This window comes from Varroa destructor, unplaced genomic scaffold (assembly GCF_002443255.2).
Source record: "Varroa destructor unplaced genomic scaffold, Vdes_3.0 BEIS01000003.1, whole genome shotgun sequence".
NCBI lineage: Eukaryota > Metazoa > Arthropoda > Arachnida > Mesostigmata > Varroidae > Varroa > Varroa destructor.
In genome coordinates this window covers 8,377,299-8,498,346 of record NW_019211456.1, presented here as the reverse complement: position 1 = coordinate 8,498,346, position 121,048 = coordinate 8,377,299, and the positions used below count along the sequence as shown (strand labels likewise).

Genomic DNA, 121,048 nt, shown 5'->3' with positions numbered 1-121,048 from the left:
TTATAATATTCTCCTTTTGATTATACTGACAATTATCAAGCTAGCACTTTTAGCGAACGCAACAATTACTAGATAATGCATTATAAACGAGCTTATAAATATCATTCAAAAGTACATTTCTGATGATCGTCCTGTTTCGACCAAGTCGTTAACAAAAACATTTCAAGTACAACCATATGTCTTCCAGAAAAGCAGAAGCATCACTACGAATCCAGCTAAAGTATTCGTAATGTAAATGAACATGATTGCTAAGAGTGATATTTTAGCACACGTAAAAAAGACGTTATTGAAGTCTGGGTTTAGTGACGTCGGTATAGGGGATCCCATACATATTATCGAGTAGTATGGTATTTTCGAATAAAGATGTTCACGACGATATTTATAAGCGTTGTGCTAGAGAGTGTTCTTTTAGTCGGTCAACGACAAGGCCAAGCCAGGCCGCTTTAATATATTTTATATATATATATATATTAATATCAGGAGAATCTTAAGTCTAGCAAAAAGTATTAGTGGGCCCTGTGGGTATTGCCAGGTTTTGCGAGACACCACGTAGTCGTTTATGTTCCGCAGAGTTTTACCACTGGACATGTTGCCGCAATGTGTGGGCATACCTACGAACTATTCATATATGTACGCGTTCATATGTATAGAAGGGCTGATAAGCACTGAATACATGTTTGCGCAGTTAGTTGAGTGCTATCTTCTTAATCTGTTCAAACACGCCATTACGACAACCACAATTCGGCGTTCTCGCAAGGTTTTGAAACCAGTTTCCGTAAACAACAGGTTCCTGAGCATGACTAGAAAGTGAGTGTAAGTTAGAAATTGTAAAAGTCGACGAACCAGCTAGTTTTGCGAGATTTGGCAAACGCTAGTACAAGCTTCCGAAAAATAACAGAACAAGCTTCACGACTTCATGGAAAGGCGAAATTCATTATTATATTAGGAAGAGGATCAACGATCATGTCAAGATACATATAAACAACAATAACAGTTACCCGGTCACGATACTCCGTTTTAAACTTCTTTCCAAGAGACTATCTTAGAAATTCGGTTTATGAAGACCACATATTACCTCAATGTGTTTTCATTGCACGCGACTTTAGCAGAACATGGCAATATCCAGTAAATTAATGCCTTTTTAATGTTATTGCGTGTGAGGAGGCCGTCCTTAAATTTTTGGCAACCTGTGGCTTTGTACCCATATACTGAAAGCCATTTTGAAAGACCGGTAAGACGAAAGTCAATAGATTAGAAATGCAGAACCTGTACGTATATATAAACGATGGGCCGACGCTAGTTGCTCGCGTATATACATTGTGTTTATATTGGATCTATGTACAAATGTGCCATGTAATACATTTGCAGTAATAATCGCTGCTCTGCACCTTTATAGAGTATTTCCAATATTCCTAAACGTACAAACTGGAACTTATGGATTGTCCATCATAAAATTATCATATATCGCCTGTAACTAGCTATATCTTGCGGGTTCCTAAATCTGTTTAAATACTTGACTCGAACCTCTGATTTTCGAATTTTGCAGCGCATTTTCAGGCCGGGGAAATTATAACTACCTTGAACTTTAATAGTAGGTATTGTTCGTCCCTGCTAGGATTAAGAGTAGGAAAAACAGGTACAGGTCATATGTAACTGTAGCATTGTATCTAGGCTGTCTCGCTCAATAGTGTAGGCAACGGCCAAATATTACTGCGATTACTAATATTAAGTGTCCTTCCCCTTAAACGTCCTAATATGCTTTGGAAAAAGTGTTTACCAGTAACGCATCCTTTTGGAGTTAATAACTAAACACTGTAAGCACTTAAACAATGGAAAATATTCGTGAATTTACAGAAAATTAATTGCAATGAAATTTTAGGTTAGGACCTGTCTGTATATTTTTCGAACGCTATTTCTAAAACTCTATGTTACTTTCAAACTGTGCGCCTGAGATGTATCCAGCTGTATTTTTTTTATTGCGTACGAATATATTCCAAAGAGGTCGGTGGATGTCTTAAGTAAGTATTGTAGAAATATGGTATAGCTTATATGGGCTTGTTGATAACCTGATCATTCAGTGTGGCGAACACAGCTGTTCCCTATGCGTAACTGGGGCGTAAATCCTAATTTGTACTTTTTTAGAAGCTTCCGGCCAACTGCGAACCATATTAGTATGTGCGCCCGGTTTCCTTGATATATCTTGAAGGTCATTAAGGTGTCCTTAGAAGTACAGTTATCTATATACTGTTATCGAACTTTTATGCCTTATAATAAACGTGACAAATCATAGTAAATGCCTAACATTAATCATAATATGATGTACGCATTATTAAGCAAAAAGGTTTTGAGAAGGTTTTCATGGTGTTTATATGTATATAAAGATAGATAGATATTTTTTCCAAATAGCCACAATGATCTGGAAATCCCAGAACTTGTTACGCTGTCGACCTTGACATTGGTCAGTTAATACAGGTAGCAAATACGGTTCGCTGCACTGCACATGCGAAGCGAAGCCTATGACGTCGGAGTCGCTACCCTGCTTGCCTTATGTACTTACCTAACTACTCCGAATAAATCTGTTGTCCGCATCATTAAAAGACACTGTACTGCTGGATCTGACTGATTTGCCCTTTCATTTCTACGGTACAGCGATTATGTATCTCGCGTCAATTCAATCAGCCTGTTGCAGAATTTAGTAGGTAGTCGAAGATTGGAAAACCAACATTTTTCATCAGTTTTTATGGTTATCTAGGGTTGTTGGACTTCTAAGGGTTGCCCATAATTCAACCCATCATTGACGCTAATATTGCATTATTTGGGTATCCCATTTATTGTAAACGATAAAATACAAGAGACGTAACCATTGACAACAGCGAATAATAGAGCCCATGAACACTTTTCCATAGAATTGTAACAAATTATATTATTTTGTTTTGTTAATAAATATAGTAAAAATAAAAAACTCTCGGAGAGGTTCACTAATCAAGAGCTGTATTTACACTCTTTACAAATGACTGTATGTGTTTGTGTTGAATTATATATCTTTTTTTTCTTAATCATATCTGAAACCGCAGTTGGACTGGAATATCTGTATCATAGACAGTAGACTTATCAGAGAGAGACTCCAATGTGTACCAGCAGCTCTGCCCTTTCATCGCCTACTACAACTTACTATACTTATGGACTAAGATGAACCCAGATAGTGGCTGTACAGACAAATTTTTTATTCGTAAAACTGAGCACTTGCCTGACCGTGTGGTGTCAAAATTTGCCCTGATTAGAACTTTTCATGTTAAAATTAAAACGGATCAAAGTGGAACAAGGACAGACCTGTACAAAGTATTCGTCACACACGGAACGGAAGAGAACGAAGCGTAGGGGAGCAATTAAAAAATAGAGCAGAGGGCATGCGATAATAGGAAAAAAAAAAAGATTACAGAAGAAACCAAATAATATAGGAATAAATATAAGGTAACAGCAAAAGCAGCGGGATTTCTACATGTAAGAAGCGATGAGTAATACGGATGCGCGGATGCTTAGATTGGCAAACAAGTCTGAAGCTGAATATTTTCGGCTAACTATATTAAGAAAATAGGCAAAAAGCCAACACGCGAACGATAATGAAACATGGTTTGTAACGGAGATAAATTCAACCGTAGAAGCACCATTCTTTATGGGAGGAAAGCTATAATTTGAGCATGGGAATTAAAACAGATGTGAATAAATAAAACTACACAAACACACTTTTTTGATATTATATATATATATATATATATATATATATATTAACATCGATTCTATTATAGAGGCACGATGAGATCAGTTTTTTTAATATAAAGAATATTAAAAAATATTGACTTCATATACACACGTGATAAAAAAACATGATTAACTTAATTCATAATTCAAAGAATCGGTATGTCCGATACACGTAACCAATAGTTCCTGGGTAAAAATCGACTGAAATGTGATATAAGCTCCAATAACACCTCTTTCTAATATCGCAACCTTCTTTTTCTACCCACGAAAAGCTACTATATATAGTAGTTTTTTCTTGTGAGTATCTATTTAGGTAAAACTGAATTACTTACAATTTACGAAACTAAGCTGCGCTAGCAATACCGGGTTTACAACGAAACAGATAGACAGACGGGAAATACATTAGACAATTACTAAATTCGTAGCAGAGATTAAATATATAGTTCCAAATTACGTAGTTCCGACCTGCAGAACTTGAATTCGTGCGAAGACTGAACGATCTTCTCTACGTTTCAAGTTTTACGTCCGGTAGCCGCGTTAGGCCTTCCGTCAGGCAACTGGTCCCCGACAGAGCTACCCTCTGCCAAGATGAAAATAGGACAACCGAAACGATCATTCGATGACATCGCTTAAATCCATGAAGCTATTGCTACACACGTAGGAAGACGTCTAAAAACATAGGGACGAAAACTTTATTGCTATTGTAATAATATCTATGTACGCGTTCAAACACCTACCGTGTTCTCATTGTCGTCGAAAAAACGCATAACGTGTAAATAATTACGAAATACTTAAGAGACGGAACACTCAGGAACTGTAACGGATATATAAATGTAGGCAATACTATTGCCGATGATTTAAAGACAAATATCTCAATATGCACGAGTTAAAGGTAGGTCTAACTAACCTGCTTCTGAACACTCCTTGTGCAATTCCGTCGGATCACGAAGAATTTCACTCAGACACTGTTGAGCTGATAACGGCAAATGAAAGATCGCCTTATAGCCACAAAAGTTTGGTTATGGATAGAAGAAAATAAAATTTTACTATTTATTTAGAGAAAGTCGGCGAAGCTTCCGAAATAATTTAATTTAGCAAACGTCTTAATTTTAAAACGTTAAGTTTCCTTTTTAATTTTCGTTTACACGCTAATCAGAGACCCCCTCGTCCATCAGAACAGATGAACCATATCCTCCAATTCAATAAAACGGTTTCGGCAATTGGCATAGGAAATGCATCAGATATCTTTGCTAGCGGCATACATTTTGAAAAAAAAAGACCCCAAGTTGTATTACGGTAGAGCTGAAAGAGTAGCTCGAAAAGAGACAGGACTAAACCAGCTGCTATGGAATCTAATAAAGTTTAGCAAAATAGTGGAAATCAGTGGTCGATTCAAAAATCATAACCGAGCGTTAATATCGTCATTAAAACAACTTGTAACAAACAACGTTAAGTTAGTAGAAACCTGACGACCACGACTCAAAAAGTCATGCTTCTAAATTGTAGGTGATCAAGTTTGACGATTTTCGTTACTATCATGAATGAACAGAACTAGATACATTTTGTCGGCAAAAATACATCCATATTGAAATTTGTTATTAACAAGGTTTTGTTTACATCACCACCCTATTTCGAAGGTAGCAAATATTTTAAAAAGCAGGATACCGATTATCAGAAAGTAAGCCGACCTTCAAATTGTCCGAAGCATATCAACGAACACTTAAACAGCTTTGAGGCGTTATCGTATTCATTAAATATTAGTAACATCTATTGCTTATCCGATCCTGAAGATCTCACATAATATCCCAAATGTTTTTGCAGTGAGATTGCGCAACGCCACGCACGATACGAACTATGACTAACAGCAGTTTGATTCTAATGATACGTCATTTTTTTTTTTATTTATATATTTACTCGAATACCTATCATTACAGAACCTTAGAACGTGGCAGTGTAGATGGTCGATCGAGACTATACTCAAAAGACCGCACAAACTAGAGAGAACAATGAATACATTAGGATATTGTATGCGAAACAGCTAGGTCAATTCTTTGGGACGGGGTCAAGGAGGAAATTGAAGGCGTTGAGCGTTAACCACAGCACTTGTGAATAAGGTAAAGCCAAAATATGGAAGTCACAACCCCACGTGTCCGTACTTCACGACGTTTGTGGTAATATACAAAAAGCCACCGGAGTAGGAAGTTATGAGGTATTTCAAACAGAAAGAGAAATATAAATAGTACGGTAGTACACATTCACTGACTATAAATTCGCCGGTAATGGAAAATTCAGATAGTTGTGTTTTTTTGATGAAAATCCTATTTATTTTTTCCTTACGATATCATTATCTGGATTTTCCATCACTGGTGAAGTCGCCATCGGAAGTGACAGAATACATACTCGTCATATAGGTCGTCTTTTGCCTACAAGTTTTTTTATAGGGTCGTCGTCGTCGTCGTTAAGATAAAAGCACTAACAAGATGCTCTATTTAGCGGCCAAGCTTGGATATTGAAACCAAAAATATTTTGGAAAATTGCTTCGGCTGGCAAAACCTATGTCATCTATTAATAGTTCCTTCCCTTTATATATAGAACGAAATTAGAATAGACTCTAGAAACCATCAATAACTATATATCGACTTATCGTGGTCTACCAAAGAGGTTAAAGTTTAGCACAGCAATCAAAACACAGCAGTTGGCAGTTGACAAAATACTTCATCGCATGATTACAAGTAACTATTATCCACTAATGTATACTGTATATAACTAATGAAGAAAATTTCATAAGAAAAGCAGACTTGCGAGCCTAATTATTCAAATGCTTAAAAATGATGGTAAAAATCATTCAGGGACACCTAAAACAAACTGCTACCTATAAAACTTACAGGCTAGATAGTCTAAGGTCAAAGCTGGGCACGGATAAATTTTGCTGTGTAATAAGAATCATACTAAACAACAACAGCAGCATCGAACGTGAGGTTAGAAACTGATAGAACTGACATGAAGTATAACACAATATAGATGTAATAATGAAGGAACCGCAGGACTAGTCACTAGTGATACAAGTGTAGGATAATTAAGAAAATGATGGTAAACCATGAAAGAGAAATTGCATTTGAGTTAGGTAGAATGATCCTAGGCATGATAAAATGACGACGATCGCTGAACGACACTGCACGTCGAACACGCCACATACTCACGATAAGGCAGGTACTGGTAGGATTTTTTTACTGTAGAAATAATTAGTTCAAGAGATGAAGGCCAGTCACTCTGCCATTTAAAGCACGCGGAAGTTTTGTGCATATTTAAAAAACAATAAACACATAATCGCAAGTAGTAACGATAATCTTCTAGACTAACAGATGCGAGAAGAGATCCTTAGTTAAAAGGGTGTAAGTCTGTTAATACTTTATAGTATTTCGATATGTATTAGTCAAAGAAATATGGTATGTTCGGGCAATTTTTTTTTTTGGACAAAAAACAAACTCGTCTTGGTGAAAAATAGTTCGTCGTTTTCTAAATTTTGGTGAAGATTAGTCATTTTCCAATATCTTCGCACTAGGCTAGACATCAAAGGAACTGAAAATGCTTTTTTATTCGAAATCGACTGTTGTCATGTGGCTTTCAAACGGCCTTCATAAGGCAAACCGCAAAATCCTTAATAGGGCTTTTACTTAAAGCGTTAAGAAGTTCAGTAAAGGCGATTAAAGACAGAGCTTTAACACTGTCGAATTTTTTTATACAGAAATGAACGGCCGTTTTGGAGAGAAGAATGAAAATTACCATCTGGGTCGTCCAAAGGGTCTTGAACGGTTAGATCTTTTAAGACTCTCTGCATTTTTTGGCAGTTTTGCCCTCCTGCATTTTTGGGTGTCCTCTTTGGCCTGCCATTAACGCGAATGTAAATTTCGCTTAAACTTTTTGCATGCAGTCTGTCTGAGCAACGCTTAATAAACTTTCCTTATCAGTATCGCTTCGCGCATGGGTACTATTAGAAAGTGAATTTCCGGCTGACGAAAGATATTTCCAAAACTATCATAGACGGGTTTAGGTTCCAAACTAAAAATGCGATAACGGTAGGTGGTAGTGGTTAGATTGAATAGATCTGAGCCTTACAATTAATAGTTGAAGCAACTGCGAAACACTTAGTTGAACTATTTACTTTCATTTAAAGGCAATATGAAATGATAATTCTCAATTCAGACGTGCCGACCCGAATATTGGATTAGAGCTTAAGACCTTTTTAATACGCAAACCTATGGGCAATCGTCCAAAAGCAATAAACACTTCTGGTATCAATAACTCTACTAAATAAACTTTACTCAGTAAAGGAGCCTTCAACTCAACTTCATATCGATAATTTTTTTTTTTTTTCTTAAAAAACTTCAAGGGCTATAATAGAGCGTTTGTCATAGATATATAAATTTTAGAATTAAATTTACGATAGTTCCAGTCGAGCTTTCTTTAGTTGAATGTGGTTAAATTTTTATGTGTCTAGACAAAATTTAAGGACAAGTTTGCAAATGAACTAGTAGAATGGCGTATTGTTATCTCTAAATATAAACAGCTAATGTCGTAGTTATTACACTGGGTATTGGTGATGCTATATAAATAATAGAGATGGTTATTATGAGAATAATGCGAATTCTGAGGAGGCGTGATTCTTTGCTAAAACCAGTGTCGGGCACTTAGCAAATCATAACGGACTTCAGCATAAAGGGTCTACCTTAAACCATATTTTACTAGGAGAGCTTGATTAATGGTAATAATTATTAATATTATTATCAAACTAACTGATTAATTATTTAATTAAAAATAATAATGTCACATATATATAGTAATGGGTCGTAGCCTAAAATGTAAAAAAATAATAATAAAAAAAAAGAAAAAACTCTCAGATCACATCGGTTCGCCGATATTACAGATGGCTTCATCTTTACGTGTACACTAATAGGTATCTGATAAAAAGCTAAGTTGGCATGAGATTAAAGTTCAGACAAATAGTACAGAATCGGCAAAATGGAATAAACTTAGTATATTTTTACAAATCTCACCTTCGATATTTTATTTAGTTGCAAATATTAGAACTGTTATTGCCGCGCAATTATTTAGATTCAAATAATGCGCCTATAGATAGTTTTCCCAACAGCTTGCAGACGGAAATGGCTATAAGTCTGCGTGTACATGTTTGTTCATTGAAGAAGTGTTAAAGTATTACTAATTCAAAATTATGCCTTGGTTATCTATGAATATATATTCGCATGAAGTGCGAATATATATTCATAATATGACAATAGCATTGTCGGTAAATGCCAACCAAAAGGGGACATACCCCTTAGTGGAGCACACGTGGCGTGGCGCCTAGGGAGCGAAAGAGGGGGCAGACCGATGACGCACTTTAGGAGAGGCGTGGAGTGGGGAGTGAATGACTCAACCTTAACGAACAAGAGAGAAAATGACCGTGGTTGAGAAATGAAAAGTTCTGCACGGAGAGCATTCCGTCAGCTCCAAATACAGCATATATACACAATAGATTTTCAGCTCCCTCAGAGATGAGCGTCGCAATCAGGTGACAAGCATGAAGCTCCAAGCACTCCCTTCGTATACAGCATCGGTCTCATAGGATAGCATACACAATCCTGAGATGGGAGTATCGAAAAGGACGGCTAGCTATAAAGCCCGAAAAGACTGTTAAACTATGTGGAGCTCCGCAAGCAACTACTGTCCCTATGGTTCACGAAATGCAGGGGAGAGGGGCCAGAGGAGGCACTCAGGGGGAACGGCCCCTAACGATGTGATCTCTAGTTCCTAAGTACGCTCTGCAAAATTGATGTCGAGAGTTTTGGAGCTGAACGAGATGCAGACTGATACGACGGGACGAGTCGGCTTAATAAGTCATCTGTGTGATTTCGACGAATTATTGAAAAATGCTTTAATTGATGGAGATATTTATCGTATTACGAGTAGCTAGTTAAAACGGTCTGAGTTACTAAAATGGTTTAAAATTTATTATAGAGCTAAGTATGCGACTCGTAAACTTTTATTCTGTTTTTTTATTTTATTAACGCTTAAAACTCACTTATATATTTATAATTGTATAGTCAATTCTGTGGTAGTTTTATTCTAATAGAGCACCGAATTACAATGGCTGACTAAGGATAATGATTTAAACCACGTGTTTGAAATAGAAGTAGCTTAAAGCGATGCAAGAAATAGTACTAAACAATAATATCATAGAAAAAGACAAGTTCACCAAGTTTTCACGTCTAGACAATGACATTATGTTTATTGCAGCAAATTGCTTCGTAGAATTATTAAGCTCACAATCAAAGTTCATTTTCTTCGTCCATACTTTTTTGCATTATAGTATCATGTATAAACATGATTATATAATAAGTGTTTATTGAGTACAGGAGCAGCGCCTCGACAGAGACACAGCCCACACATTACTTGTATAACTATGCGAAACCGTAACTAAATTAGTCCTTAGTTAACTTAAAATCTCTACATCGGTTTAATCTATGCTTTTGCTATGTCGCAATGGTACAATGCTCCATTTCGGACGTATTCTCTCGCAGATTAAGGTGAAACAATCGACCTGTGCAGACGTCCTTCCATTTGTAAAGTTACATTGTGAATCATAAGCCCATACGCTCAACTGCATGCATCCGAATCGCATTATTTGAGCATACCTGAACCTATTTGGAAGTGACGATTTCAGTGCTTTCTAAGCGCACGACGTTGCTATCTCTAACTGCAGCTACTTATGATGCTTATCGGGGCAGGTTTACGAACGTTACCACTTTAGGTAGAAGTTACGCACACGCTTGACACTCCTATAGAGATTAATTAAGACTTGTCATCATTTTCAGCATAATTGACCAGAGACTCTTTGCTGGCCGACTATATTTGTTAGCATGTGTTTTCAAGAATCAAAGTAACCTATATAGAGGGTTCTGTTTTAGTCTACTACTCCATTTGACTAGATGAATAAAAAAATGAATGATAATTAAATTGTAGGATAAAGTAAGCGTACGTAATTGAGATCATTGGATATCGCCGGGGTAAACAAAAAAAATTAAGCAGTCATCATGCCTCTTCATATGTACAAAGGCATCATGCACTACTTCGAATTGGGAGAAAATGTCACATGCAAGCTCCATTTTTCGTTATCGATCCAATCGATGTAAACAATAAGAGGGGCAGTTACGTTATGTTTATTTATAGTCACTCGTCCATTCACGATCAGATGCGTCATTTAGTCATATAAAACAGTATCTAATCATTCATCTGCAATTATTTTTTAAAGGCTTTCGTTTGTGAGTTTTGTCAATAGTGGTTTGGCTACGTCACACAGTTATAAATGGTATTCATTCTTGCGTTTCGTGCTGATTTTAGATCTGACTAGACAATAAAAAAACAACAATGTATACCACGAACACTTTGGTTTGGCTGTAGATGACCCAAGTAACGAATATCCATATTGATACTGCAAATCCATAGTATCCAATCTTATGAGCACTCGTCACTTAGTTTCCCGCCGTCGTACTATGTGTACTGTCTGTGAACGAGCGATACGTCGGCATAAATGGACTTTAACTCAAAGATGGTCCGTTGAAAAAATAAGTCTCTACTGTCGTTTCAGTTAAGGTTGTTGAATCTCACGTACGATTCTGCATTTGACAATGATACGATCGAGGTTTTCAAGTCGCCGATGGGCCACTCCCGTAAGTTTAATTTAACTTAGGAAGGGAGGCAGCTTTGAATACACTTGCTTTCAACTGAAAGTGTGAGACCGAAAATTAGGCCATGTCTTGTTGTTGGATCGAGCTTGTTAGTCGTGCTATTACTTCTTTCCTTCTACTGGGCGCTGTCGTAAAGATGTCCCGTCGCCTTGTCGCTCGCTTCCGATGGAACCGGTAATGGCCGATTCTGAAACAGTATTTAAACTATTACCTCATAGATACCGTTTCGGAGATTCTATTGCGAATTGATCTACGAAAGCACCGTTTCTGTCAGTGCGAGCAAAGGCCCTCGTTCCGTCACAACTAATAGGACGTATTCTAGTCATATAGCAGAATGTGGCAAATTACCTTCGGCGCTTCTTTACGACTCCATGTACCGGTCGTGTTTGCATTGGCAATTGTTGGGACGACGGTGGCGGTGCCTGCAGTTTGCATTTGCACTGTTTGGGCCTGAAGTTGAATAGCTCCAGGGTCAACAGGGGGCACAGTGCCATACGTTACCGTTACTTCGTTGCCGGCGGCGTCCATGTAACGCTGTGGCACCATGGTCCCGTATAAGGCCATTTCGCCTAGCAAACCAAACAAGAGTCTGATAGAGTCGATGTTGTGCTTGTATACAGGTCTTTCTTGGTCTAGACGAATCCAAAAGCTTCCAGTTTCCAGTGTGACAATTTAACACTCTATATATACATAATGCATTCGACAATGAAGTAGAATTAAGTAGTAACCTAAATTACAATATGACACATAGTAGAAATATATTCCACTATATATTTAGTACTTACCTTGTGGCGGCACTGGCTGTTGCACATTTTTCATTTGTCGACAGCAAATACATGAGCTAACCACAATGACGATAATGGCCAGAGCAAGCGCTGCTGCGGGCACCGTGAGGTACATATTCATATAGATCGGGAGATCTCCGTCGGACTCGAAAATCTCCACCAGTATATCGGCTGCAGGTTCCACGCAATACACATTTAGGTTTGAGCAATTAGAAGAGCCATTAGCGCTTGCGATACAATCACAGCATTGTCTAGCAGTTGCATGCTAATTCATCGAGGCCAGAAATGTACCCCTACTAGATTTTCTCTTTTAACAGAGAGCGAAATACCTCCAATTTTGATGTTAGCTTTTGTAAATGGCCACACAGGAATGATTAACCGCTAAGCGCGAACCCCATTAGTATTCTAAATGGCTGCAGAGGACAACTTGTCATTAAGTCAACGATTACGATGAGTTTGCTATTGCAAGCTATTCGGGATACCTTATAGATGAGCTATTGAATTTGACTAAACATATTACGACGCTTACGTGATCTGAGCGTCTGGATTTTAAGGATCTGTGATGGATCGCCTTTCATTGCTCCGTTAGAAGCAGTAAGAAATATTTCATATGTTGTGCCGCTTCTAAGACCTGTCAGGGCATAACTGTTGTCGGTTGAGTTTACAATAACATTCTCAAGCCACGCGCCCCCATCTGCCTGACGGTGATGAACTGTGTAATCTGCAACAATGTAAATGTCGAAGGGAAAATCTTGTCGTCATAATAATTTATCCGTCATAGTCGAAAAAAACATTTCGTTTACTTTGAGTACCTAAAGAGAAACTTCAAAAGATATTGATGATGAAACCTTTCGCTCCCTCCAGCTGTACTAAGTGCTACTGATTTTTACCTTAAAAAGTCTCAAGTGTAACTTACTGAGAATCTGTCCGCCTGTGCGAAGTTGCCAGTGCACCTTAATCGAATCCATAGTGACCGCGTCGACGAATAGCCGTGGAACGTCAGGAGAATCCTCTGTAAATAATATGTAGAACTATGATTATAAATAAACAAAATCGTCAGTGTTATACCAATGGCTTGTTCATATATTTGTAGTTACGACCAGCTTCGATATAGACTTTGAGCGGCAAGACTTATCGTAATTGCTAGAAGTTAAGTCTACTATAGTTCATCGCATTATATTTATGTAGCGGTAAGTTAGTCGGTCGACTTTAGCGATCGGCTCATTCTGACTTCATCAAGGTCACGATCTTTAATCGGAAAAAACGTAGTTAAGGATTTAGCATTTTAATTAATTTTTTTAAGTTTTTGTTACCTCCGGGTCTGGTCATTACGAGCCTTTGCGGGCTTATAGGTCCGGATCCTGCATGATTGTAAGCCTGCACGGTGATTTCATATTCTGTTCCCTTATTTAAGCCTTGGAGAATGTATTCGTGGGTTATGTTGTTCTTCTGCTCTACCTGAAACAGAAAATAGCATAGTTACCTGCTGTGCCGTTTTAGTTAAAAGGAACGAGTCTATATTGTTTCTGCGTTACTCGATTTTTGTGTTAGCAACCTTTTTGTACGACGTGCTTCCATTTGAATTCTTAGGCTTGAATCCGATATAATAGCCTTCAATATCGCCGTTCCAAGTATCCTTTTGGGGTGCTTTCCACGATACCAACACAGTAGTCGGGCCCTGGGTAAGAGCGTTAACATCCAATGGAGGTGCCTCAGGTTCCTCATCGTTCGTTGTAAACGTGACTGTCCGTGAACCTTCGCTTTTGCCAATGCTGTTTTCTGCCAACACGTTGAGTACGTACTGGGTGCCAGGCTGTAGGTCACGCACAAGGGTAAAGTGTTGTGCTGATGGAACTCCAAATTCCTGTGGTCGATTAGAGACACCATGTTGTTTCCAGTAGTTAACGATGTATTTCGATATTGGACTGTTTCCATCATATGAAGGTGTCCAATATACGGACACTGATCTTGACCAAATATCTTTCACCTGAAATTATGTCCAAAAAAGTCGAACGCATATAGAATTTCTACATTCACTTCTCAAAAGACATTAAACCTTCTTCTAGATTAGGTCTAGGTACTAGGCGAACAGTATACAGTCATATTTAGTCTCTCTTACCCTAACATCTTGAGGGGCGCCTGGAACGTCCTTAACAACGAGCTTAACTTTTCTATCATCATTGCCGAACTTATTTTCTGTATGGCACGAGTAGAGCGCTGAATCCGCTCGATCTGTTTCTCGAATTCGCAGTTCTGAGCTCAACCCATCAGTTGTTATCGATTCGATGATCTGGTATCTGTATCAATAAAAGAATGGTCCTGTAAGACAAAAAGCTGTACTTTTACGCCAGACAGTTTTAATTCATACGAATCTCTACCTAAAATTCATATAAAGATATGCTAAGCTTTTAACTAACCTTGAGCTAGTTCTTTTGTCGAGCTTGACATTTCCCTTTGACCAGACGACCGAAATGGGGTGGTCACCAACGGCGTAGCATTTGAGAGTAGTAGTTTCAGAGCGCCGAGATGTCACAACTGAAGTCTTCTCTTTAAAACGAGCCGGCACTGGAGAAGAAATAACAAAACAAATATACTTCCAAATGAACTCAGCACCATCAATAATATGTTGGCTGTAACTAAAGTTCACAATTTAGGGAACTGCACACTGCTACGCAATAACAGTATGGCGCGTAGTTGCGCAAACGAGTATTACGTATTATTATGAATAATATTATTTCGGGTGATTAGTTAGGCCTTTTGAGCGCTTGCTATGGATACAATAGAATAGCTTAAAAATGCCATTTAGCATTGTTATGGTTATTTGCAATATCCTTGTTCTTTATCCTGTACTATGTGGTCCTCTACCGCGTAGCACTGGGCAGTGGTTCGTTTCAATTACTGATACTGAATTCGTTGGTGGTAAGCACTTTGCTTAGAATAATTTGCACAGGAAATCTTAAAAATATGGTGTCTACAATTCGTTCAGGCTCCATATATGAAGTTTGTTATAAATAGTCACTTGGTTACCCGTAAGACTAAGAGAAATGGTTCTCGTTATGTTTCCGAGGCTATTCGAAGCCTCACAAATAAATTCGCCTTTATCATTTTGTGATATTGATTTTATTGTCAAAAGTCCATTATGAACATGAAGCCGACTCGTTGAAGTTAAGCTTGATCCACCTGAAACCGAAAGTTAAAAACGTGTAACTTAATAACCTTAAACGCTTGTCGATCATGTATTGTTGAACACGTAAAACTAGGATAGCGTTAAAAAACAAGTTTGACAGGAAAGGATATATATAATCCTGACGAAACATATTTGCGTATATATAAAGTTGCTATATTAATATGATCAAAAGTTTCTAGAAGAACTACTATAATGTAATAAACGTGGTAAATCATAATGTACGTGGTTGCAATAGAAACACGTCACGCCAATATTACTAGACAGGATTTATATTTATTTGTAATATTAACAGGAATTGATTTTATTTACAAGGCTTCATCACTACTTACATAACGAGTTCTTACCTCTTGAGATCCGTATATTTGGTACTGGATGCCCATTAGCCCTGCAGTCGACGTTCAGCTCGTCTCCAACAACCGAGTCCAGCTTCAGTACATCATCACCCGTAGTTATCCAACGGGGTTTGTATCGTAGCACGACAGCCACTGACATCTGATCAGAGCCGAATGCGTTCTTAGCACTACACGTATAATTACCAACATGTTCGGCAGTAAGTCTTTCAATTTGTAGGCTATCTTGAAAATCACCCGCATGCACAATTTGTACATACGGAAGCAGTTTCACAGGCGAGCCATCCTTTAGCCATTGGTAGGAAATTGGAAAGCTTCCAGAAAATACTGAGCATACCAGGACTAGTCGTCTTCCTTCGGTAAGATCTTCGAGCACTTTGAAAGGCGATATTTGTGGAGGAGCTAAAAAAAAAATAAATATTAGTCCATTTTCGGTATCACGAATCTGTGTATACTATTAACTCATCCAAATTTCTTAAAGGTTGTTTTATTAAAGGTTATTGTTTAAGGTTGATAAGGTGTACGTCAAACTTACCGTTGCTTCGTGCTTGATGCATCAGGACCCAAAGTATAATGAAAAAGAACGGCATCGTTTCGGTAATTTTCAATAAGCTGAACTACGAATACAGATTGAAATGTACACATAGCACTTCTACTTGTGATACAAGTGGTGCCGTCTAGTGGGACATTTGTGGACTAATGTTAGTTCACTTTCTGTAAAGATTTCTAAAAATCTATTTTGTTATGGACAGAAACTGCTGACAGGACAGGTGTTGATCGATCGTTATGTGGTAATAATAAAACGTATGGTGCATTTTTCCAAAACAGAGTCATTCGACTTTAATTTCATGAATGAGGCAAATGGTTCGTCTGCATTGAAGACAGCGCGCGATTTACCACTGAGAGTCAACGATATCCGTCGAGAGATTTTTCCCATAGAGTTTGAAGCTTCACAACCGTATTCTCCTTTATCGGAAGCTGATGCCGTGTTAATTGTTAATAAGCCATGCGTGATGTTCCCGCCAGTGAGCTCTGTTAAATCTGAAATGGAATATAGTGTTAGTAAATTTCATCAATGAAATTGGGCAACATACAAATTCGAATAAAACACCTACGATTGAATTCGGGTTGTGGTGAACGCTTAACTTTAGGTGAAACAGCCATCTTAAATGCAAATGAAAAAGATCATATAATAATGTATTGATACTGTACTTTCGATAAAACATTTTTCGACGCTATTCTTTAAACGGCTTTACATGATTTTAAACGACTAAGCCCCGCTGGTGAACAGGATGACCCGCACGCGTATAACTGTGATAGTTCAGTGAATATGGTAGCTAGTAGAATGTGTTTTCACCAACACTAGAAATTATCTAAGGTACGCTATCCGAGGCAGTGATCTAGGTTTTATCAGCGACTTTGGTAGCTGTTTCTAGATAAGCACATCTTTAATTGAGGTAGACAAAGCTGTAAGCATAAGCTGTAAGCTTAAAAGCCGTAACATTTTACTAGCCTAATCTCCAATAAGTACGATAAAATTAAATTCAGAATTCACTTGCACCACTGTATTGAGCACTACTATTATTACAAACATATGTCTAACTAAAAGTAAATTCAGCAAAAAGTGGACTAACGTTAAGTGGATCAACTTACCTTTGATGATTTTGATAACGGGCTGTGGGCGACCAATTGCTCTGCAATCTATTTTCAATATATTGCCTGCCACCGCATTTTTACTTTCTGGTTCGTTGTTGATCCAACGTGGTTTAAAATTAAGTACCACTGCAACAGACATTTGGTCTGAGCCGTAAGCATTTTTTGCAGAACATGTATAATTGCCAACATGATCAGCTGAAAGATTTTCAATTTGCAGGCTAGCTTGATACTCGCCAGTCTGACCTGTATAGACGTTTGGAAGATTTTCGATAGTCTGCCCTTCTTTTAGCCATTGAAACAAGATGGGTCGAGTTCCGGAAGATACTGAACAGACAAGTGCCACGCGCTTTCCTTCTGAAAGATCTTCTAGTACTTTGAAAGGTGATATCTGAGGCGGAACTTGGCCTAGAGTTTGTCGAATGAGTGTCAAAACGAACAAAAAGGAGAACCATTTCGCGGTTACCGCCGCCATGTTGAATTCGTCAATCCTAGTCTTTACAGTAGGTTACCCCTTACCCATAACACAAACATAGTGATACGATTGTACCATACCGGTGGCGCCGCCTTGTGGGACATATCTAATATTCGTTTCAGGTATTGCGTAATTTTGCATCCCTGACGTGCATGAAAACCTTTAAGTTTCTCCAAGCTATTGCCATGTGAAGTTAACAGTATTAATTGTATCAGAGCGAATCATTATACATGACATGCACTGAAAAATATTATCCTCCAACTATTTGTACACTTTTACCTAGCGTACTTCGAAAGTCGGGTGGTTGTTTCAGGAGGAAGCTAGTGGTCTTCGATTACTGTTGTTCATATCTATATTCAGGTGCCTGAATAAAGAAGACATATTTAACTACTAAAAACTATCGGATGCTTTTGTTTGTGAATTCTCGGTTTTACCGCTTAAAGATATCGTTATTGTTTTGCTGATTTTTCCCAGAGTATTCGAAGCTTCGCAGGTGTATTCCCCTTTGTCAGATGGGGTGACCGAATTGAGTGTCAATACTCCATTTACCACCCTAGTGCTTGTGAATTCCAAGCCACCTAAAAGTAAGCAATATTTAATTCGTTAGAGAATAAATGAGATATGTTCTCTAAATCTATATTACATACTTAGTGCAATACTGGTATAAAATAATCATCATGGCTATATTGGCTAACGTGGGCTCAAGCTATATACATATATGTAACGGTGACGTAATTTTTTCCCATACGGATGATGCCTTACTGTGTGCGAGTTTTCAGAAAGCTGGTTTTGTTACCAAAGGTAAAATGATACCAATTGTTATTCATTCATAAGCAAAAGTTAAACCAAGTTTTTTTCATTTTTATAGAGATAAGCTTCCCCCTAGCGGCATCTTTTAGAAATCACAATAGCATCCAGTAGTAGAAAAATTGAGAATAGGTAATAAGAAAAAGTAAAGTGTGAGTGGGATTATTATAAGAAAATTATAATATATCATTCATAAGGATTATGTATATGACAGCCTGCTTTGTCATCCCTTTATATTTCGCATATAGTATGCTAACAAGGTATAGTAGGTTAAAATTAACTATGCAATTATAGAGCTAACACTTAGGTTTGTGCGTGTGATTAACGCCCACTTTTCAGATTCTTGTGGGCCTCGGTGGCTGCGCTCAAAGAAGCGTCTGTATATCTTGATATACTATACTTTGTTAAAATATATAACACTACTTATTTGTATCTATGAGAAAACTACACGAACAAACATACCTTTGCTTATTTTTATGGTAGCATGAGGGTGTCCAATAGCTTCACAGTTCAACTTGAGCTGTTCGCCAGCCACTGCATTTATCACTTTGGATTCATTATTGACCCAGTGTGGCCTGAAATTTAGGACAACGCTAACGGACATTTGATCTGATCCAAATGCATTTTTGGCTGCACAGGTATAATTACCAACATGATCTGAGGAAAGCTTCTCTATTTTCAATTGTTCCTGATCATCGTCTACCAAGGCCACTTTAACACTGGGCAGTAATGCTACTGGGTTGCTGTCCTTTGTCCATGAAAATGCAATTGGAGGAGTCCCGATCGTCACGGAACACATCAAAGATAGACGTTGGCCTTCTACAAGATTCTCGAGAACTCTAAAAGGTGCAATCTGCGGGGGTGCTCCGCATAAACAAGGTATCCAACGCTTTAACATGATAAGTAAAACTATCCATGACGGTTTTATTTTGGCTTGTAAGAGCATCTCGTCGTAATGCCAGAACACTACAGCAATTTTTTTCTCCTACCTCATACAGCTGCCCGGCGACGACTAATTGACAGTGCAGGTGGCTCCGTCTCGCGGGACCCGTTGTAATTAGATCGTCATCTACACAATATTATTTTTGGAATTTTATGTAAATCATGTATATCCTAAAATAAAATTCCAGCACCTATAATTAACACAAATTCATAGTTTGTCTCAATACAGGCTCTGCCGACTCTCCTTAAAAAATCGTCTTCATATCAAATAGATTCGTCTGCAACAAAACGTTGGCGCTTTGGTGTTTCGGCACCTTACCACTAAGAATTAGTGTAAAACTGGAAGATATTCGGCCGAGAGAATTTGAAGCTTCACACTGGTATTCGCCTCTATCAGCGAATGAAACCGGGTCTATCGTGAGCAAGCCATTAACGTTAAGTTGTGGGTCATTAATCTCCATTATGCCTGAAATGTAAAAAGTAACAGTCGCTTTAGATTAACAGATTGATCTGAGTTTTTCAAAATACGGTGATGAGATTTCTCTAGAATTAAGAATGTCGTTTTCTTCAACGAGCCTACCTTCATTGCCGTAACGTAAAAGTATACTGAGAAGAGGGAGTAAGGATTTGGCTGTAATTCCAAATAGGATACGAGAGCCCATGAAATGTGTGCTTGTAAATGTGTCAACAATTTTAACATTCGCGACTCGACCTCATGGCCGATCTTTAAAGGTGAGCTAAAGAACACTGCTTTAGTCTGTGTCCTAAAGCACTGGTAGGCAATTAATACACAAATATTCATAAGACGCAAACTATTTTAAATAATTTTATATACCCTCTCTTGGGATATTGTGTTGTTAACCTGTATATATGAAGGCTGTATCAAACTTTTGGTTACCCCCAGCAAAGGTGAATAAATAAAATTTGATTACAATAGACGAAAACGGAACTAACACGGTCAGTGGCTACCTAGCTACCTGCGATAGCGGGCTCGATTTAGGTCAAATAGACTAATCCATAATCACATTTTGTAAACACGCATCTCTGTTACTTTGGTTATTCGTTTGTAGGATGACAAAAAATTTACCTTTAAATATTTTCACTGTCGGTTCCGGATGCCCGACGGCTCTGCAGTCCACTTGAACTTTCTCACCAGTTACTGCGAGTATGCGTCGACGCTCCTCAGTTCTCCAAAATGGTTTAAATTTCAATGCTACAGCTACAGACATTTGATCTGTGCCAAATGAGTTTTTTGCATTGCAAGTATAATTTCCAACATGTTCAGAGCGAAGTTTTTCTATTTGGAGCTGATCTTGAAATTCATCGAAGTGAATAATTTTTATGCCAGTCAGTGGACCGACAGGACGGCCACCTTTGGACCACGAAAATGAGATGGGAGGAGAGCCTGAAGTCACGGAGCATATCAAAGATACACGTTTACCTTCTGAGAGATCTTCAAGAACTTTAAAAGGCGCAATTTGTGGCGGAACTGGAAAACACACAGACATTAGTTTAACTTGCTAATGTATATAATAAACATCTATGCAGCTTCCTAGGAACGTGATAAATTAGAAACTTCTACTACGCCTGCTAATTGTAAGCACAAAGGTTGTATACATGTTCATGAAGAAAAAGAGAACTTACTTTGGCATTGAACGTAATGTATTGATAGACTAGTCCAAATTAAGAGTGATCGTATGGAGCCAATCGATATCATGTTGCACACACGGCTGCTACGCTTTGGTTTGCGATCACCTAAGATTTGTGCAGTCTTCTGTGAAACAGTACTCATGGCGCCGCCTAGTGGGACATTTTGTAGACACTTTTATCAACGACGCCTATTAACCAAACCATTTCTAACTGTTCTGTAGTTAAGAATGTCGCAGACGTAAAGCACAGCAGATCTTGGCAATCTAGCAAATATGCAAAAGCTTAAGATCAATAAGAATATTAGGCGTATGGCTGATGTACATATTGCGCGAGTTGTATGTGTGTATCTAAAAAATTCGTCTGTCTTAAATAAGGAGCGGCACACTACCACTAAGAGATACGGTAACAGTTTTGAGGAGTTTTCCCAGGGAGTTTACCGCCTCGCACTGATAATCGCCCTTGTCACGGGAAGTTACTAAGGCAATAGTCAAAAGGCCATTCACCACTTGGTCATCGGGTATAACAGTTGACTCTGAAATTAAACAAGATCCGCTTTTTTAATGCGTGTTTTTCGTATATGCAAACAATCTACTAACTTGTACCCATAATATGATAGAAGAAACACATGCGGCTAAACGTAAAACCGAAGAACTATGCTTAACTCTTGAATGATCAGCAAGTACTAACCAAAAGCAAACCACTTTCTTTCACTCACACTTCCTTGGATTCGAACTCGGGGGTGCCATAGATTAATTTAAAAATATTAGAAAAATGAATTTATACCCAGCACAGATAGCTGCACTTACCTCTTAGAATTCTTATAGTAGGCTGCGGATGTCCAATGGCTCTGCAATCAACTTGAACTGATTCTCCTGCGACTCCTCCAATGGGAGTCTCGTGATTTATTGACACCCACTGAGGTGCGAATTTCATAATAACTGGGATAGTGATATGATCTGATCCATATATGTTCTTGGCGTTGCAAGAATAATTTCCAACATGTTCGATTGTTAATTTATCGATCTGTAGCTGATACTGAAAGTCATCGATATGAACAATTTTAACTCCGAACAAATTTCCAATCGGAGCGGAGTCCTTTGACCAAGAGAACGAGATGGGAGGTGTACCGGACGTCGCTAAACAAATTAACGATAGGCGTTTTCCTTCCGAAAGATCATTCAAGCTCCTGTGTGGAGCGATTTCGGGTGCAACTGAAACATAAAAAGAAAAACTGTTCATCTCCCTAGGTTTTGATACAATCAGCTATAGTACGTATAATTTCATGAGCGTTAAATTTTCAAATTAAAGAGAATTACTTTGTAACCAACTGGGCACTGCTAAACTTAGCTCACTTGTCCGTCTTTATATTTTGTTATTTCACGAATTCTGTTGTTTTATGGAAATAGCATATAAATTTTATTTGTGGCAGGTTATTAAGCATTTGTATATCATGGCTCTTAATAGACTTTTCAATGAGGAGTGTTTAGTTAACTTACAAGTAACGATAGCAAATAAAAACGTAAACCACGTACCTTGGGCACTTGTTGTCGTTACGACACACAAGATAACAGAAACAAAGCGTGATACTAATGAATCCATGTTCAACCACATATTGAAAGCGACGCCAATGGCATTTACATTCAAGGCGAGTGACTCCATGTTGAATGCAGCACTAGTGGCTCGCCCTCGTGGGACACTCTGAAAACTATTCATAAAAGACGACAAACCGTCGACCATTTCCGGGATATAAAAGATGCATCAATTGCTTTCTTTTTGCAAAAGGGTTAATCGGAACTTCACTATACTATGCGAAGCTAGTAATACAGCACAAGGAAAAGAATCTTTGGAGCAAAAATAATCAACCTGTCTCACTTCGAGTATATGCTGTATGCTTTGAATTTAAACTACACCGCCATCATGTGACTTTGAAATCCCCACCTAAATCGGCTTCAAAAACGTTAGTTTTCGGATCTGTTTACGCACCATCCAATGAGGCTCAGCCCCCACCGATAACGATTTGTTCTACGTACCGCTCAACACAAATATCATATTTCCCTATACTTTGGCAGTTGATTTTCCAACTTGGCAGACATATTCGCCTCTGTCTAAGGAATCAGTTTGTTGGATAGTTGATATTCTAAATTTATTAACGACTTGGTGGTCTATGGAAACTACTTTCTGAAGTCTATGGAAAGGTTTTCTGGAAGTGATTTAAAAATATTTAGTTGAAGTTTAACGTTGAAAGCTAAAAAAAAAATTAGACGAAATAAGTTAAGCATACCTCTGCAATTGTATATTTTGCAGGCGTAGATGCATGCAATTTATTTAGTTTATTAAGCCAATTTTAGCCGCGATTAAGATTTCCTAGACGAACTTTTCTAATAAGGTAATATATTGAACATATTAGAAATCCAATCCCTTCTCGTAGCTCTATCTCCTTTTAGCGATTATTTAAAAAAATTGCAGAATATTTTCACAACTAAAGCAGTTTATTTTTGGTAATCCCCACTACTGAAGTAGGATGTCCACTTGCGCGACAGTCATATTGTAGACTTTTGCCGGCTACTGCTCTAACAATTATTGCACTATCACTAGCTATGATCCATCTCGGTAAGAACTTCATAAGAAAATCAAAAAACATATGGTGGGCCCCATATAAATTATTTGCATTGGACACGTAGTCACCAACATAATTTACAAACAGGCTTTTGATCTGTAATTAACCCTGGAAACCATCGACGTAAGCAATCCTGACACCCACGAATAAGGTCCCCGCTGAGTTTCCGTTCTTTTGTTAGGAAAACGATACAGATGAAGTGCTTGATCTCATAGAACATATTAGTGAAAGCCGTTGGCCCTCAACCAAATGATTCAGAACTTTTGTAAGTGTAATTTCTCGTGTAGCTGAAACACGAAACACGTTTTTTTTTCATTCACATGGATATATTGTATTTATATATCTAGTTTTTCTTAGTAAAATTAGTTGTGGAGGTCAGGTATTCCATCTATTGAGTATATCTAAAATGCAACAATAACTTACTTCGAGAGTAGACCACTTCACAAAGGAAAAATAAATACAGGTCGTTTTGGAGCATCGACCGCATATTGCGCAGAAAACAACACCGACATCATGCTAAGTGTAAGACATGTGGCTCCCTTTATAAAACGTATCGCTATAATTAATATCTCTGTCGCTTCATCTAGTTGAGGAACACCTACACAAATTAAATTCACAGATTCAGTTCTCCTGTGTTTCAAATGTACACTGACCGCACCAGAACTGACGTGAATGGCTACCTCTTATACGCTTTTATATCCAAGGAGCGATAAACACAGTGACTACAACAACTACTTAAGCGTACACTTTACCGTTAAGCATTATAGTAACCTTCCTTTGAATTTTTCCCATCGCATTCTCAGCAAAACAAGTATATTCGCCCTTGTCGGTGACCTCCACTTTTGGAATTGTCAGTACGCTAGAATCAAGTCGATAACGTTTTTCAGAGAGGACTTGGTTTCCTGGAAAAGAGTTTACATTTTAGGCGTGCGCGTCTTCGTGCGTGTTTTAATAATTTGTCACATGTACAGATTGATAAATTAAGCTGCGATCTGTTAGGATTTTATCCTACTTTCTTTTCCCTTTACCAAATATTGCTCAACGTAATCATGCTAAAAGCGTTTACTGGCCTGATCAAGTAGCTAGCTTTAACAAAGTAAATAGGCTAGCAAGTGAGAAATCATACGCTTTCTCAGTTACTATTAATACTTAAAGCAATTAAAAAATCGTATGATCGTTAGATGACCATACCACTCGATCGGGAGAGACAGTTATGTCCCTTTAGATGATATCATAAACCATCCAATGACTTTAATCTTACGCATAAATTTTCAGTATAGGCAGAAAATTATATATATTTACGATATTCAGACTACCGTGGATTTGGTGATTACCTTTTAGTAGCCTTATTATTGGGGGCGGATGGCCACTTGCTCGACAATCCACTCTGACGGCTTCCCCAGCTACAGCTGTCACCAGGCCAGTTTGCTCATTACCGGGCACAGATGCAATCCATTTGGGTGCAAAGTTCATACCTACATGAATAAACATCTGACCTGAGCCGTACAGGTTCTTTGCATTACATGTGTAGTTTCCAACGTGATCTACCGATAAACTTTCAATGTGCAATAAATCTTGAAAGTCATCAATGTGAGAAATTTTCACTCCTGGTAAAGCTGCAACTGAATTTCCATCTTTACGCCACGTAAACGAAATTGGAGGTGTTCCCGACCTCACGGAGCACATCACAGAAAGCCTTTGTCCCTCGGCTAAATCATTTGGAATTTGTTGACGAATGATTTCCGGTGCAGCTGCAAGTTTTAAATATATTATGTAATTGACTACGTTTAATGTATACATGACACCGCACGCACAAATAATAACTTTGGATTCCGAAAGCGCTTCGGAAAATCGGGTAAAAAATTTTATACACGTACCTTGAGAATGCACAAGTGTAAAGGAAGAGTAAAATATGCAGAAAGTTCCAAATAACAGCGAGCTCATATTGGTTGGCTCGATCCAATGTATCGACGCCATGCCAGTTTTAGTCGAAACGCGGTGAAAGCTGCCATGTTGGATCTGATACATGTGGCTCCTCCTCGCGGTACATTTTGAAACTATTTTACATTTAATGAACTTCTTCTGGGTGAATATATTATACATTATATAACAAGCATTGCTTTGAAAATACATGTAGCTTAAGAAATAAGTTTAACGCCAGGATGAAATGGCGCGTAGAAAAAATGTTGATTTAAGTGTTCTCATAATATCGTGTGCTTTAAATATTAGGCGCGGTTTTCAATCAGCAAAGTAAGCTTTTTGTTAAAGAAAACATGCAATCTCATTACTGGTTTGCGAGAGGTTAATGAATTATAACTTTGTTACTAAGACAGGTAAAAACTGTTCATTGAATTTTGCCTGCGGGAGCAATACAGACATTCGCTCTTTCTGTTGGTCTTTATTTTACGAACCGCAAATCGGTTCGAATCCTCTTGGTAACGTTCTGCAGATAGAATAGTACGAGCTCCTGCAAAAAAAAATTGTGAAGTAAATAATTGACATGGCTTACCTTATTAAATTAGTAATATAAAGGTGATTTTTCCTAAATTTTTCCAAAAACTGCGTCCGCTTATTACAAAATAAAAGATAAATTATGGCTATTTCGGAACGAATGTAAGACTATCGTTCATTTTTACTGGTGTGGTATTTCGATTTGCTCACATGCATTAGAAACTGCTATTATACGCAAATAACATTCCCAGCAAACAAATGATATTATGGTTAGTTGTAACATCGGATAGCAAACTTTTGTCATTCCAATATTACAACTTCACTGGTTTAAATAACGACCAGCAGCTAAATAGACATACATGTAGGTCACACAAGGATAACTATGCCAATAGTTTCAATGCAGTGAAAACAAACAGCAGTTACTTTTTTTTACCTCTTTTTATATCTGAACTTAACGATAGCTGGTGGATGATCACTGGATCAGCAGTCTCCTGCTGCATTTATTTCTTAAATCGACATGTTACCGATGTAAACTTTATCGTCATTCTGACTATTAACCGTACAGATTTACAGATAGATGTTCAATATCGATTTGAGCCTGGAAATCGTTCTTATAACCTATTCTCACTTCTCGTGAGTTTCGGATGACGTTGCCACATTTTAACCAGAAAATATGGGCTCAGCAAGCACATCACGGATAGCCTCTGCCGTTTGGACCAGCTATCTGGGCTACGTTAAAACACGATTTCCGGCACAGCTAGAATTATTGAACATATATTATAGTCAACGATTCCACTATATCATGGCAGAAAGATAATGTGGTATTTTGATTAATTATCACTACAGAATGTCATATAATGATAATATCAGCACAAGGCATAAGTTAACTCACCTTGAGAATACATAAATCGAAAAGCACTGCATTTAGAAGCTTAGAGACTTCTTAATAGCCCTGGCCTCGTTATCACACATGTGTAAAATGCTAATATCATTCCTATTCAATACGACTATGAGCGAAACCGTAGCCGACAAATTCCATGTTATTTATTGTCATACACCGTTGTGGCTCTCTCCCGTGGGAAATAGTGATACAACTGTCACTTTTTAAAATTAAATTTTTCTGGATATACTAATTGCTAAAATTGTTTCCAAACTTTGGCGCCTAAATATATGGGAGCATACTTTGTTACCGTGACTAGTGATTACTTGAAAAGACCTACCTACAAAACTACAATATGCTTCAAAATTTGGATAGAAAACACCACTGGGGATGCTGTACGCGATAGGTGCTTCTGTGAATACATTGTAGTATCTGAGTGATGGATTTTTACTAAAGGTATATTAATCAGGGATATAACAGAAGCCTAACACTTTACTATTCATGTAATTAATTACGCAGTAATTTTGATGAAAATTTTTTTTACCACTTAAAATGACCGATACTGTTTTCTGGATTTTCGCCATAGGATTTTCAGCAGAACAAGTATATTCGCCCTTGTCGGTGGCCTCTACCCTAGATATTATTAGAACTCCCGATTCTAGGCGGTATCGTCCAGCTGAAAGAAGATTGCGATTTCCTGAAAGAGAAATATTTAATATTTAATTACTACTGCTACATAAATCCAATACATACCTGGGTACGTATGTTGGATTCATAATAGCTGTTTGAAGAATGACACTAATTGCATAAAATAACTTTCAGCTATTTATGTGATCTTTTTAAAAAGTAAAACTTAGGGTTATCTTTTTCAAGCTGAGCATTAAGGCGGTGGCCTGTTTGTATGCAAAAAGTACGCTTATTACGTATTTAGGCTTACAACATTTAATATATAACATAATAACTCTAGATATAACCCTTATTTGTATAAATAAACGATGAAAGAAGCTTATATATTTATGTTTGACTATGACAGCCTCGTATATCTAAGAGAAAATAACCTGATTATAGTGTACGAAGGGCTAAAACTAGAATTAGAAATGCTTTTCCAAAGTTGCATATTTTTAATCGAATGAAACATGAAAAACACCTGATGCATTGTTATTGCGTTACATTGATACAAGGATATACAGCGAAAAGAGGAACTCAAATTTTACGGATAGGTTGCTGCAAACTGAGACAGTCCGTATACCTGTGTTTTTACTTGTAAAGTTAATAGTTTCTTTCACACAACCGGTAAGCCTAAGCCTATTTGAAAACTAATTTCTAACCTTTAATCACTCTGATTGTAGGTAATGGGTGACCAATGGCACGACAGTCCACGAGAACAGTTTCCCCCGCCACACCAGTCACGAGTTTCGCATGGTCTGTAGTCGCCCACCTAGGTGCAAATTTCATTACCACTTGAACTGACATATGATCAGTCCCGTAAAGATTTTTGGCGTTGCATGTGTAATTGCCAACATGTTCCACCGATAAACTTTCGATTTGCAGTTGGTCTTGAAAATCGTCGAAATGAACTATTTTTACTCCGGATAAACTTCCGATAGCGATTCCGTTTCTTAACCAGGAAAACGATATGGGTGGGGTACCCGATCTCACCGAGCACATCACAGACAATCTCTGGCCCTCGGCCAGATCATCTGGAATTTTCTGCGGTGTAATTTCCGGTGTAGCTAAAAAAATACATTAAGTGCGAGGTAGATATCAGGCAGTAAACATCGACATTTTCATTTGCTTTCTATATACTTTTTATGAGCATAGTGTGCACGTGGTTAAGATTAATGCTGATATTAGCTTACCTTGAGGTTCTACAAGTTGGAAAACGTTACATAAAATCCAGAAACTTTTTAGCAGCGTAAATTCCATAGTGTCAAGCTTCACCAAGTGACAACGTTGTTCTAGCTTTAGTCAGAGCGTCGCAATGGTCACCATGTTGTATTTGGTACTTGTAGCTCCCTCCCGCGGGACATTTTGGAACGATTTTGCCATAGTAACTTGAATTCAACAACGTCTTTACAATCTCCTTCTATAAACACGGCTTTTAAATCAAAGAAAAATCGTATTTGTCTATTTAATATTCACTAATATAAAGAGTTGAAAAGAAAAATAATTCAATATGTGGTTTTGTCCGTCGTATGCTTTAAATGTTAGGCGGGTACAAAACCACGATTCTGGTTTATCAATTAAATAAAGTTCGCTATATTTCTATCGTGACCAAACTAACCAAGTGAAAAACAATATATTTTCTATCTGCCACATGAATAAATTTGGTTTTACCACTGAGCACAACGGAGAATGTTCGGTGAATCTTCCCCACTGTATTTTCGGCAAAGCAAGTATATTCGCCTTTATCAGTGGCGTCGATGTTACGAATCGTTAACGTCCCAGAATCGAGACGAAATCGACCCCCGGAAAGAACCTGACGATCCCCTAAAAAATGAATGTATTTTTAGTCTAATTTCTTAATGTAAATCAATTTCAAATTAAATTACACAAAGAGACTACAATTTAACGCTCTTAAACATTTATTTCTAATCGGGCAATCATCGAAAAAGTAAATAGCTGAAATTCTTAATTCGAGGGAAGGGCCATTTGTGCTTTATAATAAAACTATTTGTTATCTATAATAAATCAAGTGTCTCTTATACACAAGCTACGACTTTACTTTTACTTTCTCGATCCAAAAATCGCGACTATCCATGCGCTATATATATGCTATATATATATATACATGCTAAATTATAAATAGGCAAAGTTGCTTTATACCCGTTTGTACGATAAAAAATGAAGGCTATTTTATAATACTTACAAAAAGTTTTGAAGAAAGTATATTATAAGAAGGCGGTAAAAAAATCATTCAGTTACCGTATTATTTTTCAAAAAAAAAATTAATAATAGGACCACAAACCTTTCATGACTTTGATATGAGGAGACGGATAGGCATTTGCACGACAATCTATTTGAATGACCCCTCCGGCCACTCCCGTTAAAGGTAGTGTTTGTTCATTAGCAATTCTTCCAGAGATCCATCTGGGTGCAAAGGACATTACTACCGCAATCGCCATATGGTCTGTCCCGTAGATATTTTTAGCGTGACACGTGTAATTACCAACATGGTCGATAGATAAATGTTCAATTTGTAGCTGGTCTTGAAAATCGTCGACATGTATCACTTTTATTCCAGGTAGATTTCCAATTGAATCGCCATCCCTTATCCATGAGAACGATATAGGTGGCGTTCCCGATTTTACAGAACATATTATGGAAAGCCTTTGGCCTTCTTCCAAGTCGTCAGATATACGGTGCTGTGTAATTTCTGGTGGTACTGAAAACAGAAATTTAATCTGCAGTTAATTCAATCAGCTAACGAGTATATGCATGCACAGTTATAATTTATTGATAGTGGAACCGTAGAAACTAAACAACTCACCTTGTGAGTTTACAAACGTTAAGAGTCTACCACATATCCAAAAGCTCCGAAGCAACGTTGATTTCATAGTTGTGAATTCTATATGGTTGCTGACGCTATTCTGATTTTACTTGGAGTCCGGCGACGACACCATGTCATATTAAATACATGTGGCTCCCCCTCGCGGTACACTTTGGAATGGCTTAAATGTTTTATGAGAAAATTTCGCCGACTTATTGAAATGCCGCCATGTACATGCGTTGCTTCAACAATATGTGTGGTTGAAGATAAGAAGTTCTCTATTTCAGTATCCGGTATTTTTCGGGTGATGCATATCTAAATTAGAAGCAAAGACCGTGTGCTTTAAATTTTAGGCGGGCTAGTTTTTATATATGTACATAGCGCGAAATTCACTAAACTTTTTACCTACTGCAATAGTACGTTGCCATGCATACATTGTAAAAAAATTGAACTTAAATACGCATGCTAAACAATTATGTCACGAGGTATGCAGCTATTATAGCAAAGCACGACAGAAACTATTTCACAAATTTTTCCCGCCATATTCTCAGCAGCGCAAGCACAGTCGCCTTTGTTGTCTGCCTGCATCTTTGAGATTGCTAAAGAACTTGAATCCAGCTGTTGTTACTCTTTGAAGATTTTTCGGCGGTTTCCTAAAAACATTATACGCCTGTCGGCATTTGTACCTTCAAAAATTATAATTTCATACCATTAGTGTTATGGATTAGAATTTTTACAGCACAAAATCGCTGTTTTTTTTACCGTTATCTCTGCTCAGTTTTTTTTTATGAGAGTTAAAGTAAAATAGTGGCCTAAAAAGCTATGAATGGTTACAACTCGTAGAACCATAGTAGCACGTATAATGCATGTTTTACAGCAAAAAATGCCTACCACAACCAGATGCTGTTTACAGGTTAGAACAAAATAAAGCCTTTAAGAAACTACCGTTGCAAAAAAAATACCTGAGATAGGCGAATTATTATTTCCATGTTATATAACACCTTTTCATTGAATAGGTTAATACTCGTTTGATAGTTGAACCCCGTTTAGGAATAAATATTTTTTTCATTTTGAAAAATGTAAACGGATGCCCATTTGCCCGACAGTCTATCAGAACAAAATATCCAGCCATTCCTGTTGCTTCTTGCTTGCAGCCAAAATTTATTTTGAAGGGAACCGTTAAATGATTCGCACAGCTTTTTTTGAATTTAGAATTGAATTTAGGTAGAGTTGCACACATGATCACCGGATAGACTTTCAATCTGCAGTGGATATTGAGAGTTGTTTAAGGGAACAACTCTAGCTCTGGTCACATTTTCTATTGCGGTTCCGTCCTTCAACCAGGTGAACGATACAAGAGGTGCACCTGACCTTGCTTAACAGGACATTGATAACCTCTGACTTTGAGATAGACCATCAGGCATTTTACCATTACTATTTTATTTGTGTTGGTTATTTCTGGCGGAGCTATGAAAATGCTCGTATTTGCATGACGTTTTGGCGCATGTACCCAGTAATTTGAAAGCAAGAAATGAAAACTATAGTTTTACTATACTATTACACTATAATATAATATATTTCCTAATCTACGGGCTACAGGTACTCACTGTGAGAACTTCCGTAGCAGAGGAGAGATCAAAAAACAGTGATGAATTGTGATATCGTCGACATCGACTCCATTGCTTTATGTTGGTACTTCATCAATTCAAGCTTTTTCTAACTTCACGTTATTTAAAAGACTGGTTTTTCCGCACACCAACTGCTGTACAAGTAACTCTCCGTTGTGGGACATTTTAAAAATACGGGCCCCGCCGATTTCCTGGTCTTGTTGCACTTTTTTTTAAACGTTACATTATTGTGACAAACAAAATAATTGCACTCTATCACGGCATAAATAATCATCTATACAAAGAGTAGAAATCCTTGTAACTGAATCTTGATTTCAACGCATACTTGTCGTATGCTTTGAACAATAGGCCAGCAAAGCTTTGATGAATTTATTCACTGAGATAGCCCTCAAATACGATAGCATCGTCCAGATACAAACACAGATTAGTTTAATGTCAATTTTACTAATTGTGACTTAAATCACACATTTTGCTAAATTACATATAGATAATTTAGAGCTATTGTTTGCTGAGAACATTACCACTAAGCGTCAAGATGACGGTTTTGCGAATTTTTCCGAGATTATTTTCTGCTACACAGTGATATTTCCCATGATCAGAGGCACTTACACGTCGAATGACGAGTAAACCAAGATTCCGCTGGATACGTTCATCCAGCAGAATTTCACGACTTCCTGAAGATTAAAAAAAATGCCAGCAAGAAAATATTAGAAATATATTGTTTTTGTAAGGATATGTGTTGCTCAGTCAGACGTTACTTTTTTGTTGAAATGTTTCTTTAGAACATCGTTTCCAGTACTTTAACTCGCATTAAGCCAGTAGCATACCTGCGAACACAGATACAAGCGTTTATTTACCTTTATATATTTTTATATCCGGCGTTGGATGGCCATTAGAGCGGCAATTAATCTCCACGGTTTCTCCTACAATTCTAGTGACTGTTGCAGTATCCTGTTGGTCAAGCAGCCATTTTGGTGCGAACTTCATCACCACTTGCACAGCTATACGGGCCGCTCCGTATATATTCTTCGCATTACATGTGTAGTTGCCTACGTGATCTCGAGAGAGACTTTCGATTTGTAGTTGATCTTGAAAGTCATCTATGTGAGCGATTTTTACACCCGTTAAATTGGTAATAGGATTGCCATCTTTATACCACGAAAATGAAATCGGAGGCGTGCCGGAGCTGACAGAACACATGATCGAAAGCCGTTTACCTTCGGCCAGATCATCAGGTATTTTATATGGATTGATATCGGGAGGCGCTAAAAATGAACAATGTTTGTCATTATTTCATGCTAAATATTCCATGTAACTTGAATGCATATACAGAATAGACATATTTTGTCTATTAGTAGAAGTATTTACTTCTTAAAAAAATGGTTTGGATACTCTAGCCTTAAGAAGACGATAATGGTTCGACATAGGTGTTTACTATAGAGATATACTTACCCTGCGAGAAAAGTGGTGAAAATTCACAAACAATGAATCCGAAAACCAACCACTTTTTCGTAAATTGGAGCGCCATGTCGGGATTTCTTTCCCTACTACGGACGCCATAACAGTTAGCATCTTGTGGCGGGTTGCCCTTATTGTCTCAGTACAGGTGGCGCCGTCTTGCGGGACATATTGACAACTTCTATATGACTTAATATTTTTATAGGCGAGTTAGGCTAACGATTGTCGAGGTCAAGAAGTATAAAGCAGTCATGTTTAAATATTATGGGAGAAGTGCAAATAAGTCACAACCAAAAGTGACTTCTTTAAAGGAATTAGTAAAATGTGTATGCTTTGAAAAAGGGCGCTTGGCGCTAAAAGTGGTTCGCGGACTAGGTACGAACTGGTGTTAGAGATATCAGTTATTTACCGCTAAGTGCGATGAACAAGGTCTTCTGAATCTTTCCCAAAACATTTTCTGCTACACAGGTATATTCGCCTTTGTCTGCGGGCTCTACACGCTTGATTGTCATGACACCCAACTGTAATTGATGTGGCCCGCCAGAATTTAGCTCACGATTCCCTAAAATAGAGGCAAGGTCTATTTTATCGTAATTCTGATACAAGCGGCCAGTTTTGTCAAAATCTAGGCACATTTTATCATATATTTATCGTCAGACAGAGCATAGATATATTTTGTTAGATAAAATTGTTCGAACTATTGTAGAAAATGTCAAAGTGTCGAAACAGTAAGTACAAACAACAGTTATTATACTCTTTCTAAATAGTTTTTATTAAAAAAAACTGTCTAACGATTAACGGAAAATCAAAATATTCGTTGTATTAGTCTTTGTGGAGGTTTCTACACTGTGTATTTTATATATCGTTAAATAGAGTACTACCGACTTGGATAGAACAACGCTATAAAGAAATAATGCAAATAAATACAGCATCCTGTGGAAATAAGGTTTCTGAAAAAGCATTTCGTAATGCATCACAATGGAATCTAATCCAAGAAAGTAAAATAGGCCGCGTAATGCATACCGTATCTCATTAATATCTATTGGAGTCACTCTTCTCAACTAAATGTATCTCAAAAATATTACCTTTCTTACCAAAAAAAAATTCTACAAGAAAGCTTGAATTAAGTTGGCCACATATTTGTAACCATATTAAAGACACCCCTTTGGGTGCAAGTTGTCGCGGCACTTACCTTTGAGTATTTTTATTGTTGGTGCCGGGTAACTCACGGCACTGCAGTCTACAGCAAGACTTTGACCTGCCACTGCAGTAAGAATTTTTTTATCCTGCTCAATGTTAGACATAGTCCAACGAGGCTTGAATTTCAAAGCCAATCGAACTGACATTTGATCTGTGCCGAAAGCATTTTTAGCAGAACAGGTGTAGTTGCCAACATGATCCACAGACACATTTTCGATTTGCAACACATTTTGATACTCATCGACGTGGAAGACCTTTATACCAGGTAACGAGCCCACAGCATAGCCATCCTTTGCCCATGAGAAGGATATTGGAGGGGTACCAATAGTAAGTGAACAGAACAGTGATAAACGGCGCCCCTCAACTAAATCCGGGGGTAACTTGAAGGGAGTGATCTCCGGCGGAGCTGAAAATACATTTTTGTTAGTTTCTGATCTATTAAATAACAAATAAAAGCAGTGACCTATTAATTGTGCAAAGGGAGACAGACACTGTTAATTTTATTAGCTCTCTTTTGACTTACGTATTAATATGCTTGCTTTTCTATACGCACGTAAATATAAATTTAACTCCATATATAAATTTATTAATGTGGTTAATATTTTATGACTTATAGTTTACCTTGCGCAGTAGTAGTCGGGGCCAATAGAATACCACAAATGACCACGACCGCATTCATTGCTACAAAACACTGAGCTCAGGGATATAAAGCGAGACAGAAACACTTAGTTGAGGCTGTACAAAATCAACATGGAGTCAAACCCGCAATCAGTAGCTTGATACAGGTAGCGCCGTCTGGTGGGACCGGCAGAAAAGTGTTCTAGATAAAGCCATCTTCCAATTAATGATTTTTCATTGACTAATATCATTTACGGACTGAATGAATGTAGTAAGATACACATTCAAAAAAGTTTTCTACATATGCAAGAAAAAATTTTGGCTTTATTAGTAAATGTATTGCAACCTTAAACTGTCTGCTCCGAAAAAATAGCGCGCGTACACGTGGAAGTGAGGGATTTTTGCTCAGTCAGCATTTATGAAAACGGAGCGGTTTTTGATTACTTTTGGAACTGTAGAGTCATGTTGTAGTAACCAAACAGCGTTTGTCTGGCGTTGTTATTGCTGAGTATGATGTTGATTGTTCTGGATATTTTCCCAAGAGTGTTATGAGCTTCGCAAGCGTAATCGTCCTTATCAAGAGGTGAAACCTCGTTGACTATTAAAACTCAAGATGCAAAGCGAATTCGAGTATTCGCTACCAATTCAATTTCACCTGGAATGAAGAATGAAGAACATAATATCTGCTAAATGTTACATCAGATAGGTGTGCAAAGGATTAATAGGTACAGTTATTATGTGCCCGACTACGTGACAGTTACTGCTAGTTACAGTTACAATAAGTAAAACGTAATAATAATCCATATAGCTTAGTTAATCCCAACTTTTATTAGCGACTTAAAAGACCTATGCGAGTGTATGTATCCGTACTTTTTTTTACTGTTTGAGTTGCTACCAAAAAGGTAATAAAAAAAATTAAGCAATAATGAGCGTAAACTGCCGTAAAAATCTAATTAAAATATTTCGATGTTAAAAGCGAATAGCGAATTGGACAGCTTAGCTGTGTAAATGAACCAAATATACGTATAGGACTAGATTAAGCAAGCTAAAAAGCTTACCTTTCAAAAAGGCCACAATGGGCGCGACAGCCCGAACTAACGGTTTCTCCCGATATCGCGATAATCTTCATAGGGATGTTTGTTGCACCCGAGGTCCACCGGGATGCAACCTTTAGAATTACTGACACTAACATACGGTCGGGACCGTACGTGTTTTTAGCGACACAAGTATAGTTGTCAACGTGATCTGAGCTAAGCTTCTCTATTTGAAGCACATCTTGAAAATCATCAAAATGTATGATTTTCACGCAAAATGATCAATCGGCGTTCTATTATTAGTTAGGAGAAGGATATTGGTGGTGCTCCAGAACTTACAGAACATATGACCGATAAACGCTTGCCCTCTGTGAGATCACCGGCTAATTTTTACAGGGGAAATTTCAGGTATAGCTGAAGTTTAGGTTTGAAGTAGTTTTTTTCATAGCACATAAACGAACAAATATATCAAAACTTATTGACTGCACATTTGTTGTTTTGGGTTCATATTATTAGCCATAAATGCTTGATATATTATCAAGTTATAATATTGTACCTATTTTGTCTGTTTATATTCGAGATAAATACACACATCCATAACGTATAGGCAGCATAGTAATCTCCATTATGATATTTAATTGGACGCCTTTGTACTAGAGTAAATGTGAGCCAGAATAAAAAAGGTTGCGAGACTGGTGGCTCCTCCTTCTGTGACCATTTGAAAGCTAGTTGAAAAACATCATGTGCATTAAACGCCTTAAAGCGGCAAATATTTTGTGAGAATTAAGGTTTTTAAATATCACATTCTTACGTAAAGTATGTTACCGTTTAACTGCAGCAGGAAAGTCAACTTCATTAGCTTAATTTTAAGCCGAAATTTCAATTCGCCTAGTTTAAATAAATGGCGCTAAAGCAAATGACGACCTAAATGCTGTTACCACTAAGGTGAAGTGACACAGTTCTTGATATTTTTCCTAGTTCATTGGAAGCTTCGCAAGTAATGTCCCCCTGATCTTCCGGAATAACCATTGGTATCGTCAGGTAGCCATCGTCAATATGAACACGATTAGTCGGTATCAGCTTCATATTTCCTGCAAAGCAATATGCTGCGATACTATTTGGCTCAATTGAAACTCAGTAATTACCCCTCTACAATGCTCATAACCGGACACAAACTACACTTTAAAACAATTTAGATCTCAGCAAAAAATAATTTAATTTATAGATTAAACTCAAGTTAAAACTTCGTATTTCATTAATAAGCTGCTGCAAAGTACCGTCAAGCTGTTAAATATACTTGCTTTGTAAAAAAAAATTCAATGGCACTGCAAGTAAGCGGAGCTGAGAAAACTATAATTGCTCTCAACTTACCTCAGTGGTTCACTGAAAATATATCTAACCATCATTTCAAATATAATACAATCATTCTATTCACCAAATAATTATGTACAACAAACACTACGTCCGAATTAAGGTAACTAATAATTCTAGCGTAATTCAAAATGCTGAACCTTACAATTGTAAATTCTTTGCCTTAAGTAAGATCGGACTGCAGCGCTTACCTTTATAAAATGTGACTACTGCTGCCGGGTGAGCCGTAACCCTGCAGTCTATAGAGAAATTATTGCCTGCCACGCTTCTTACATCCTTGATATTATTATTTACAGTCCATCGAGGAGAAACTTTTATCATAATTTGTACGGTCATTTGGTCAGATCCATAGAGATTTTTCGCATTGCATGTGTAGTTTCCAACGTGCTCAGCACCGAGTTTTTCGATTTGCAGATTATCTTGGTACTCGTCAGTATGTACAATTCGAACATTAGGCAGGGTTCCAACAGCGGAACTATCTTTAAGCCAGGAATAGGATATCGGTGGAGTTCCAGCGCTTACTGAACACATTAGAGTGAGGCGTTTACCTTCGGTCAAACCGTTGGGTACACGAAATGGGATAATTTCAGGGGGACCTAAAAATTAGTTGGTCAGTTGTTTAGATAGAATTAAGTGACACTTTTTTTAGAAAGAAAACAGACAACCAGTAACAGGGGTATAAAACGTAAATCATATATAAATCATATATATGTAGTAGAACATAATGATTTAAATTATATGAATATCGTTGTAGGAGATTTGCTGTTGATTTACTTGCACATGATATACAATGTTTTCATTTCTCTATCCAACAAAGCAAAAAATACTTACCATTAGCTTTCACGACTGCAAAAAAGACTAGAGTGAGGAAGATCATTTTAAGCAATGACCGGTGACTCTTGAGTGCCGCCATTTTGAAAGTCGCGCAGGGCTCCAAAAATCTTGAGTATAGTAACCGTAGCGACCCCTAGCGGGACAAAACTGACTTTGCGCCAAACTCATACCTTTTCCACAGCTCTAATAAGTAATGGTATTCTAAAGAACTCTTGAAAACATTCTTGAATAAAGAAAAATTCGAGCATGCGTTTCAATTGGGTACACGGTAAGAGAACGAACTTCTTCTTTCGCTCTTCTTTCTTTCTTCTGAACCCCTTCTTTTACCTAATTTAAAACGATGCCGCCATTTCCTAAAACGCCAAGCAACTGTTACAGATAATAGAAAGTGTAAGATATGGAAGGGTTATATGAAATTGGCAATAAGACGTAACGTTTTAACAATAAATCATCGCGTTTGATTGCACGAGAAACCTACGCAAAAGTATTACCTGTTAATACAAGCTGAACCATTTTAGAAACCTTTCCGATTGAGTTCGATGCTTCACAGAAAAATTCCCCTGCATCTAGCTGTTGAACCTCCTTGATTCGAATCAGTCCGGCATCCACAAGCAGCCTTGGTGTAGTTTTCACCTCAGAGTCACCTGCCGAATATCGGCGTATTAATATAATTAAATAGCATCTTTTTAGCTTCGCAACACTCGATAAAAGTTATCTGCAACATGGTCTATAAGCTCGTGTCTTTATTGTTGACACTTTTATTAGATTAGAAAAATACTTAAAGATTAATGTTCCTTTAGGTGTTCTCTTGTTGTCAGAACACTTTACGAAACAGAAGTCGTCGTCACGACAGTATCAACCAGAAGTAGCTTTTTGTGCCATAGCTCTAAATTTGCGGCTACATCAAATAATTATATCAACGCAAAACTGTTTCTTAAAAAAACTGTTACTTGAGAATCATCCTAGCTGGAATCGATAATAACAGAATAATAAAAAACATTTGTCAGTTGTAAGCGTATTTATATAAATATAGGATCTGAATCGGCTTGAAAAAAATATTAAAAAAAAAAGAAAAAATTTATAACCCAATAGTACGAATGCTGGTGATGTCGTATGTTTGTATTGTACTTCCTTCTAATACAACCTATTTCAGTTTTATGTTGATAATTGATTGGCCATGTCCTAGCGTTTTCATAGGTGCAAATATATAATAAGAACCGTAGTAATTTTTTACGAGACAAAACGTAATTTATAGATTGCGCATAAATTGAAATTACACTACATTGGTGTGGCGCTGTTTGGAGGGAAAAATGCCAGGCCTTGTTTAAGATTTGATACTTCAATATGCTATACTCTGTTCACTGCTTCTTACAAGATGTAAAATGTAGTCAAAACGTTTACGTATATTTGATGGTAGTCTAAAATAAAACTGTTTCTTTAGATTTATGGGACACAATATTAAAAGGATGTGGTCATTTTCGTGCCGATTTCTTTTATTTTAATTTTATATTTTTTAGATTTCTAATTTAATTGACTTTCTAATGGTTGCGTGTTATGAATTTACATAAAATTAAACATAAACACCAAGATACGACAAGTTGTTTACTTACCTTTAACGATACGGACCGTTGGTAATGGATGCCCAAGAGCCTTACAATCTATAGTAACGTCCTCACCGATTGCCGCTGAAATTCTACCAGAGCTCTCTGTTATCCAACGAGGTCTGTATTTAAGCACTACAGACACCGAAGTCTGATCTGATCCAAAAGCATTTTTTGCACTGCATGTGTAGTTCCCTACGTGAAGAGGGGTAAGTCGTGGAATTACCAGCGTTTCTTGGTAATCGTCAATATGATTTATTTTTATCTCGCCATTGGATACGAGCTGCACATTATCCTTTCGCCATGAGAAGGATATTGGAGGACTTCCACTAAAAATTGCACACATAATCGCGAGTCGTTGTCCTTCTTCCATTATTTCCGGAACCCGTGCTGGTGTAACTTGGGGGGGTTGCAGAGCATTTATGGATACGGTACAGAGAAACCAGCTAAATATACAGATGTGTAAGTTCCTCATCATGAGTTAATGTACATGCAGTTAAGCAAGCGGGTCTTGGTACCCGCTGTAAGTTGGGAGAAGCGCACCGTAAGATGAGAGTCGTCACAGGTGGCGCCTCCTGGTGGAACTCACCCAAAAACTTCATTGAGAAGGTCAGTTTATAAACACGTTAATGGCAAGCTTTTGCTCCGCTTTTTTAAATATTTGCAAAGGTCAAATAAAACAAGTATCAGTATTAACGTAGGCAAGTAATTATTTTATTTTCTTCGTTCGTTTATGGCCGTGTTTATAATCGTTAAATGAGACGGCAACTTGAATTTTTGGCGGCAACCTCTTAGCTCTATACATCTTTAAAAAGAAATAAAATTATAGAATAGTGCGGCGGTATTCAAATCGTTATGATTAAAGTAACGTCTTGAACCGACCATCTTTTTTGTTGGTTAGTAGTTTTGCTAGCGCTCGTGCGTGTCAAAACGGCTCAGTCCGTTAAAATATTACTGAGAGGAAAGATAATTTAGGGAATAATGATACGGCCTAAGTTATCATGTCAGGGGTTCAAGGTTAAGTCTGTACTAATGTATATATTGGATAACACATCGTACTAAGTTACCAGTAAGTGCGATTTGGAAAGACTTCCGAATGGCTCCAAGAGCATTTTGCGCTTCACAGGTGATTTTGCCCTTATCCTGTAGGGCTAACGATGAGATGCGAATTAAGCCGTTTCGAGTGATGTTTACCCTCGATAACTGGGTAATTTCCTCACGGTCTGTAGAGAATTGTTGTTTTATATTATTTACGGGGCCGTAATAGACCTAAGTTATTTATTGACGTATTTTTGTTTATAATAAAACTATATATCTATATCTTAACTATGCACGACAGTGAAACGTATATAAAGCAGTAGTGTATTTCATTTTCTTTTAACACAATAAATAGCGGGTAAATATTCAAACGCTTTGATGAGCAAATAGCTAAACGACATTTAATATAAGAGAATTACTTGTTAATACTGCTAACCAACACCTACTTGATGTCTTATAAAAATAGGCTGGTCGATTCGCTAAATATTTCTAATGATAGTTGTCATTTTTAGGCTTAGAAAGGCGCACATTACAATTAGACCAAAAAATAGTAAAGAAGTAAGTTTACAAAAGTGAATAACCCTTCAAAAGTGGATTCTTCAATGTGACAGATTTCGGTCAAGAAGGTCAGCAGGTCAAGAAGACTTAATTAAAGACATTGCTCTGATGTCCTGTTTACCTGAAAACACCCTAATTGTTGGTGTTGGATGACCTGTGGTGATGCAGTCTAGCTCAATATTTGTCCCAATTACTGCTGCAACAATATGGCCTGCTTCAGTGGGGCTAGTTTTCCATTGCGGCTTGAATTTGAGAACTACGGCGACAGCCATCTGATCAGAGCCAAAAGCATTCTTCACTGCACAAGTATAGTTTCCGACATGAATGCCATCTAGTTTAGAAATCTGCAGTGTCTCTTGATAATCATCGTTGTGGACAAGCTTTAAATCATCATTTTGGTTAAGAAATTCATCATCCTTTCTCCAAGTAAACGCTATAGGAAGACTTCCTTTGGCGACCGTGCATGTCACTGCTAATCGTTGATCTTTTTCAAGATTTTCTGGTAGTCGAATAGGAACAATATGGGGTGGAACACAATAAATATGATCGAATAACAAAACCACATACAATAAAACTATCGGGTTCATCTTGGCATCTAGCACGGCTTCTCGATGTGTTAAACGGCCGCCATTTTGTACCCGCCTCCTGCTTCGGAGTCGATAATTACATAGTACATGTGGCGCCCCCTAGTGGTACCGAGAAGCGATTTTGATAGACGTGCGAAAAGAGTAATATATAATTTCTGTTTCTATTTTTTACGTAACTTTCATATTAAGGTTTCTTTTTACGCTTTAAGACTTTTATTAGTATTGTGGTACATTCAGTGAAACGCACTATTAGGTCTCAGAGTAGTCCGTAAGTGGGCAGGCATTGCTGCTTTGAAAAAATGTGTTTTTCAAAGGGATTTTAAAAATGTGTTTCGATAAAAGGGTTCACGACTCAGCAAAGCCACAAATGTTATTATATTCTTAACTTACTATACCGTAGAGTACAGCAAGTTGACTTTCTGTGTCATTTTGAGCGAAAGCTCAGAAAATGTTTACTTGAGTAATCGCCTATCGACCACGAGAAGAGTTAGTGTTTTACGAATGGCTCCAAAATAATGGTAAGCTCCGCATGTGAATTTTTCCTTATCTTCCATTGACAGCGAGGCAATATAAACAACGTTTACTGGAGTGAATTTATATCGAGACTCCACGTAAATGAGACGTTGCCTAAAAAACAAATTTTTCGTTTTAACATATATATCTTGTAAAATCTTATAAGTATGAGGATAAATCAGCTCCACGTATACACTTGATTTTTTAATTGCTGCTATGACGAATCTGTTTGGGACGAACCCCTTAACAAAACTTTATATAAAGGCTATGGCTACAACGAAGTATTTGAGCCGTTACGCTAATTAGCCGTATTCAAAGATCGGAATAACTTTAAATTTGTAGGACCTAAGCAAGGGCTCTTTGGAAGAGGTTATGACAAATCACTGTATTTGTTAAAGCCAAAGGAGAGGTATTCCAATAATACAAGATTCCTAACGGCGTTCTAATGTGTACCGTATGGTATTATAACGACATGTATCACTACAATGAATAATTAGCTTTCATATGACCTTTTAGGAACCCTTTAGCCACGTATATTGAAAGGGCCTATAAGCAAAATAATATCATCTTAATCAAATTGTACTTTAGTTGATTTTATCAAGCCTATTGCCTTTGATTAAGCGATAAGGATTGATCGTGAACCATGCATATATGCACTATAGAAGACTTACCTTTTGTCACTTAAACAAAAGTTGAATGTCATGCAGCAACGCAATTTAGCTACACGAAAGTTCCGGTGACACCAGTAATTACATGTTTCGGATTAGCGCGAAAGTTTCACTCCGGTTTGAATTTGGCCATGGCTTGGAACGACATTTGATCCGAAAGTGTTTTAGCTGATCATGTGTAATTACCAATATGTTGTCCTAGAAGGTTTCCTATTTGCATGTACTCTTAATAAGCGTAAGTATGCACTATTTTAATATCATTTTGTACTAGTGGAATGTCCTTTTTCCTCCAAATGAAAACAACGGAAAGGATTCCTAAATGACAAGTCTCTGATGATCTCCAAGGTTCTCCGATATCGAAGAGAAGCGATTTGCTGTGGACATGCTTTAACATATTTGAAAAAGACTGGTGTGAAAATTAGCAAACTGGATAGCCATCTTAAAACTATGATGATCGCTAAAGCTCTAATCTGATCCCGCCATTGCAATTCCACAAAGAACCTAGTAGTTTTAATGTCTACTTGTTTTGATGATTCATTATGAAAATACAGACGTTGTAATTCCACCAGCATTTTTTTGTGGTTTGTAGTAATGTCAATTTTTTCATCCTTGCTAATAATCTGGATGGTTAGAAATGCTTTGTCTACCTAAAAAAGGTATAAAATACGATATAGTTGCACTTCCCGTTCAAATAAATGGCGCCAGGTAGGCTACCGATGTCAAAGGTGTATAATTTCGACGATTAAGTTAAGTCGCCGGAGTGCTGAATAAATCATTGAAAGCTACAAAATTTTTTTTATGACTAATATTGGACGCACCGGTAAAGACTAAAATTGCTGATTTTCGAATAACACCAATGGAGTTTTCGGCTTCACAAAACAGGTTGCCTCCGTCTTTAGACGAGAACGAATTCAGTCGGATTAAACCGGATGGAAGAATCTCAATTCTTTTCGACTTGGTGAGATCCAGATTGCCTGAAATAGGAATATAATAAATTTCATTTGCTATACTTCTTTAGCTAGCTTCATAAGTTTTAGTAAGGACGTGCCACGTACCTTTACGGTCTTACATAAAATTTTACATTATTTGCTTCATAAAGTGAATGCAAACGATATTAGAAAGTTAAAGGACCGGTTAGATCCAGCTCCTTAAATCAATTAGAACTTACTTTAATTGGACGTATTTTGCAAATATATTACGAAAATGGGTTAGTTCTGTCATTATTAGTACTTCTATGAGAAAATTTACTTACCCTTGAATATTCGTATAGCGGGAGTTGGATATCCTATAGCTGAACAATCAAACATAATGCTGTCACCGGCTACGCCGGTGATGACACTGTTCTCTTTGCCGGGTACATTCCACCGAGGTTTAAATTTAAGCAGCACAGCTACCGATATCTGATCGGAGCCGAACGCGTTTTCTACTGCACACGTATAATTAGCAACGTCGTCGCCGCCAAGTGTTTGAATTTTAAGTGTCTCTTGATAGTCGTCGTTATGGACAATTCGGGTTCCGTTAGTTTCTGCTAGAGGACGTCCATTTTTCTGCCAGAAAAAGACAAATGGAGGGGTTCCTTTTCTAATGGCGCAGGTTATTATTAATCGCTGACCCTCTTCCAGATCATCAGGTAGTTTAAATGGGACGATCTGTGGTGGAATCGCGCATAAAACTTGGACTTTTAATATTAGAACGAAGATACTCAGGTGTGCTCCGACCGTCATCATGGCTGGCTTTGAATGGTTCGCCATCTTGAATCCCGCCTTGAGCTTGGACTCTTTGATATTAGACAATACTTGTAGCTCCCCCTGACGGGACCCAGCAAAGACCGTAGGCCTACCGCGTACTTTTATGTGATGAAAATATCTTGCTGTACAGAAAAAAATTACTTTAAGCATTAGTTTAATTGGTTTTTGTATAAGACATAGCCTCTGCAGACCTGTAAAAGACGATGTTTTTTGATGTACGAAAAATAGGAAATACCATTGGTCACTACTCAAAAGCGTTTACCTTAATCGACGATTTATCAATCACTGTACATGCAAAACGTTAATAATTTGAGAAAGAGCGGCTGTCTAAACGAATAAGGAAGTTCTCGCGAGTATGCTCCTAAAGGCTAATTTAGCAGCAAGTCACAAAATATAAAAGATGCGTCAAGTTACTTCAGCATCCCTCAAGCTTAATTGCTTTTGAACTATAGCGTACAAATGACATAGGTTTTTCAAAAGAAAAAAACAAATTAACAGTTTACCTAGAAAACCGCGATATCTAATATGCACGAACATTGTTGAAGAATGTTAATAAAGTACGAGCGTTTTTTAACGTCGATGTGTCCTGTGCAAACTGAACCTATGTTCTGTTCAATTCAAAAGAACGCTGAATAATTATTTTTTCCCTACCAGTGACATTTTGATATAACCATGGTATGCGATTATGGGATTTTACAAACCAGTCAAGGCGAAATTAAACGTTTTGCGGATTGTTCCTGTAGAATTGCGGGCTCCACACGTAACGTCTCCATTATCTTCCGCTAACACTGATGCGATCTGGACACTGCGATTTGGTCGAATTTCGAGTTTCGCAGACGAAGTAATATCTTTGTTGCCTGTTTCCACATCAATATGCAATAAATTCGCATTCGTATAATTAGTATTCCAATAAGGTATACACACTATTCCTAAGCTATTAATCGAATATATCTGAGTTAACGTTCGTCGGAAAAACAAGCGAGCGTTGGAAGACGGTTGCATAGATCTCTATACCGCCATCAAAAGGAGCGAAAATGAAACTCATTTATTTTGAGTCTGATTGCAATGAAAATAGTTTTGATAACATTTTTTTGTGTAAGTAGGTCAACTTGCACAAAAACTTACCACGAAATACGAGCAATGAAGTTCTATGCGTTGTCCTATTACTACGTTGAGGACTGTACTTTGTTCTTCTGTCACTTTCCACCCGAGTTTTAAATTAAGTACAACTGAGACCGATATCTGATCTGATCCAAATGCGTTCTTTGCCCAACACGTGTAATTCCCAACATGGCTACTACCCAATTTTGATATCTGCAAAGTTTCTTGACAGTAATCAGTATGCCTTATTTTCATAAGTTCGTTCTGTGTTCAAGGAAATCTGTCTCTTCTCCAGGAGATCGTCATGGGAAGGCTGCCTTTAGCAATGGCACATGTCACAACTAGCCTTTAGTTTTCCTCAAGGCTTTCCGGTGAACGAAATAGCACAACATGAGGTGGCACTGCTTTGATTAAGTGCCAAAATAATTCAAAAAGAATGCAAAATACAACTGTTTGTAATTTCGCCATCGTGCGGCTTAGACTACGCCGCCATCTTAGCGTCGCCGTGAACTTGTCGAGGTCGGCGTTAAGCAGTACACATAGCTACTCCTGGTACTACTGTGAAGAAACAGTGTAATATACAATTATGTTTGATTTCAATTAATGGTAAAACAGTGAAAAGTAAAGCTTCTGTTTATTACTGCCAAGGATTTCGATAAAGGCATATGTTGTTAAACTTAATATGAGCACTAAGTTAGGAAATATAGGATATATCGAATACACAAGTGGTTAGTAATCGACTTCCTCGATTTCCTAGCACTTCTCATTCTTCTATCGATATTCTTATTTTTTTCGTATTTACAAGCTTATTAGTTATTCTAGTGAATCACATCATAGTGATTTTCTTTGTGTTGTCTATCTAAAGAAGTACACTTATTTCATGCTACGCACGTAGACATGGGGTAATATGCTAATAGAATGCTCCGTACATTAAATATCTCACTTAAACATATTTTCCGGAAAATTTGAAAAGCCTGTAAGGAAGATATTTGTACCGGTTTAATTTAGATCATTAATTGCAAAATCAGACCCATAACATGTGGGTACCACATGTTATGGGTCTGAACAAATAATCTTAACCTTATTGATTGTCAATAAACATTTAACACTGCAATTTAAATTAGAAAAATAACTATGTAAGATATACAACAAGTGTAAATATAATGAAATCTACTAAACTATCCAGCAATAAGCAATCCAACGTTACATTAAAGAACAGCCAGAGAAGTAGAATATGTATATAAATATATATTATTTCCATTTATTAGGTTTCTGAGCATATAGAGCTTTGCGGGTGCTGAATTATTTTGCAAGAGACAGCTAATTAGGCCGAGTTTCGTATGTATACATACTGGCTTGATCACGTCGTTGTGATGAAATGTTGTTTAAGTGTGAGTGCTTGTACTGTTCGAAGAATGCTTTGTTGAATGCGGCGTTTGGGATACACTCGTTTGATGTTTACTTGTCCTCAGCACATTCTCATTATAGCATAGCAGGTAACGTATCTACCTAGACAATTTAAAAACTCGTGATGGCCTAGGTTCGGTTGACGAATCCAGGAATGATCACACTTTGCTGTTTGCTGAGAGCCATCAATATTAAAGATAAAAGTATCCAACATAAAGCACGAAAAATACCGCCAAGGCTATAAGCTGGTAAGTTCTTACTGCTTATACCTACTGCTTACACTTACTAAATTAAGTGGTAATTATACTTCCTGGTTGTCTTGAAATGAACTGTGTCACGTTCTTGAGACTCAATCCGTTTTTCTATTTTTTTGCAAATGACCGTCGTGTACATGTGAAAACTATTCTTCGAAAAAGTTCTAGGATACTAAATAGTGTTAGTCCATGTTAGAAAATGATGAAAACTTATGTATTCCTCTTACTATGGGTTCCTAATGGGAGTATACTATGTAAAAGGTGATATTGTATTATATATTGACGAAGTGTTCCTTAATTTATATGACAATGTGCAATTTTCTTTATATACTCTGTACGTGTAAGTCCCATTACAATTAAAGTTTGATGAACGTACAATAAAAATAATTTTAGCTTTATGTTAGGTAGAGATAGCAAAATGCTTTTAAGCAACAGTAGACGAAATAATTGCAACATATAAGCAGCACTGGGAAGATATTGTTCAAACTCTTAAAGCAAGAGCTAAATGCAAAATATCTTGTCAACCTAAACGGATAGCGCATCTTATTTTCAAGTATACATAGGTTTTTTTTCACAGCAGTCACAATCATTGATTCGTTGGTAAGTGGATGATGAAATCGAGTAGTATCGCGTATGATTTATTTTATTTAAAACAATTTACCTAATTATTGTTCGATGCCTAGGCTAGTCTGCGTTTGTATCATTGCACACTTAAATCCTTCTGGCCTTTCTAAATTAAATTTAAGTATCTGACTTTTGTTGATGCTTAATTTTTGTTAATTGGCCAGTAATGTTGACTCACTTTGTCTTTGATATTACTTTTAATGAGGATGCAGGCGTCATGGGCGATTTACACAACTTTGTGCCGAAACAAAATTCATAAAGGGCGTTTATGTAAGTGCTATAGAATGGGTCCTATAACCGAATCCAATGGGATTTTGTGTGAGTACAAATGAGACAAGCTCTAAACAGGAGCTGATCTTCTGTGCACGTTTTACCGCTTGTTCTCCATTAACTATGAGTCTATACGTTTTGTAACCGTGATATGCAGGCCTAAGAAAGTTTGCTGACTAGACGCTTTTTGTCAACACTATTGAATACCTTCCTCTGATATAAAGGTCACAGCAGTGTTTTTTTTAAAGTTTTTCGTTGTTTGATTAAAGAAACCTCTAACTATTGCCACTGCATAGTCCATAGCTTGATCTGCCCTGAATCCATATTGATTTTATTAATATTTTTTTATTTTTTACTAATATTTTTTATTGATATTTTTATTAACATTTGTGTTAATATTATATTTTTGTTAATATATTATTATTCTTTCTGTAAATTGCGTTCGTTAACAATTTAGGACTTAATGGTTTGCTAGTGAGAGAAGACACTACTATTGGTCGAAGTTTGTGAAGTGTATTCTGTGTAACATGTTTGCCAGCATATAAAATTTATAAATTCCAATAGTCCAATTTTTACTCGATTGGCAGTTGAATACTCTTAACTTTGGTATCATTGATTTTCATTTAGGTGATTGATTTTCCTTTTAGTTTTTTATGTAATACCTTGGATATTGTTTAAAATTTTCTAATTTGTAGTTTCCACAGTGCTGAACAATTCGGCCCGAAGTCTACTAGCAAACTCTTTTCTATACATAATCGGCGAACGGAAATTTATTATTACCACTATTCTTGTTAGTATTTTGTTGGCTTACTAGCCCGACTTCACGTATCGTATATTCGTCAGTTGCTTATTTTAAAGATTAAAATGGTTAGGTTTATGCGTAACGAAAAACTAACTCTTACACGTTCAAAGATTTTGAAGTGTCAAATTCAAATAGCCGCTTAAAGGTTTGAATCTTCCTTGCGCCTCACAGTCGAGACAAAAACAACAATGAAAAATCATCTTTTCATTCTACTGGTAAACGGCAACCCGTCTAGAGGCGCGACCGGCTTCATTCGCGGGCTTCCCTCTATTAAGCATATGTGGTGCAGGCCAAGGGAGCAGGAGAGGTGAGGGGTGACTAATCTACAATGAAAAGTTCTGCAAAGGGAACTCTCTGTTCGGTATATCATCGCTCCCCGCAGGGCCAGCGGCTCTTTCGTTATAAAGTACGCTTCCGCGGGGGAGAGAAACAGACCACACTTTAGGGTTCCCCCGCTCAAATCATGCGAGCTTGGGGTCAGCAGTTTGATATGAGAACCCCAGTGGTAGAAAACAGGCGATTTTGGGTTCCTAGTGAAAAGGATATTCAAGAGTTTAGATAAGGAAAATGATCAGAAACCGAAGATACAGAAATTTGTAACAAACTTCGCAATTTCACTTGTTACTTATCAACCCGAATTATTTTTTTTATTGGCATTGTATTTCTTCATGATATTGATTATTATTCGTATCGGTTAAATCTTAATTATCGAAGAAACGTCAATAACCAAGTTGAGTTTAAATGTTATTGAGATAAAAATTATTCTTATTTTTGTTACTAAGAATAGTTTCACTCAATGCATGCATCCATATTTGCAAATACAGAACCGAAAATATCTTGATACAAATATATAGCTTTTACTAGCTGTATAATTTATGTGATCAAGTATCTCATATTGAACCAACCAAATCGTCGTAAATTAAAAACTCGTTTAAAGCATTGTAAAAACGATGTAATTTAATCTTTATTTCCACCCCGTTTCCATAATAGATGGTAACGTGAAATTGACGTATATCACGATAGTAGTATCATTCTCTTTGGTTATTACGCTCATCGTTTCATAATATAAATATGTAAACTCTCATCCCCACACTTATGTTATAATCGATTATATTATTTTGCGTTCATTTTTCGTAATGCCTCTTTATTATTATTATAGTACATAGATGTGCATAAATGGAACTGAAAGCAGTCCTCTAGTAATGATCATTTACAATGACTAGTATGTTGTTTCCTTGATCGCTTCTCCAGAAATCAACACTCTGTCTGGACTTTTGGTAAGCGGTGAAGATCTTTGTCCATTTCGTATACCCTACTAAGTTTTTCTCTAATATACTCATTCACATTCACAGACAAATACATGTTACCTTTGTCAAATAATCTCTATCGGAAGGTATTCTTTCTGTTGTAGACGTCTTGCTGCATGGGGCGCATTTGCGTACAGTGCCACTGCAGGTTCGAAGAGGATCGTTTTTATCGCATTCATGTTTGACCATTGAAAATGTAAGGAAAGTGTATACTCAAGCAGGTGTCAATCAAGTTGCCAACCATCATCGCCATCGATAGCAGCAACATTATAGTCAAATTCGAAAAACTATATATTGTATAATTTATCTGTATTCGAGTAGGTCCTTTAAAGGTGCGCCATAAAAATTGTTCACTGATGCTCTTTCTATTCACATATGTCTTAATGCATATGTATGATTAATTCTTCGAGCTACATTAACGTATGTAGATGTCAGTTACAAGTTAAGTTTTGATACTGTCGACATATAATAAGAATAGTTTCGTTTCTGTAAATATCCGGTACATAATGCTGCAAACAAAAAAGCCGTCCCCAGAAAGCCATGTTTTCCTTAATTTACACGTTTGTACGTATATTGCGATCACGCGTCCAGATCACTTACGTGAGATACATTCACACTGATTTCAATCGTGGCTCAGCGTTCTCGTGTTAAACTCCTTAATATTAATAACATTTCAAGGTGAGCAAATACTATTTTCGTAAGAATTTCCAGGGTGTACAAATCTGTTATACCGTTGTAATCTTGATCAATTTTCTTCCGAGGAACAAACCTGCACGCGGAAACGAAATCCTAGTTGAACTGCTCTGTAAGATGCATTTAAGCAGGTCTTGCTATTTTCAGTACGTTGAATTTATTCACTGAGCACTAAATTAACTAGTTGAAATTAACAACATGGTTATATGGAGATGACTCATGTTTTCGATATATGTTAGGATAGCCAGTATTTGATGTTACTACAAAATAACTTCCGTGGTTATGGCTGCCATTGAGGTCAATATACGAATGGGTATATATGGCTAATATTGATAACTGTTAAGCATGTCTGTCTAGACGACTCTTCGTTTCTTTTATTGGGCGCTGTCGTAAAAGTGTCCCGTGGCTTTGTCGGTGACCTCCGTTGGAATTGGTAACGGTCGGTTCTGAAACAGCAAAAAATTTTAATTATCAAAGTAAGTTACCCTATTTATAGCCAATCTCGCAAAAAGGTATATTGCTCTGTTTGAATATTACGCAGACTCTTACGAAACTTGTTTCTGGTGTAGATTTCGAATACTCTGCGATCTGTGTGTGTAAATGCTTGCGTCACATAATAAAGCGGCTTTTTTACGCGAAGACAAGTACGGAATCCCATATTAACATGTGCAAAGTATCACTGCGTTGCATCATGGACAAATTCAAAGGTGTAGTTTACCTTAGGCGCCTCTTTGCGACTCCATGTACCAGTATTGTTGGTGTTCCCAGTAGTTTGGACAAGAGTAGCAGCGGTAGTTGCCTGCATTTGTGCCGCCTGCGCCTGAAGCTGAACTGCCGCAGAATCAGACTGAGTCTGAACAGTGCCATAGGCGAGAGTGAACTCATTTCCCGCAGCATCCACACAGCGCTGGGGCATCACCGTCCCATATAACGCTAACTCTGTCGGAAGTCCATCATACAATAACACATAGCCCTAATGTTAGTCTTTTTTGATTCAACTAATCGAAACAAATGATTACCTTTAACCTTAAAATGTCCTTTTTTTGATTGGGGGACACTGATCAGTTTCGTTTTCCTAGTCGATGCTCGTCGATTATCCTTCCTATGGTCTTTCAGATATGATCGCAATCACTCGCGCGTGCAAAGGATTATTATAAACGTTTCTTCGTAAAGTTTCCGATAACCATAAAGCAGAGAAACGAATTTCAAAATGAGTAGATAAGTATAAATATGTCGAAACGTGCTTTGAATGCTGGTTTATTTATAGAATGAGTCAGGTAGTATAAAGTAGTAATAAAAACATGCTTTACTAGATGTGTTTATTATACTGCGGCGTTTTCATAATCATAACCTCTATTTACCTAGTGTTGACATAACGCAAAGAACGGAGGAACTTCAATCGTTGTGGAAATGAAAGGTCTCTAAATATATTTAAACGTTGAAGCAGTGGTAGAAAGCGCATTTTTTGATGCACTATTTTATGATCTCGGTTCTCACCCTGTTGTGGTAAAGGCTGTTGGACGTTCTTCATTTGTCGACAGCAAATGTACGAGCTGACCACGATGACAATTATTGCGAGAGCAAGGGCTGCTGCTGGGACAATGAGGTACATGTTGAAGTAGAGTGGAAGTTCTCCGTCAGTTTCGAACATTTCGACTAACATGTCCGCTGTAGGTGTTGTCCGTGTCAAGATTAGTGAGAAACATAGTCAACAGAACAATATTTACGATGTCAACACATCAATTGAAGTAATGTACTAGTTACTTGTCTTCGCTTCTTCTATGCAGTTTTAAAAACTTCCTGAAAAGCTCAAGTTTAACGCGAAAACTCAATTGTCTTTTTATAGAAAAGTTCTGTCAACTCAATGTAATTAGCGAAACTGTTTACTCATTTAATGGAAGCATTTCGCAAATATTCATTTAAGCGGTCGGACAAATAGCATAGTAAGAAGTACAGTGAGGTATCGCCCGTGCGTATGTGTTATATTGTCGGCTGATGACATCTTAATAACGAAATCCATTGAGGCCCGGAGAGTTAGCTATTTGGTCGCCTGATATAAGGTAAAAGCAACCGTGAATTCGCCGAGGTTACGGTATCAGTCGAAATCAAGCTCACTTATAAATGACAAGGCATTCAAATATTTCTCTGTTAATGTTTGACACTAAACTTCATTGTAGACCTACTGTAATTTTACTTGAACTACTACTGTTTGCGTCAATGCAATAAAACATCGAGCTGGTTCATGATCATTTGGTTGACTTGTTAACTTACGTGATCGAAGTGTTTGAACTTTGAGAATTTGTGAGGGGTCGCCCCGTAAGATTCCATTAGATGCTGTAAGGAATATCTCGTACGTGGTGCCACTTCGCAGACCCTCCAGGGTGAAGCTGTTGCTCGTTGCATTCACTATGATACTCTCAAGCCACGCGCCACCGTCAGCTTGACGATGATGCACCGTATAATCTAGCGCATCATGAGCCAGTAAATGTCAAATAAATTTAGTTTATGTTATATCATGGCTGTGCAAGAAGACACTCCTTGACATCTGCGCAGCTCATTCGAAAATCGTTTAGTTATCGAGCTACAAAATTCCTGCCAATTCAGCTTTTTTGGCAGGTGTTTATGTGCATTCGATAAGAGAGAATGACAAACGATAATGTTACTACTACACTATTAAACAAGGAACTCAGTATAATCTACATTTTATACCGTTCAGGGTTTAATTCCTGTCCACGATGCGACGTTTAAGGTTAAGCGATTAGATAAGTACTCACTAAACTTCAGTCCTCCCGTGCGAAGTTGCCAGTGGACTTTGATGGATTCTGCAGTGACAGCATCCACGAATAGACGTGGAATATCGGGTGAATCTTCTGTAATTTTAACGTTCACTAATCATTATTATATATTTAGGTATAAAAACATTAAATACATATTTTATAAGTCCGTTACTTAGTTCAGAATCAACAAACCCTGTTGCCTATGATTTCCTTACCGCCAGGTCTAGTCATGACCAGTCTTTCCGGACTGGTAGGTCCTGTTCCCGCGCGATTGTATGCTTTGACCGTGATCTCGTACTCCGTTCCCTTATTGAGACCTTGAAGTATGAATTCATGCGTGATATTGTTCGTCTGGTCCACCTTTTATTAGCGAATGTGCAAAACAACACAAATCAAGAATGAGCATCCTATGATCTACAAGCGTAGATACTCCGTGTATAAGTAGTATGTTCCGCTGTCGTATATATATATATACATTGCAATGGAATACCACTTATAATTAACTTAGTTTCACTTACCCTCCTGTACGATGCACTTCCATCGGAATTTTTCGGTTTGAAGCCAATGTAGTAGCCTTCGATATCACCATTCCAGGCGTCTTTTTGAGGGGCCTTCCATGACACCAGCACAGTCGTTGGTCCTTGCGTTATGGCGTTCACATCTAATGGAGGCGCTTCAGGCTCTTCTTCATTCGTTGTGAAAGTCACTGTGCGGGACGGTTCGCTCTTGCCCATGTTATTCTCAGCCGTCACGCTTAGTACGTATTGGGTCCCTGGCTGGAGGTCGCGCACGAGAGTGACTTGCTGCGCCCATGGAATCACCATTTCTTGTAACCTATACGATACACCATGTTCCTTCCAGTATTGTACAATGTGTTTGGTTATAGGGCTATTGCCATCGTACGAAGGTGTCCAGTGCACCGATACGGAACGCGACCAGATATCACGGACCTATAAGGAATGTCGTATTTGACTTAAGCTCTGAAATGCATTTCATGAATACTTAAGCTACTCTCTGTGCTTGTCTAAATAGTCTAGAAAGAATTGCTTTTACCGCAAATTTTTACCGCAATTATTTACCGCAAAAAATTATTATAAAAAATGCAGGTGCTTGAATAATTAGGCTCTTGTTGAAACAGACCAGGGGTCATTAGTTTGAGTCCCGCCAATGACAGATACTACACAACCCTTGGAGATAAATATAGCTTAGATTGCAGAATTTAAAATTTAAAACTACGGTGCATTTGCTTATTTACCTTAACATCTTGTGGTGGTCCAGGAACATCTTTGACGATAAGTTTTACTTTACGCTCATCACTTCCAAACTTGTTTTCGGTGTTACATGAATACAATGCTGAGTCTGTGCGATCGGTCTCTCGAATCAGGAGTTCAGAGTTCATGCCATCCGTCGTAATTGACTCAACAATCTGGTACCTGACGATAATTAGAAGGGTACAGGTTTAAATACTGTGAGGGCTTATATGCATCAATATTGTGTTTTCGTCTAGGGCTTAAGCGAAAAAAAGAACTAAAAGCATGCTTTTAGGTGCTTTAGCATGCTTTCACAGAAGTCCTTAAGGTCAGAATTTGTTTAGTGTTAATGGAAATACACTAATCATGCACATTTTGAGCCATTTGGGGTGCAGCTATGAAGTAATTTCATAACAAACCATCATACTGATTTGTATAGGTATATATACAACTTAAACTCGGTATCGTTGATCGTAAAAAATTTAAGTAAACTATAGTATTACTTAAATATAACAGTGAGTCAACCTCGAACTAGTCCTTTTGTCTAGTTTGACGTTTCCTTTCGACCACACGATGGAGATGGGGTGATCTCCGAGAGCGTAACATTTCAGCCGGGTTGTTTCAGAGCGACGGGATGTCACGACAGCAGTTTTCTCCTTGAATCGGGCTGGAACTATAATACAAACGGCAAAAGAAAGAGGTATCGAATTTAAATGTCTGCAGGCAGGGCGTAAAGTTGAAACGTAAGTTGGCTAATTCAACTCATTAAAGTAAATGGTTCACTAACACTTTGATAATTTTTTTAAACTCCATCACAAATTGTGTCGATAATTTAATACACGGTTAGTCTGGCTCAACCCAACGCAATTTCATTAGTTCACAGACCGCTTTGTATACGGAAGAGAGTATCACACACATGAAGATCATATACATATATATTATGATTGCTTCATAATTAAAAAAAGTAAATTGCAAACGGTCGTTTACTAAAATTATTACAGATTAATTTCGTACTGAAGTTATTTTTTCCCATCATCCAATTTATTCGTTATAAAAGGTTCAATATACATATAATTCAATTTGCTGTCGACAGGTTTCGACTCAGTTACGAGCAAGACGACCTTGAGGCGCAACAATCTGCCAATGTAGGATGACAATCTTTTTTACGTAGCATAACAATAATTTGATTTATTTTACCGTAACTTACTATGACACATAGTTCAATACCTATATCATCTTAGGCAAACACATCTGCATTACGTCGTTCTGATGTGTTTATTCCGGAGATAAATATGCACAAAAATGGTGGAATGAATATGGTACCACTAAGAGACAACGTTATTCGTCGGTGAATTTTTCCAAGAGAGTTGGATGCTTCGCAGCGGTATTCTCCCGTATTGAGCACAGATACTGAAGCAATTGTAAAGAATCCGTTTTCGTGTTCTGTGCCATTGATTTCATCAGAACCTGAAAAATATGTTGTTTTAGTGTCTACTAGTAGAAACGTATTTACAAGAGGCTTATTTGTACATTTTATACGTAGGCAGGCTAGTGTATCGGTATTACGTTAGCCTGCCTATGAGTAAGACGGAAATACTTAAAATGCATGACACATCAGGAATATATATATAAATATTCAACTAACGATATGTTCATAATATGTGCTTTTACGGTAATGTACCAGTAAATATGGGAAATTTAAATGCGAACATATTAATACCTTTTATAAGTTTAATTGTTGGCTGAGGGTGTCCAGCTGCCCGACAGTCAATAGATAGCTGTACACCTGGCACTGAATTTATAACGTCATTGTCATCATTGAGCCAGCGAGGTTTAAACTTTAATGCAACAGTTACAGACATTTGATCTGCTCCGAAGGCGTTCTTGGCGGAACAAGTATAGTTTCCTGCATGGTCTACGGATAATCTGTCAATTTTTAACTGTCCTTGATCTTCGTCGACTAGAGAGACTTTAATTCCGGTTACCGAATTTAGCTGATTACCATCTTTCATCCAAGAGAATGAAATCGGTGGTGTGCCTCTTGATACCAAGCAGACCAAAGAAAGGCGCTGTCCCTCTGAGAGATCTTCGACAACTTTAAACGGTGAAATCCGAGGTGGAACAGAACTTGTATGGCAAACGACATACAGTGGCAATATAATCCATGAAAGTGCAATCCGCGACAGTTGCATGGTGGTGCAGGCTCTACAGCCATACACTACGTTAAAATGAAGGAGAGCACCGTTATACCTATCCAACGAAATGCATGCCTAAGGCCTTGGATTATGGTACCGGTGGCTCCGTCCTGTGGGACACTTCGAAACTAACACATTAAACACGATAGAGGCCATGCGCTTTTATATATTTCATAAAATAGAATAAACGAATGGTAATTAATAAAAGACCGTGTTTATTATAGAATTAATTCGATTTATGTTCACCTGACAATATAAGTATTAATTTTGCAAACATTTATTTGTCAATTCGGATCCGTCTGCGATAAAAGTATACTGGCGGGCACAGAGTTTTGCTAATTCGTTACCGCTAAGATGAAGGGTGATGGTTTTAGAGATCCTTCCTAGAGAATTAGAAGCTTCACAATTATAGTCGCCTTTATTTCCGAATGAAACTGCGTTAATTGAAAAGATGCCATCCCTCACGTGGGAATCGTCGATTCTCGTGCCGTCTGAAATATATAGCAAGTCTAGGTATTTAATAGAGTTAACCTCATGTGTAAACAAATATATTCGAATCCAACAGCATTTAAACGTCTGTTGGATATCTATTACTTTCTACTAGATTTATAAAACTCTAAAAATCGCTACTTGAAACTTTGCAGCTTTCGACTTAATCCTCACTAGCGGCCAAACAAACTAGACCGTCAGATATTATAGGATAGTATCGCAACAGTTTGGGTTTGTTTGAGCATTTAGTGATCCAGCGCGGGCACATATTATTTAGATATTCTAAAGGTATTTGTATTACAAAATAGATCATTTTGTCACGCTCTTTTCCGCGCAGCACAAGCACAAATTATAGGAAGTGGCGAGTTTTAGAGAAGCTCTAGTAAGACTCCACAAACGTGTCTCCTTAACATTGAAAGTAATTTCACATATCAGTAATAATATTACTTTGCTAGTTAACTTGCGTCGGTGCACTAGTTCAATCATTTGTTAACTATATCTATATTCTCTGTCAATAGCTCTGTAGTCCATTACCCCCAAATATGTGTCTACACACCATACCACTCACACTAGTTGCATATACAAGAGTGAAAAATTGCAATTTGAAGTCCTTCAGCGGTCTAAAATCATCGAGAATCCGTTACTATGATTAAGATTTGATGCTACCCTGTGACAAGCAAGTTTACTTCAAGAATAGCGAACAATATAAGCTCAAGTTAGCCATACGTATATTTTGATAAAGAATCAACATACCTTTATGGATTTTCACCACTGGTAATGGATGTCCAACTGCTTCACAATCCAACCTGGCTTTTTCACCAGCTACAGCAGTTAAAGTTTGATTTTCGTTGACGTTTTTCCAACGAGGTTTAAATTTTAAAGCCACTGCTACCGAAATTTGATCTGAGCCTAGGGAATTCGTTACTGTGCATGTATAATTGGCTACATGCTCAGCAGTAAGCTTTTCAATTTGGAGCTGCTCTTGAAAATCATGGTAATGGGCGATTTTGACATCGCTCCGAGAATCGATGGGTCGCCCGTTTTTGCTCCACGTAAATGAAAAAGGTGGAGTACCTGATGCTACCGAGCACAGCAGAGATAGGCGCTTGCCCTCCGAGAGATCCTCAAGGACTTTGAAAGGCGATATTTGTGGCGGAACTGTAATAGACATGTCTTTATTAGGCATCGAAAGATATAAACTAGTATTATATAGTGCAAAAGGTGTCTGCACCTGCCTATTATGGATTCTTACGAAAATAATAATTAAATGTTTTATGTAAAAATGTACTTACATGTAATGTACTAACCTTGGCATTCTGCTCGATGCCACAATATCCAGATATTAATCAGAGTCCATCTTATAAGAGTTCTTTCCTCCATACTAGCTAGTTGAAAACACAAACCAGAGTCGCTTACTAATGGCAGTCACTATTTTGTACCCACATTGTTGATACCGGTGGCGCCTCCTAGTGGGACATTTTGTAACCTTGTGATAGTTTATGAAAAATAAAAAATTAAACGCATTTTGTTCTATCTATTGATTATGGTCAGAATTCTTGTCAGTTCACTGGAGCATGTAAGAACATAACATCTTTGCGATGCAATAATTATAGAAAAAAGTCAGTAGACAATGTTCGTATCCTGAGAATTCGTCTGTATTGAATTTAGAGCGGCACTTTACCACTGAGTTTAACGGTGACAATTTTAACGATTTTTCCAAGACTGTTGGAAGCTTCACAGTGGTATTCGCCTTTATCGTTAGATGTTAATGACTCGATAGTTAACAGGCCTCTTACCAACCGATGATTATGTATCTCAGCTGACCCTGGAATATTCAGAAATAATATTCTTGTGATTTTCGCGACACTAATAGTGAACGCTCGCTATATATTTAGAAAAATGGTGAAGTACTAGATATTTTAAAGAAAAATTTCGTTGCACATGACTAAAGCTTTTCAACTCACCTATTTGCTTTGCTATGCACTACGTTAAACAATTGTTACTAGTTAGATAAGGTAAACCTGCGTATATATATATATATATATATATATATATATCTGAAAACCAATAACATAGATGTGTCGCTCATTCTAAATTTAGTATAACGCATTTTCTCTTACCTTTAAGTATTCTGATAAGAGGCTGGGGAAAACCGATGGCCCTACAATCTAGCTGTAGACTTTCTCCAGTTACCCCTAGAATATTGTGGCTTTCCTCACTCTCTGCTGCCCACTTGGGTGCGAATTTCATAGTCACTGGAACTGTCATCTGATCTGACCCATAAAGGTTTTTTGCGTTGCATGTGTAGTTTCCCATATGCTTGGCTGTTAAACTGTCGATTTGTAATTGGTCTTGGAAATCGTCAAAGTGAACAATTTTCAGCCCGGATTGGCCTCCAATGGGAACGCCATCTTTTGTCCATGAGAATGAAATTGGAGGGGTCCCCGATATCACTAAGCATATAAGGGACACGCGTTTTCCTTCTGATAAATCGGTGACACTTCTATGGGTAGCAATTTCAGGGATAACTGCAAGAAATGTCATGTTTAGCTGATAGCAATTACATGTGACAGACTTTATAATCACTCCTTTTTTGATGATACTTGAAAAGATTTTCCCGCGCAAACGATGTATTAATAACAAAAATGGGAGGTTTGTTTGAAGAAAAAATAATTTAAAAATTTTTTCAGCCTCCTTATATTGCCTTCTCGTCGAATTCTATTTTCGCATATTGTCTTACAACCAAAAAAAAACTATCAAAAATTTTGTAACACAGTACATACCTTGTCCGATTGTTCGACCGAAAGGTAAACACATTATTAACAGGCAGACAAGCATGTTGATGCATATTTCGTGCGTCGGATATACGACCGACGCCATTGCTGTGCTGCACTCGGAAAAAACAGTATCGTCAATAACTTAGCAATACTAGTAGCTCCCTCTGGGGGAACTATTTGGAAATTGATGACTTAACGTGAAATGCCGATCAGTAAGGGAAAATATTATTGTAAAACGAGATTATTATTATCTATTCAATTCGTTACAAGGACGTGATCGTGTATCTTATATTTAGTCGCGCTGAGTTACTCTGTTAGACTTATAATTTGAAGGTCGGCTGATTTGAATAAGTGGCGCTAAAACAAAGCAAGTTTCTATAACAAATGCACAACGTCTATGAGTCAATATCACAAAAGAACTACCGCTAAGTTGAAGCGATACTCTTCTTGAGATTTTTCCTAAAATGTTGAAGGCTTCGCAGGTATATTCTCCTTGATCTTTTGGAATAATTTTATGAATTGTTAGGTGACCAGGAATTATATGATAGCGATCGTTCGGGCCAAGCTCGACTTTTCCTGAAATTTGAGTCATTGTAAGAGTGAGCCAATAAGAAATAGTCCTAAATAATAATAAAAATATACGTGAGATATATAAATGCCTTTAAAATGTGCATTCAAATAAGTACATTCAAATCCTAATTATTTTCAAGTTAGTCACTTAAAAGTAAATAAGTCAAGAAACAATGAAGCTTTCGTATTTAGAACAGGTCTTTGTATTAATATACTATTGAACTGAAATTCAATTATTTTTCACTTTGCTTTCAAGATGCTAATGAATGACTTTTCCACAATATAAAAAATTTACTTAAAACAAATCCTTGAACATCAAGGGAGTATCAGACCAATTACATAAAATATATCTATCCAAACCTTGATGTCATTCTTTTCCAATACCTTTATATATGCTCTTGAGTTGCTTAAACTATAGCAACATCATCTGATAAACACAAGCTTTCCTAGACGCGATTGCAAAAAAAATAGTATTATTCAAATTCTTTTGAAAAATGGAAATGCGTAGCCTTTACTCAACAGAAACCCTTTGAAATTTGCAAAAATCACATACATACCGAATTTAAACTTGATTGCAGCTGCCGGATGAGCTATGACAGAGCAATTCATGGTGAAATTTGCACCCACAACTCCATTGATCGTCTGATTTGGCTGGTTCTCATTATTGCTCCATTTGGGTGGAAATCTCATAATAACCCGCATTATCAGATGGTCTGACCCATAGAGGTTTTTTGCATTGCAAGTGTAATTTCCAATATGATCAGTTGTAAGTTTTTCAATTTGCAGGTTATCCTGGTACTCATCGACGTGTACAACACGAATATTAGGCACATTCCCAATTGGGGAGCCATCTTTATGCCATGAGAAGGTTATTGGAGGTGTGCCCGCACTAACTGAACACATGAGTGTAAGGCGTTTACCTTCCGAGAGATCATCAGGCATACGGAATTGTGTAATTTCAGGAGGAACTGAAAATAAAAGAACGGCGAAAGTGTTCATAATGAGCTGTCTTGACAAATGTTGCAAATAAATCGACTTGTAAATTATCCTGAACAACGTTGACTATTAAAATTTATTTCATATGAGGCATATATCATTTGGACATTTAAAATACGTAGATACTCACCTTGAGCAACGGCCAATGAAAAAATAAAAATAAGAAATGCTAGCATCATTTACGATATTAGCCTGACGACTAAGTAAGCCGCCATTTTGAAAGTTGAAGCAAAGATTTTGGATCGATGGCCGATACAGGTGGCGTCCCCTGGAGGGACAAACAGACATCGCCGAAATGCCGCGAATAAATGAACATATTCGACGGGTATTCATGAAAACAAACAACTGCGAAACAATTTTTTAAGTTGTTACAACCCCTTTTTGCTTATATTGTGATAACGGGTTCTGAACAAATCCGTTACTGTATAAATACAAATAGTTTAGCAATGACAATATTTTATCTCGGTTACAAGCTATATAAATATTTCGAGGTTAACTGTAAACAAATACCTGATATGAGTTGCGTATTATTAAGTGTTCACATTAAGTTATCTACACTTTAAGCTCTTTAGAAGCACCGTGGGGATATAAAAAAATGAAGAACAAGTGAAAGTTTTTGGAAAAGGTATAGAAATACACTAAACAGCATGTGGTTGAAAAAAATACTGTGTCTTATCATTCCCGCAACTGCAGTTGCAAAACTTTGCAATGAAAGTTATATTTGTACAACAAGACATCAGCTAGTAACAACAAGCTGTATTGCTTTCGTAATAAAATCAAATAAATTGTGTATCCTGTATTTGAATTATTCCTTATCTTCTGTCGATAACGAAGCAATTTGAATAAAGCCGTTAGGTAATAGACTTAACATCGGTAACGTAACTTTTTGCATGTTTGTGTACTATCTGCAAATTGGGCTCTAGACATACCGCTTGAATCACAATTTTAAAGTAGGTATCTCGCCTCGGAATGTCTAGTGAAAAATGTCCAATTGCATAGCACTCAAACTGAACACTCTTGCTGCTTACTCCGGTGATAGGGTGTTTGTCATTCGGGTACATCCCATCAGGTTTTAAATCTTAGCGCAAGTGCAAATGACATTTGGCCTAAACCACACGCATTTTTCGCAGTGTATAGGGACTTGCCGATATGATGGCTCTAGGTTTGAAAATTCAAGGAGTCTTCATATGATCAGCACAATGAACAATTTTGTCGTTACATTCAGACAAAGAAAAATCATTTCGCCAAGGAAACGAGATAGAAGGCTTCTTTTGACAACAGCACATATCATAACCAGTTATTTTTTCACCTCTAAAGTTTTGGATAATAGCAATGGCATTATCTGAAAGATGGCACGGAATCTACTACGCACCGAAGAAGTGAAAAGCAATAATCCAAGCGGCTACGCTATAATAGCTTTTCGTGGCCACCGGACAGTTATGGTGGTTCCGTCGTAAGTATTTCCGACACATATCCTTTAGAGAATATCGTCTAGTGGTTAGCTAGTAAGTAAACAAAATATAAAACCAACATAATAACACAATAATAATACAGTAGCACAAACAAAACTCTCTTCTACTTAAAATACAACGATGAGCATAACTCACATCACGAAGTTTTTTCAGTGCTTAACCAAAAAGGCCAATGACATAAAACTGGTTTGAACTTTTAAGGGCGTTCATCGTTTTACTTACAAATCAGCATTTGGATTGGTACGAGGCGTACGGTAAAAAAAAAGTATTACATGTACTTCTTTTTAGTATATTTTACATAAATATGCTAGATCTTTTAAGTAGGATGAGACTGGTTATATCTGTTAATCATAAAGAACGAAATATAGTAAAGCAACTTATATAACCCATTTTCAGGTAACCAAATTATCGAATATTCCGCACATGAAGGCACAGATACAAGAATGTTACGTTGCAAAAAAGTGGAAAAACAAGGACGTATTAACAGTAATATGTATAGAGTGCGCAATCTTTTAGATGTCGATGAAACAATACTAAAAGAAGCATTGAGTCCAATTAGATACACTGTATTGCACAAACCGGTGATAGTAAGGGATAGTGTTCTTTGGATGATTCCAACAGAGTTTTCAGCCTCACACTCATATAACCCTTTGTCTTCGGGGCTGAGGGATGAAATTCGCAAGAGTCCTTCGTCAAGACGCTCAATTCGAGCTGATGAAATCAACTTGGTTTTATCTGAAAAACAACAGTATTAATGTCATCACCTAAACAAAACTACGGCTAAATTATATATGATATTACTTGATTAGAGATCTACAGATCGAAAAATGCATTACCATTGTTACAAAGTTAGACTGATTAATCACAGAGCAGGTCTATTTATTTATTTAAAACTTAATATTTGGCATGCTTACTATTTACGTTTAAAAGTGATAATTTTGTAACTAATTCTTCTTGTCAAACATTTTTCTTGGTGAAAGAAAAATAACCAAGCCAAAAATACTGCGTTAGAGCAAAATATGTTAAATAATATATGCATTTTTTAACCAATACATTTTCATTAAATGTAAACAGAAAATACCTTTAAAAATTTTGATTGTAGGTTTGGGATGTCCAAGTGCTGTGCAGTCTACGTCAGTCGCTTTACCAGCTACTCCTGAAATTACTTTTATATCCTCAGATAAGTTCCATCGTGGTTTGAATTTGATGACAACCGGAACAGATATCTGATCAGATCCGTGCAAATTCTTGGCACTGCAGGTATAGTTGCCAACGTGCTCACTTGTCAGCCTTTCAATCTCTAGAGTTTCTTGATAGTCACTATTGTGCATAATTTGAACCTGGTCGCTAGGTATTATTGGAACATTGTCTTTCCGCCATGAAAAAGAAATCGGCAATGAACCCTTGCGAATAGCGCACAGCACAATGAACCTCTGATTTTCTTCTAGATGCTCAGTTTGCCGAACGGAAACGATTTGAGGTGCTTCACTCGCCACTTCAAGCATTAGCAGGGTGCAAAAGATAAATTTAGAGTAGACGAGTTCGCTCATCATGTCTGCTAGAATGATGAGCCTCCATATTGGACCCGCCGCAAGCTTGGATTCATCTATAGTTCACAGTCCAAGTGGCGCCGCCTAGTGGGACCCAATGATAATCAGGTATCGACGCGGCCCGTTTCTAAATATTTAAGTAGCTATTTCAATGTTGTTAATGTTCTTTTGTAATACAAATATAATTGATTATTTGAGGTATGTTCACTACGGATCCGATTTAACACTTTGTCGAGTCTAAAAGTAAAAACAAAAACGCAAAACACGATAAAGGAATTAATCGGATTATGCACATAATAATCATAATGGAAAAAAAGTATTTCCGGAATAAATGCAAATATTTTTATTATTACCAATGAGCATTAGGGTAATAGTTCTCACGATGCGGCCTTGACTGTTTGAGGCCTCACACAAATAATCGCCTTTGTCTATAGTTAGAACGTGTTTGATGGTCAGTAGTCCTTCATCAAAGGACACTCTTTTCGTTGAAATCATTTGTACGCCTTCTGAAAGTGTTGAAAATTTTAGAGATCTTAGTAGGTAATTATTTAATTTTTCTACTTGTTTCAGATACTCTACAAATATACAAAAGTAATTTTCATTTACGGTATTTGATCCTCCTTATATTTAGATATGAACAAAAGTTCAATGTTATGAGTTCCACGACGTTTCACATGTAGCTTGAGATTGTTTAAATCATCTATCAATAAAAATCTAAAAATGTTTTGTTTGTGATCGCGATCTCTAACCAATTCCATTTTTTGCATAACGCATTATTATCTGCATTTTAATATTCTGATAAAGATACGGCAAGGCAGACTTTAAAACATATATGGAAACCAGTAGCTCAATTGATCTCTATTCCCAAAGGGGAGAACAATGCGGTTTACTCAATATGCTAAAGCTAACTCTACCCATTGGTTCACTTTCAATTTTCAGATAATTTTTTGTGTCTTCGATCTTGAGGCAAAATTATCCAGTTATTTAAGTATTATTAATTAATGTACAGACAACTAATAAATACCGTGTATTCTCCTGTATTTGATAAGCTGTATTTGATAATACGTCATTTAGAATCGATACCTTCTTCTAATTCACTTGACCCTGATGGCCATATTTAACCATATTTATTGCAACATAGAGGTTTAGAAGCGCGTTTCCTAAATGCCACAGTAACAAGCGCTAAAAATGATCGTTATTTCACCTTTATAAATACGAATGTTTGGTGTAGGATATCCTTGAGCTCGACAATCCAGGTTAATACTACCTCCAGCTTCTCCTTGAATAACTGCGTCACTAACACCAGACTTAGTTGTACCAGCGCTAGGTAAAGTCGTTATCCACCTTGGGCGAAATTTAAGCTTTACCTGCACCGACATTTTGTCCGTACCGTGCATATTTTTGACCGAACAAGTGTAATTACCAACATGGTCTGCGTTCAGTTTCTCTATCTGCAGTGTTTCTTGGTAATCTTCTGTATGTAAAATTCTCAGCTCGTGGGTAGGTACGATTGGAACGTTATCTTTCCGCCAAGAAAATGAAATTGGTAAGGACCCTTTACGCACTGCACATAAAATAGCCAGCCGTTGACCTTCTTCCAGGTCCTCGGGGTCTTTTAAAGGGGCTATATGCGGTGCAACAATCGTCGCACTGCAATCACAAATGAAAAAAAGCACAACAACCGCCAGACACCATGCGCATTTGCAAATCGTTTTCATAATGCTGTCTGAATCTAATAACGATGTTTTGCTATAGGATGTCGCCATTTTTCTGCCGCCATGGCGTGTCCCATAGCACTCTTAATAAGACGAGTGGCGCCCTCCTTCGGGACTAAAGGTAGATTACTCGCTTAGCATGATAGGAGGACTAATTTGAATCGGATAAACACCTAATGAGTTGATTTTTCAGTTTGTTATATCCAAAAATTACGACTGATGTAATCTACTTCTTAAATAAAATAAAGATTTATTCTAAGCTGCGTTTCTGCACATTATAAGTCTCTACATTTATATTAAACTTAATTCTGGATCTCTTTCATAGCGTAATATTACGCAGGAAAGGGTTCATTCTTTTCTAAAGCTATGACTCATTATTCGTAATAGTAATTATTCGCAAAGATTGTAATAATCTACTATCATTGATAAAAACGCTATATTCTATAAATGCATATTTTACTTTAGAGTTACACCGTTTTGTTTTGCTTCTGTGGTACTAGTTTTAGTAGACAATTTGCTACAAGACGAATTGCGTTTGCCTTTCGTCTAACTCTGTCAGAAAGTAATACTTGTTTCTTAATAATAATTTTTCTGTAATAATATTTTTCGCATTAGCTGCCTGTTAAATTCATGAATATTACTCCAAACGACATTCTCTCTGAGCCTTTCCTATGTTTAACTCAGTCAAACAGGTTCCATTTAAATCATAGAACATCTAACTTTCATTTTCAGGCGCTTGGAAGCATTGCCATCATAGAACGGTCTTTAATCAGGAGTTCATGCTTGTGTAAACATGTCAGATATGAAGACAGCTAACAAACGACATCTTAAGCAAAACTGCTTACCCACAGAGTGCACTGGCGATGAACTAGATTACGTAAAAAGTGATATGCTGCAAAACGTAAAAATCTTTTGTGTGGGCTCTGCAAGACTTCATATAACTAGTTTAAATAAAAAATATATATGTATATATCGGAATTTTTCCTACATGATTCCCATACCGTATTTTTTTACTTTAAAATAACAATAATAATTAGCTTGTTCAAGAAAATTTACTTACCCTTTAGTGGACAGTCACAAGCATTGGAATTTCAAAACGTTAACGCGATGTCCTCGAATTTAATCAGCATCCTTCACTCTTAAACACCAGATGAATTCATCTCTATGCATTAACGTGTAACTTAGCGAAACTTCGACTAATAACGACAACATAGTAAACAGGGTAATTTCCTATCCTCTTATAGTTCACAGTTTTCGCAGAAGTATGGAATTTCAATGTCAGTTATGAGTATAGCCGATGCTATTGACGTTCAATTCAAGGTGGCAATATGCGTTCGTAAAGGACATTCATAAAACGTGGAAAATTTGATTCAGTTTTACCATTTAAGTAGATTTTGATAGTCTTCGTCACTTTTCCAACGGTATTCGATGCTTCACAAACATAGCTTCCCTTGTCATCAGCTGATAAATGCGGAATTTCCAAGAGGCCATCTAGAAATCGAATGCGACTGGAGGAGACGAGGACGTCATTTTCTATAATAAAAAAAAAAGAAACCTGTCACAGCTAAGTCTACCTGATGCAATAGACATATATAGCGCTTTTTAGCAGATTATATATATCCCAAATCTACGATTCTGTTTCATTACGAACACATTCAAATTTGTATTAAAATATGAGTGCCAGTTTGTTAGTACTACAAGGTCAAAAATTATTAGTACTCACCTTTCCGGATTGTAACACTAGGCGTTGGGTGTCCCACTGCTCTGCAATCAACACGAACCGCTTTGTCTGCTACTCCATGGACTTCTCGACTGTCATTGTTAAGTAGCCAGCGAGGTTTGTATTTCATTACAACTTGAACCGACATATGGTTCGAGCCAAAAGCATTCTTAGCTTGACAGGTATAGTTAGCAACATGATTAAAACCAAGACTGAGAATTTGGAGTTGTTCCTGAAATTCGTCCAGATGGATGATTTTCACGTCTGTTGAGCTTACCAATGGGTTAGAGTTTTTTCTCCAGGAGAACGAAATTGGAGGTGTACCTCGCATTACTGAACATAAAATCATAAGTCGTTGACCTTCGATAAGATCATCGGGTATTTTTATGGGTCCGATATGAGGGATTTCGTTGGCAAAACAAACACCGTAGACGGCAGACCAAAGAATTACCCATAGCAATCTAACAGAGCGTGCCATTTTTCGGAAATGCAGATTGCGGCCATCTTGATCCCGCCGTAAGCTTGAGAACTAGATAAGAACAAAACCCGTGGCGCTCCCTGGCGGGACCAAAGCGCAACCTCGCTTGCAGCAATCAATATTATGCTCATAGTAAGTGACATTTGTTCCCACACGTTGTTATTTATTTACGTAACAGAAGCAGTTCAGTTAAAAAAATATTTTTGAATGTTCAGGATGGTTTGTTTCAGTTTGATTGACAGCCTCTTCGATTCACAAAATGTACAGTAGCGCGCATATTTAAAAGAAGCGCGCCAATTTTATTTAAAAGAGAATAAGTTTCAGAACCGTACAGTATTACAAATAGTCAAGGGAAATTGTTACCGTTGAAGTGAACCTTTACAGTCTTCGTCAACTGTCCAATAACATTTGAAGCTTCACAAATGTAATCGCCTTTATCCTCAGTCTTAAGATCAGAAATTTCCAGGAAGCCATCTATAATTCGAAGGCGACTGGAAGGATCGACGGGACGTTTATCTGAAAACAAAATGGGCCTGTTTACCTACGATATATCCAAGTAACTGCGTCAATACGTGCATCATTTACACATAAATTTGCAATTTTTTTGTTGAAATATCTGAATAAAATATTGTTTCTCCTTTCAAAAGAAGTGTCGGTCAGGTAAAGAGGCGCAGCAAACCGGGTTAACCTAAATTAGCTCGGATAATGTTAATGAAGTAATGCATTTTATTGATAATAACTGGTGTTCTTATTCAAAATAGGTACCTAGATGTTTTTAGATGAACGCTCAGAATGAAACCTCATATTCAGCGTCAACTGTGTCAGCTCAACAATCGAACACTTGAAATAGCTGGCTTTATATTTGTGAGTCAAATTAACATACGCACGGTATTCTCTGTCTTGCTTTCTTAAAGCTTCGTAACCTGATTGAACTGTAAGCATACTAAAATCATAGTATTTTATATAATAAAAGCTCTTCAATATGTGTTTTATAGGTAAAAAGTCTGCCTGACGTTAGATTCAACGTTAAATATTGGTCAGTATTCATTCTTTCTAATAACTAAGCTCATAAAAGAGCGCACAGGTAGACCTCTCAGAACATAGCTTCCCACAGATCTAAAAAAATATTAAACTGAATTTTATGACCTACAATTGGGTAAAAAAAAGGTAATAAAACGACAAACTGCATTATAGATATGATTTTAATGAAGTAAAAATAGCTGTATTGGTATGCTTTCAATTTATGGTTAGACTAGCACATTTATATATTCTGCGTAAGATGAAATCGAAACAGTTAAGCTAGTAAATACGACATCTTTTTATTACCTACCTTTTTGGATTGTCACTACAGGCGTTGGATGTCCTATTGCCCTGCAGTCTATATGAATTCCCTTGTCTGCTACCCCGTGCACTTCTTCACTATGATTGGCTGTGATCCATCTAGGTTTATATTTCATGTTAACTTGGACGGACATGTGATCCGAGCCGAAGGCGTTTTTAGCCTGACAGGTGTAATTAGCTACATGGTTAGATCCAAGACTTAAAATCTGAAGCTGCTCTTGAAAATCATCCAGATGGATAATTTTTACATCATTTGAAGTTGATAAAGGACTGGAGCCCTTTCGCCATGAAAATGAAATCGGTGGTGTTCCTCTAAGCACCGCACATAAAATTATAAGACGTTGGCCTTCCACGAGATCATCTGATACTTTTATCGGTCCGATGTGGGGCATTTCGCTTGCATAGCATGTGCTACATATTGCACATAAATAAAAAATCACAAGTAAACTAACCGATCGCGTCATTTTTCCTGCATGTGGATATCGCCATCTTGGTCCCGCCGTGAGCTCAAAAATCCAGAAAATCGCTGTACTGGTGGCGCTCCCTGGCGGGACCCTGGACAAACTCTAATGCCATGATGGTTGCTCATATTATCATTTTGTTTTTGTACATATATTATTTTACCATTGACTCAATATTGCTAGTGCACAGTAATCTTAATAATGAATCACTTGTCTAGAATGCGATTGGAATATAAATCCTGCTATTCGGTTTTATCATCGTGACAGCATGTACAATTCAAATAAGGCGCGGGCTTTTGCGTTATGAACAGGTTTGTTTTTACAATATTAAATAAAATATATTTTAATGAATTATGCAAAAAAATTACTGACTGTGATATATAAATATTTTTTAAAATAATTTATCATAAAATAATTTATGACTAAACAGCTAATGAAACAGTTGACAAGTTAAACAAATATTAGTTGTATTGAGGTACGAAAGAAAAGTACACTGTCTCTTAGCGCTCCTACAGGAATTTAGTTTACCATATAATGTAGGTACCGTTTAGGTAGACTTTCACCGTTTTTATTATTCGTCCTATAGTGTTCGAAGCTTCGCACATATAACTGCCTTTATCTCCTAATTTCAAGTTAGTAATCTCCAAGAGGCCATCTGTGTTTCGGAGGCGGCTAGATACTATAATAGGAAGATTATCTGAAATAATAGAAAATACCAGCATTATAAACGAAATCATATTTCTTGAAATAAAGCCAGAGCACACTGCACTATTATAACGCTATTGGCAATCATCTACATAACACAAAAAGTTAATTAAATTCACAATTAAGGTCAACTAACAGATTATCAACTGAATTATTATACCTCTGCCTTATATAGGGTTACATATTTTGTTCCAATCCGTCTGAGGCAATTTGGTGGTGAAATGACTAGTTTCTAGCTATATATAGGTAGCACTTCATTGACTAAAATGGTAAATTGCTGCTTTGTAGGTGTGCAACTTCCTGAGAGTGTCTGTTGATTTAAGGAACCTTAAGAAGAAAGAACTCAAAGAACCTACTCCTTTACAATGGGGTACAAGAATTTCATTATAAATGACTATATTATTCAACTAATGGAAATCAATAATTTGCACCAGTATTGAATTTTGAAAGCGTATGTATAATCCATAGCCAATTGTATTGTTGTATATTTGAGTGTGGTATGCTCACTCCTATATAAGGCATAAAACAAGACGGTGAACCATGGTGATAATGCTAATTAGTAGTCGTAAGCCATTTGGGCAAGTCAGTTTCGACTGGTATTAAGTTATTATGATTTATATTGATTCGTGGTGAGCACCAAAATATTACGCACCTTTTAAAATCGTTACTGTCGGCGTTGGGTGCCCCAACGCCCTACAGTCGATACGAACTCCTTTATCTTCTATTCCGTACACTGCGTCACTGTTATTACTCGATATCCACTGTGGTTTTAATTTCATCACAATTCGAACGGACATATGATCTGAGCCAAACGCATTTTTGGCCTGGCAAGTGTAGTTAGCAATGTGAGCGGAGCTCAAACGAGAAATTTGAAGCTGTTCTTGAAATTCATCTAGATGGATAATTTTCACATCGGGTGAGCCTACGAGTAATGCCGAATCCTTTCGCCACGAAAACGAAATTGGCGGTGTACCCCTTAACACTGCGCAGACAATCATAAGCCGCTGACCTTCAACAAGATCGTCAGATATTTTTATGGGGCCAATGTGAGGAATGTCGCCAGCGTCGCATGTACTGGAGATAATCGATACGAAAAGAGCTAAAAACAAGCTAGTTGGCGGCGACATCTTTTGCGGTGGGAAGACTGCGGCCATCTTGGTCCCACCGTGAGCTTGAACCCAAATAAGCGCAATACATGTGGCGCTCCCTGGTGGGACCAGCGTGCAACTTCTATGACGTAAACAATATTCGGAAGCTTATTTAAGTGCCAAGATACATGACTCGTATAATCTTAATCTGTAAAGTTAAAGCTTTAGATTTTGGCAGTTCTGTACCCTTCAAAGCAACTTATGAAGTAGACTAATCTTTGTTTAAAGTATGCGCGAACCATTATAGTGTGATAAATTTGCTTTCAAAAATATTGTTTTAATTAAATGTAGCCAAAACTTACCAGTCAGTGATAGGTTTATCACTTTAGTAATAAATCCAAGGGTGTTAGATGCTTCACATGTGTAGGATCCCCTATCGGATAAGTTTACTTGGTTTATTTTTAGTAGACCCTCTTCAAAATGAATTCTGGATGAAGTGAGAATCTGTGCACCCTCTGAAACAAAGAGATTTATTCTGTTATGACAGCGTTAGTAAAATTAAAAATACATTTGAAAACGCATAATAAGGAACATTTTTTATTAAAGGCTTTAAAACTCATCATTGCTTAAACAATACTTGCGAAGTGTTCATTTTTTTCTTACTCTAATCGTATAGATTATCATTTATTCCTAGACAAAGCGTATTCGTTCATCTTTTTAAAACACTAGCTATTATTAGATATGCTGCTAGTAAACCACTACAACTCAATTGTTGTAGTTTAAAATTGTTGCAGTTAGGATGTTTCGATTATTAAACTAAGAACATGCGCGGTCTGCGGCACCCTATGTAAATATTCGTTTATTACAATTATCTACATCAAAAGTTTCGTGTTTGAGTTATCATAAATTAGTAGTAAGAATATGAATAAAATTATACGCAGTTTCTAACATTATTTTTGTACGAGCCTGTTACTGACCATCACAACTATTTACCTCATTGATCTTTCAAAATGGGTACTTAGGTTACAAGGTCGACTGAAACCGAAAGTTTGTTTTCCCTTGAAAAAATTCGCAAGCGTATGTTATATGCTTATAGGCATAGTACTTCGTATACTGATTAAGAATAAATAGGTAGTAAATTAACAATCGATGGTGACATCGCATATAGGCTTCTTTAGATAAATTAGTTTCGTGACCTTTTTATAGTAACAGAGATTTCATATTAAGTTGTATGTGCGTGAATTGCTGATAAGGTTGCAAACAGCAGTACAATTATTACCATAAGTATAACATATATTACGTTTTGTTAGCAGCGATAAGCAATGTTTATCGGTATTTTTTTTTTTACTAAATATAGCTTTTTTCTGATAATGCAAGCTTCTTTATGATTATTATGATCATTAGAACATAGACATTGAAAAGAAGCTTATTTTGAATCGCGTACACGAATCGCCAGTTACAGTGCTATAAATGTTAGTAAAAAGCTCTAATTACGTTCGACCATCGAAAAGATGAAGCACATAAAAGCTGCCAAATGGTCGCACAGCATTGCAGCTTGAAGTATAAAATAATTAATATAGGAATACGTGACACTTACCTCGATGTACAGTGATTTTCGGGGTGGGGTAGCCATATGAACGACAGTCGATGGTAACACTGTTACCAGCAATGGCTTCCACTAGAACAGCATCGTTTGTTCTAGCCGTAGTGTAAGAAATCCATTTCGGAGCGAACCGGAGGAGTACGCCAACGGATACCTGACTAGACCCATGCAAATTCTTTGCACTACACGAATAGTTACCTACATGCTCTGGTAAAAGTTTAATTATTTGTAGGGTTTCTTGATAATCATCGTTATGTGCTATCTTGATATTGTCATCTAGCACAATCGGAACATTATCTTTACGCCAAGAAAATGAAATTGGTTGACTTCCCTTCATCACAGCGCACATGATAGCAAGCCGCTGACCCTCTTCAAGGAGATCGGGTATTTTTAGTGGACCAATCTGGGGTGGATTGGAGCTCACATATTTTGTTATAATAGCTAAATACACGGCAACACCTATGATAAACTGATCCAGGCGATGCATAGCTTGTGAGTCGATCCGCGTTGTGCAGTCAGCCATGTTGATGCCGCGCTGTAAGCTTAATTGGAGTCAATGGGTAGTGTAGTACCTGTGGCGCACCCTGGCGGGACCGAGGGAATCTGAATGTTGGTTGCGAAATTCAACTTAAAACAGAAGTATAATCGTTTCGAGATCCTTGCGTTGCTATTACTAGAGCATCGCTTTGTAGTATTCATGCAACAGTATCTTTTGTTATCAGTGTTCTATCAACAGATAACACATGAAGAAATAGAAGATCGTTGGAGTGAGAAGATAAAAATTACCGGTAAGAGAAATCTTCACACTTGTATAGATAGATCCTACTGCGTTCGAGGCTTGACATGTGTAGTCTCCTTTGTCTGAAAGGTTGACGTTCTCGATTTTAAAAAGACCGCTGGTATCAAAATGAAATCGAGGAGTATTTATGATTGGTTTTCCATCTGTAAAGATATAAAATACGCGATTTTAAATGATTGATTTCTTAAATCCAATATGCTATTAAATCTATAATAATGAGTAGCAAAGCCTTGATAAGCTACCACATAGTTACCATAGACAAGTCAAAGATTTAGACTGAATTTCCAGGTTGCAGGTGTGTCTTCCTGTGTAATTGAAAACTAATAACACAATAATGATAGCAGAAGCAATTTGTTTAGAAGTTTAGAGATCTTTTAAATCTGGCCAATTGTACTTTTACCATGTCGGGTAGTATACACCTTTTAAAAATTGAAATTAAAATTAAAAAACTGTCGGCTTTTTACAGTACTACAATTGGACATGTATAAACAGCGCAGTGCAACACTAAGTTTCTGCTATAGTTACCGCAAATCGTCAAAAAGGTTAAGTAAGCCTGTAGTGGAACATCAGGAAACATAGTGTATTATAGAAAAATCAAATATTTTACCTCCTAATTAAAGATAGAGACAGTGAGTACATTAAGGTATATTAGAAGATTACTGATCACATATTTTGGTATTTTTTAACATTCTAAATTAATTATTTTTCCAAATCGACATTTTAGATTGGCATTTTAGTAAATAAATCCTTATAAATAATTTATATGAAGATCACAAGGTATAAAAAATAAAATGCTCAGTCACATTACTTTTTAGATATCCAATAAAATGTATAAAAATAGGCAAACTTACTTCGCAAAATACTGACGACTGCAATCGGATGAGCTTGTACACGGCAGTCCAACATCACAGTTCTGCCGGCTTCAGCTTCAACAACACGTGGCTTTCCAACAGACTCGCTAATCAGCCAGCGAGGTGCAAAATTAAGAATCACGGGAACCGTCATTTGGTCAGATCCATAAAGATTTTTAGCACTGCACGTATAGTTACCGACATGATCTGGCCTTAATTTTATAATTTGTAAAGATTCCTGGTATTCATCGTTATGAACTATTCTCACCTCGTCATTTAAAAGAACTGGTAAATTATTTTTCTTCCATGAAAATGAAATTGGTTGATTGCCTTTGAGTACAACACAAACTAAAACGAGCCTCTGGCCTTCTTCTAGGTTATCAGGTAGTTTCATGGGGGAGATTTCTGGAGGAGAGATGCAAAGTATCGCTTTAAGCAATGCACAAATAATTACGTAACCCGTAAAGGCATAATGATCTTTAGGTGCCTTTGCCATGACTGCCCAAAATGGGTCTCCATCTTACTCCCGCCGTAAGCGTGGGAACCCGAAATTTAATAGTACCTGTGGCGCCCCCTAGAGGACCGAAATGAAACCTAGACGGATTCGGATAATGCATTCAAGGCGAGGGGAAGACATCAATATTATGCACGATGCTGGTGTTCCTGATTATAAAAGCGTATGATTATTAAAAAGTTACTTTAATATTGGTGCGTAATCTACGTTTATAATCATCACCTGCGAAGTCAAAAATAACCTACACTGTTACTGAAACAATATGGCGATAATTTAAAAAAAGACGCGGGAAAGACGTGTCGAGAATAATTTTACGATAGGAACATCATCGAGTAACCAGAAATGAAATATTTTGCGTTACCGGTAAGGGTTAGTTGAAGCTCTTAGAACCATTGGTGTTACAAGCTTAACAAGTAAACTGGCCTTTGTCAGATATGCTTACGAACTTTATTCCAAGCAGGCCATCATGAACACTGACTCGACTAGAGGTCGCAATTGTTATAGAGCCTGCAAATAACTCGAAAATGGTATCAACACTGCATGTTGGTTAAAACACGCAAATCTTGACGATTTTTTGTGTCCTTTTGCTGCCAGTACACCAAGATGTCTTGGTTGTACAGCTTTGCGATTACTTATTATATTTGTAGCCCCGTATAGAAATACGAGAGGACCCATATTTTTGCTCGGTAGCATCATACCATGCGCAGAAGTCTTTATGAAGGCAATAATAACTATATTAACAGCTCTATGAATACAGGACGCCATTTTGAAGAAGTAACCACTATCACCACGCATAAATATTTTCAGGACGTTTTTATATATTTTACATTGTTATCCATAAACGTACATTTGCAGGAAAACACATCTAATTTTTACTAATCGCCTAAAATTAACTAAACTGTGCTTCATTCTGCCTACACCAACCATCAGCATAAAATACAAAACTATGAAACAACGCCGACAGATACATAACATATATCAATAAAACTGGGTCATCATAGTATATATCTATTTATTGCTTTAAACTAGTAACAGTCTTTGCCACATCAAGAAGAGTTTCAGGCAATCACTCAGCACGAATGTTTGAGTTATCATTGACATTGGTTGATAGCTTCGACAGCCGTGCGTACGGAAACTGACCGAAGCTAATGGCGCTGGCAGTGCGATAAGTTTATGCTTGCGAGACAGTAGGTTCTTACTTTGAATATGGTAAAAAAAAGGGGTAGAATGTTGAAGATAGCCAATCAATGGTAGCATCTCTACTAGCGACTGCTTCTACTGAACTAGCTGCCTTCAACGATGCAGAATCGGACGCCCACTGAGGCGCATATTTGAGCAACCTAGGTACCACTATGTTGTCAGAACCATACGCATTCGTTGCATTACACGAGTAGTCATGATCAACGGTTAATTTCTCGATACTTAATTGCTCTTGGTAGTCGTTTATTTGTCACATCGACGAATGGAATCAGTGGGGATTATTGTTACGATATGAGTGAGCTTCCTTTGAACACTCTACATGGATTAGGAAGTCATTGTCTTACTTGGATATTTTTCAAGACCTTTACAGAGAATATTTGTGGCGCATCTTAACAGAAATGGCGCCAATGGATAGAACTAGCAAAAATAAATGGTAGCAAACTAGCAAAAAAAAAACCATAGTTAAATAATAGTAAGTCATATTGGTCCGCCGTAACGAGTTTTTCGAGTATAAGTAATAACTAGTACATGTACCCCTCTCCCTCCCCTCGGCTTGCGACACAACCTATAGTAATGTAGCTTGTTCAAATTTTACCCCATCGTAATTCTAGTGAATCGCATATTTTTAGCTGATTTCGCTGAAGTAAATTTGCGAAAACTAATTGTGCGACTAATGTATACCTGCCTAACTCTTTATATTTGCTAGGCAGTACTTCTGTGTGTCACACACACCAAAAAGGTGCTATTATTTTTAATTTTTAGTTCGTTTATTAACTCGAGTTTCACCGAAAAAATCTGATATAATCTTTATATCCACAATTTAGTCAAACTATAATCTGCAATGATGAATTCCAATGCGTAGGTTAGTTTTGATTATTTAGAGTGAAGCCCATTTAATATGTGCGGTTAAAAGTCTTCAATGTTCTAGATATAGGCATAATTTACCATATTTGGCTGATTCGAATAATTTGCACACTAAAGCTAAAACAGTCTCATAGCAAATATTATTACTAGTCAGCAAAAACATGCTTTTATGAATTATTCGACCCAAATTAGTTGTTTGACATGAATAAAAGTCTTTGTCTAATTGCTGAACATTATTAATACGAAGAAGCCCGTTATCTAGATGAACGAGTCAAAGAAGATATATGAAATTCGCCTGAAATGAGAGATAGTTTATCAGTACAGATGCATAAAGCTGAATATATGCACAATAAAATGTTAGCACAGATTTGCAATAGCACTTCTTGAGTATAACAGCGATAGTTTCGAAGGGGAACGAGCTGAACTCGTGTACGTCGGATTGTATAAAGCTTCATTAAATATAAAAGTTGTATATTTGTGATTTGTATGTCCTTAGTATCCTCTGAGACTACACGTTGACCATTAAAAATAGAAAACAATCCCTCGTTACTGAAAATCTAGTGTCCTTATTTACTATTATAACGAAATGGTCCTTACTTACGATCATAACGAAATGAACCCCAAAGAAAGTGAGTTTTAGGTGAAAAAATCGTCTAAATCTGTATATTTAAGCATGTGAGCACTCCCTTAGAAAAAGCTCGCCAGATGGCATTACGATTTATGTAAAGAAAACAATACATAATGTGTTAATTTATGAAGTATTCGATCGGCATCTGTACGTTACTGTTAACCAATGTCTATCTGTGAACCATTCAAATTCTACGCCGAAGGCAACATAATGTATTTATAAGCAATAACAAAATATTCTTACGAATGGTAACTGTAGGAGATGGATCTCTTTAGTTCGACAATCGATTGTCAAAGATGACCTAGTCAAATCTTCCATGGACCAAGATCGATTCGGTAGAACCAGTTTATCTCATCTTGCTTTGAACTTAATCATCACCTGCACAGATATTTGGTTTGCTACAAAAGCGTTTTTGCGTTGCATGTGCGGCTAACAACTTGATCGGCACTCAGTCCAAGGATTTGTAGTATGCCTTGGTAGTTTTTATGATGTGAAATCTTGGTCTGATTTTCGAATAGCACGTATAGAGAGTTCACTCGCCATAAAAACAATACGGGCGGAGTGTTTTTGACGAGGCTACACACATGATGCAACCTCCGGCTTTCTTTTAAATATTCGGGAATTTTTGATGGGACCTATACGATGAGGTTTTCCAGATTTACATACTCAGATAAATGAAGTAGTCAAACGGACCTAGCTTCGCCATTTAGAAAGCAGTCTCTCCTAAGCAGACTAGAATCACAACGACAAAATCAGTTAGTACATGAGGCTGCCCTTGGAGGGACTCGAAAGCGGTCATAGAAGTTATAATTGATATCGACTGCTCTTGGCATAGTTCCGTTGAAACCATTTAAGACCAGAGGGAGCAATCTAGACGTGCCGGAACTTGATCTCTAAATAGCCACAGATAACCAGCAACGTATGTTGGTAAAGCACCTGCAGTACAAAGTAAATATACCAGCACTGATATATGGTTTCGGCAATTTCAAGAAAACGAGTGAAAAATATAAACCTGGTTACGTTTTTGAAGCGTTCACAGTTGCGATAAATACACTAAAATAATATATCACCTGTAAGCAAAACTTCCACGTCCCTTGATATTGTTCCAAGCGAATTGGATGCATAACACGTATAGTGTCCTTTGTCGGAGTGTTGAACTTCGTCAACACGAAGCAATCCACTATCGATACGAAATCGGCCCAACGATGATAAACCTTTACTTCCTGAAATTACAGATAATTAATATAAGTAATCTAGAACAGGCTAACCGTACTGTTCATTAAATTCTAGCCAGTATAATTGTTTAGGGAATTCATACAGCAGCACACTCAAAAATGTTAACCTAAATTCTACATTCAAAGGAAGACGTCAGTCTTTAATGTTTGTGTGTAATGACATAAAAAATATTTGCCTACGTGTAAGCTTTCCGACGCCTCAGGGTATTTTTCATAGTTTGTGTGAGATTCTAGCTTCGTGATAATTGTTCCATCGATGTGTTTCAGCTCTAAACCCAGGCATAGTTAAAAAAAACATGTTGCTCTATTTAATAAAGTACAATATTCAGAAAAATTGAGTTAACATTAGGCAAAGGTCTAGCTATTATTGTCGCAACTATATTAGTGCAGATAGATGTATTTGCAAAATATGTAAAAATTTTCTCATTCTTTAACACTTCTCTTCTTTCCCATATACCCACCATACTTGATGGCAATTATTCAAAAGTCCGCCTCAATTGTAGAATAATTACCTTTTTTTATTGAAATTGTAGGCGGTGGGTGTCCGCGAGCTCTACAGTCAACCATTATCGACGACCCGGCCAAACCTTCCATGATTATGGATGCATTTGATAAAGGATTGTTTAGCCATCTGGGCTTGAATTTCAGAATGACCTGTACTGACATCTGATCCGACCCGAAAGCATTCCTCGCATGGCACGTATAGTTCCCTACATGGTTAGGTCCGACTTTCAAGATCTGTAAAGTTTCTTGATAGTCTTCGTTGTGTGAAATCTTAATATCATCACTGGGTAGCACAGGGGCAGAATTTTTTCTCCACGAGAACGCAATAGGCTGAGCCCCTTTGAGAATACCACACACGATTAACAATCTTTGCCCTTCTTCCAAGTCTTCGGGAATCTTGATTGGACCGATGCGAGGCCCCTCTCCGGCATTGCATGTGCCGACATAAGCACAGACGAAAAGAAACGCACACCAATCTTTCCGACGCGTCATTTTGAAGTATGGAGTCGCCATCTTAGTCCCGCCGTGAGCTTCGAAGGTGTCATTCGTTAGTGGAACTAGTGGCGCCCTCCGGTGTGACCCGGGAGACATTTTGCAGTTGTATTCTCTATGAAAAGCGCTATGCTGTGATTCCAGACGTGCTGAAGTTGATGAGTAAATCGAACTACTTGAAAAATCATTAGTAAGTATAATTAATAGTTGGAAACCTAAATGTATCCTATGGTATCAAAGCTGAAAAAAGCCATTTCCTAGTTTATCAATATTAAAAGCACTAACTAACTTAAATCTCTGTCAGCTTTATGATCGTCAGAACTCGTGAACAGTTAAATATGCTTATTATTACCAGTCATCATCTTGTCAAAAGTAAATATATCCTGTGCCGTAAGCTTAAATGTCTCTTTCCGTGCACATTATAGTCGATCGTATAGCATTTCTTTATTGCTATAGAGTCTGTTGCGCAAGTGAGGTCAACATGTACAGCTTATTTATTAGCTGTATCAATAAAAAAGACACAAATAATTAATTCGAAGATAATAGTCCTCTTTATTAACTTTAGTCTATCAGTTTAAAATTTACTTTTTAACTGTTATACCAGTGATACAATTGCTGGTAAAGTATAGAAAAAAAAAAAGTAAGCAAACTTACCGATTAGGCTTATCGTGATGTCGTTTGATTTTAATGAATTAAGAACCTCACATATGTAGTCGGCCTTCTGGAGTTATACTGAATATTTTTAGAAAGCCATTAACCCCCAGGTGAAACGATTTACTTGTTGTCTAGAAATTTAAATTTGTAAGCAGTAACCAAAAAGTGATTTTTAAAATTAAAGTTTTAAATTCAAGAGCTCAGTTGTACGCTCAAATGAACGCTTGATCTTTCCTTAGGTTGTCTGAGTATATGCTGAAGTTCTCAAGTAAATTGGTTGATCTGGAAAATACTAAGCGTTCTACAATTGTTACCCAGTCATCTAGTGGATCTCAAACATTTGACTTGATACTAATAGAACAATATACATTAGAACGAGTTCTGGATGATATAATAAACAACGAATTGCATGAACACTAACACCAGGCAAACGTTATACGATAGGGTCGTGCTATTATATAAATGTTTATGTGGTAAATACGATTAAACATTTCTTCGCGCATAGGTTTGAATCTGTGCTTGCGACATTTCGTTTTGTGCTGGATGCCAGTCGTCTGATGGGATGTTTAGCCGCGGTATGAAACGTAAATTTCGAAACAATTAAGTAGATACAATTAAATTAAATAAATTGTAAGTGCAGTACTTTTGACGGCTCAATTTCTGGTAGCGTAGGACCCGACATCGCTGCGCCACATAGCACAATACATTTGTTTACTGAACAGCTTGTCTCGAATGATTTAGATGTAACAAAACTAAATTCAATAAGCCATATATTTGTACAGACTTACATGTAATATAATAAGTGTAGTTTCACACTTCGCGAATATCATTTGATTATAGTACAAATTTCCCATACAAAAACTTAATAATAAAGTCGTACTAAGACTATGTAGTGTCTGTTTTCAATATACACCTCTAGGAACGGTGATACCCGGAGTTGAATAGCCGATCGCTCTACAGCCGATTTCAACGTTTCTTTCCTGAACAGTGTCCTTACGAGGACAGCGTGACTCAAACTGAAGTTCCACTTACATAAACACTTTCTCAGCCCCACAGGAATTTTTTGCTGAGCACGTAATCATACAGTAACCTGATAATTTGTAACACTTCCGAATAGTCGTCACTGTGTGCTACTTGCAAAAAGTCGATAGGAATCAGCACCATATTCCCTTCCTGTTCTTGAACACCTGTCCTTTTTTTTTTTGGCTTTTTCTGGAGACATTGCAAAGGATTCAGGTCCTTTTTCAGCATTTCAGTTAGTTTTAAATGGCTCAATCTGAGGGGCCACACCGGTATTCTACGATAAGAAGCACAAAATTACGGAGATGTAAAACAGCATGACCACCAGTCGGCAATTACCGCAATACGAACAGCATCCTATAGCCATAATACTTGAATAGACAATCATCTTGGACGCACTACGGGTAGAAGAACTAGAAAATTTACCACCGTAATATTATGACTCCCCCTTACCATGACCATGGTCAAGTCCACCTCATATTAGTACATAATTACCTATTCAGAACCGATCCTTAAAGAATAATTTTGTAGGACGACATAGCGATTGTGGCAAGGCAAGTAAGAAATAGTTACGTGGTGGATCTAAACTTGAAAAATATGTCTTCTCTAATTTGGGGCCCTAATCCGCATTTACGAACCCCACCATTAATTCAAATATGAAGAGTTTTTCATATGTTTTTTTTTTTTGAACTAGAGGCTGCGTGAACCGACGTCAGATGGGCGAAAAGCACGGATTTCAAGGTAAACCACGAACTTTCCCATCAATCGACTATGTCGGTTAATTTGAAATGGTCTTTACACAAGATAACTCACACGGTCAAATAGAAAATCCTTAGTATGAACACTCAAACTTAGATACCTACAGTTCTAACATGTTATTTAGAGAAGAACTATATATATATATATATATATATATATATAACGCGCTCTAGTATTCGCTGAGTCAATGTTTCTTTGTAGTGGTTGACACTGATGTGACAAGAAACACTTCAAATCTCCCCGTAGTCTAACGAGCTGATAGTAATACCGATCCACGGATACTAGCAACTGAAATGATGGCTTATTTGGAATTTAGGCATTAGAAGCATTCTTTTCGTCGCACTTAATATCCTAGGCCTATCCTGATCTTGTCTACCTTTTTTGTCGCAGTGAACGTACGTCACCTATCTGCATATCCACATATTAACTGAATCAGCATATACATACTATCTGGCGTTTAACCGTACTTTCTTAAGTGTTAATTTAAAGAGAACGTTTGAAAAGGTTCCCTCACTAAAGACAAGGGAACTCTTCAGTTGAGCAACTGCACTAGGGTTTTTAGCCTTTCCACGTTTTTCGACCACCATGGAACCTAGCTTATTTTCTTTTAGATTAAAGCACAGCAATTAATATTTGATCTGAAATGCAGTTTTTGAGCTGCGGCTGTAATTTTCTAGGTTATCAGCCCTTAGTCTCTCAATGATCAGCTGCTCTAGGTAACTATCACCGTGTATCACTTCCACATCTGGCGTATGATTAAGAAATAGGTTATCCTTACGTCACGAGAATGGTATCAGTGGCACTCTCTCAGCATAAAACTGACGATTACAAGGTATCCTTATAGGAGAGATTTGAATATTAGCTATCAACAGCAGAGCATTATTAAAAAAGAGAAAGGCGCAACTTCCGAGACTCATCGTGGCTAAGCAAAACTCGAAAATATCTCACCAATATGTCGGCCGAGAAGGTGCATTGTATACGTTCGCATATTGGAATTACCTTTTCTTAATTTGATTAACGCCTAAGGGTACGATCGTAACCAATGAAGTATCTGGAATGATTTTTATCTCGGCCAATTAAGGTTAATTGGTGTGTGGTGGCGTTCGAATGCTAAAATGGGCGAAAATACACATAATATCCATTATCTCTAACCTGTAAGTGACAACTTGATACTTCTGACGATTAAACCAATCGAGTTGATCGCTTCGCAGGTGTAGTCTCCCTTATCACTGGCCTGAACCGGCTCAATACGCAATAAACCCTTATCCTCCAAATTGACGCGGCTTGAAGGTTTCAGTTCAATGTTGCCTGAAACGAAGGACATCATAAATGACATTGCTGGCGCGAAACGACCGGTTTCGAACTGAATAAGGCTTCTAACTACCACCGCGGTTTTATGTACAGTAGTAGAGTGGTCATATTATTACCACAATCGAAATGACGTTTAGAGGTATGAAGCGACTTCAGATTTAAGTGAATGTCTTTTTGCCGTCTACATTTAGGAGCATATAAGTTGATATACAGAAAAACTACACATGAATAAAATCCTGTGTGTATTCGTGGTGAATTTGTCATTTACTTAAAAGCAGAACCTTTCTTATCTTGATTTTGTTTCTTTTTGAATTAACTCATAAAGCTGAGCTAATAGTGAGATCAATAGTATATAGGCAACAATTTAGATAATGACTCAATTGGTTCGTAAACAAACTATATATAACCAATAGTTAAGTTAGTAAGCGTAATCAAGTCCTTGCTTTCTTTGCAGCTCATGATATTTTCTTCTAGGACAAACAAAACAACGAGCAGAACGTCTGAACAGACTCCTCTCGAGAAGATAAAAAAAAAGCGTCAAGGGACAAAGACATCTTGTATCAGCTGCACATCTAGGTCTTTCGCATATATAAAAGCATGCCTTTCTCTCATATGCATGTACAGCAAAAATCTGTCCGTTTGTCATCCCTATAATCTATTAAACTCGGACAGATAAACTGACGAAAGCCAAACACAGCTTTTATCTAACATTATACATTATAATAGAAAAGCTATGAACCCAAGTAAAAAAATACACCTGACGGTACTGAATTTTCGACTTATTCATAGTTCCACAAAATAAACATCGCCAATATGATTGTAGCCAGGCTACGTTTAGAATACAGCCAGTATAATTTAATGCGTTTTCTTTTATCGGTTTCAACCATTTAAGTTCGCTGCATACACCGTCACGTATATTTTCAACACATCTTTCAAACTGTATATTGGTTGTGTATATGTCTATCATTTGTATATTAATAGCTATTACTAACCCTTGGTAATTCGCAGAGTCGGAGCAGGATAACCGATCGTCCTGCAATCAACGAGAGCCGTGCCTCCTGTTGTTGTCTCGAGGACACCAGGCACCGTTTCATCAACCCAATGAGGTTTAAACTTCAAAATCACTTGTGTAGACATTTGATCTGATCCGAATGCGTTTTTCACACTGCACGTATAGTTTCCAACGTGTTCCTGATTTATCTTGCTTATCTGCAAAGTTTCTTGGTAGTCTTCGTAGTGAAATATTTTAACATTACCATCTGGGACAACAAGAACATTGTCCTTTCTCCACTGAAAGCTAATCGGCAGGGTGCCTTTTGCTACGGCACATATAATACCAAGGCGTTGTCCTTCTTCAAGGTTTTCTGGAATTTTAAATGGCACAGTCTGTGGAGCTACGCTCTCCATAGACGGCAATAGTAAATTCGTACCGACAAACAGCACTAATATAATCATGTTGAATCTGATATACATTTTATGCTGTCAAGGTGATTGTGCAGATCAGTACGCGTCTCTGTAAGCTACGGCGCCATCTTGGTTCGATGGCCCGCCACGAGCAATCCAAATGAGAGCTCACCCTTTGAAGTACATGTAGCTCCGCCTAGTGAGACCTAATGGCAACTTGGTCTCCAACAATGTAAAAAATCAACAATGTATGTAAATGTGTAGTTGGATTAATAGTAATTTGTAATTTGTATACTATTTATGTATAGATGCAAAAGCACATGCACCGATATTATAATGATTTTAATTTTAAAAAAAAAACTGTATAGTGTCGATAACATTTTAACAGCTTCATTCTTTTTTTTATTATAATTTGAAAAGGAACACGTTTCATTACCGATGAGTGCAACTTTGAAGACTCTAGAGATAGATCCAAGGGCATTTGAAGCTTTACAGTTGTATTCGCCTTTGTCGCTTGCCTGGACATCATCTATACGTAATATTCCGTTGTCAAGGCTGAAGCGTCCTGATGATGCCAATTCAGTGTTTCCTAAAAACCGTTTTTATCAATACTATATTACTGTTCAGTATAATGATAGTGCACGTGCTGAAACATATACCAATGTGATATAATTTTAGGAGTTAAAGCGGTCAAACATCAATTCTTTTCTCTGGTATTTCGAACAGTACTACAAATTGCCCGCTTTATTGTTTTGCCAAAACTCACTGGTGTGTTTTTATGTGTGTTTTACGTTCGCTACTTCAAACCGTTAGACATTTCAGGGCTTAAGCTCAACAAACTACAAATTGAAAAGCGTATCTTATGTTTTATCTTAAGTAACTATAAATATAGGCTCGATCACAAAAACAGTAAGTTAAAGTCTATGGATCTGTTCTACAACCTCCCTAATCAGTGTAAATGTTCAAGAATAGATTCTTAATAGTGAAATAGCAGATTATAACAATCGTGTTAAAGAACGTAGTAATCGTTTAAACGATCAGTTGCATATAACATTATTTATGGACTACCTAAGAAACTATTCGAGATAAGTCTTGCAAAAATGCACAATAAGGATTTACTAAAATATTTCCACTAAATATACATATTTGTGCCTTTAGCTTCTTATATCCTATTAAGATAATTTAAAGAAGTTACTATTCGAATATTCGTTATTAATTATCTAAAATGGTATAATTAAATGATTCATCTTGAACATTACTAGAGTGAACATTCGCCGGCAGCTGTGAACTTAATTCTGAGTATATGCCGCTCGGATGTGCTCCTCTTGTATTACCATAGTTTATATAAGTTCTGCATAAGGTTTAATACATACACGTTTAGTATAGCCGAGATTGGTTTTTCCTAACTAGTTTTTTTTCGACGTTCATAACTTTCGTATGCTACAAATCATAGGTATTGCTATTACGTAGAATAAAACATGTAGTTTCGCAACAATATCACATATATATATATATTTTTGACTTATATACATACACCATTGCTTGTTCACAGACTGCTCAATTACTAGTGTTTTGCACATCGTAGCTTTTACCGAGATAGAACGAAAAGCTTATATCCTTCAATATCTTATACCAAATTATTGGCGGGCAGAACTGCAATTACTTGGCAGATTGTTGATAGAAAAAAAAAACAAGGAAAGAATTGAAACAAAGTTAACCAGTTATTTGTTGTTGGCGAAGCAAGTGTCGAAAAGTACGATTGTACATGTTGTTAAAGCTGATAAAATGTATTCAGTACAATAATCTAAAGCCATAAGATTTTCGTTTATTTTTAAAAGCTAGGACAATGCATTCTCATCTAGTTAAATTAAATCTTTCCAGATTCGATGCTACAAATGCGTCATATGGCAATGGTGCGCGTAGAATTAGCGATAGTAGAGTAGCGCTTCCTAACTTTACACCCAACCAACCGTGAATTGAGCCGTCGCAACAAGATGCAGCACGTTTATTCTAAGCGTCTATACATTTGTATTGTTTAAGATATTTTTCATTTATATGTAGTTATTTGCACTGCTGTTCTCGGGTACCCAAGAGCCTCGTAGTTGATTGACACCTTTTCCCCTGCCACACTGTCAATGTTCTGGAAGAATATTTTCCATAGCCCATCTAGATTTAGATTTTAAAATCGCTTGTGCACACATCTAATCAGATCAAAATGCATTTTTTTACAAAACATGTGAATTTTTCGATACACTGAGGATTCAGCTTGAGCATTTGCAGCAACTCCTCTTGATTCAAAATTTTTACATGTTTACTTGGTGTTACCAAAACGTTATCCTTTGTACATCGGAAGCCGATCGGAAAGCTTCCTTTGGTTACAGAACACATTATCGTGAGACGTTGTCTTTCTTCAAGGCTCCCGGAACTTTTAAATGAAATTACCTAAGGCGTAATGCCATTTCTAACAGTCTGCAAAAACGTGGTTGCGATTATAGAAAGAATCATTTCCATGACATGATATGTTACACTTGTCAGCCTCGATTGACAACAGTGGGAAAACATTTTGGTGCCGCCGTTCGTGCTCCATTGTTATTATCGGATAGTACAAGTGGCGCCCCCTTACAGGACGCAGGTATAACTTTGTTGTTCAACTGCCTGCATAACTCAAAATTATCGACTAATTCATTTTCCTTTAAGGACAGTGATTATGAACGGATAATTTCTCAGTTTGAGAACGTACTTAGTGAACTTTTCTATGCGTAAATCTTCTATTCTATAACTTTCCCTTATAAAAACGAAACGTGTATGAGCGTGACGTTAGTAACGTACGACAGTATTGCTAATGAAAACGATTTGATTTACGGCACGATAGAAAACGATAGAAAAAAACAACAGTTACAATACGATACTTGATCCGCGCGCTATCTAATGAAAGACTTTTTTAATGGTTATCGAACATAATTGCCGTAGAAGCTACTGTTTCAATTTAATTTATTGCGGATTCTATAATAACTATCTCCGACGGCTTCGCAACGGTTACTTTTTTCCACACTTTGTAGTTACAAGGTATCTGGTATTAATAACATTAGCAGTCTTTCACTATAAGAAATCAAATCAGATTTTTTAGGGATGCATATTATTAAATAGTTCAAGCCAATTGTAAATATAAAAATACTACAGATGATACTCATTCAATTTTCTAAGCTTAAGAAACTTCACAATTGATGTCTACTATATACAAATTACATTACAAATCACCAGGATAAGTATAAATAACACGATTTCAACAGTTCAGGTCAAAGTTTTGCCAGGAGAATCATGAGGTCTTCTCCCTAGTGAACGAAGCAAATCCTGTAGATCGACTGGGTTACTGGATATTTTCCTAAGTAACTGGCCGCCAATTATAAACTATAATATTTATAATATGAAAATAGGATAATGAGTCTATATGAATATATCATTTATGTTACACATGCGCACACATGTATTGCGACGCGGTGCTTGTGCCAATGACCTTTGCCTTAAGCTCCTATAGCTGCTATAATAACACAATTTCGAATCCGCCCGATTCGATTTCAAAAACACCGTTTGTAGAAAACTAGATTTAAGAGGGAATGGAGACTTAACTAAAAATATATAACATTTATGAATATTTGCATAAATTGTACCTTATTATGTCACACTCAAAGAGGAGAACAATAAGCAGTTATCTTGTACCCTTTGCTGTGGATTTCAATTTAAATAAACAACATTATTGAAAAACGACGTTTTTATAAGTAGGCAGGCTGACTAAAACTCAAAATGTTTCTTGTGAGAAAACCTAAGATTAGGTAACTCGCGTGATTAACGTTCTATAGTGCAGTGCAGATGAATTTCCAGGCAAGACGATGACATATACATGTGGTGTGTGTTTTTATATTGAAAAACTGAGTTTGCCCTCGGATAGGCCGTTACTGAGAAAGCGTGCAATTCAGCTAGAATGAATAAATTGTTTGTAGTCATCAAATGGTATTGATGGTTTAGCTTAAATTATAATAAATTAACAGTTAAGAGTGACAGATCTGCGATACAAACCTTTGTATATTTGTATCGTTGGTTTGGGATGTCCCGTAGCCTCACAGTTGAGAGAAACTGTTTTCCCGACAACAACGTCAGCCCTTTGCAAAACATCTTTTCTAGCCCAGAGAGGCTTAAATTTTAATAGTACTTCTACTGACATTTGGTCAGCGCCAAAAGCATTCTTTGCGAAACATGTATAATTTCCGACGTGCTGGCCGCTTAATCCTAATATTTGCAGTGATTCCTGATAATCATCATGCGAAATTTTCATTTGTTCATTCGGAAACACTAAAGCGTTATCTTTCCTCCATTGAAAGCTCATTGGGAGAGTTCCTTTGGAAACAGAGCACATTATCCCTAGTCGCTGTCCTTCTTCCAGGATATCGGGTAATCTAAACGGTACTATTTGAGGCGCTACACTTCCATCCACAAACCGAAGCCACAGACAGAATAGTAGCGAAGACAGCATTTTCACTACTCAGGTAACAACAAACTCGATGCTAAACCACACAAGTTGGGTTGGGTGCCATTTTGGTTCCGCGCCGTGAGCGTTGTGTAATCCCAAGTGCATGGAACTAGTTGCGCCCCCTTGTGTCGCCCGGGCAAATCCGCAATGTCGTTGTTTCGAATTTTGTAGTAAATAAATATAATCAGGATTGAAATAATGGTCTTTTATTTCAGGATTTAAATTTAGTGCTCGCAGCCTTAATTCCATCGTTTCTGCACAATGGCATAGCAATGTTTCTATGTGCGAAATCAGCTCAACCACTTATCAAAAATCTATCACAATCTTTGTAGTTTCCGAAGATCATAATCCTTTTGTTTCCATAAGATACGCGACTAAATTCAATGAACAACCGTGTCGGTAAACACGTAGATGTAAACGAGACAGAAAGGTTTAGGCTAACAAAGAAGGCGCCTAGCAGACAACTGCATGGCTCTCATTTGAAGCCTACTTAATAAATAGCTATAGCCAAAAACCAAGCAAAAATTATTCTTTTTTACTGAAAATTTTTCAACCATACAGAAGAGGTTTTGAGTTTAATACAATTGTATGTCTCCATGTAGTCACAGCAGAACGACAATATGAACACGTGCATTAGAGACTAAAAACCCGTTTTTTTTAAAGTACGCAGCTCTTACTTCGAAGCCTGGTGTTGTATTTTCGGAATTAATAAAATAGAACACACAGAAAAAAGTTTACCTTATTGTCTAATTCGATCGGTAGTGAAACTGGTTTCATTGTTGTCATCCTTACGTGACATAACAATGTATATATGTGGGGGGTTTCAATTAGAAATCCATTTGCGATCAGAAAATCTAATTAATCTTAGAACATTGATCGACGATATAGTAAATAACTAAATATATTCGCCACACGCATGCAAAAAGTTTTTTTCAAATTGAAAATTAAAAGAGTTCTGGTCGTCTGGCACCCGAAACAGCCTGTGGTTAAGTAAATGTGTATGCATTCATGAAAAAGCGATGATTATGCTCGTCCCTTTTGTTCTCGGTTATCGTCTAACAGCTGATATGAACGAAGCTTACCAAAATGTACGGTTACTATAATTAGCAGCATAAGCAATGTCTATAGTTTTTATTCAGCCGAGATTTCATATTGTATTTTTCATAGCAGAATATAAGGACTCTAAAGTATTAAGCTTGTTCTGTTATTTGAATTAAGTAACGTGTTGTTTATAACTAGACTGTTTTAGAAACTCGTCCTGTTTTTGGCGCATTTGGTAAGCACTGTGCTGAAAATCCTGTGCCAGTAGATAAAAGCAAATGTAGAAAAATTGCATGGAACGAGGTTGCACTTATATTTGATGGCCAGGCTGCTATTGTAGCAACTGGCGGTATTTGCAAAAAGAACAGTAACCTTACGAAAAACGCAGCCTTTGTTTGTGTTTGCGCCTAACTATTACAGACTATTACAAAGGGCATGCATATATATTTTGCCATAGAAGCGATTAGTTTTTGGCCCAGCTAGAGTTACGTGGCAATGCTGTCCTTTTCTGGATACAAATTTCCGCCATTAATGAGAACCAACGGTTTTAGGTGATTAGATTTCAAAAATGTCTAATAGTAACGAGCGAGCCTTTTCGGAGAGTATGGCATAACTACGATGTGGCCTTAAGATATACTGCTTTTCGATTTCGACGTTTCGAAGTCGAGCTTACCACGATCAAGGCAACTGATCCACTACACGTTTTACTAACTCACCTTAGTTAAGTCAATGAAGGTTATAGGAACGCAATTAAGTCGCCGGAAGAGCTTCAGTTTAACTTTTTCTGTCCGGATCATTGAGCCTATGTTTATGTTCATCACAAAATAAGTAATTAGAATTAACACGAAAAAAAAAATGAGAAAGATTACTAAAAAGCTACCGTTTGACATCAAGTATAAGATCATTCATATACTTCCGGCAGAATGGACGGTAGCAATGTAAACAAGATGACAAGGTAAGACTGAACCTAATTTCTTTATTGGATAGGTAATTCAGAAGTCCCCAAGGAAGCGTTATGTGCTTTAGGTAACCTATCAAAACTTGGGAAGTTTCAATAAGGTCATTACGCAGTCCCATTGTACGGTTCCCTACGTAATTTTTTTCTTGTTCAGTTCCAGGTGTATATTTACTGAAGTTAAATAATTTCAAGCAACAGTGTGCGTGTGGAAGATAAATTAAAAAGTAAAATAAACAAAAAACCGTTAAAACATGCAAATGTATTAGCAGCCGTATTACAAGCACCAACGGTGGTAAAATCTAGTCCACTAAAACTGCCAGGAAGATTACGTGATATTCATTGTTTCTGAACGTCGCCCCTAATTATTAGGAAAGAGTATTAGGGGAGTTGGAAGAGAGGACCCGTGGGCATGCTCAGCAGATCTGATTCGAAATTGAATATCGAGCACTGCCTTACGAATCTTACATTGGAGACGCTAAAACTTTTCCTCTCTCTCCGGTCTGTTTCATTCTGGCTGGGTGGCATATCCGTCCAGCCTGTACAGACTACTCGATCGGGACAAAGAAAAAAGCAATTTTTCTTCGTAAAAAGCATACCTCAATATTAGGGTGCCAATCTCTGCGCAGGTGGCGGTACCGATATCAGCAGAATTAGAGCAAAAAGATGAAAGGCTACAAAAGCTTTTCGACTGCTTAAGATTCTAACTATCTAATACTATGTATCATTACCAAAAAACGATAGTAAATATGGCTAAAACATATCTCAATGGCAGAACAAGCACGGCCTACCTACAGTTTTGCAAGTTGTCTACGTAAAATCGATAAAATAAGAAGAATCCAATGCACTATTCAGGTTCGGATCCATTTATATTAGAAACCTATGCACAGCCATTATTATATATTATTATATGTATTATTATGTATATGTATTATTATATACACATTTCAACACCTTGAGTTGTCTAAATCTTTTAGTTGGGAATTCCTTGCAGTGTAGGGTAATTACGTCAATAGGTAATCTGGAGCTTGGCCGTCTCGTAAAAAAAGTGGTCGGACATAAGCCATTCATTGCTATCATGATCACAAGCGTTTGCGCAGTTTGCCTCAACCGAGAACCCGTTAATTTTTTATACGAGAAATATTCTATCTAAGCATATGCAATGGTATAGCAGAAGCAACTTACGGAGCATTTATAAAAGATTGAAGGGAACTTCGTTATTCTTTAATACTAACGTCTACTGCCTGTACTATCTGCGTCACCGTTTCCAACCTGTAACACAACCAATGCGTCCTTTGGCAGATGCTACTGTTAATTAAATTGCCTAACACAGCACGGCTGACATGAGAGTTCAAAACATCACTAAGCTTTATAGCTTTTCTTTGAAAATTATTTAAACTAAGAAAAGATCTGTGAATGTGCACGAGTTGATAAACGCTTTAAACACCTTGAAAGGTCTTTACTAAGGTACGTTTACATTAAAGGGACCAATGAAGCTGATTATCTAAGGAACCCGGAAATTCTAAAGCTGTTACAGGTAATCTAATGAATACCTTATTACTTAAATGAAAAGTCACTCCTTTAGTTGAAAACTCAGCAGTTTATAGGAAAGCGAACCTAGAATTGAAGAATATGGAAAAACGATTTATTAAAGGCTATTGAATTTTCTTTGTCCTAGTTCGCGTGCGTGCCAGCTCAGCTTGTTCCATTATTAGGGAGCATTTGTCGACAGGGAAAAACGTCTACTACCTTTGGTTACCTTAAGTTGCTGAACTGAGTATATTTCTTTTGAGTAATCGCCTCTTTCCGATGCTGTTAGACGCGCGCGGAGGACGAAGGAAAGGCTGCCAAATACACACAATCTCTATTCTACAACATTAAATAGAAAACTGGGTATGGAGAAAATAGAGATAAACTTTTAGTTGTAATGATTCTCTTGTTTTCGTTTGAGAGACCAAAACCTTCAGCAAATTTGAAGCACTTCTCAGATCTCAACTATTGCAAGCGTAAACATCGAGTCATAAAGAAGCACTCATTATAAGAGCATAGTTATTATTGAGTTTCTGGTTGATAACTATACGCAATTCTACGATGCAAGACTTTACAATTACGGAAAGTATCGTCTGAGAATTTTGAGTTTTAGCCATAGCATCTATTCACGATACAATGCCACAGGACCTGTTATTGACAAGGGGTCGTTAGTAATAATAATCACGCAATTGAGGCAGCCATGCGATATGCGACGGGTCGTATGCATCAAACAAAATAACGATCCTCAACGTTGCCAGTCGTCATTTTAGGTGGATGACATTACAGCCACTTTTCAGATTGCTTCCCCGAACAGTGTATATCAAGTCTGCCGTTTCCCAGACAGGCAGTACATACTCGGACATCGACGCCATGTTGCAAGATGGCAGCACTGGAGGGATGATTCAGCTTTGGGAAGCATCGTACCGCCAAGAAATGCATTTCATAAATCTATTTTAAAGCAAATCCATACGTGAGCCAAATATATTCGGATGTAACCAAAAGGTCATGTAACTGTATATAGAATTCAGATTTGTCTTGTATAGAAAGCAGTCCGAGATCGAAGTTACTAATGTGAGACTTACAGTCTTAATCACATGCACTAGTTTCTGGTTATAATGCTAATTACAAGAAAAGCTAATCCAACTTCTGCTGGAGCAGTCTGGTTTTTTCAAATGCCGTAACGAAAATGGTTAGTCACCAACACCTATTTAATTTTATTGTGTTTCATTAGTAAATCGTATATCTACCTTAAAAGACGTATAAATTTGAAGTGTATCTGACTTGTTTTCATTGATTACACTGGGATTAGCTTTTGTTATCAGAAGACACGGCGACTGTTTTCGCTAAATATTTTGTGGAAGCTAATTAATATTATTTGCCTACGTCGATCAATGCCCAGTACAGGGGGCATGACCCACGAGCGTTCCACCTCCTTGACTTGAATAATTACCTGCAGTACAAAGCGCTAGCAATGACAGTTCACTGTTTTAACGATATTGTGTATTAATTATTCGAACTTTTTACCATGGTACGGTACTCATAACGATAGAAAATAATCAGGTTGACATACACTTCTATAATAACAGCTTACCAAGGCGACCTAGCATAGGGGCATCGAGGCGGCGATGCGGTAGTCGCAACTGCCCGCTACTTCAAAGAGTTGAGTAAGGTATTTCCTGATGTATTACTTTGTAAAAGGTCATTGTGAATATCGCGCTTATACAAAGTCTTATATGTAAAAACGTAACGTGGACCTGCTTCGAAACCTTTCTAACTGTACTTCAGTCAACCCCGCTAATTGAAACAAGATGCTTTATTTAAAAAATGCACTTTTGTAACACATTTTTCACTAGAGTTATTTTAATATTATTTACTTGATTCTCCTGGAAGATCTACAGTATTATTTTAAGCGGAGTTACACTGATCGACGTGCTTTTTATAAATGAAAAACAATAAAGTGTTACCTGCTAAGTAACTCTAATTCTAGCAAGGGAGTAGTTAGACAATTGGCAACTTTTTTATGGGCTTCGGAATTTCAGCCTGTTTATAATAGCAAATGATTACAATAAAATTAGTCAAATTTAGATTACTTACATGTATATACATTATTTACATATTATATATATACAAATTAGCAGCGCAAAATCACGAGATCAAAATGAGATGTGGGACGTAAAGCATTTTGCTGTATATACGAGGAGCAATGGTTAGTCGGAAAAGAATATAGAGCGTCACGGTTCAGCTAGCTTCCAACGGAATCAGTATTTGAGTATACTAATAGGATGTATTTCAGCAAAATACTGGCTTGCACGATCTGCCCCCATCACCATCAATGCGAGCCTATAGAACTTTTGAGTCTATAGAAAAATCTCAATGAGCATCTCCTTTGCAGGTAATAAATTTGCTAAAAACAGCGGCGTTACTATATCCTGATAGCTTAATTTAACCCTACTTCCGTAACATTGTCGCATTACACATCGAACAATGATATTTTGATCGATAATAAAAAGACACACTAAAGCGACCTTGGCCACCGGCGTAAAGAAATAGTTATTGGTTTCAAAACTAATAATAGGCAGACCAAAACAAACAATCGATTTTTTAAGGTAATACCCTTTTTACAGCGGGCGATACAAAATACCGTAAAGCCACTAGGAAACTCCCAGACGCTTAGGCAAACTAAGCGAAGGTGGTCCAGTAGGCTAGGAAAAAACAGATTAGTAGTTTCTATCTAGTAGGTATTAACATAGCTTATCTAGTATCTAGCCATCAAGCGTAACATCAAGGACCTGTGGAACATATTGCTAAAAGTGAAGCCGAGATAGAACGCTAGAAGTACGAGAGTCCGAGAATATTCGACTAGTTGGACTTTCATTGAACGCCACTGTATTGAGTGCAATGTCTCCATCCTGCAAAAAACCCCTTAGAAATAAATCAGTCAGTCTCCGGATCTTGATGTAGGAAAGGCAAACTATTATACCCTTCTGAATAGGACTTTGGCTGTTTCTAGACTTCCATTGATAAGACGGCCTAGAACAAAAGACAAACAAATGCCTGCCATATGAAGCGATTCTAGAAAGCACGCCTCGAAAAGCTTCATATTTAGCGCATACTTTCACTACTGCATTTCTATCCTTCTATCCATGACTTGTTCGACCTTACCGTATATTTTCTGGTGGGCATCCGGGTTTTTCCAAAACAGTGGCTAGTAAGTTGGCGTCCTATACTGCATTAATGAAAAACACGAAAGCCCGCAAAACGAGAATATGGTGCGTTGTATTACCATTACAGTTTTCAAATTGCGCGCTAAAATGAAAATCAAATGTATTGGCAGTGCAATTTCTGGTAAATTCGTTAATGTTCTCTTTTTTGTTCTCTTATGAGTCAGCGTTCCTAGAAAGATCGTTTGTGAGAGACCTTCGGGAAGAAGTGTACAAAGGGTACGTATTTTGGAAGCGAGACGAACAGAACGACGATCGTCAATGGCAGATTCCTTTTCAACAGCTGACTGTTATGTCTCACAACGTCATTATTATCACGAAGTTGTCAACATTGTTGATACCACTTATAAGTATCAACCTTGCAACAATCGAGTCCGTGCTGTAATCGTAGCTTCATCAACTTCTTCCGGTTTTGCTCGAGCTTTTAGCCGCGTATAGCTTATCAATCTTAGGGATTACGCTTTGCGTTTTAGATGACGTTAATGTCTACCCATCGCAGGCTTCTTTTGCGGACTTTCGTATTTCGTATAATAGATACATGAGAGTATTGTCCCAGATGGAATCACCTACAGCGAATCCAAAATTACTTGTGAACAGGCTGCCAAAAGCAAAGCAGTTCCTGTAACTGTGGCGTCTGCTACGCTTAGCGACGAAGTCATGTCATTATGAACTACATCGAACATGTTCTCGCCTTGCCGAGATAGAAAATTCGATAGAAAAATCCATGAGACGATTTACACGACATGCCCCGCCACGTCAGTCCCAGAAAAAGGTGACATGTCTTAGTTTCATGGCTAATAAAGCAATAAAAGAAAGCAACAGAATAGTCAACGTCACGAAAAAACGTTGCTTTATAAAGACAAGCAGCATTAATTTAATAATCGGTAAAATGCTCTCTCCACGCTATCGTACACATAAAGGCCGTTTACCCCCCTACAGTGCGGTAACAAGAACAAGAAATCTCGCATTATGAACCTAATCAATGCATGTTCCACAGACACGCAGCATCTGTTTTACGTTACAATCGAGTACATTCAGTTGGCGGACAACTGAATTTTTGCCCATGGTATGGGCAAAAAGTGATTTTAAATATTGTGCGTTATTTTGATTATTAAAACCCATGTACGCTCTGAAGCAGACGATTACGCGGTATGCTAACATACACACACACACACACATACACACACACACACACACACACACACACACACACACACACACACACACACACTCTTTGAAAATGACTGTTTCCGTCGTAACATATTATAGTAGAGGCACAACCGACTCAGCTAATTATAAGGGCATGAAAGCATATTTATTGCAAGAATCGGAACTCAACTATTATCGTTTCGGTTCAACAAAATAAGGTCCATACAACAGATATTACATACGTTTGCTATAGGTAGCTTCAGGCTTTAGATTGATTGTAGCATTTTTGTAACCAGTCAATATGCTAGAAACCGTGTTTTTTGGTAGACATTCGTATTGGTAATTATTTTTTGCTACAGTCGGGAAATACGAGTAACTTAGGGGGGTGCACCTGCGAGAGTGCATAAGCTCAAGCGTGAATTTGGACTACATCCTACGAATTCGGCCAACCGTCGAAATAGACTGCGCTTGTTTAAATATGAAGCACCCTGATTTATAAGAAAAACATTGAATTTTAGGTTTTATTAGGCATAATAATTAGGGTTTGGACCTCAACTCAAGTCTTATGTTGCATTTGGTGCCGAATTTGAAGAATGAGCAAAACCGTTTGACGGTCGGTCAATTTAGGGTCGATGTCTACACCGATAGATAGATAGATATATCCATAGGTCGTAAGTTGTCCAATACGTTGGCAAATAGTATTCAAGAGGCCCTATATTGGAAAACGTAGCCGCACTTCAGTTATTCTTAACTAATCGAAAGTGTACTATAGCTTTAGAGTCACACTGCTCCAAACGCCTGTAAAAGTCAAAAAAATTATTTAACCTATTCACAAGGCCAGAACAGCCGTCCAGGTGGTAAACAAACGTAATCACATTGCAATATTGTCACACTTCATGTTGTTCGGCTGGGACAGCTTTAGCTCAATAGGACACTCTGCCTAACTGTTTGTGTGTGTGTTTGTTGACCAAACTCTACCGCAGTGACCTTCAAGAAGCCTATAATCTCATCATCCGTTATTGTAGACAAACGACTAAAAGGCGTTTCTAGTAGAACCATTTAGGCAAAAGAAGATCGGCTAAGCGGTCTTTGTTCAGACGGTACCGCTCCACTCCATGTCGGTGCAACAACAAGTCATCTACAAACATACCTGTAACATACTACATAACGTCACCTGCAAATATACTTCATAATTAAAAGCTAACCGAACAGAGAAGTGGGTAAAAATTCTAAAAACCAGCAGAGAAACGGCGTTGTTAGTTTAAGCAATTGTATGCACACTTACAATGGTATAATACTACTTGATTGACAAATATCCTATGGCCATGGTGAATGTTGTGAGCGTCGCCATACGCTTACCGGCACATCATACATTAATTCAACATAAAATATTTTGTGTCACCGTAACATGCAAAAGAGGCATACAAGAGACACAATCGTCAAGTGTTGATGCACCAATCCCTAAACAGAACTCTCAGGTACTACCAATACGTTCCTCTTTATATATTTCTGTCATTTCAGATAACAATGCTTATCGCCAAAACTAAATTTTAAATCTATGTAAAAGCTATACCATTAAGAATTTTTAATTTATTTAGAAATTTAAAAAAGTTAAATAATTAACTTAATAAAAATTAAATAGTTAGTAGTAACATTTGTGTTATAATATAATCTCTACCCAATGGTATCTATAAATATATCTTTCCCTCATCGTGCACTAGAAAGAAACAGGTCTGCCGGTACGATTTTTTAATGCTATTTATTCTAAAATCTATGAATGCATGTACAGCTATAAGATTTGTGCTCAATTCATAGGAGAGGACATCATTTTTGGACGTATCATATACAGACAGATGCGAATACATTCGAGATGAAATACTAAGCGCGGTATATCAATTTTTTTAAATAAACGTTGCCTTTTAATATGGGACGATGCTATTGTTAAGTGCTCACCATTGACTTGATTCGAAAATTGGTTCCTCGCATATGTCCTCTTTATGATTTTCTGTATCTGTTATCAACCGCGATATCATCAAGTATTAACTAGGGAATGTGAAAGGCGTACGCCTATTCGTACTGTGATCGACCCGCTACTTTATTTTTTAGCCAGCTAAACGGCAAGCCAATCTTTTCATACGGATACTAACATATCATTGTATATTTTTCAACTCTCAGTCGAATGAAAACAAGGACAAAATGGATTCGTTAGGGTAACTGTCTCACTTCCATCTAACAGATCTAATTATTAAATGGTAGCAGTAAAAGGATCAACTCAATCACGTACGTGGCCTTGCTTATTCAAAAAACTTATGTAATAATTCTAAAAATTTTGCAACACATGCGCATAATTAATATATAAGTATTTTCATGCATTCTTCAGTGATGCACAGAGATGATCTGCGCTTAGCGTAACTTTGACGCTGAGCATTAAGTTCGGCTAAGAAAATTGTACCATACAGTAAGCTGAGCTTCGAAAGCATTCAACGCATTACCTCTTGCCTTGGCGTAAGGCGTAAGATCAAGGGCATGAGAAAAATATCAGTGAAGTTGAAGCCGGGCCTGAGTTGCAATGGAACTGGAGTCTTTGAACATTTGTCAAAACGTACCTTTAACAGGATATCAGCTATTAACACCTGAATAAGTATCAGAGCAAGCCGGCGTCCAATGCAACTTTTGGGTCCGTCGCCGAAGGTGAGGAAAGCCGAGGTTTCTGAGACGACTTGTTCATCCTTCAAAAAACGTTCAGGGATAAACTTATCGGGCTCGGGGAAATACTTCGGGTCATGGTGAAGAAAAGCGATTGGAAATTCGACAATCATACCTTTTTTAATAGCTATTCCGGCCACTTCCGTATCCTCGGTAGCGATACGGTCTATTGAAAATGTGATCGGCACAATACGTAGTGATTCTAGAAGACAGGCTTCAAGAAGCTTCATCTTTTGTACATCGTCATAGTGGACTTCCGTTCGTTCGCCCATAATGTGCTTCACCTCGTCGTAAACCCGGTCTTGCACTTCTGGGTTTGTAGCGAGGAAATAGGTACATAGCTGCAGAGTTATTGCGCTTGTTTCAATGCCGCCAATGAAAAAGAGGAAGGCTTGCGATGCAAGAACTTCGTCGGTGATGTAATTGTCGGCGTTTTCTTTCTGGGCTATGAGGTGCAGATCAAGGATGTCAGCCGTTCCATTTTTGATAACTTCGTCAAGATTTTTTTTTTTTTCTGCCAAAATGTGTTTTCCAATATTGCCAAAGAACTTTGTTGCCCCTTTTGGCGGGAAATGAGCAAAAGGCAGGTATCGAATTATACTGGGAAACGTGAAAGCAAGTATTAGCGATAGACCTGGTCTTAAAATCTGAGTACCGTATTTCACAAAATCGTTGTCAGGATCGTTGAGACAGTCAAGATCTATTCCAAAAGACACTGCTACGATTGAATCCATGCTATAGTTATAAAAAAGCTTCTTCAAATCTATTTCATTGTGGTTGGACTTCGCTACAGCCGCTATTGTGTTGCCATATCGTTTGGCCACCTTGTCAAACTTCGGAATCATTCCTTTGATCTTCGACGAAGTGAAGGTATACCCCATTACCGTCCTCACGGCTTTCCATTGGTCGTACGGTAGATGTGTAAGAGTGTTGTCCCAGAGGGCATCGCCGGTCGAGAACTCGAAAGTTCTTCCGAAAAAACTACCAAACTGTTTAATAAGCACCTCCTTAGCAATTTCCGCGTCTGCTACCATTAGCGATGGCGTCAAGCCCCGATATGTGCCATAGATAGTTCCATACTTTTTGACGTCGTCACGGATGACTTCAGAGATGACTCTAGTGTTGAACAACCACAAGAGTCGGTAAAAATGTCTTGGCCATGATTCATACGGCAATCCACGTTTGCTCCAAAAAAGGCACACATTTATTAGCTTAATAATTAGCAGGGCTACCAAAACGAGCAACAGGTAAGGCCACATAGCTGAAGAATCCTTAGGAAAGATACCATTGATACGCAATAGCAGTTACTGCGCGATTGTTATAAGTCGCCCTTGAAAGCAATCATGATTGTCTTTCCTTCCCCCAAATGGAAAGGGCGGATCTGTGGAATAGTTGTGGTGACGTTGAAGTTCGCCTGTTTCATGCCATTGCACGTAGCAATAAACACTTAAGAGATTATCTAGTTGTGTAACCGTGTTATTATTACTCTCATTAGATGTCTATGCATTTCATACCTTTTAACACGAACTAGTTACTAGTGATAAAGTATTTAATGTGTTTTACTTCTAGCACAGTTTGACAAGGAGGGAAACAGTGCGTGTTATTTATGGTAACAAATATCAAGAGCTATAAAAACAGGTTTCAATGAGTTTTGCAGCTTTGGTATAGTTATTACTCTGATATAATCCAAAAACCCCTGAATATGGTTGAAAGGTTCACAATTCGTAAACAACTGGGATGTACAATCTATTTTGCTACTTCTTCATGTTTGCGTATTCGAAGTAAAATGGAAATACCCGTAAGTTAACGCGAAAGATATTAACTGAATTCTGTAATAAATATTACGTTATAGAAGAATGAAATAAAGGACAAAACATATTATTATAGTTTTTGTGTTACATTTAGCTTTTGTTTTAAGAAATGTTTTACGAAATTATGGTGTTTTGAGAAATAATATATACTTGAGAGTCAGAACTTGATATAGAACTTTGGTATCCAGACGAAACTATGAAAACAGCAGCGTCTAAATTTAAGAAGTTGCCAACAACACTTGCTTTAGCGCCAAGTCTAAGGCAGTCAATAATCCGGGCGACCTTTCCGTGTATTTGCCTCTTGATCGTTGCTAACAATTAGTGTGTCAATCTATGCTCAGTAGGGGCGATTATAAAAAGAACGCATGCAAAAACAGTAATAACTCAAGCATATTTTCTAGTTAATCCACGATCATATGATCTGGTCGTGTGGAAACCTGGACCTATGTAAGGTCTAAATGTTTGTCTTATTTTTTTCAATGACTGCACCTAATCAGCATAAATATGAAACAGGATGTTTCATGTGACAGAAATGTTTGCTAAGCTCTTAACAATCTGTACATGTTTTTTCGAGCGTTGATTCAAGACCATAGTTATCCTGCCCCTATACCGATGCCAATAATCAATAGGAAAAAAAGAAATCAATAGGAAAAATACGGTCGAGATTATAGTTGGAATTTCTGCTTGAAGGTATTATCAAATTCAATGCACATCCAGAACTAAAAAGCCGTCAGCACGGGTGTCCTCTCGGCCTACTGTTGATTGAAAAAACGTGACGTGGACTACGATAACCAACAGATTTGAGTGTGTGCTTTATAAGGTTTTTTGCTGGACTAGCTAGTCATTACCTTTTCTCGTCCACTATTGCTTATGCCCCTAAATTAAATACACTGGTAAGGCCCCCCGCACTGCCTTATTCTCTATTAGTTAGTATCGCAACTAATCAAGTTCAACGGAGTGTATTATACCGATCACAATAAATACAGATATTTGATCCTCATAGAATTGCGTGCATATCTATGAATGTACATCTTGTTGTCTTGTTGCCCCCATATACAAGCTGCCTTTTTAACAGGTTTACCCATTTTTTACCCACTCTTATGTTAGCCTATCGTAGATAATGAGCACACAGTTCACTTGGCATCGTGTATCTAGCAGAGAAATATCCAATGACGAGATCGGATTTGTTTAATCCATCTTTTTTTTTTTCGAAGTGAGAATCAGAACCAGCTTGCCCGGATGCGATGCAATTTTATCATAGTTTGTGAATTTTAATATTTTCTGTAAGTTGCTTTTTCTGATGCGCTTTCAATAGAATAAATCTTGTGTTAATTTACTGGGTATAACATTAACATACTGGATATAGCATTGCAAATCGTTGATTTTTATTCATTGTCAGTTTTATACGAGTATAAATATTGAACAATCCCCGCTATAAATAATTCCCGGTGATGCTATTTGAAGGCGTGCACGAAGTGAACTAGTTAAATGTACTATTTATGGTGGATCCGAGCATCATCTGGCCTAGGCGGATGAAATCGATCCATACTTTACGAGAATAGGTCGTATTCCGAGACGGGAGCTTATTCCAATAATTTGGATTGATAAAAACGCAATTTTCTGTTACAGTCTATCAATTCGTCAACGTCACTACCTTTATGCACTTTCCATTATGATGACACTTTCTGATGTTTCTAGAAAGTTTATTTGGCCACAAAAGTTAATAATAATATTATGTCTAGCATTAGCGTTCAAGCAGAGTTATCTCGTACACGATATTTTTTTAAAACGCTGTTAGTTTAGCTGCGTGCAATTAGGAAATCCGAGCGAATATTTGCATCCTATGCAAGGTTCATTCAACTTTTGTCGGAAAAGGTAAGGGAAATAGCAAGAAGTGTGTGTGTGTGTGCCAGACTTATTTGAGATAATACGGTTCTCCGAGATTTTATAGTAGCATATGTTTTTTTTTTTTGGAAAAAAATACCTGCACTGTGTTTCAATCAATACGTATTTTTTATTTACGTTTGTCTATTATTAATTCGAAATATGCTAATCGTAGAACTTTCACTTTGGTTACAGTCGATAACCTTTTTCACGATTAATCGAAGAGCGACAAAATGTCAAACAACTTCATTCATTCATTTAGTGATTTCCTTTTTGTGAGAAAATATTATTTCACTTTTTCCTAATTATTTAAATTTTGAACAACAATGCCGTAACTCTTTCCTTGAAATCTATCGAAAATCGTTATAATAACATTATCTCGACGAAAATTAGAAATTTACATATTTTTCGGAAATCGTCGAAGTGTGTTAGGAACAAACTGCGACTTGCGATACGAAAATTACTATAGCATGCTTATCTGTGATGTGCTTTACTATGACAAATAATATAACGAAGGAAAATTTTGCCAACGTCATACGGTTATGGGGTTGTCTAGGCCCTTCACTAAACGAAATTCAAGCCTACTTTTCCTCTGTCTCTATTAACGAAGTTACAACGAAAGCCTTTGACGGTGTTTTACAGTTACCGATAGGCCCGATGTGGTAACAATCTTTCTGAAAGAAACATACGCCGGCCTGTTTATTAAGACAATTTATTCATAATTATGGCCAGGCAAGACTATTTGCGGTATCTCAGCGGTCTCGTACAATGCTATCCCGTCAAATTCGTATCAGCACTTAACACAAACATGCCATTAATGTGGACCTATGACAGGATTTCCTGCTAGTTACCCCGCGTACCTGGCAGTGTAGTACTTAATTTGTATCCACCATAGCTTTCTGTATTGTTTAAGTGAGAGCCACTTTTCTCGACACTGAGTACTTAACGATAGTGGCTGGAGCACTTCGCAATTTTCGGATACCATTCATCTGGCCCCATGATAACGCAACCGTAGTGTGTCTTTTTACTGACTCTTGGAATACATAGCTGTAGAGGTTTAAGACTGGACTTAGACACCCTTCGATTTGTGGCAAGAACCAATAGTTCAAAACAAGACTCAACAGCGGTACCGACCGTAAAATTTGAATGTTGATATTATAGACTCCACATATTCGAGAGCCAACTGGCCTACATCGAGGTGATAATCGCGATTCAGGCTAAACTAATGCCTTGTGATTAAGGTTACAACCTATTTTGGGATAGTGTTATTTTTTTACCCTCTAACTCAGTCTTATATCAACCATAGCCCCTCTTGGATACATTGTTCTGTCAACAAACAATTATACGCGAAAAAGTACGCTTCTATCTATGGAACAAGCTACAAATGTAGTTCTAAAAAAACACAGATGTTCTGTGAGTAAAGGCAGTAGCTTTACAAGATGTCAAATTCAATATCAAAACTACGCACCGCACCTGTGCAGTATTACAACATACGTTGTGTAATAATAAGAATAATAGTGATATTCAGTAATTGCTTTGTGTATGTGATTTTGTATCTGGACCAGATACAAAAAAAAGAACCACTGCAAAATAATATGAACTTTTCCGGATTGCATGTGTTTATATGCTCTAGACATCTTTATATTAAGTAGGAAATTATGATAATTACTAACCAATATCAGTCATAACAGCGAATACGTTTTTCAGATGTCTTGCATTTGTACGCAAAGATAATAGAAAACAGTAACATCGTTAGAAATAGCTTTTACTTACTCCATTTATTTTAAATACATGACACCCAATTTAATTCATTAATTAATTCGGTAAAGCGATTTATTAACATGTTATTATACTTTTGCAATAATATGTAAAGCAGTTACAAACGAATTCGGCGAACTTTGAGATTGACTAATTTTTGAACGATTGTCGCTAGCAGAAGGAATTTAGCTGATAAATACTCTAATCTTTTAGAAACTTGTAAATGAAAAGTGGGTTAGTCTATTTTGGCAGAAATGAGCTCAGGACAAGAAAAAAGGTCTTTTAATTTTGACAATCATACGCCCAGTGATCAAGTTTTTGCACTTCAAAGGCTACAGCGCTACCGAAATTCCTTGAAAATCTGCAAAAGCATTAAATAAGGAGGTCTTAAGTGAAAGGACAGTACGGAGATCAGCGAGAGCATGAGCAGATGTCGGAACGCATCACCGCAATTGAGGAGGCTTTTTACGAAAATAGAGCCCAACGTTTAAATGCTCTATGAACTAAAACTAGCACACACATGTAACGTGTTACAGAATCACAAAATAAATACTGAAAATGCGGGAACTGAGTAAAAAGGGGTCACCCATGAATCGGCTTCAGGCTAGTTAGAAATACGTCTAATATATTCGACGCACAATTTGCATAACTTTAAGCAACGAGGAACTCTCCTGGAGGAGAGTCGGCGAGGGGGGAGAAGTCGAGCTTAGTGGCAGTATGTAGTAAATTCGAACTGAAGGTAGTGGTAGTACTTGCAGTGAACGTTAGAAGCTTCTACTGCTATAAAATGCTTGCCTAGAATAAAATAATAGATCCAGCCTGCTCTCCTTGAGAGACTCATAGGCTGCTAGCACGGCAACCGAAAGCACACACTCTGCCTACTTCATAACAATGCTTCAATTACTTTTTGAATTGGAATATTTAATATCAGCTTCAACCCGCTAATTCTCGAGACCTAAGTTCGTGTGACTGCGGTACTTTCCATACCCTAAAAAAGGCAACTAATAGGCAAGCATTTCCGACTAAGGATTTACTTTGAAACGCCATAGATAGATAGAAAGTACTTATGGAAACAAGAATAGCAGGTACGTGGCTACCATAAGTATGAAAAAAAATAAAAAAAAGTACCTTTAACACATCTTAAAAATCATAATTCGAGTCCAGCTAGTGCAAAAGTTATTCAGTTCCAAATCTACCGGATTTGCTTGTAAAAGCCAACAATCTGGTTTATACAATGGTGATTAACTCTAGCCTGAGTTTCTAGATTTATTGACTCCTCTACACACATTTCGCCTTAAAAAGGTTGAGATGCAATGTCTTATCTTACCAGTAAGTCAAAATATTGGGAATATCATAGAATGCTTGGACACGCTACATGTGTGTACATACAATTTTTCAGGCAATAACAAAATCCAACATAAAAGAAAAGCCCAGAGATAACAGCTGTGAAGCGTCTCAAAACGCATATTTACTTTTTTTAGCTACCCACGACGGTGCGCTACAATAGGGAAACGTCAAAGCAGCAAATTCAGATCTAACAACATTGCTATAATAGTTATAAGGTGGCTACAAACGATAATCCTTTAATATTGCATAAATATGCATAAAACTTTTGCTAATTCACCGGGGACATTGAGATTATTGTTACTAAAATACTCGTCGTGAAGAATGAGAAAGAACTTCTGGGTCTCCGGTGTTCAATATTTTCCAACTATTTCTCTCATGAGCAAGCCCGTGGACCCCAATGTTCTCGAAAATCCCTCAATGTATATATGCTAACATTAACACAGGTACTATGCTTCGATACGGTACTAGATTACCTAATGTGTTCCATGGGCTCTATCAGTCTAAGCCATTATTGACTGGTGGTAGCACAGATATTGCAGGTAAATGCTACTGGTAATATATATGGCTTAGCAGCTTCCTAAACACGCGAAATGAATTACTAAGAGTACATTTCTCCAGCGTTAAAAAAGCCGTTTAAGGATTAATTAAACAAAGGAGCAACTTATATATTTAGCACCTCATGAATCAATATTTGGTTTATTACTCATGACCACATCTGTTTCTATCGGTCATGTGTATAAAACAATAATTTTTTGCAATATACAGGAAATATATTGTCTTTTAAATTCAGCCCGAATACGCGATTTTTAAACGGATACAGATAAATGTCAGTATATACATATAGTAGAAATCATTGTATTAACAAGAAAAAAGAGTGTCTCGACTTGGGAAACAACAGCACTCAGCAATATTTTGAAATATCTTACTCAATAGATCAACTAATTCCAGAAAATAATCGAAGATTTTAAAAGATTTTGCTACAAACAGCAATATCAATTGACATACTTAACATTAATGAACCATGCAGGTCAGTAAAATGGTGAAAGGGATCTTACGGGATCTAGGTCCAATTTCCCTTACGAGACAAATTAAAGAAAGACGCGACGCAAACTGAGTTTGAATGGGAGTTATTTGCTGTACATCTGAAGCTGCAGGTATTCTTTGAGCTCCTAAAATACATACTGGCCATACATTTTCAAATTTGCTTTTTTTTGATTGTTTACGGAAATTCTAAAAATTGATAGATGTTATCGAAGAGACCAAACCACATACATCTTCGTTAGGCTAAATAATACCATGATGCGAAATTTTGATAATAATGAATTAAAAGTTACAATAAGAACATTGATTATGTATATACTTAGCAATAAAATCCAATGGCTGCATACAGGTCAGATCTAATGAGATATTCCCAGATATGATGGACAAAAATGAATAGTGAAGTTAACTGCATGATTAAAGACGACCATTGCCTTCGTTTTGCAGTAAATCATTGAATCCACGTTAAATTGAACGATTCGGCTGCATAGTATATCCATATCCTACTTTTACATACAGAAAAAGCCACTGTATAACCATAGCAAAAAAAATTATTCAATGTAGTAGTTTTATACAAGAAGCAAACCACTTTTCATAATCTTTTATTCCTCAGCGCCAAATTTTTACTTAAAATATATCCAAATGAATTCATTCAAATTACTTCATCATATTTAACAAGTAAAGAGATCGTTTTCCTGCTGAAAATGCCAATTATTACTTATGCCATTAACTTAAATGGGCGCTAGGATCATTATCATAGAAACTTAAGCTTCTTCCTGTTGTTTTTACAGAGAATTTTTACCTTCCTCTCGATCAATGGCATGTTTACCTTTATACGGTCGGGCTACGCCTATTGTCAAGGGAAGTATAGTAGGTAGCCTTCAGGCCTTTATCATAACGTTTTCCAATCCTTTTTATTATTTAACGGAGTCCGTCTCCGATCAGCCTCCCACGTTTATCACTGCATTCTCAGAAGTGTACAACAGTTCTACACTATCTACGCGATTCCCATTTAAGACTTTTAAATACAATTCATTTTCCCAACGATTACTTATAAAGAGACTGGGTCTTGTGAAAGAGACGTCTAGAACAAATCGCTTCGAAGAGATAAAGGCTGGCGCCTGCCCGCTCTCTTGCATGTGCTGATGGCATGGAAACTAAACTACATTTTACAGCTAAAACACGTCTTCTTCTACAAAGACTAGGACCCTAAGGCTAGAGTGGAATGGGTCCAGGGAGCACCTCTGGGCTCATTCTATCCTGTTGACTTTGCCGAATGGCATCGGCGCGTTCTTCCATAGCGACTTTACGTTGGCGGTGTCGTTGACATGCCCCATCAGCACGCTCAGCTGCCCTTTCCGCAGCACCCAGGCCCGCTTCGCACGCTGAGCACCAATCTGCCAGAAGTCGACTCACAGTTGAGAGATCACCTATAATAGATAGATGACGATTATTATGTGTTATATGTTTATAAACCAATAGTTATTATATTAGATATTACAGCAAAGTTAAAGATCTAAGTTTAGTCATAGGCCATCTGCCAAAAACTGGTTTGCAAGGTTTTGGAGCACATACACATATAGTAGAATTAATTTGTAACAGAACTTCCATTTAGAATAAAGGAAACGTACAGGAAACATCTCGGGCTAGCGCCTGATCAACCTGAAAGCAAGCATTTCTTTGATCAAGCTTCCCCTTGACAACTTCTGCATAGATCGCTTCAATTACGAGGTCTTCCAGCTCCCTTCGAGACGATAGACCGAGTTCCTCCATAAGTTCAGCATAGGGCAATGAACGGGAGTGGGCAGCCAACGAAGCGACACTCAATTGACGAAGCTTTCTTAGCTGTGCTTCCGTTAAAGGTGGATATGCAGACTCATTACCTAAGGAATAGATAAAATTAATTCGATTCATTAGCTTTTAATACGTTTAAATCTAAGTCAATATCTAATGTAATCTAATAAATTGTAATAAAAAGTAAACAGGAAATAATACTATATACATAATAAACAGGAAATAGTACCCTTTATTTAACGTCACTGTACCTTTGTAGTCCCTTAAGGTTCCATAGGCGAAAAGTTTAAGTAACTCGAGGTCTTTTGCGTATTCCGTGCCGGCCAACTGAAAGCAAATCATATGAAAAGTCACTATTCGTTTGTAAAATCTACTAAGTAAATTATTTTTGGATACACTGTGTGCTGACAGACGCATTTATAGAAATGGTACTGCTCAAAAAGGACTGCATTATTCTTTTTAATAATTTAACCTAGCGATGTTTATTGCACAGTGTTGACTTCGATCTTAAAGCTAGTTGTATTACAAAAATAGGCGATCATACACATACACATCTACACTATTCTAAGTTCAGTCATTGACATCACAAATAGATAGAACAGATCCAAAGCGTTTTGTTTAAGTTGCTTTCTATACCTGCTGCACTCTTGGCAAATCAAGCAGTTCGCCGAAAACGAGAACCCCAGGCGCTTCGAGAGCTGCTTGAACCGTGTGTGCCACCTCTGCTGATGTTGTTGCAGCCTTTATCTGTGACACCAAGGCCTCCTGGCGACATGTTCCTGTTGACGCGTTAGAGGTTCCGATCGAACGTTGACAATTGGCAGGTGGCGCTGGGTTCATCGGCACGTCCATTTTACTCGTCTAATCCTTTACACAATAACATAACATTTTGCTCAGTCAACTGATGAAAAATATATTTCTATATATTCATATGAACTGTAAATATTATAACAATTTAAAATGTTTTCAATTAACGAACTTGTAGAAAAGTCTCCATTTCCAATGTTAGAATAATTTCATCATACTGGTGTTTTGTTTCTAGTCTATCGATTAAATATTAGTTAAAATAAATTATCCGCGCAACATGCGGAATTGATTGCAATATCTGTTAAATTCCCACGCAACATAACCTGCATATCTCAAGTCTTTAAAATAAGCAGCATGTATTTTGCAACGAAATTTAGCTAAGTTAAGGAAAATGTTGTTCCGAAAGATAGTCTTAGGCAAATATTCATCACGAAAAATCTATTTGCGAGCTAAATTAGAAATTATTTGCTACGTATTCTGATGTAGAATGTGCAGAGGTAAGCGCTGAAAGCGCAAAAACATGACATTGTCTAGTGGTTAAAAAAACTAATTTTAGTCCACGGCCCGTTGGACGTAAAATGATCAACATGATTGCATTCATCAAATGATGTAGCTTTAAAAGGAGCTGCACACACATACTGTCAAGAGACGCAGAATGCAGAGTGAAGCACAGAAGTTTCACAATCCGTATGGTTAGCACGCTACGATATAAAAACACTAAAGATTCCCTGCTACACTAAACAAACAAACAAATCATGTTCTTGTGGGATGTGTCCCGTTAGCTATCGCATGAGCGGCTGTATGGGTTTTTGTTTAAAGTTCCAAGCGCGGGAATAAGAGCCTTACTGCGATTGACTTTGTATGATAATAAAATAATAAGAATTTAATGAAGTGTCAATGAAAAAGCTGTATTCCGTAAGGATTTTCAGTAATTTCTTTTTGTGCTAGCTGAACTCCATTAGCAAGCGGATGGCAGATCCGAACCTTTGGACCCAGGCACTCTAATTGTACAATCCTGCAGCTTTCAAATCTCGTTAATTTATATTATTGAAGAAGTATGTGGTGCATAGTATGCTTTTACGAACAAGGGTACCTAAAACTTATGATTGAATGTAGCGCAAGAAATAATGGAAGAAAATTTATCAGAAATAGCAATATAACGGAGAAATATTCTATTAAATGTTAAAAAAGAAGACACACCAATGTCCTAACTAGTAATTACTGAGGTGAAAAATCTAGCGTCAACTTTGTAAATCTAGGCTGCGCCCTTCTTTCTCTTTAGGTTACCTAATTAAATCTGCTGGGTTAATTTTAGGTATATACAGTGCATCTGTCACGAATTTGCCACACAACGGCACTTAATTGTGCTGTCAGCTGGGTCGACTGGATGATAACACCCCTGAGTATACGTTTTTGTCGATTATTCCGTTGATGAGGATGGTGGTTACTAAGATTAATTTATGCAGAAGGGCTGGATTCGGAAAAAACTACACGCAGACCGGTGGTCTCGATTTCCCCAAACAGGCCGTAATGGCGCACCTTGCCATTTAACTGCATTTCTCTCAATGTCGCTTTTAATTTAACTTTTGCTGCGAAACTCCTGTACCTGCATACACCCAAAGTAAATTTTTATTAACTGTTAAATTTAATCTTGTATAATTAAGCTTGATTTCTCAAGATTGAACTTGTATTACTATAGATTTTAGTCAATAACATGATTATCTGAGAGGACGCAGGTGTAAATATAAGGCTGAATGGTAGGCTTCAAGTGACAAACGTGGATGTTATATGTTCGGTATTTAAGTCGTTAAACATTACCTCATACTGCTGGCTGCCAGCATAAATATGCATGTAGTTCGTTCCTATAATTTTCCAGAGCGGACGTTTGACCACTTTAGCCGTTCCCGTCAAGCGCTGCATTTAGGCGCAAGCAATATAGTAAATTGGCGTGCGGTCTTATGCTCAGCCAACACAGGGTGCATCCATTCTTTTGGCATTCGTTTAAACGCCAACACATTGTCTAAAATTTATATTTGCATACATTTATATAAAAATTATATTTGCAACAATTGGGCGTCTATTAAAGCACTTATGCAGTTGAAGTGGGAGTTCAAACGTTGTTAGGTCACTAAAGTATACAACCCTTGTGATTATGCAGATAGGTGCTCTAATATAACTTTTGCATTTTTCGTTCCAGTTGTTCCGACAATAAAAAGGACTCGAAAAAATCAATTCATGCTTACGTAAGTGGAGAAGCTCGCTCGAGCCTAAAGCTGGGGACAGGCCGGCGGTACGTCTTCGATAGTTAGACACCTCTTGAGCCTCATGCAAATTTTACATTCAGCAAAAATTAATTTTTGTTACTTTTCTTACATAGAGAATTAGATACGAAAAAGTCAGATAATGCATCGTTGGTGTTACGTCTCCAGTGTCAAGACATTTCAGTATGGGTCTTTAATTTAGCAGTAACTTAACGAGTTGCCATCCCCCGGCGATAGAATTGGGTATTTCGTCCGTTTGCGATTTATACCAGAGTAGACCCACTATAACATCTAAGCCGAGCTCACGTAGTGATTCGGTTTAATACAGAGAATATTCACTTCTAGAGATTACCTTAAATTTATGAGAAAGCAATTCGACTTTTCTTACTCTTTTATCTACACAACTAAAATTATAGTGTTCATTTCAAACATCTGCTTTACATATGGGAAAATATTTGCTGAACTCACTTGAAAATGACCGATTACTATGAGTAACCTATGTTAGAAAAATTGTTGGTAGTACGCACCTCTAAGCCGTTGGGTACGTGATTTCATTTCATACCAGAAAAAATATTTTGTGCAGTACGACGAACAAGGGTACCTTTATACCTAGAGACTATCCACTCAGTCGTAAAATGTTACTATGTAAAAGGTGTAGCAAATAAAGTAACAGATATAATATATGTCATACGAGTATAAGCATGGAGGACTGAACGCAATTTATCGGGGAAAGAAAACCTTTTGAGCGTAAACTTAGTTGCATGTATAAAATGAGAGCAATTATGAGTAAAGATGTATTATTTATGATTTACCTTTATTCATGATTAATGATAATAATAATATATATTCGATATAAGGTGTCGTGTACAAGTGTCTGTATACATCTGCGCCCTTTTGTGTACATAGCTAGGCAGAACGCAGACGACAGCAAACGATAAAAATCTTTGCTTGAACTTACTTTACGAACTATTCTATAAGTCACTCAAAATGAATAACTACTCTTGAACATACCAAATGAAGCAAACTTGAAAATATTTCGAAATGTAGTTGAATATTACCGAAGACGTATGTTATTTGTCATTAAACAAAGTTTTTTCCATCTAACTAATTCTTAATTCAATGAAATGTAAATAGTTCATGTCATGCTAAATGTAAAATGGCTCCGCACGATTTAACTTAATTGCTATTAAGACATGCAACAGCGCTGACATCTATCGTATACTCCGAATAAAGGGCACAACACCCGAACTTTAAAATGGGGTCACTAAATTGTAAACTGAACGAAAAAGTTTTTTAAATGAAATACCAGACACGATGAGGACAGGGAAATAATGCCTATGACATTCCTAAGCCAGTTGCTAGATACAGAAGACAACTTTATTTACGCAGGTTATGTTGTAGTGTAGTTGCCGGGACTCAAAGCAGCAACTCTTCATCTCTTTCACTCGGGGGCTTGACCGTCCGAACCACCGCATCGGTAGACATAAAAGATACACAGTATGTCAGCGCCGTCAAATAGTAACTAGAGGACACCTTTTAAAGAAGAATTGCAACTTTATTTTTCTATCACATTCGTTCAAGTAGTTTCAATGGAAACAACGACTAGCACAAGACGCATAAATTTTGCTTTAAATATGTTAATCGTAATTTTCATTTCCATCTTTCAGCTCACGACAAGTCATGGCGTCTTCTCCAAAAATCCTCTTCAGATTACCTTCTCGATCCAGCTTGCTAGACTTTTGTTTAATATCGTTATAATAAGCGGTCGAACGGGCTGATCTCTCGTACAATGCTTTGCGAATCTATAACAAAATGTCGAATATTTTCGTTCACACTTTCGAAGAACTATGCGTTGAGTCGACTTAGATACCTAGTATACCTGACAGAAACAATTACTAATAAATAAATGATCACCGCTAAAACAAGCGCTTTCAAGAGACTCTGGCTAGCTTTATCACGTGTACTGATGTGATAATTGCTTTACTTGTAGTTTAACGCCTAGTATAGCAATGGTCTAACATGATTACGTTGCGAATCCGTTCCTAGTTAGTAACCTACCTGCTGTGAATGCGTCTTTACAGTGATATAATGAAATGTAGATCCTATCATACATAACCCAATGCACAAGAGGACCACGACAGAATTCGGTTGACGCCTGATACCTTTTATTCCTGTAATTATTATCAAAACATTGCATGCAGACCAGACAATGTTATGTTTCGGCCAGTCTGCTGGTCTCATAAAGTTAGTAGGTTGGTACAATTCTTCAAATTATACTTCTTATCCACCATATATCGCGTCAACACGTGTTATGATAGAGATGAGTTTCTAGAAATTCGATATATATATTCTAGCCTAATCACAGATTAACAACTGTTAGATAAACTGTGCTTTTTTTTTATCATTTATCACACCCATGCACACTCAGTACGTTTCACGGTATCTACTGCCACCTTTCCTTTTTTATACCGTAATAATTCATAGAGCCGTAATCCGATTTGCGTTCCCTATTGAATCTCTCGTTTGGACGACTGTATCTGGCGTCTCGGTAGGGATTTTCGAAGGTGAACCTTCCTTCTGGTCGATAATAGAACTTAGAATTTTCGCTAGAGGTACTCCGCGGTCCAGAACTTTTGAATGTCGAGTGTGTGCTGGCATCGTAGGCATACCTCGATGATGTTTTGGAGAGCACCTAAAAGCGAAGCGAGGTCACGCGCAAACAAGAAGTTTAGGCTTGAGAAATTTCCATCTCAGTTAGAGATCTCTAAAATGGTAGAGCAATCGTACTTCACGTCGAAAATATGGTCTTCCCAAGAATTCAGGTGGTCTAAAAGTATACGAAGAAGGGATCCAGTTAAACATTCAGATAGCTGATTATTTCCCGGATGTATTCCCATCTCTTTATCGTTATTGCTATCTAGAAGTGCATTGACGGGTACCTCATAAGCTTCTTGAAGTTGAGCAAACTTCGTCGCACATCCCCCTTTATCCGGATGATGTATCTGACAGAGACGCATATATGCCTTTCTGATATCCTTGATCGAAGACCTTGAACCCACATCTAACACCTTGAGTAAATTAAGACAAATATGTCAGCCGCAAAAGTTCACTTAATAAATAATTACCATCGAAGGTAATTGTTATGCAATAATAAGCCAATGCTATTTTATAGCATTCAACAGACCAGTTTAAATGGATGGATACGCAGTCGATAGAAGTTACAAGTTTTTCTATCTGAGCATAATGTGCTCTACTTTTCATCTCTATTTAACATTTATGTTTGTCTGTTAGTATATTTTATATACCTTAATATATTTTATATATGTTAAACAGCAATAGTACTGTAAAGTGTCGAAACAGGAAGCATTACCTTATAATAATCCGGCTTTTTGCCTTCATTGCATGAGTTGTGAAGGTGCCGCACACGTAGAATGGCCTCTGACGGTAGCTCAAAGCCATGTACCATTCTTCACTTGGTAAGTAGGCTATTTTTCTCGGAATAACATTCTACAAGTATAACAAAACACAAATTTACCCCACGGAATTTTATTTAAGTAGCAAGCTTATATTAAAATTAATCTGCTGGAAGAAGCTGTTTTTCGTGTAAACTCTTGGAAATATCGTATTAACATGTATACATATGTTTGCGACTTCAATCTGTTTCACTTTACGGTCACTTCTTCTTCGAGAGTAAATAATTCTTTTTGATAGCAGTTTTGTAATCCATGATGCTATATATATATTCAATATATATTATGTATATATATATATATATATATATATATATATATATATAATATCCAAAAAACTAAACTTGTTTAAGTTAACATATTATCTTTTCCTTAATTTTGGATACGCTACCACTAAAAGTATACCTCCTATTCGATGCTAGAAATTTGCATTGAACTTCAATGGGCACATTTGAAATAATATATTTTGCAAGCATTGCAGTTGGATTTTCCCTTGTAATAGTCCCTGTCTCTTAAAAAACTGCTTCTTCCTGTTTCATGAGAGGTGACGGATCCTGTTAGTCCTAAGTTACCGTATGGCTGCTCCGATGTGACCCTTTTGCGACACCCCACAGTATTGTCTTTTATGCAAGTATTATGCATTTTAGGAAAAAAATAATAGTCATATTTGGCCTTAGGTTAAAAAGATCTTGACTGTTGTTTTTTGAATTTTTGAAGCATTTCTATTACCACACAATATTACTTTTTACTTTCTTACACTTACAACTGCATTTTAAAACTTCAAAAAATATAGCAAATTCAAAAATTTTAAAAATTAAAAAAAATAACTATAAAGTATATATCCATTCACGCGCATTATCTGCAATTTAACACATTAAAATTACGCTACGAAACTTAATATTCCTTAGGAACTTGATGCTAATGAGTGGTAAGTTGTCGAAACGTACAGGTTTGATTTTTCGAAGATGTTTTAAGGGAATATTGGCATCAGAGTTAATCGACGACCATTATGTTCTGACTGAGCACCGTCAGCTATGCCCTTTGTAAACAATAATTCGTTCATTCAACAGGCGGGAAATACAACAAACAAACAAACAAATTTTTATTACACTAAAGATAAGACAGCCGAATGAGCGAACTATTATTGTGATCGAAAGAGCTAAAAGAATAGATAATGAAAGACAGAATAGAAGGAAATATGAATCTCAATTTCAATTGATTTCAAACATCAGTGAATTGCGCCTATACATGGCAAACTCCATGAGTCTACTGAAGACACTCAAGAGTAAATTGAACTTGACTCTACTAATTGATGTTGCCTGAAGGAACAATTTTAAGTTAAAAATATGCTTAGAAAAAATAGCTCCTTTTTTTTACTCAGCAGTTAACTGCACATATGTATATGTCCATTTATAGAGAAATGACTCAAGAAGAATGGATAGATTAATAAAAAAATATATTAAGTTGCTTTTTGGGATTTAGGTAATTTGTACGATTTATACTGTCAGTCTGTAAAGGAAAATGTACCTAAGTATACAATTTAAAGGCCGCTATAACTGCATTATCAGCTTTGTCTTTCGTCAATATCATATTTGCATTAAAGATCTTAATTGACGCATATAAGGACATACCGTACAAATTGATTCAAATATTTAGAAGAAGCATTTCTTACAGTAGAAACGCACTACCTGTTCACAACGTCACGGAACTGGTTCATACTGACAAATAACAATCGTTGTGCGAAAGGAAGTACAATTTTATGGCGTCTGCCGATAACATAATAGTAACAAGAGCAGTATTGTTACTATTTAAAACTCCTTAAGAAAACCGCTTACTTTTAGAAGGTCTAGATACCGTATAAGGTCACACCAAATTGCATGTAGTCAAAACTTCATTAACTATGGGTGTACGGCTACCGTAACCTAACTACATTGTAATTATATATTGTACTTCACACTGGTATGTACCTTGCATATGTGATGTCATAGAGGACTGGTTTATTTTTTTTTTGTTAAAACACAAGGCCAAATGCTAAAATAATAATAGGACATGAAGGAGGCATTTTATAAAACTAACGTTAATGTTTCCCTCAAACATTTAAGAGGCTTTACTGAAATGTAGGGAAGTTGCCCATTTATTTTTATGCCGATCAGAGTCTGGTCAAAGGCGCGTCCTGATATCACTGTATAGATTAGTATCCGTAATGTTAGCTAAATTTCCATTC

General features: G+C 37.2%; 11 protein-coding genes and 1 long non-coding RNA gene across 23 annotated transcripts; 1 reads left to right on the top strand and 11 right to left on the bottom strand.

Moving 5' to 3' along the window:
* Positions 1–10,016: 10,016 nt before the first annotated feature.
* LOC111247967 (cell adhesion molecule Dscam1-like) lies at positions 10,017–35,847 on the bottom strand. 4 transcript variants are annotated; one of them, XM_086982644.1, is made up of 16 exons: positions 35,699–35,847; positions 35,070–35,483; positions 34,287–34,439; positions 33,277–33,684; positions 32,941–33,093; positions 30,270–30,686; positions 29,639–29,791; positions 14,707–14,854; positions 14,409–14,586; positions 13,845–14,276; positions 13,603–13,747; positions 13,206–13,301; positions 12,819–13,010; positions 12,290–12,460; positions 11,853–12,073; positions 10,017–11,691 (listed from the first exon to the last, which is right to left on the bottom strand). In XM_086982644.1, exons 1-16 carry the CDS (start codon positions 35,754–35,756, stop codon positions 11,620–11,622), a joined length of 3,411 nt encoding a protein of 1,136 aa, XP_086838770.1. In that variant the 5' UTR covers positions 35,757–35,847; the 3' UTR covers positions 10,017–11,619. The 4 variants fall into 4 exon arrangements, with proteins under 4 accessions (XP_086838770.1, XP_022655321.2, XP_022655317.2 ...); XM_022799586.2 differs by lacking the exons at positions 29,639–29,791; positions 30,270–30,686; positions 32,941–33,093; ... (2 more) ...; positions 35,070–35,483; positions 35,699–35,847 and adding exons at positions 24,723–24,872; positions 25,305–25,721; positions 25,848–26,027; ... (2 more) ...; positions 28,630–29,034; positions 29,161–29,301; XM_022799582.2 differs by lacking the exons at positions 29,639–29,791; positions 30,270–30,686; positions 32,941–33,093; ... (2 more) ...; positions 35,070–35,483; positions 35,699–35,847 and adding exons at positions 20,023–20,169; positions 20,791–21,192; positions 21,742–21,885; ... (2 more) ...; positions 24,742–24,872; positions 25,305–25,444.
* Positions 18,219–30,017, top strand: LOC147756483 (uncharacterized). 2 transcript variants are annotated; one of them, XR_015323078.1, is made up of 4 exons: positions 18,219–18,314; positions 18,429–18,538; positions 19,400–19,640; positions 28,651–30,017. It is a non-coding gene; the product is annotated as an uncharacterized LOC147756483 (long non-coding RNA). The 2 variants fall into 2 exon arrangements; XR_015323077.1 differs by lacking the exon at positions 18,219–18,314 and having other exon boundaries at positions 18,401–18,538.
* A 499-nt stretch (positions 35,848–36,346) lies between the features above and the next one.
* Positions 36,347–45,650, bottom strand: LOC111246397 (hemicentin-2-like). The gene is made up of 9 exons (XM_086982700.1): positions 45,152–45,650; positions 44,718–44,873; positions 42,253–42,630; positions 41,603–41,758; positions 40,545–40,730; positions 39,426–39,578; positions 38,292–38,696; positions 36,754–36,970; positions 36,347–36,350 (listed from the first exon to the last, which is right to left on the bottom strand). The coding sequence occupies exons 1-9, from the start codon at positions 45,648–45,650 to the stop codon at positions 36,347–36,349; spliced, it is 2,154 nt and encodes a 717-aa protein (XP_086838826.1).
* Positions 45,651–51,041: 5,391 nt separating this feature from the next.
* On the bottom strand, positions 51,042–68,929 carry LOC147756481 (cell adhesion molecule DSCAML1-like). Its single transcript, XM_086982698.1, has 18 exons — positions 67,386–68,929; positions 66,535–66,687; positions 65,713–66,240; positions 65,211–65,366; positions 63,362–63,504; positions 60,937–61,534; positions 60,493–60,641; positions 57,853–58,402; positions 57,456–57,599; positions 56,658–56,805; positions 56,138–56,315; positions 55,401–55,832; positions 55,098–55,242; positions 54,880–54,975; positions 54,377–54,568; positions 53,603–53,773; positions 52,824–53,044; positions 51,042–52,551 (listed from the first exon to the last, which is right to left on the bottom strand). The coding sequence occupies exons 1-18, from the start codon at positions 67,945–67,947 to the stop codon at positions 52,480–52,482; spliced, it is 4,638 nt and encodes a 1,545-aa protein (XP_086838824.1). The 5' UTR covers positions 67,948–68,929; the 3' UTR covers positions 51,042–52,479.
* Positions 58,339–60,635, bottom strand: LOC147756482 (neural cell adhesion molecule 1-like). 2 transcript variants are annotated; one of them, XM_086982648.1, is made up of 5 exons: positions 60,498–60,635; positions 60,124–60,302; positions 59,570–59,974; positions 58,675–58,818; positions 58,339–58,455 (listed from the first exon to the last, which is right to left on the bottom strand). In XM_086982648.1, exons 2-5 carry the CDS (start codon positions 60,194–60,196, stop codon positions 58,403–58,405), a joined length of 675 nt encoding a protein of 224 aa, XP_086838774.1. In that variant the 5' UTR covers positions 60,197–60,302; positions 60,498–60,635; the 3' UTR covers positions 58,339–58,402. The 2 variants fall into 2 exon arrangements, with proteins under 2 accessions (XP_086838774.1, XP_086838773.1); XM_086982647.1 differs by lacking the exon at positions 58,339–58,455 and having other exon boundaries at positions 58,523–58,818.
* LOC111247969 (cell adhesion molecule DSCAM-like) lies at positions 61,205–63,428 on the bottom strand. The gene is made up of 5 exons (XM_086982649.1): positions 63,290–63,428; positions 62,721–63,131; positions 62,017–62,169; positions 61,600–61,703; positions 61,205–61,344 (listed from the first exon to the last, which is right to left on the bottom strand). Exons 1-4 carry the CDS (start codon positions 63,336–63,338, stop codon positions 61,636–61,638), a joined length of 681 nt encoding a protein of 226 aa, XP_086838775.1. The 5' UTR covers positions 63,339–63,428; the 3' UTR covers positions 61,205–61,344; positions 61,600–61,635.
* A 748-nt stretch (positions 68,930–69,677) lies between the features above and the next one.
* Positions 69,678–72,430, bottom strand: LOC147756480 (cell adhesion molecule Dscam2-like). The gene is made up of 3 exons (XM_086982650.1): positions 71,425–72,430; positions 70,458–70,610; positions 69,678–69,848 (listed from the first exon to the last, which is right to left on the bottom strand). The coding sequence occupies exons 1-3, from the start codon at positions 71,897–71,899 to the stop codon at positions 69,817–69,819; spliced, it is 660 nt and encodes a 219-aa protein (XP_086838776.1). The 5' UTR covers positions 71,900–72,430; the 3' UTR covers positions 69,678–69,816.
* LOC147756479 (cell adhesion molecule DSCAML1-like) lies at positions 71,711–76,064 on the bottom strand. The gene is made up of 5 exons (XM_086982645.1): positions 75,287–76,064; positions 74,052–74,204; positions 73,254–73,610; positions 72,441–72,593; positions 71,711–71,846 (listed from the first exon to the last, which is right to left on the bottom strand). Exons 1-5 carry the CDS (start codon positions 75,813–75,815, stop codon positions 71,806–71,808), a joined length of 1,233 nt encoding a protein of 410 aa, XP_086838771.1. The 5' UTR covers positions 75,816–76,064; the 3' UTR covers positions 71,711–71,805.
* A 2,387-nt stretch (positions 76,065–78,451) lies between these two features.
* LOC147756478 (cell adhesion molecule DSCAM-like) lies at positions 78,452–85,953 on the bottom strand. The gene is made up of 3 exons (XM_086982646.1): positions 81,896–85,953; positions 81,219–81,371; positions 78,452–79,815 (listed from the first exon to the last, which is right to left on the bottom strand). Exons 1-3 carry the CDS (start codon positions 82,476–82,478, stop codon positions 79,775–79,777), a joined length of 777 nt encoding a protein of 258 aa, XP_086838772.1. The 5' UTR covers positions 82,479–85,953; the 3' UTR covers positions 78,452–79,774.
* A 15,735-nt stretch (positions 85,954–101,688) lies between these two features.
* Positions 101,689–103,977, bottom strand: LOC111247963 (cytochrome P450 3A56-like). The gene has a single exon (XM_022799576.2). The coding sequence runs from the start codon at positions 103,911–103,913 to the stop codon at positions 102,429–102,431; it is 1,485 nt and encodes a 494-aa protein (XP_022655311.1). The 5' UTR covers positions 103,914–103,977; the 3' UTR covers positions 101,689–102,428.
* A 7,079-nt stretch (positions 103,978–111,056) lies between these two features.
* CSN7 (COP9 signalosome subunit 7) lies at positions 111,057–116,006 on the bottom strand. Of its 3 annotated transcripts, XM_086983288.1 has the most exons (7): positions 115,337–116,006; positions 114,912–115,113; positions 114,381–114,699; positions 112,923–113,153; positions 112,538–112,613; positions 112,124–112,375; positions 111,057–111,922 (listed from the first exon to the last, which is right to left on the bottom strand). In XM_086983288.1, exons 4-7 carry the CDS (start codon positions 113,136–113,138, stop codon positions 111,708–111,710), a joined length of 759 nt encoding a protein of 252 aa, XP_086839414.1. In that variant the 5' UTR covers positions 113,139–113,153; positions 114,381–114,699; positions 114,912–115,113; positions 115,337–116,006; the 3' UTR covers positions 111,057–111,707. The 3 variants fall into 3 exon arrangements, with proteins under 3 accessions (XP_086839414.1, XP_086839415.1, XP_022655315.1); XM_086983289.1 differs by lacking the exons at positions 114,381–114,699; positions 114,912–115,113; positions 115,337–116,006 and adding an exon at positions 113,729–114,283; XM_022799580.2 differs by lacking the exons at positions 114,381–114,699; positions 114,912–115,113; positions 115,337–116,006 and adding an exon at positions 113,733–114,123.
* A 135-nt stretch (positions 116,007–116,141) lies between these two features.
* On the bottom strand, positions 116,142–120,584 carry LOC147756477 (uncharacterized). Of its 5 annotated transcripts, none has more exons than XM_086983295.1 (6): positions 119,772–119,900; positions 118,725–118,861; positions 118,294–118,422; positions 117,824–118,046; positions 117,413–117,525; positions 116,142–116,887 (listed from the first exon to the last, which is right to left on the bottom strand). In XM_086983295.1, the coding sequence occupies exons 2-6, from the start codon at positions 118,818–118,820 to the stop codon at positions 116,771–116,773; spliced, it is 678 nt and encodes a 225-aa protein (XP_086839421.1). In that variant the 5' UTR covers positions 118,821–118,861; positions 119,772–119,900; the 3' UTR covers positions 116,142–116,770. The 5 variants fall into 5 exon arrangements, with proteins under 5 accessions (XP_086839421.1, XP_086839418.1, XP_086839420.1 ...); XM_086983292.1 differs by lacking the exons at positions 116,142–116,887; positions 119,772–119,900 and adding exons at positions 116,889–117,156; positions 120,456–120,584; XM_086983294.1 differs by lacking the exons at positions 116,142–116,887; positions 119,772–119,900 and adding exons at positions 116,889–117,156; positions 120,513–120,531.
* Between the last annotated feature and the right edge of the window lie 464 nt (positions 120,585–121,048).

What these genes read in the sequence shown, in the direction of transcription:
- LOC147756480 (XM_086982650.1), bottom strand. Translation starts at nt 71,899, where the DNA reads ATGACGCGATCGGTTAGTTTACTTGTGATTTTTTATTTATGTGCAATA. An exon ending in TGTAGTGACAATCCAAAAAG is followed by an intron (nt 70,611 to 71,424) that starts GTAGGTAATAAA and finishes TTTTGTTTTCAG; the next exon opens with ATAAACGTCCCGTCGATCCT. An exon ending in TGTAAAGGTTCACTTCAACG is followed by an intron (nt 69,849 to 70,457) that starts GTAACAATTTCC and finishes GACGAATTTCAG; the next exon opens with GAACAACTCCAAATTCTCAG.
- LOC147756481 (XM_086982698.1), bottom strand. Translation starts at nt 67,947, where the DNA reads ATGGCGACATCCTATAGCAAAACATCGTTATTAGATTCAGACAGCATT. An exon ending in AAACATTCGTATTTATAAAG is followed by an intron (nt 66,688 to 67,385) that starts GTGAAATAACGA and finishes CAACACTTTCAG; the next exon opens with AAGGCGTACAAATGATTTCA. An exon ending in GGTCATGACTAGACCTGGCG is followed by an intron (nt 54,976 to 55,097) that starts GTAAGGAAATCA and finishes TTAAAATTACAG; the next exon opens with AAGATTCACCCGATATTCCA.
- CSN7 (XM_086983288.1), bottom strand. Translation starts at nt 113,138, where the DNA reads ATGGACGTGCCGATGAACCCAGCGCCACCTGCCAATTGTCAACGTTCG. An exon ending in ATTTGCCAAGAGTGCAGCAG is followed by an intron (nt 112,614 to 112,922) that starts GTATAGAAAGCA and finishes ATTTGCTTTCAG; the next exon opens with TTGGCCGGCACGGAATACGC. An exon ending in GCTAGCCCGAGATGTTTCCT is followed by an intron (nt 111,923 to 112,123) that starts GTACGTTTCCTT and finishes TATCTATTATAG; the next exon opens with GTGATCTCTCAACTGTGAGT.
- LOC147756477 (XM_086983292.1), bottom strand. Translation starts at nt 118,820, where the DNA reads ATGGTACATGGCTTTGAGCTACCGTCAGAGGCCATTCTACGTGTGCGG. An exon ending in CGGCTCTATGAATTATTACG is followed by an intron (nt 117,526 to 117,823) that starts GTATAAAAAAGG and finishes TAATAATTACAG; the next exon opens with GAATAAAAGGTATCAGGCGT. An exon ending in TAAAGACGCATTCACAGCAG is followed by an intron (nt 117,157 to 117,412) that starts GTAGGTTACTAA and finishes ATTTTGTTATAG; the next exon opens with ATTCGCAAAGCATTGTACGA.
- LOC111247969 (XM_086982649.1), bottom strand. Translation starts at nt 63,338, where the DNA reads ATGATGCTAGCATTTCTTATTTTTATTTTTTCATTGGCCGTTGCTCAA. An exon ending in TGCAATCAAGTTTAAATTCG is followed by an intron (nt 62,170 to 62,720) that starts GTATGTATGTGA and finishes CTCAAATTTCAG; the next exon opens with GAAAAGTCGAGCTTGGCCCG. An exon ending in AGTATCGCTTCAACTTAGCG is followed by an intron (nt 61,704 to 62,016) that starts GTAGTTCTTTTG and finishes TTCCGAGTGCAG; the next exon opens with CACAGCAATGGCGTCGGTCG.
- LOC111246397 (XM_086982700.1), bottom strand. Translation starts at nt 45,650, where the DNA reads ATGGCGAACCATTCAAAGCCAGCCATGATGACGGTCGGAGCACACCTG. An exon ending in TTTCCAAATCGCACTTACTG is followed by an intron (nt 40,731 to 41,602) that starts GTAACTTAGTAC and finishes CTCTTCACGTAG; the next exon opens with GGAACTACACATGCAGTGCA. An exon ending in GGTTCAGCTTGTATTAACAG is followed by an intron (nt 38,697 to 39,425) that starts GTAATACTTTTG and finishes ACTAATTTTTAG; the next exon opens with GTCCCCCTGAAATTATCCCA.
- LOC147756478 (XM_086982646.1), bottom strand. Translation starts at nt 82,478, where the DNA reads ATGTCTCCCGGGTCACACCGGAGGGCGCCACTAGTTCCACTAACGAAT. An exon ending in TACAATTTCAATAAAAAAAG is followed by an intron (nt 81,372 to 81,895) that starts GTAATTATTCTA and finishes CTGTAATTTCAG; the next exon opens with GAAGTAAAGGTTTATCATCG. An exon ending in CGTGGAAGTTTTGCTTACAG is followed by an intron (nt 79,816 to 81,218) that starts GTGATATATTAT and finishes CTCTCATTTCAG; the next exon opens with GCGAATTTCATATATCTTCT.
- LOC111247967 (XM_086982644.1), bottom strand. Translation starts at nt 35,756, where the DNA reads ATGAATGCGGTCGTGGTCATTTGTGGTATTCTATTGGCCCCGACTACT. An exon ending in GACAAAAGAACTAGCTCAAG is followed by an intron (nt 14,587 to 14,706) that starts GTTAGTTAAAAG and finishes TTATTGATACAG; the next exon opens with ATACCAGATCATCGAATCGA. An exon ending in CGTAATGACCAGACCCGGAG is followed by an intron (nt 13,302 to 13,602) that starts GTAACAAAAACT and finishes TATTATTTACAG; the next exon opens with AGGATTCTCCTGACGTTCCA.
- LOC147756479 (XM_086982645.1), bottom strand. Translation starts at nt 75,815, where the DNA reads ATGGCTGACTGCACAACGCGGATCGACTCACAAGCTATGCATCGCCTG. An exon ending in GACAGTAACGATTTTAAAAG is followed by an intron (nt 72,594 to 73,253) that starts GTGCGTAATATT and finishes CTATTATTTCAG; the next exon opens with ATAATCTTCCTATTATAGTA. An exon ending in GGTGAAAGTCTACCTAAACG is followed by an intron (nt 71,847 to 72,440) that starts GTACCTACATTA and finishes TGCAATATGTAG; the next exon opens with CACATGCTATGCAAGCGAAA.
- LOC111247963 (XM_022799576.2), bottom strand. Translation starts at nt 103,913, where the DNA reads ATGTGGCCTTACCTGTTGCTCGTTTTGGTAGCCCTGCTAATTATTAAG.
- LOC147756482 (XM_086982647.1), bottom strand. Translation starts at nt 60,196, where the DNA reads ATGGAGGAAAGAACTCTTATAAGATGGACTCTGATTAATATCTGGATA. An exon ending in GCATCGAGCAGAATGCCAAG is followed by an intron (nt 59,975 to 60,123) that starts GTTAGTACATTA and finishes TGTCTATTACAG; the next exon opens with TTCCGCCACAAATATCGCCT. An exon ending in AGTGGTGAAAATCCATAAAG is followed by an intron (nt 58,819 to 59,569) that starts GTATGTTGATTC and finishes TATATATTTCAG; the next exon opens with ACGGCACGAGAATCGACGAT.